The following is a 121,596-nucleotide window of genomic DNA, read 5'->3' as shown; positions in this document are numbered from 1 at the left end:
TCTCAAATTGAAAAAAGTGAGGGAGCACCCCTCGCCTGCACAAAGGCAGGACTACATCTTGGGGATTTCAATAAACTTGGGAAATGTACAATTCTGGTTACTATCTCTCTAGTTGCTGACCATTCAAATGAAAGTTGCATGTTATTTATTCACAAAACTAGCACATCCAGAGTCATAGTATTCAACCTAACAGTCTTAGCCTATATTTAAGCAATAAGGCCATTGGGGGTATGGTATATGGCTGTTCTTAGTGCCTGGGTACAGCCCTTAGCCGTGGTAAATTGGCCACATACCACAAACCCGGAGGTGCCTTATTGCTATTATAAACTGGTTACTGACGTAATTAGAACAGTAAATAGTACGGTCTGATATAAAACGACTTTCAGCCAGTCAGCATTCAGAGCACTAACTATCCAGTTTATAATATTAAATGAATAGGCTCTTTCGACGCATTATGACACTGTGTTTAAGCATTCTACTCAGCCAGCCGTTCAACTGCCCTTGCTATGTCAACAACATCAAGCTAGCTACCTGTTTGGCACTTTACAACTGCTGCCTGCAAGATGTCCTGCAAATGACTGTGAACGATGTCAATCAAATTAAGTCATTTTCTGTTACCCCTATGAGCAAGAAACATTACTGTTTTAAAAATGTGTGTCGAGCTACATTGACAACTTTTAAGGTGGGTAGCTAGCTACTTTAGCTAGCTAATGTAGCTAGCAAGCTACCTTGCATTGCAAACAGGATCATTTCATATACAACTTTTTAATATTTAATCTTCTGTGCCCGGTGCTGGTTGAAGGCTCAATCAAGTCCTCAGCTAAGGAAGGACAGCTGCAGACCCTGGTGAACTTGTCATGTCGAAGATTTACAATCCATCTCTTCCGTTCGTCTTCTAATATGGGGAATGTGTGGAAGCTCAACACAAAGTTGAAATTCGCAATTTCCTCACATTGTGGCACACAGCAATGCTCCAATGAGGTGCTACCTTTGTGTCGCTGAAATCTTAAAGATTTTATTTGACTGAAATCATGCAGATTTTGGATTCGAATACCAGCCTTGATCTTCCTCTCATCTCCCACCTCTTAGACCAAATTAAAGGGATAATTCACCCAAATTACAAAAGTACACATTGGTTTTCTTACCCTGTAAGCAGTCTATGGACAAAGTATGACAGCAGTCCATGTGTTGGTTTTATTTCCCTGGCACTGTTTCCAAATGCTAACATTTTTGAATTTGTGGCACAAATCCCATTCCCATTCAAATCCCATCATTTTTCGTGCATCATGTCCAAATCACCCGAAAGTATCTAAAATTAATTGTGAAGCACAACAAACTCACTTATACAGTGCCTTCAGAAAATATTCATACCCCTTGACTTTTTGTTGTTAGTCTGAATTCAAAATGGATTAAATATTTGTTTTCTCATCCATCTACACACAATATCCCATAATGACAAAGTAAAAACATGTTTTTAGAACATTTTACAAATTTATTGAAAATGAAATACAGAAATATCTCATTTACATAAGTATTCACACCCCTGAGTCAATATTTTGTAGAAGCATCTTTGGCAGCGATGTAAATCTGTGAGTATTTCTGATTAAGTCTCTTAAGAGCTTTCATTTACTCCCCAGTCCTTAACGATTAAAAGCATACCCATAGCAATGCAGCCACCACTATTCTTGAAAATATGGAGAGTGGTACTCACTAATGTGTTGTATTGGATATGCACATAACACTTTGTATTCAGGACAAAAAGTGATTTCTTTTTACTTTAGTGCCTTGTTGCAAACAGGATGCATGTTTTGGAATATTTTTATTCTGAACAGGCTTCTTTCTTTTCACTCTGTAATTTAGGTTAGTATTGTGGAGTAACTACAATGTTGTTGATCCATCCTCAGTTTTCTCCTATTACAGCCAGTTACATCCTGTAACTGTTTTAAAGTCACCATTGGATTCATGGTGAAATCCCTGAGCGGTTTCCTTCCTCTCCTGCAACCGAGTTAGGAAGGACACCTGTATCTTTGTAGTGATTGGGTGCATTGATACACCACCCAAAGTGTAATTATAACTTCACCATGCTCAAAGGGATATTCATTGTCTGCTTTTTTTGTTTACCCATCTACCAATAGGTGCCCCTCTTTGCGAGGCATTGGAAAACCTCCCTGGTCTTTGTGGTTGAATCTGTGTTTGAAATTCACTGCTCGACTGAGGGACCTTACAGATATTTATACGTGTAGGGTACAGAGAAGAGTTAGTCATAAAAAAAATCATGTTAAACACTATTATTGCACACAGTGAATCCATGTGACTTGTTAAGTATATTTTTTACTACAGACTTTATTTAGGCTTGCCATGACAAAGAAGTTGAATACTTATTGACATTTCAGCTTTTCATTTTTAATTAATTTGTCAAACTTTCTAATACAATAATTCCACTTTGACATTATGGGGTATTGTGTGTAGGCCAGTGCCAAAAAAAATCTAAATTAAGTCCCTTTTAAATTCAGGCTGTAACACAAAATGTGGAAAGTCAAGGAGTGTGAATACTTTCTGAAGGCACTGTAGATGATTTGAACATGAAGTGCGAAAAATGCTCATATCGATCTGGAATGGGATTTGTTACACAGATGCATTTGGAAACTTTGCAAGGGAAACTAAACCGAAGCATGGATTGCTGTCATACCTTGTCCATAGACTGCTTACAAGGTAAGGAAACCAATGTGTCATTTTGTGATTTGGATGAAATAGGCCTGTCCCTTTAAGGCAGGACCAAAGATTCAGAAACGGCAGCAACGTTCTTCCACTACACACAGGGATTCCTCAGAAGTTTCGAACAGATTGAAACAACCCTGTGTACGGAGCTCAAGGATGGGCTTCAATACAGGATCCTACGGAAAACATACGGATGGCGAGGAGGTAGGAAACGAATCATCAAATTAAAGCATATTGTGTGCACTCGCAATGCAAGCACTACAACATGCGCACCGGAGTTGGACAATTGCCAGTTCTGCAGGCTGGCCCTCATGCAATTGACGTCACCCTCTCCACGGCCGCGATGGAGGTCTTCATTCTTTATTTTACTGGATTTTATTTACCAGTTAAATGTAAACACAAAAACAAAGCTGCCAGACATATACACTGTAGAGTGGAATATTGCTTAAGGCATACAACGACAATAGGACAACAATATAATCATGACAACAACACAAGTAGTCAGGTAAGCGTTTACAGTTAGTTCACAATCAGTCTTTATCCAGAAGATCAAGAAATGGACCCCAAATCTTTAGTAATTTTTTGTAGTAGTTGGTGCTGTATCAGTGTATTCCCCCCCATGTTTATGGTGTTGATCATTCTGGCTAACCATCCCTGGAAGCGAGTGGGTGATTTCCATTCTGTGAGGATTTTTTTTCTTCCAGCAGCAACCATTCTGAACATCAAAGCATGTTGTTCCTCGTAAAATTATTTAAAATGAGATTCTGAACAACTGAAGAGAGTAAGTTCTGGATCAGGTTCAATGGCCCTCTCAAAAACATTTGAATACTATTCGAAAATAATCATATTTCAACCAGAAGTCATTTAGAAGTGGGCTTAGCCAAAAAATATGAGTCAATGAGCCCTCTGGGCTCTTACATCTGTCACACATTGGGGAAACCTGAGGGTAGATTCTATGTAGTTTGTTTTTGGAGTAAAGAATTCTGCATTACATTATTGTACCAATTTTTGATTTATTTTCTGATGGAACAAGAGTTCATTCTAGACAGGGCTTCTCCCCAGATATCATCAATTCTTCATCCCAGGTCTCCTTAAAATGACTAGTAGAGCCCTCCGTATATTTGGAGAAAAAAGGATACAAACTGGGAGACTAGGTGTTTTGAGTTGGGAGGGTGCCGTAACAAGTCATAAAATGAGCATTGCACAGTGAGGGTTTCAAAGTTTGGAATTTTTCCTTTATACAGTGTCTGACTTAGAGTTCAAATGTGTTCTTAAACTGGTTATATGATGCAAATTGCTGTTGGAGAAGCTACTCTGAAATATAGTTTACCAAGCTACCAATTACTTCACTCTGTAAGAAGCTGACAGTCCCCGAAATCGAATTACTTGTAAAAATATGTATATGTTTACATTACATATTTTTTTGATTTCCCACCCTTTTATGTCAGAAGACTGCCATCCAGACCTTCCTCTGACCGTGTCAATGTCCTCTGTCGAATAAACGTGCATTTGCCTCCCTCTGGTGGTCGGCTGCATCATTACATCCATTTATATCATTTCACTGCAACTTTACTTAAAAGGGGCGGTCCTTTAGAAAAACATTTATCCAGCTCAACTGCTTCAGGGCACAGACATGGCAAAGCAATCGCTGAATTTATCTCAAGCAGGCAGATCTAAATACATAACTTTTAAAGCTCTACGATAAAGAATGTGACCTACACACTTCCTTAAACCTAAAATAAGTAAAGAAGGAATTTTGTGTAGAAGTCAAACATTTGTTTTATATCATTGGCAGTCACATTGCATATGCTTAGAACAACATAATTGAGCCCGTTACATAGCCCTTGTCCCCTTGTCTATACGTGGGATGCATGCTGTTTAAATGGTCCAAATGTTGATTTAGACATTCACAAATTTGTCAGCTCATTAAGCTACACTAAAGCTACCTTTTTAAAAGAATATAGTTTACCTAACTAAAGTTACTTTGAAAAAGTAGTTCACTACAAAACTACTTTATGATATATTATATCTAAATCGAAAACTTAGATTGGTCCCATGTGGCTCAGTTGGTAGAGCATGGTGTTTGCAACGCCAGGGTTGTGGGTTTGATTCCCACGGGGGACCAGTACGGAGAAAAAAATGTATGAAATGTATGCATTCACTACTGTAAGTCGCTCTGGATAAGAGCGTCTGCTAAATGACTAAAATGTAAAATGTCATAGACTACAAATTGTCATAGACTGGTAGCAGAATGTGTCATTTAGCCTAACAAAAACTGTTTCAAGAGAGAATTAGGCAGGACTGATGCTGAAAAAACATCTTGCCTACTTCACACATTTTCTTTTTTGCAAAAAAAGTAGTGTATAGTTCCAGTAGTTAACTACACTGCTACATGGCAACAAAGTGCATTGAGTTGAACTACCACCAAGCTGCTGCAACATGTAGTTAAATTACTGGTTGAACTACATGTAGTTCACTACTCCCCAACAGTCTAGTATAGGTCTTCAATTGTGGCCAGCCACTTCTTCCATTCAACAAACACCTTATGAGCCTGAGATGGAACCAAATAATGATTAAAGCATATCGGGGTGTATACAGAGGTATCAGGCACCTTATAAACATGCTTAATCTGGTTTAGAATTCTTAAAGAATATTTCAAAACAAAGTTGTTGCCTGTTAATTTGTTTGGGCACTCTGCTTTGGAGAAAAACATGGCCATGTGTAACAGTATAGGTTCCGTCCCTCTCTTCGCCCCAACCCGGGCGCGAACCTTGCACACATCAACAACTGACACCCCACGAAGCATCGTTACCCATCGCGCCACAAAAGCCGCGGCCCTTGCAACGCAAGGGGAAACCCTACTTCAAGTCTTAGAGCGAGTGACGTCACTGATTGAAACGCTATTAGCGCGCACCACCGCTAACTAACTAGCCATTTCACATCGGTTACACATAAGTAAAGTGAAATAAAGGTTAAATATATATATATTTTAAATAAGATAGGTATTTATTGTGGTATAGACTTCCATACTTATCCACAGGATGGCATCAGCGTCTAACACATCAGGGAAACCCAATCGCCAGTGAGTTAACGCCTTGGCATTTGCAGCTCAGTACTGGTGTTTAAAGATAGGTAGGCCTAGGCCTCCACTTTCCTTGGGCTTTTGCAGGTGAGCTTTACAAAAACGATGGCCTTTGTAAACCCCAGATAAATGGCATGATTGTTGAGTCCAGGCTTCTAACTACTACATACACCTATGCAAGTATCATTACAGATTCAGTGTTGGCAGTACAGTTCTGCATGGTGAACACAACATAACAGATTACTGGAAAGACATTCACTCTGGCTGGTGGCTAAAAATAACAAATTGAAAGCCACGCCCCAAATAAACCACACCTTATCTTCTGATTGCCAGCCGCCTCTACACTGCCCCCACTGCTATGCTATGCAATGCACGTGCTTGAGGTATTGAAATCTATTTAGAAACTTTCATTCAATTCAAATACCACATTGATCTGCCAAATTCGTTGTTTGATTTCAGACAAATTGAATAGATTACGTTGAATGAACCAAAGCTGACACCAATCAGTAAAAGCACTTCAGATGAACAACAGCACCATCCCATTTTTACCGTGTATCACTCCCTTGGGACGGAGCAGCCATGCAATAGAGCAGAAGGAACCCACATGAAAAAAATACTATAGTGTATACTATGGTAGGATTACTATAGTATTCACTGTAGTGTTTTTGCGGACTTTACTGTAGAATTCACTGTAGTGTTTTTGCAGTTTACTATAGTATTAATACTGTAGTAAAAAAAAGAGTAGTATATACTATTGCAATTACTGTAGTGTTTTTGCACACTGTAGTATACTGTAGTGTTTTGTGGACTGTAGTATACTGTAGTATTTACTGTAGTGTTTTTGCGGACTGTGCTACGGTATACTGTAGTATTTACTGTAGTGTTTTTGTGGACAGTAATATTTACTAAAGGGTTTTTGTTTTATTATCTTTTCCATAACCTTTAGATAAGTAGGACTGAGTTCTGAATGGAGAGTTCAGAGCTTCGGCTTTTTTCTATAACCTGTAGAGAACACAGTATACAGTATGGTCTATACTTGGCATGTCGGTTTCTAACTTACCGGTGGCACACATTGGAATACAGGGGGAGGGGAACAAAAAGTGTGTCCTCCATTTTCTCATGTGAGCGCGGTCACAAATTGAGCTGCTGCATAGAGAATAGAGTTTTGTCTTAACGCTGGCCTGCCTTCCCACTGCTGCGAAACTGGGAGAGGGGAAGAAGTAACAACCTTTAAACCCAAAGAGAGAGGGTATGGCAGAGAGCCGTAGATCCTGCACACTATCCTATCCAGCCACCTGGTCTGCGCCCTAGGTTGGCCGACCCTTCTTACCTCTCTTAGAATAGGATAGAGGGGCGGATCCTTGCTGTGGCTGCGGCATAAGACGGTTGTGAGGTGGCTGGGGCGAGACGCAGGATCCAACAGGCTGCCACGAGCTTCGCTTTTGCACGTCACACTTCTGCCGCATGGCATCGACAGTGGACCCGAACAACTCCTTGGGTTTCACTGGGGCATCCAGGAGGTCCACTTTTTCTTTGTCTGTTAGGCTCGATAAGCTTAGCCCTTTCTCCCACCACCGCTAGGCTCATGATACGACCACATCCTTGGATGGCACTACGGGAGTGTTAGCAGTTGATGTTATTCTTTAATAACACAGACCCCAAAGCAAATCAGGGGGAGGAAAATTGGTTTATTCAATGAGGATGAATCATAGATGTTAAGCTGAGAGGTAGATGGTCGTTCCTTCCCTGTCTTCAGTGATTCTCTCTCAGTTATTCTCCCCAGTGAACAAAGGGACAGGATGTAGTTTATAACCCAGCCCTAGCCTGTGTTTGACCAATTATAAAACCTTGCAATAAAACTGGGCCAATGGCCAAATAACCTCCCAAACATCTGGGTCTAGGGTGTCGGAGTCCAGTTGCTAAGCCTGACATGCTAACAATAAAAAGGTCTCATTAGGAGCTCTTGCTTGGGCTGAGGGCTTGTAAGTCTTCTGAAAAAAACGGAGGCAGTAAAGTGTTCCGCCTTCCCAGGGAGTGAGGCGCTGGTGTCAATAGTAACATGTCGCGAGAGGCTGAGGTGGTGAGCCAGTGAGAGGGTTGCCAAACCCGGATTCCTCCTTATTGCGCATGTCCAGGCTGGGGTCATCCCCATCACTTGCCCTATCTCAAGGATATCCATAAGATGAATCCCATTGTCATCCTCATCTTCTTTTTATTTATTTTTATTTAACTAGGCAAGTCAGTTCTTACGTCGTCAGACAGTGAGGAAGGGGGAGTTTAGGCTATCCATGAACACCGGCCCAACTGGGCTCTGATGCGGAGAGCTGAGCCTCAGATATCGCTGTTGGCTCAGAGCCAAGAGGGGCTATCGAGATAGAAGCCCATTTAAGCCTCCTTTTCAGACCTGCTCTCTTGAGCAGTCTGCAGTGCTCATAGGACTCCGGGTCTTTGAGCACCTCTTGGGCGTGTTCCTAATCCAAGCAATTGATGCATAGAGGGTGGGAATCTTTCCCGCAATCATGGAACTGCAAGCACTAGAACGGGGGTTTGAGTGACGGGCTAGGTTCGTCCTGGGATGGGATAGCAGTGGCCATTGTGAGGAACACAATGGTTAGTACCCAACCTTGCGACAGTGTCCTAAGACCTACGCCCTGCAGCGCTCTTTTTCATGGGTCACTTGTGAGCAGTTAAGCAGGAAATCAGTGATCCAATATGAGCGCTAGTGTAGAGATACTCTTCGCGAGGAAGAGAAGCGAGAATAAACAGGGTCTCATTAGCATATTTGGGCGCATGTTCTAAAATATGTTATACTTTTGGTCATGTAGTGCAGGTCGACACCTGCTCGTCGAACATCTCATTCCAAAATCATGGGCATTAATATGGAGTTGGTCCCCCCTTTGCTGCTATAACAGCTTCCACTCTTCTGGCAAGGCTTTCCACAAGATGTTGGAACATTGCTGTGGGGACTTGCTTCTATTCAGCCACGAGCATTAGTGAGGTCGGGCACTGATGTTGGGCGATTAGGCCTGGCTCGCAGTCGGCGTTCCAATTCATCCCAAAGGTGTTCGATGGGGTTGAGGTCAGTGCTCTGTGCGGGCCAGTCAAGATTTCCCTTCACTGGAACTAAGGGGCCAAGCCCGAACCATGAAAAACAGCCCCAGACCATTATTCCTCCTCCACCAAAATGTACAGTTGGGACTATGCATTGCTGCAGGTAGCGTTCTCCTGGCATCCTCCAAACCCAGATTTGTCCGTTGGACTGCCAGATTGTGAAGTGTGATTCATCACTCCAGAGAACGTGTTTCCACTGCTCCAGAGTTCAATGGTGGCCAGCTTTACACCCCTCCGGCCGATGCTTGGCATTGTACATGGTGATCTTAGGCTTGTGTGCGGCTGCTTGGCCATGGAAACCCATTTCATGATGCTCCTGACGAACAGTTCTTGTGCTGATGTTGCTTCCTGAAGCAGTTTGGAACTCAGTAGTGAGTGTTGCAAACGAGGACAGACGATTTTTACACGCTGCGCGCTTCAGCACTTGGCGATCCCGTTCTGTGAGCTTGTGTGGCCTACCACTTCGCGGCTGATCCGTTGTTGCTCCTAGACGTTTCCACTTCACAATAACAGCACTAACAGTTGACCGGGGCAGCTCTAGCAGGGCAGAAATGTGACGAACTGACTTGTTGGAAAGGTGGCATCCTATGACTGTACCACTTTGAAAGTCACTGAGCTCTTCAGTAAGGCCATTGTACTGTAAATGTTTGTCTATGGAGATTGCATGGCTGCGTGCTCGGTTTTATACACCTGTCAGCAACGGGTGTGGCTGAATTAGCTGAATCCACTAATTTGAAGGGGTGTCCAAACACTTGTGTGTATATATAGTGTATTTGTGGCAACCGTTAGTGGTAGTGTGTGTCAGGTTAAGTGGTTTTATTCTTATGTTGATGAAGGTTGAGCACCTCATTTGTCCACTTCCAGTTCTACAAGCTTTGTTAGAGCCTGTGACAATCAAGAGCTGCAATGTTAAGAGGTTACTGTGCATTTTATAGTAACTCGATGGCAGTTGGTCACCAGGAAGTTCATGTTTATTTTTCAATAAGTTACTGTCAGCTTGCTGCAAGTAGTTATTGTAAAATTCACAGTAACTTACTGTGGCCGATCTCTGTCATGCTCACTGACCTGAAAGAGCAGAGTGATGTTCGGTGCAAATCGTGCCGTAGACAGGTGGCTACCAAGTCTGATAATACGACAAACCTTTTTCACCGTCTGAAGCAAAATCACTCCTTGAAACATGCAGAAAGTTTGAGCCACGATGTTGATAAACGCCCCTCAAGCACTTGCCAATCGAGGGATGTTTGCTCTAAGGGGTCAACACTGACAGCGTTTATGCCCTACGAGCTAACATGGAAAAGACATCACAAATGCTATTATCCATTCCATTGCTAAGGACATGCTACCAATTAGCACAGTCGAAAAGGAAGGTTGCAAGAGGCTTATCGATGTAATTGACCACAGCTACGTGCTCCCTGGCCTCAAAATTTCTCGCACACCCCACTGCCTAAACTCTACGCCGAATGTAGGGAAAAAAGTTGAGGAACAGCTCAAGACAGATTTCACGTATTTTGCCACTACTACCGATATGTGGTCTAGTAACACGTCAGAGCCTTACGTTAGCCTCATTATCCACTATATTGACAAAGAGTGGAATCTTCGGGGAAAAAATGCCTTCAAATATCATTTTTTACTGACGACCACACTGGTGAAGCTACAGCAGAGGGGCTCATTGACGCTCTCGCCTCCTGGGGACTCAGTCTAGACAGACAAGTCTGCATTACAACGGATAGTAGTGCGAATGTGGTGAAGGCTGCTCAAATCAACAAATGGACCAGACTGTAATGTTTTGGACATCGTCTGCACTTGGCCACTGGTAAGTAACTTTGTCAATTGTGTATATTGAAGTGGTTGGTTAAATGAAACTGAATGTGTATTTTTTTTTTTCATCAACTGATTAAGTTAAATATTACATTTGTACATAACTAAAGGGATTATTGTGATTTTTAACATTTCATTAAAATCTCTTGATTTCTCTTAGAGAGAGTGGGTAGAGACAAACGGGTGGATCAAGCAATTGGAGTGTGTAAGAAAGTAGTAGGTGCCTTTTCCTATTAGTGGAAAAAGAAGAGACCTGGCAGTTGCTCAAAAAGAACACAACCTACCCCAGCACAAGTTGGTGACAGTCGCCTACCAGGTGGGGATCACGTCAAACCATGTTGCGAAGAGTACTGGAGCAGGAGAAAGACATTTCACAGGTCTTGTCCAGTGACAAGAAGACTCGGCACTTGGCTCCCACCTATACAGATATAGATGTTCTTGAGTCCATCAACCAGGCATTGACCCCACTCCTAGAATTCACAGATGCTCTGTCTGGTGAGTCTTATGTCAGTGTGTCTTACCTGAAGCCAGTACTACACCTGTTCAATACAGAGGTCATGAAACCTGATGGTGAAACAGAGCTTACCCAAACCATCAAAACGATAGTCATGGACTATCTGAATGAGAAATATGATGACCTAGCCACAGACGACCTCCTGGACATAGCCTCGTTGGTCGACCCTCGGTTTAAAACACATTACATCAAAGAGGCGAAGGTGGGCCACATAAAAGCAAGAGCTGTCTCAGAGATGCTCAATGAGGGACATGAAAACCCAAGCCCGGCACAGGGAGACGTTGCTGCCGCTTCACCACAACTGACAGCTAAAAAGAGAAAGTCACTGGGCAGTTTTTTCAAAAGGCCATGCTCCACCACCACAGGTCTTACTGAAATCCAGCTGGTAGAAAAGGAACTCAGCTGCTACCTTCAGTCTCCTGATGCTGACAGTGAAACCAATCCACTAGACAGGAGGAAGATCCACTCCAAAAAACTTTCCCAAAGTCAGCCACCTGGCAAAGCGCTACCTGTGGATTCCTGCGACCAGCTCCCCCTCAGAGCGTGTTGTTAGCACAGGTGGCAACATAGTGACCTGCCATAGGGCAGCTTTAAAGCCAGAGACCGTAGACAGAATTGTGTTTCTTGCTTGTAACCTGTAAGACAACTACCCCAACTTCAACTGTGATGTGTCATTAGTCTAACAGTTATAATGCATATTGACTCACACTGTTTTTTTTATTTCTTGTTCATAACTTAAGGGTTTATAAATAAATAAAAAAGTGGAGTTAATGTCATTTGGGAGTTCTTCTACTTCTGACAATAAATAAGAAACATTAAAGCCTTTGGTTTGTTCAGGCATTCTTGAGTCTGAAGCAGATATGCACCTTTTTAAACATGATTTGATTAATATTGTGATTATTGTTATCGAATGAAAAAAATATATATCATGTTCATTTATTTGCCATGTCGCCCAGCCCTACTGATAGCTAGTTGCCAGTTAGGTAAAGCAAAATTCACAGCAACTTACAGGCTACTAACTTCCATTAATTTACTGTAAAATGCACAGTAGCCTCTTAATTGTCACATGCTCTTACAAAGATTGCAGAACTGACATTGATAAAAGAGGTGGTCAACCTTTGACAACATAACCATAAACCACCTGAACACCCTACCTGAAAAATGGTTATACATAACCCTCAAAGAACCCCTCAATACATTTTTTGGGGTGTGTAGTAACAACATTGCATTAACATGTTTCCTTACTACTTTAGCCATGTTTTGCATTGTGTTGAAAGATTTGTTACACAATAGAGCCCCACAATAGTGTCATAATACCCATAAAACCAAGTGGTCAAACAGGGAAATGGTTCCAATTGTTTTTTCCACCATTCATTTTTCCCATAGGGAATTTTAGTAGCACTTCAAATAAGGGCTGTGTTTCGTGTAGCCTTACCCTGGTGTGACGTTTTGAAAACCAATGTACATTTCTCTCGGACAAGGTGATTTTTATCAATATATTCATCTCTATTTACTTTGATTCAAAAATGCTAATTAGCATCAAAGTAGACATCATGCAAGACTACAAATTTACTTTTACATTTAAGTCATTTAGCAGACGCTCTTATCCAGAGCGACTTACAAATTGGTGCATTCACCTTATGATAATCCCTGCAAGCTCCTGCATGTCATCAATTTCGCTAATATTACATCGTAATCCACAAATTCTTACCTTTGCCTCGATTCGGCAGTCTCATCTAGATCATCATGGCACTTGTAGTTCTTTATGATAGCAACATTAACAGCTAATTAGCATTTCATTTTTGGGGGGGTAAATACAGGCGTCACCTGGTGGTCCAAGAGAGATTTCCACGATTATCAAAATGTCACGCCAGGGTAAGCCTACACAAAACACATCCCTTATTTGAAGTGTTTCTAAAATCCCCTATGGGAAAAATGAATGGTGGAAAAACGATTACAACCCTTTCCTTGTTTGACCGCTAGGTTTTATGGGTATTATGACTCATACTGTGGTCCTCTATAGGAATAAGGACAATCCTTATTCCACTTGTGGCTGTGAAATAAAAAAAACTATGCAATTACAACAGTACTACAATAGCGTATTAGTGTCAGAACAACTGAACTTACCCATGTCTACCATTTGTGTTTTGATATTAAAAGATTTTAAACCCAACATCATCAATACCAGATAAGTCCAGCATCCATTCAGGCCAGGCTTTTAGGTTTGAATGGGATAATCTATATTTTCTTTAGGTTCAATATATAAATCCTCAATTACACAACAAAGTATAGCCTCAAAACAAGACTGAGTTACAGGGAGCAAGATTTCTTCCTCAAAAAGATACAACCCAGTAAGTAAATTGAAACACACTTATAGTCCATGAGTAGAATTTGGCCACTCGCATACACTTTATAGACTGATTGACATGATGTATCCAGAAGGTATATCACAGGTGTGTCAGGAAAATTTGACTCAGCTGCAGGTAGCCTTGCGGTTAGAGCGTTGGGCCAGTAACCGAAAGGTTGCTGGATCGAATCCCTGAGCTGACAAGGTAAAATAAATCTGTTGTTCCGCCCCTGAACAAAGCAGTTAGTCCACTGTTCCCCAGTAGGCTGTCATTGTAAATAAGAATTTGTTCTTAACTGACTTGCCTAGTTAAATAAAAAATAAATAAAGCTACAATCCATGTAAATTATGAACACCTCCACCTAAACATTTTGGTTACGGTAAGACATGCTTATTTCTGTTTAATGAAAGGCGTGATTCCATTCTGGGTCCATTAACATTTTCGCATGTGAAATTGTAAGTTGTCTGTCTCATTTATTTGGCAATTACTTTGCTGCTCTGCTGAAGTGAAATATATGGGTCAGTATTAAAATGAGTGATACAACACCAAAACTTATCAGTCACAAGGAGGAAACTGGTGCTACCTTCACCTGATCTTGAGCAACTGAAACTGTCTGTGTGCAAAAAGGCCTTGAGAGACCTGCTGGAACTGCTGGCAAGGTGGCCGTGAATCCAGAAGATCGAAATTAGGGTCATGTTCATTAGGGCACACAATACAACCAAAAAAAATAACAACATTTCAGTTCATCCCCATTCTTCTGTTTTCTTCAAAGCTTTCCGCAGTTGAAGTCACTAAACAGAAAACGTAAGCAAACGGTGAGGTAACTATCTGAATATTTAAACAAAAGAAACATTTGTTTTCGTTTCCCGTTGCAATACGTGTTGATACGGTGTGCCCTAATGTGTCATGAACAATGTACATCAATAAGTTCTGCGATCACACAAAATAACTGTCTGTCAGTTTTACAACTGATTTAATATCTCGGTAATAACAAACTTGAAAATTCCAGAGCACAATTACACTTCCACAAGTGAGATATACGACAAAATCCCATTCTTTAAAAATATAAAAATAAGACACTGGACACATGCTGTATGAAATGCAATAAATAGTTACAAAATTAAGAAAAAAAATGGCCTGTGTTTTAAAGAGGATTTGAAAATGGGAGTCCAGTCAAGATGGGCCATTTCCCCTCCGTCTTCCTTCTAGTGTAACGCATGCATTATGATGCCTCAGAAAAGGTATGACCCAATGACTCTTCTTGTGGGACCTTCTTCAAAAGGTTTCTGCTCCCAACTGAGGTTGAGGTACATTGCTACTGTTACAGCTAATGTCCGGTATCTGGTCCGCAAACGACTGTGTCATCCACTGGTCGTATGGCATGTGGCTCATTGCTGTAGCTTGGTCCTTACTGGGCATTGCTGAAAGAAGCAAAAAAAAAAAGAGAATAGAATAATGTTAATTACATATCTCATTTTAGATTAACAAACTTAAAACCTGTATGACGAGTGGTGCTAACTTGTCTCATCTTTAGGGTCGACTTTTCAATCAGCCTCAGATGGCCCAGGTTAACTAACGAAAGTAAAAAACAAGCACTCTGGTCTTCAGAAACTCTCACCTGTCTCTTTGGTGGAGGAAATGTTGCAGTAGCTGGTGCTTTGCTTTGCATCCTGGCGCGCCCCACCGCAGTTCTCGTACTCAGGATCCACCTGCTCTTCCTTGATGGCCATCCTCTTAGCGTCCTCTGTAGCGCAGTGATACAGGAAATACAAGGTTACTCGTCTTCAACACTCTGAACTGCCTTGACAAACGAATGACATTCATTTATCCTTTGCATGTACACCAAATGATTGAATATAATTTGCGTAACATGAAGGGTAGGATTATTATCATATCAGTCATATTCATTATGCTAGGGTGTCCACCCACTGTGCCCAGAGTGGGTGAAAACATGCTTTGGTGATGAAATTTCACTTCCTTATGTTAGAAAATACATTTCAGCAAGACAAATGATTATTCATGTTCTGAATCGTTCAGTGGGATCTTTCTCTAACATATAATTAACATTATATCTAAAAAGATGGACTTTGTAAGATAATAGATCCGATAATAAGTACCGAAGCTCTGACATAGCCATGAAGGTTTTTCAGAACTTTTGAGGATTTTACAATTTGTGGTCATTGTCTCAAGTTGTTTCCGTGGGTCGCAAAAAGTAAAATTAGCATGACATGAGCTGAATTAATGTAAAAGGCTTTTGAAAATAAGCTTGGTATACACTCAATGCTCCGTTAACATTTAACAAAGATATGCTTGTTTTTGTGAGAATTCCTTGAAAAAGAACAACAATTTCAAAATTAATATGAAAAATGTATACTAAAATATGAAAAAAACTACATGTCATGTCTCAAAATCCTACCTCTCTATTGTTTTATGTCCTGCGGATTCAAGAAGAAACATGAGTTCAACGGGAAAGTGAGCCTGTCAGGTAGCCAGTCGCCTTAATTCTTGCACAGAATCCAGCGTAGCTGACGCGATGCAACTTTCCAGATTTTATTTTTAACACTTTTTCCACTGCCATGGATTTAGTCACCCTAATTCTGACCATATTACAAGGGTAAACACTCCAACAACTTTTGAACCGTTTATGATAGAGACCTGATGTTTGGACCATTGTTTTTCTTTGAGGGTTATCTACACAATTAACATATGTTACCCATTGTTCAAAATATGTGTTTTTGATTGGACACCCTACTTATCAATGACATTATATTCAGTGTATATAGTGCCTTCAGAAAGTACTCACACCCCTTGACTTTTCCCACATTTTGATGTGTTACAGCCTGAATTTAAAATGGATTGAATTGAGATTGTGTCACTGGCCTACACACAATATCCCATAATGTCAGTGGAATTATGTTTTCAGAATTTTTAACAAATTAATAAATTTTTTTATAGATTATATGTCTTGAGTCCATAAGTATTCAACCCCTTTTATGGCAAGCCTAAATACATTCAGGTGTAAAAATTGGCTTAACAAGTCACATAAGTTGCATGGACTCACTCTGTGTGCAATAATAGTGTTTAACATGAATTTTAATTGACTACCTCATCTCATCACATGTAAGGTCTCAGTCAAGCAGCGAATTTCAAAACACAGACCAGGGAGGTTTTCCAATACCTCGCAAAGAAGGGCACCTATTGGTAGATGGTAAAGGGGGAAAAAAAGCAGAAATTGAATATCCCTTTGAGCATGGTGAAGTTATGAATTACACTTTGGATGGTGTATCAATACACCCAGTCACTACAAAGATACAGGTGTCCTTCTTAAGTCAGTTGCCGGAAAGGAAAGTAACCGAGTAGGGAAATTTACCACGAGGCCAATGGTGTCTTTAAAACAGTTACAGAATTTAATGGCTGTGATAGGAGAAAACTGAAGATGGATCAACAACATTGTAGTTACTCCACAATACTGACCTAAATTACAGAGTGAAAAGGGGCCTCCTGAGTGGCGCAGCGGTATAAGAGGCGTCACTACAGACCCTGGTTTGTTCCCAGGCTGTGCCACAACCAGCCGTGATTGGGAGTCCCATAGGGCAGCACACAATAGGCCCAGCGTCATCCGGGTTAGGGGAGGGTTTGGCCGGGGGGGGGTAGGCCTTCATTGTAAATAAGAATTTGTCCTTAACTGACTTGATGACAAGATGGCGCTGATAGACATGGTAGCTCTGCTTCTAGCTCCTAAGCAACTTTGCAGTATTTAGTGTTTTTGTGTGTTATTTCTTACATTATTAGCCCAAGAAGTTTGTGTTGTCACATACAGTCGGAAAGAACTTTTGGATATCAGAGCGGTGGTAACTCCCCAGCAATACAACAAGGACAACAACTTTCCCGAATTGGATCCTTTGTTCGTAACCCCCCCCCCCAGGGTAATTTAACTTATCCCAGAGGCTGCTCCAAGATGCCGCAGGCGGAGAAGAGGTATTCTGAGTGGACTTCTAGTCAGACTCAGGAGACGTGCACACCATCCACCGCTTCAGAGTATATTACTCGCTAATCTTCAGTCTCTGGACAATAATGTAGACGAGCTCAGGGCGAGGATCTCCTTCCAGAGAGACATCAGGGACTGTAACATACTCTCACGGAATCATGGCTCTCTCCGGATATACTGTCCCCGTCCATACAGGCAGCTGGGTTCTCAGTACATTGCGCAGACAGGAATAAATAACTCTCTGAGAGTTGAGTCCATTTTGCGCCTCCCTTCCTATAGGCAGAAACTCAAACAGGAAGTGCCCGTGCTAAGGTCTATTCAACGCTGGTCGGACCAATCAGAATCCATGCTTCAAGATAGTTTTGATCACGAGGACTGGGATATGTTCAGAGAATAACATCGATGCATACACTGACACGTGTATTGCAGATGTTGTTCTCACTGTGACTATTAAAACCTACCCAAACCAGAAACCGTGGATAGATGACAGCATTCACGCAAAACTGAAAGTGCAAACCACTGCATTTAACCATGGCAAGGTGACTGGGAATTTATTTTATCTTTATTTAACTAGGCAAGTCAATATGGTTGAATAAAAACAGTGTAGTTATTCCCTCCGTAAAACAATTTAACAGGCAAAACATCAGTACAGAGACAAAGTGGAGTCGCAATTCAAAAGCTCAGACACAAAACGTATGTGGCAGGGTCTACAGACAATCACGGATTACAGAGGGAACATCAGCCATGTCGCAGACACTGACATCTTGCTCCCGGACAAGCTAAACACCTCCTTCGCCCGCTTTAAGGATAACACAGTGCCACCGACGCGGACCGCTCCCAAGGACTGCAGGCTCTCGTTCTCCCAGGCTGACATGAGTAAGACATTTAAATGTGTTAACCCTCGCAAGGCTGCCAGCCCAGACAGCATCCCTAGCAGCATCCTCAGAGACAGCGCAGACCAGCTGGCTGGAGTGTTTACGGACATATTCAATCTCACCCTATCCCAGTCTGCTGTCCCCACTTGCTTCAATATGGCCAACATTGTTCCAGTACCCAAGAAAGCAAAGGTAACTGAACTAAATGAATATCGCCCTGTAGCACTCACTTCTGTCATCATGAAGTGCTTTGAGAGGCTAGTTAAGGATCATGTCACCTCTACCTTACACCCTAGACCAACTTCTATTTGCATACAGCCCCAATAGATCCACAGATGATGCAATTGCCATTGCACTGCACACCTCCCTATCCCATGTGGATAAGAGTAATACCTATGTAAGAATCCTGTTCATTGACTATTGCTCATCATTCAACACCATAGTACCCTCCAAGCTCATTAAGCTCAGGGCCCTGGGTCTGAACCCCACCCTGTGCAACTGGGTCCTGGACTTCTTGACGGGCCGACCCCAGGTGGTGAAGCTAGGAAACAACACCTCCACTTTGCTGATCCTCAACACACGGGCCCCACAAGGGTGCGTGCTCAACCCCCTCCTGTACTCCCTGTTCACCCATGACTGCGTGGCCACGCATGCCTCCAACTCAATCATCAAGTTTGCAGACGACACAACAGTAGTAGGCCTGATTACCAACAATGACGAGACAGCCTACAGGGAGGAGGTGAGGGCCCTGGCGGAGTGGTGCCTCTGCTGCAGAGGATAATTTTATTAGAGTTAACTGCACTTGTAGCCCAAATAAATGCTTTTGAGTTCAAGGAACAGACACCATCTCAACATCAATTGTTCAGAGCAGACCTCGTAAATCAGGCCTTCATGGTCGAATTGCTTCAAAGAAACCACTAATAAAGGACACCAATAAGAAGAAGAGGCTAGCTTGGGCCAAGAAACACGAGCAATGGACATTAGACTGGTGAAATTCTGTCCTTTGGTCTGATGAGTCCAAATTTGAGATTTTGGGTTCCAACCGCTGTGTCTTTGAGAGGCAGAGTAGGTTAACGGATGATCTCCGCATGTGTGGTTCCCACCGTGAAGCATGGAGGAGGAGGTGTGATGGTGTTTTGCTGGTGACACTGTTAGTGATTCATTTAGAATTCAAGGTACACTTAACCAGCATGGCTACCACAGCATTCTGCAGCAATACGCCATTCCATCTGGTTTGCGCTTAGTGGGACAATCATTTGTTTTTCAACAGGACAATGACGCAACTCACCTCCAGGCTGTGTAAGGGCTATTTGACCAAGGAGAGTGATGGAGTGATGCATCAAATGACCTGGCCTCCACAATCACCCGACCTCAACCCAATTGAGATGGTTTGGGATGAGTTGGACTTCAAAGTGAAGGAAAAGCAGCCAACAAGTGCTCAGCATATGTGGGAACTCCTTCAAGACTGTTGGAAAAGCATTCCAGGTGAAGCTGGTTGAGAGAATGCCAAGATGTGTGCAAAGCTGTCATCAAGGCAAAGGGTGGCTATATTTTAAATTGTCTAACACTTTTTTGGTTACTACAACGTTCCATATGTGTTATTTCATAGTTTTGATGTCTTCACTATTATTGTACAATGTAGAAATTAGTAAATCTAAAGAAAAACCCTGGAATGAGTAGGTGTGTCCAAACTTTTGACTGGTACTGTATATCTGTAATCCATTTTGAATTCTGCCTGTAACAACAAAAATGTGGAATAAATCAAGGGGTTTGAATACTTTGATGCACTGTATAAGAGATTCAGTATCCGGCTTTCACACGTTCGTTCTGAAATAGCCAAATGAACGAGACTTTGAAGTGTGGCAATGGGAGACTAATTCAGTTACCTTTGGCAAGTCCCAAGTCGAAGTGGTACTCTGTCTCTTGCACCTCACGGGCAACTGGGGCCACACCCTTGATCTTATCCCGTAGCTCCTTCAGCTTGATGTAGAAGTGAACCTTGTCCTGAGCGCGGGGGAACTGGGCACAGCGGGGGCTTGACGAGGGCATCAAGTAGCACACCTGGGGTGTATTTAATGAGTGAAAACGTTCGCAACATTGCAGGTAGGAATGTAATGTGTAGAGCCGACATGACTCACAAACACTAAACTTGATCTACACACGATACATTTCTATCCGAATATTCTACAACACTGCACCCTCTTGAACAGACCCCAAAACAACGGTAGGGACAGCCAATTAGAGGAACAGCCAATCAGAGAATGGCTACAAACACCAAGATACAAACATTTGCGACTTCTTTCTATTTTGGTAAAACTACTTACCGTTTCGGTTTCTGGGATTGTGTACGGCTGTAAGCCGAACTCGAGTTTCTTTGCCTTCACGCCAAAGATCTCTTTGCTGAAAATTTCGTAAATACCTGCCAAAGAAGAGCAATGCAATGAATATCATTTTTAATAGTAAGTTAACTGTAAAAGACAGCATAAAAAAATATACAATTCTAATTACTGATATCCTCTAAAATGTTCTCACATTTTCCATTGAAAGCTGCAATTAGTGGCTTGTATTTCTTCAGCTTCTCCACCAATTGATGGCCTCCTTCACGAAACTCTTTGCTGTAGAAATAGCAACAGTTAGCCTAGATAATGAACAGCCAATTTACCATGATGACAATTCTAAACTAAAGAGATAACACATCATGCAAATTCGTTTTATTACTGTAAATATTATTACTGTGATGGCACATTTAATAACATACATTTGACAATTACTATACATTTGAAAAAAAAAGGGAAAAAAAGGGTTTGACACCTTGAGAGATCTTTGCTTCCTGGCGTTGTCCTCTCCACCATGTTGGTAAAGCCAATGCCATACTTCTCCGGTAGGTTTTGATCATGCATGTGGTTGAGTTGCTCATCAGTGAGACCAGAGAGGAACAGGCATTTCCCTAAGTTCCGAAACAAGAACAAGCTCAGTCACTTTCATCATAATGTTACTAATAACGTGGGTCGTGCTCACTAGGCACGAAACGGAAGAAAGCTGTCTCAAATGAGTTAAGCAGGGAGGTACTATCTGAACTTGTCCAACAGGAACAGCTAGCTTTTGTTTTCCGTTGCACACCATTTTGCTACGGTGTGCCCCAATAAACATGACCCTGATCAAGCAGTCAGAATGTCATATTACAGTATTCTGGATATTTGGAAATAGAAGTGAAAAAAAGAATACTGAGTGAAACGTACAAAAATGATTTCCTGGGTTTGGGTAATGTCGTCCCTTGTAGGCTGACAATAGTCCTGGATTGATACCAATCTGAGAAAGGGATAATACAATACCTTATTATTGCAACATGCTAGAGATAAAAAAAAAAAAAATTGAGAGATTTACACATAATTCATAGCTTTAATCTAATAAACATTTGCGTTTGATCCACGGGCTATCATTTGGGGAAAATGGTACAGATAAAACAAAATGTAGCCAAACTTCACATCAAAAGTCCTACTCGACATTCCCACTCCGAAAATGTCACTCATTAAATGACGTTAAAACTCACTATCAAAATGTCAAGGTTGTGGTCAATAATGTCTGGCAGGGTTTTGGCCATGACCTCATCCACCGACATGCCATTGAAGCGGTTAAGGGTCCTTTTGGCTTTCTTCAGAGCTTCTGCCTGATCGTGTTCCTCCTGCGGTTGGCCCTCCCCAGGCTTCTGTTTGGGAGGCCTACCTCTCTTTCTCTTCCCTGGCATTGGAGCTAAAAGAAAGAAAATTAACACGTTTGAGGGAAATCTGTTTGAGGCGAGGTGCAGAATCGCTTCTCTTGATCACATAATGAGTGCCTATCTGGGAAGCAAGGTGATTTCTAGATCAGTGATCCTGTGCAGTCCGACTGCAATGTAGTCAATCTCAAACATTCCCACTGATTCTGAATGATGCTAGACAAATATAATTGAATTGATTGACCAATTGAATACAGGAACAGCACTGCACGAGGATGGGTCAATTCATGTTAGGGGAAAATGTGTTTACGGTATGTGGAGGAAAGAGAGCACAGAGTGGCAAATCGAGCTGTACAAATATTTACCAAGCAAACATGGTAGGATTGCATGGTTAAGTAGGGGGAGGGGCAGTAACCGCATACCTTGTGATGTATCCACAGGCTGATGATGTTGGACAATTGGCTCTTGATGGCCGAGGAAGTCATGATGGAAGTCCAGCTCTTGGTGGACTGGGAGCTCCTGGTGGACCGACAGCTCTGTCATGACCCGGTCCTCTCTGGATCCCTCCATGTAATGGCCCATATGACCTGTGTTATGGTACTGCATCACATGTTGAGCTTGGGGGTGCTGCTGGGTGGACTGATACCTACAGGTCGAGAAGACAACAGGACAAGAGGCAGACTGGGGTGACACTATCTTCTTTTGTTTTTCTTGGGAGTTGTCCCGAGATGAGACGAAACTGATGACAAACAAATGACGCACAAACGATGGAGAGAGAAAATGAGAAATTGTTCACGCTCCTAGGATCTCAGAATGAGTTTACATCAACCAAGAAAAATAGCGGCCTTCAAAGAATACATGTTTCACACACACACATTGGTTTGACATGTCGTTTCCTGGTCAGAAAAAAACTTATGGCCCTACTTATGGGCCAATCATTTGATATGGATGTGTGCTATTAATGACCATGTATTAATTAAAGGTCTAGGATTACTTTAGTTAAATGTAAATGGACTATCAATGACACGTTGCCTCATACACTGCATCAACAGAGTAACTTTGCATATACACTTCCAATGACCATTTTTTCTTTGCAAATCTTACATTTGATCATGTACCATGTAGAGATGTCTTTGTTTTGTCGGTCTGTTTGTCTGAATTCCCGCCTGCCTGTCAGTCTATACAGGAACATTATTGCCTCTTCATTTTAAAAGTAGTGTTGCAATAAGAAGCATGCTTTTTCTGAATGTGTGTGTGATGACAATTAAGCATAGCCTAGTGTAGGCCTCGACAATAGTAACTGTTTTGTCAGTTGTTACAAAATTATAGTTATTTCATATATGTATTTTGATATAGACTGCACTGACACTCCACAACAATTTTATTTTAAGCAAACCCTCCAACACCAACGCGTTCGGAGGACAACTCACCACTGTTGGAGATAATCCGTAGGAACCGTCAGTGACGTATACTGCTTTTCTTCCATCTTTACGAGGATTTACTTAAATAAATTAATATTCATGTTGCTGTTAGCTACAATGATATGCCTTTACGTTGTAAGTTACCACAGTAGGAGTATTGACAAGCTGTAAGTCTTTAGATTTGGCAAACGGATTGTTATCATAGCACCACAAAGACGTCTGGTGGCAGGAAGGTCTACGGACAACCAACATACATTCTAGCTACACAGTCTACTATACTAAAAAAAAGCTTTCTGGAAAATTGTGAGGAGGGTATATAAACGTGCTACCGTAACTAATAAAATATGTTGTGTAGAGACATACCTGTTATACATATGTTTACAATTCCCTTTTCAGCAAATGCACCGAATGAGGGCGATCAATGCACCCAAAACAAAGACCATTTAGGAACATTGGGGGGATCTGTCTTCAGTTTGTTGGCTTTTTCTTAGCAAAAGTATTTGCATTGTCGCCACCTACTGGGTGGGAGTATGGATCTGGGCTCACATCAACTTGGCTTTTGTGCCATTAACCCATTATATTTAAATGTCGTTTATCTACATAATGTAGGTACATTACGCTTTTGACCAGAATGAAAAAGTCGTTTCAGAATTTCACAACTAAAGATTCCATCTCTCGAAAATGGAACGAGTTAGGTGGCAGTAGCGCGCCACTATTACCCACAGCGGTAACATAACATTCCAAAACAGAAGAAGAAGAAGGCTGTGTTAGCAGGGCTGTTATGTGAAGTGACCTGCCGATGTGCTTCAATGATAAATAGATTTCTGTTGGAAAACAACCCTTTTTCAAACTCGCCTTTTGTCTGTTTCAGAATAGAGCAAGGTAATGTCAATAGCTGGGTGCAAGTGTTTATTTTAGGTGGTATGACTTATGGAGCAAAGACAAAGTATCTACTACTAGCTTGCTAGCTACTTAGCTAGCTAGGTAACGTTGCATATGCTAAGTGACATAGCTAGCTAAGGATTGAGATATATGGTACATAAGAGATTTTGGAGACCTAGAACTACTGTAACAGTATGGCAATGGATCCCTGATAATGTGCCATGTAATGTCAGAAAATCTGGGTTAAACATGTAAACTATGTGTTTCTTGTGGCTGTGATTATTGAAAGTCATTTATGTACCCTACTACAACGCCTTAGCATGTTGTGTTGATTATTCGATGCAATGATGATGTTGGGGTACTGGGTTAGGGTTAGCACAACGCCCACCCACCTGGAACCAATCCAAATCTTCCAGCTTCATGCTAATGACTATCACTATACCACTGTCTGTCTCTCCTCTGTATAGGTAACTGATTGGCCCTCTTGGCTGATGTGAAGATGCCTGCTGGTGTGTCTTGGCCTCGGTACCTGAGGATGTTTGGTGCCAGTGTACTATCTATGTTTGTCGGAGCAGAGGTTGTCCATCAGTACTACAGACCCGATCTGGTAAGCATGGAAACAAACTCCTGTCCATCCCCATTTTGCTTTTTCATTATATGACCACACGTATCGTACTATGAAGGGTCCACATTGTCTTGTGTTTCGCATAATTGCTCATAAGATCATAAATGCATTGCTTGTAATGTTGCTGATACTCCAATGTAATGCATGCACCTTTTTATTTTCCTTTGCCAGACTATTCCAGAAATCCCTCCCAAACCTGGTGAATTGAGGACTGAACTGCTGGGATTTAAAGCTAGAGAAGAGGCTGCTGCCGTTGCTGCCCAAAGACAGTGACCCTTTCAGTAGACTGATTTAATTTTTGTACAGTATCTAACTCTAGAGCAATCCTTGTACATATTGCACATGTTTAAAAACCACAAAGGGACAAATGTAAAATGTGTTATTTGTTATGAAACGAATGAGGTACAAATTGACCTGTGCCAATTCTATTCAAAGTTGCTTCAGGCAATGATGTGTTCACATGGCTGGATGGAGCTTCAGGCTCCTCAGACTATTTAAAAAAAAAAAAATATATATATATATATATATATAATCATTTTAAAAAATGGAACCTTTTAACTAGGCAAGTCAATTAATAACAAATTCTTATTTACATTTAGATCAGGAACCTACAATAGCATTTATGCATTCACTACTGTAAGTCACTCTGATAAGAGCGTCTGCTAAATGACTAAAATGTAAATGTTTATCGAACCTGTTGTCATGGAGAACTCATGAGGTCTTGAGTATAGGACAACTTGCAGAGCAGACACCCCTTTGCTGCTCTTCATGTGAGAGCCATAGCAAAGTGAGCACAAGTTTTAACCATGCCTTCTGATGGATCACTCATATAGATACTGCGCAGACTAGTATGAGTATGTCAGATACTGTATGTATGTAAATGTTCATTGGGTTTTTAACCAACAGATGTGAATAAAATGTTTATTGTGTTTATGCTTTTAATAGACTTTTATGTTGGGTCCACACGCAACCAAAAAAATATATATAGTTAAAAATCTGAGTTTCATTATTTATTAATGAATAAACTTTGATATTCTGATAGTTATCATTCTGATTTTGATCATTCAGAGCGCTGGACGAGGAGGAGCGCACAGCTGACCATACTCGCAGACAGCGTCAGACGATTTGGCGTATCCATAGCAACCATAGATAGCAACCAATGTGGCTAGCTACATATACTTTTCAGAAGAATGGCGACACCAAGAGAGCAAGAGGCTGCAGATTATCTTCGGAAACACAAAATTATCGAACTCATGGATAATTTAACAAGCATGCTCTTCTTTTACAGACCAGGTTAGACTTTTTCATTATTTGTTAACATTTTCTTCCCATCTTGTTTGGTGGTTGAAGTAAAACGTAAGCTAGCCTGCTGTGCTAACGCTAACTGCACTGACTGCTTGACTAACGTTAGGAAAGAGGGTCATCATAGTAAACTCCTCACTAGCATCCTCTTTGGCAACATTAGTCATTGAAATCCCCCCCAAATCTCGTGTTTTGCATTCTTTCTTATACTATAGTGTTGCTTTTCATGATCTGTTTCACACTAGTTTGCAAAAGAGAATGGTTGGCCGGGTTAAAGTCAAATCAAATGTTATTTGTCACATGCGCCGAATACAACAGGTGTAGACCTTACAGTGAAATGCTTACTTTACAAGCCCTTAACCAACAATGCTTTGAGAAGTAAACAAAAGAAACCGTTAAGTAAAAAAATAGATAAGTAAAAATAATAAATAAAAGTAACAAATAATTAAACAGCAGCAGTAAAATAACAATAGCGAGGCCATATACAGGGGGTACCGGTACAGAGACAATGTGTGATCTACTGCAAAACAGGAGGATCATTCCTATGACATAGCCTACCTAGCAGGGCAGGCAAAGCTTTGTGGACTATTGACACATGACATACATCTTTTTCCCCATCATTTGTGCTGTTTCTACTACAGAGAGACCAAACGAGTTTCTGATCACACAGCTTGAACAACTGAGAGTATCCAAAATGCGGTCACTGGATTGCCCAAGCCTGTTCAACGACACAAACCTGGATGCCGTTTTGGGCATCTTGGACCCTACCAACCAAGGGCACATCACTTTTGTTCAGTACAAGGAGGGTGAGTCAGAAATGGTCCATTTGATCATTTGCGAGGCAATGGCCGAGAAACAATTTGGAGGGGATAGGACAGTATCAGATAAGTGCATCAAAAACAAGTGGGGGGCATACCAAGGGAATACAGAGGATTCGGCCTATATAAGTCTAAGCCTATAAGTCTAATAATACTATACCACAACCCAATGTTTATGCCTCTCCATCACTCCCAAGGAAACACTCATTCAACATACTATGTATGATTCTGTTTCGCAGCACTAACCACTTTGGGGATTGAGAAATTTAATGAGTGTCCTGAAGGTGTGGCCAAGGACAAGATATCTCAGGAAACCTTCAAGAGAGAGGCGTAAGATCTATGGATCTCTTTTAAGTCAAACATAAGCCAAATATTCATTCAGTGGATAAAATGTTTGTTATTGTGAGATACTGTGTGATGTGATTATCTTTGTCATATTTTTCTATATTTTTCTTTACAGGAAGGAGGGCTTACAGAGAAGCTCAGCAACATTTATATCTAAATAAAATTGGAGATCTCTGTCCCATCACACTGAGTGTGTGATATTGTGACTGACATGTCTATGATGCCTATATGAACTCTTCATAATAATGAAAGTAATGGTCAAATTGGATTAGTTATACAGTCAGATGTGTGTTGTCTGGACCCAGTATGGTCACAGTCTTGAATGCACTGTGTCTCGGCTTGTCCACCATACATCAATGGGCATGCACCCGTTCCAAAAGTCCTACACAAATCCAAGTACATGTTATTATATGTTAGCTAAGCAACGCTTCAGTTTTGAAAATATTCATTTTACTGGCTATCAAGAGGTTTTATGTGTACACTATTGTTTTGTGTTTACAGTAAGCAACTGTTTGCAATTTGTTTACTTTTGCAATATATTGTGAAACGTTGACATCTTGAACACCCCCAGGGTGGATGAAGGGGCGTGGTGTTGGTGGTGTCATGGCGTCCACGAAGCTACAATTTCTCTTGAGCCGAGTGTGAATTAAATGTCCTTTAATTTCTTAAAATAAACACCAACATTTGAAGTACGTTACATTCAAGACTTAATCATGGGCACCGTCCACGCGAGGGTAAGGATAACTGCTTAAAATGCAAAGGGTGAAAGCATGACCTCTGAGTACAGTAGCCGGAATAGCTAGCGTAGTCAGTACGCAAAGCGAAAGGGGTCCATTTGGACAGCTTGCCAACTATGGCAGCTAACGTTAGCTAAACTCCAGAAACACGAACTGTCCATACCTTGTTAGCAAGTGAAGGAAATTAACATGATCAAATGCTGCATAGTTGCAACAACAGCATTGGTGAACGTTGCTCGTGTATCGCGCTCACTACAGCCACTGATCTGAAATAGTGAGGACACAGATAATATGCATGGGGATGCATTAACCATTTGCATTATTAGATGCTTAAAACCACACATTTCCAGTAAATTCAACTAATGACATTTTGAAGAATGTGACTTGTAAATACCAGTCTTGTGGTCAGGTGCCACAAAGAGGGCAGGAAAGAACAGAACAGGTCAGCACGGCTGGTCCTTACATATGTACACGGTGAGCTAACCTTTAATATGCATGTCAATCTCTCCTGGCTCAAAGTAGAGATTGACTTCATCACAACTTGGTTATGTCAGAAGTATTGACATGTTGAGTGCACTGTGCTGTCTGTTTAAACTATTAGCACACAGCTCAGACACCCATGTAATGCATACCCCACAAGACATTCCACCAGAGGTCTCTACAGTCCCCAAGTCCAGAACAGACTATGGGAGGCGCACAGTACTAAGTAGAGCCACGACCACATGGAACTCTATTCCACATCAAGGAACACATGCAAGCAGTAAAATCTGATTACAAAAAACAGATAACAATACACTTTATGGAACAGCGGGCACTGTGAAGAGACACACACACAGACACACACCTGATAACATACCCACTGTACACACGCACACATGGATTTTGTGTTGTAGATCCAGTTGAAGTCGGTAGTTTACATACACTTAGGTTGGAGTCATTAAAATTCATTTTTCAATCACTCCACAAATGTCTTATTAATAACAAACTATAGTTTTGGCAAGTCGGTTAGGACATCTACTTTGTGCATGACACAGGTCATTTTTACAACAATTGTTTACAGATTATTTCACTTATAATTCACTGTATCACAATTCCAGTGGGTCAGAAGTTTACATACACTAAGTTGACTGTGCCTTTAACAGCTTGGAAAATTCCAGAAAATGTCATGGCTTTAGAATCTTCTGAGAGGCTAATTGACATAATTTGAGTCAATTGGAGGTGTACCTGTGGATGTATTTCAAGGCCTACCTTCAAACGCAGTGTCTCTTTGCTTGACATCATGAGAAAATCAGAAGATATCAGCCAAGACCTCAGAAAAAAAATGTTAGACCTCCACAAGTCTGGTTCATCCTTGGGAGCAATTTCCAAACGCCTGAAGGAACCACGTTCATCTGCACAAACAATACTACACCAGTATAAACACCATGGGACCACGCAGTCGTCATACCGCTCAGGAAGGAGACGCGTGTTGTCTCCCAGAGATGAACGTACTTTGGTGCAGAAAGTGCAAATCAATCCCAGAACAACAGCAAAGGACCTTGTGAAGATGCTGGAGGAAACAGGTACAAAAGTATCTATATCCACAGTAAAACGAGTCCTATATCGACATAACCTGAAAGACCGCTCAGCAAGGAAGAAGCCACTTCTCAAAAACCGCCATAAAAAATCCAGACTACGGTTTGCAACTGCACATGGGGACAAAGATCGTACTTTTTGGAGAAATGTCCTCTGGTCTGATGAAACAAAAATAGAACTGTTTGGTCATAATGACTATCGTTATGTTTAGAGGAAAATGGGGGAGGCTTGCAAGCCGAAGAGCACCATCCCAACCGTGAAGAACGGGGGTGGCAGTATCATGTTGTGTGTGGGGGTGCTTTGCTGCAGGAGGGACTGGTGCACTTCACAAAATAGATGCATCATGAGGATGGAAAATTATGTGGATATATTGAACCAACATCTCAAGACATCAGTCAGGAAGTTAAAGCTTGGTCGCAAATGGGTCTTCCAAATGGACAATGACCCCAAGCATACTTCCACAGTTGTGGCAAAATGGCTTAAGGACAACAAAGTCAAGGTATTGGAGTGGCCATGACAAAGCCCTGACCTCAATCCTATAGAAAGTTTGTGGGCAGAACTGAAAAAGTGTGTGCGAGCAAGGAGGCCTACAAACCTGACTCAGTTACACCAGCTCTGTCAGGAGGAATGGGCCAAAATTCACCCAACTTATTGTGGGAAGCTTTTGGAAGGCTATTCAAAATGTTTGACCCAAGTTAAACAATTTAAAGGCAATGCTACCAAATACTAATTGAGTGTATGTAAACTTATGACCCACTGGGAATGTGGTGAAAGAAATACAAGTTTAAATAAATCATTCTCTCTACTATTATTCTGACATTTCACATTCTTAAAATAAAGTGGTGATCCAAACTGACCGAAGACAGGGAACTTTTACTAGGATTAAATGTCAGGAATTGTGAAACACCTTAGCCAATTACATTTAAACTCAGTTTATGTAAACTTCCGACTTCAACTGTATTTGTTAGTAGAGTAGTGGCTTGAGGGCCTCTACTCCATAATAAATAAACATACAAATATTGAGATTAACTAGTACCTTATCATAATGACCAAAACACTACATCCACCTAACTACCTGTTCAGCTAATGAGTTTTGTACAGATAGCTTTAATATTCAAGAAATAGCCTGATAAGTCATCGTATTCATCACTAAACCTGTTGTGTTGCAGAGTCTTGATCCTCTGCCAATGCAGGGACCCGAGCTGGGGTTTCATGCAGATGACATTGAGAGGCCAGATATGGAGCAGGACTCAAAACAAGAGGTCCTTGAAAACAAAGATGTACGTTTTTTGGGGGGGTCACAAAACCGCATTGACTCAAGTTGTGACTTAATCCATAAGAATTTCTGTGTGGTTGAATGTAAAAGTTACCTTTTTATTGTTGGCGGTCAATGCTGATTATAACTCATTTTATATATTTGTCCTGTAGGTCATAGTCCAGCGTGTACACATAGATGGTCTCGGAAGAACCAAGGAGGATTGCTTAACATACGAGATTGCTGATGTCTTCCGTGCCAAGAACTTGATTGATGTGAGTGAACCTATCAGTACAGTACAGACCATGTTTATTCATGTGGAGTCTGTTTTGAGACTGTAGCAAAAGTAGGATTGACTTTGTTTACTGTTTGTTCTAGGTCATGAAGAGAGCCCACGAAGCCAGACAGAAGCTCCTGCGTCTTGGTATCTTCAGACAAGTGGAGGTTGTCATCGATACCTCACGAGGTACAATGATGGGAAAGAAAGGGGATCTATTCTGATCACAGTATCTGTCCAAAATGTAGTATGTTAATTTGGAAGGGACTAAAATGAATGGGCAAGTAGGTAAAGCACTCACGACAACAAGAAAACAATACTTCCTTTCAGGGGTGGATGCTCTGCCTAATGGACTAGATGTGACGTTTGATGTGTCTGAGCTGAGACGCATGACTGGTAGCTATAACACCATGGTTGGAAATAACGAAGGCTGCATGGTGAGAACTCCTGAGTGATGCGCTCTATTCAATGCATCGTTTCAATTCATTCCTCACGTCCTATCGCCTCGCCTCCTTCTCAACCGTATTGGAGGAGAAGGTCCAAGATCTCTCCCCTAGGACCTTCTCCAATGTCATTTGAGAAGGAAGCGAAGAGAGCGGATACCAGGAATTGAGGAAACATTCATTTAGATAGAGCCATAGTGGTGATTACAAGTGCAATTGAGGTACCATCCTCTGTTTTTACTAGTTTACCTGCCTCCTACTTTAGGTTCTTGGTCTCAAGCTGCCCAATGTCTTCGGTTCTGCAGAAAAGCTCACTTTCCAGGTCTCCTACGGCACCAAAGAGACTTCCTATGGGCTGTCGTTCTTCAAGCCCCAACCTGGCCACTTTGAGCGCAAGTATGAGACAAACAAAGCTGCTAATTCCATCATTAGCAATGCTTCAAAAACAGTGAATTGTGTTGTTGTTTATTCTGTATTTCCCTGAGCTCTTTTTGTTTGGTATCAATCTAATTGACTTTCTCTGGCTGTTGCAGTTTCGCTGTCAACTTGTACAAAGTTGCAGGCCAATTTCCATGGAGCTCGCTGAGAGAGACTGATCGCGGCGTCTCCACTGAATTCAGTGTAAAGATAATCTTCCATTAATCTATCATTATTGTACAAGTTCTCATTTGGTATACTCCTGTGCTCTGTGTTACCTCTGGACTCTGTGTGAAATAACCAAGGTGATTGTTTTATTTTTGCTGTTATGCTAACTAATATGAGTAGAACGGAATTTCTCAGCTATTTTTCGATTCAATTTCATCCTACTGGTAATGCTTTTGCAAATGCTTGATCCTCTCGGGTTTCTCCCTTTATGTTTTGCATACAAACAGTTCCCTCTCTGGAAGACAAACCACACCCTGAAGTGGGAGGGTGTGTGGCGAGAGCTGGGCTGTCTGGAGCGTACCGCATCGTTTGCAGTCCGGGAGGAGAGTGGCCACTCCCTCAAGTCATCACTCTCGGTACCGGGACTTCAGTTCCGCTTCACAATCTCCACACAACTACCTTTAGTACCAGCAATAAAACATTAAAATATATATTTAATCAGGAAAATCCCATTGAGACCCAGTGTCTCATTTTCAAGGGAGACCTGGCCAAGAAGGCAGCAACAATCAATACATTGCAGAATTAAAAACATACAAGATACAAACAATTCAACAACATGATCCAGCCTTTAAAAAAGCATTTACACTCCTCTGTAACAGAGTCTCCCATCAAAATGTTTAATTCATTCAGTGACACTAACATATCTAGATTAAGCATGGATTGTAGACCATTCCATGCCTCTGGTGCACAAGATGAGAAGGCAGTCTTGCCTAATCGTGATAATACATTTGGACTCGAATCCTATTTTGAGGTCTGTACACTTAACTTGGGTTTTTGTGTAAATCTTGCTTTGATGTTGTCAAAATCTCAAGTTAGGATTTGACCCACTGAGACATTTGAGACAATACTTTTCATCAACATGTCTCCTCTCCTTTGTAATCACAGCACTCCATGGTCATCGACACCAGAAACTCGGCAATCCTTCCCAGGAGTGGGGCCTTGCTGAAGATCAACCAGGTGTGTAGGTTTACATTACCTGACTCTGTGTTGCAGCCAGTAATGATTTCCTATTTAAACCATTTCCCAAACCATTTTGAACCGACAACACATTCAGCCGATGCATTGTTGTGGTTTTGCAGGAGTTGGCTGGATACACTGGAGGAGATGCCAGCTTCTTGAAGGAGGACTTTGAGATCCAGTTTAACAGACGTCTCTTCTGGGACTCGGTGAGAACCTGAATTGTTTTTATTTATCAGGAAGAAATTTGCATGTGAACTTGCGCTACACACATGGATCTATAGTTGGAATAGTAATAATCACCTTTACAGTAAACACAAGTTATAACTAACAGCTTGTTGATGGAGGGTTGAAAAGTGGTTGTGGACAGGTTGGGATAAAAGAGCAAGTGGGAGAGCACTTTTGTTGAGACCTCTTCCTCTATCTTCCAGGTCCTGTCTGCATCTCTCTGGGGGGGATGCCTCCTGCCGATTGGAGATAAGCCAACTTGCATTGCTGACAGGTAAGACAATACTCTCTATTCCACAATACGGTCACTGAAAAGCTGGGGTGTGTGAGAAAAAAATGATGTATTTACCTGATTTGTTTGATATTAATAGTTAGCAATTAATACGTAATGAATAGGAAGACATTTCTGTCCTGCTAATGCTGTGTTTTTATGGTCTCCGCTCTAGTTCCCTGCAGCTAATCTGGGCGTATGGTCACTAGAGATGACTTGAGCTGACAAATGAGTTAAAGACTGCATTGCGTAGACAAGAATGTGTTTTACTAGGGATAGCTTAGGAGTAGAACAATCCCTCATTGTCTCAAAATCATTCTTGCATCTGGGAAACTAAGCCAGGGTGGGGTTAAGACAACCACCCTGTGCAGATAATGACCGGATGAACCCAGAGTGGCTTATGATGCCCCCAATCTGCATGAAGGGGGTGGAACCAACCATGACTGAGCAGTGTTAGTGTCAGCTATATATAGTACTCTGCATTTGCGCAAAGGTTATGCTACTCAGTTGACTAGTTTCATTATTGCAATAATTAATCAATATTAAATATAAACGATTGTTTGAGGAAATGACAGTCTCTGTCAGTATGAATTTCCACGGCAGGTGTCAAACATAGCCCGCGAGACGATTTTAATTTGGCCTGCCACGTTATCTGTATACCATCTTGTTTCTTGACCCTTCAATGGTTTTCTACCTGCAACTGCTCGGCACCCGACCGCAAGGCGCTACAGAGGATAGTGCGTACGGCCCAGTTCATCACTGGGGCCGAGCTCCCTGCCATCCTGGACCTCTATACTAGGCAGTGTCAGAGGAAGCCCCTAAAAATTGTCAGACTCCAGCCACCCAAGTCATAGACTGTTCTCTCTTCTAGCGCCCGGCAAGCTGCACTGATGCACCAAGTCTGGGAACCAACAGGACCCTGAACAGCTTCTACCCCCAAGCCATAAGACAGCTAAATAGTTTGTCCAAGTAGCTATTGGTTAACTATTTAACTATCTGCATTGACCCGTTTTGAAATAACTCTTTTGACTCATCACATACGCTGCTGTTACTGTTTCTTATCTATCCTGTTGCCTAGTCACTTTACCCCTACCTATATATACACGGTATCTACCTCAATTATCTCATACCCCTGCACATCAACTCGGTACTGGTACCCCGTGTATATAGCCAAGTTACCATTACTCATTGTTTATTTATTCCTTGGGTTATTATTTTTCTATTATTTCTCTCTTTTCCCCTCTTTGCATTGTGGGAAGGGCCCGTAAGTAAGCATTTCACTGTTAGTCTACACCTGTTGTTGACGAAGCATGTGACAAATACAATTTGATTAGATTTTTGACCTATTCGTCTCTTAGGTTCTATCTCGGTGGTCCTACTAGCGTCAGGGGCTTCAGTATGTACAGCATCGGCCCTCAGAGTGAAGGTGAGATGTTATCCATTTCAATAAGGTCCGATTTAGGTTACATTCTCACATCACACGTGTGGTTTTATTGTTGGTATGACAGGTGACTACCTGGGAGGTGAGGTGTATTGGGCTGGAGCCGTCCACCTGTATAGTCCGCTGCCCTTCCATCCAGGCAAAGGGGGATTCGGAGACCTCTTCAGGACCCACTTCTTCCTCAATGCCGGGAACCTGTGTAACCTCAACTATGGTGGGTGTTTAAAGATGTAATTCACCCCACAATCAATGTTGTTCAAATACATCAGTATGAGAAATCTGCAGGACTCAATCAGCATTATATTGGAAGGAGTGGCACCACCTAGTAATAAGCAGCATTTTTTTTTTTTATAAGCAAATCAAATGTTATTTGTCACATGCGCCAAATACAACAGGTGTAGACCTTACCATGAAATGATTACTTACAAGCCCTTAACCAACAATGCAGTTCAAGAAATAGAGTTAATACAATATCTCGTAAAAAGAATAATCTAAAAGTAACACAAGAAATGTACATAACAATAACGAGGCATTATTCAGGGGGTACCGAGTCAATGTACAGGTTAATCGAGGTAATTTGTAAAGTGACTATGCATAGATAGTAAACAGCGAGTAGCTGTAAATAGTCCGGGTGGCCATTTGATTAGTTTAGTTGTTAAGCAGTCTTATGGCTTGGGGGTAGAAGCTGTTAAGGAACCTTTTGGTCCTAGACTTGGCGCTCTGGTACCGCTTTCCTTCCTCTAGCACCGCCTTGTATATAGGTCCTGGAGGTCAGGAAGCTTGGCCCCAGTGATGTACTGGGCCGTACGCACTACCCTCTGTAGCGCCTTCCGGTCAGAGGCCGAGCAGTTGCCATACCAGACGGTGATGCAACCGGTCAGGAAGCTCTCGATGGTGCAGCTGTAGAACTTTTTGAGGATCTGGGGACCCATGCCAAATCTTCTCAGTCAACTGAGGGGGAAAAGGTGTTGTTCCCTCTTCATGACTGTCTTGGTGTGTTTGGACCATGATAGTTTGTTGGTGATGTGGACACCAAGGAAATTGAAACTCTCGATCTGTTCCACTTCAGTCCCATTGATGTTAATAGTGGCCTGTTTGGCCCTCCTTTTCCTATAGTCCACGATCAGCTACTTTGTCTTGCTCAGAGGTTGTTGTCCCGGCACCACGCTGCCAGGTCTCTGACCTCCTCCCTGTAGGCTGTCTCATCGTTGCCGGTGATCAGGCCACCACTGTTGTCGTCAGCAAACTTAATGATGGTGTTGGAGTCGTGCTTGGCCACACAGTCGTGGGTGAACAGGGAGTACAGGAGGGGACTAAGCACGCACCCCTGAGGGGCCCCAGTGTTGAGGATCAGCGTGGCAGATGTGTTGTTGCCTACCCTTACCACCTGGGGGCGGCCTGTCAGGAAGTCCAGGATCCAGTTGCAGAGGGAGGTGTATAGTCCCAGGGTCCTTAGCTTAGTGATGAGCTTTGTGGTCACTATGGTGATAGCTAACTTCCCCGCTTGCTAGAAATGAAAGTTGATTGCACAATGGTCTGTTCTGCGACTTTATACAGAGAAAGAGAATCCTCTGTGTTTTTCAGTCCTCTAGCTTAGTGGTTCCCATACTGGGGCGCGCTCCCTAGGGCAACTCAGTTCGGCTTTCAACCTACTCTTAAAAGTTGTCGCAGTAGATTGCACAATGTGCAATTTCGAGATTGGGTAGTGTTCAGTTGTTCTCTGGTCATGTCAGTCATTGCATACCTTAGAGAGCTACTTATAACTTGTCAGAAATGTCCAGATCAAAATGTTTTTTCAGCTATGTTTTTTTTTTAGCCCATAGATTGTAATGTTTGAGTCACTCATATCACATGAATACACATTAGACATAGATAGAATTGCAAAACAATTTGCTTTAAAACCACAAAATATTCTCTGCACCTCAAGACAAAATGTGTAGAATTGTGGGAAATTAGCTTTAAACCTGCAAAATGTTCTCTCTGCCAACAAGAGGGATGTGAACAGGTTGCATCATGAACAGTGCTTGTGCCCATAGAAATAGACGTGGCGCAGGGGGGTTGTGGGATGTTCCTCAATGCTGGAAGGGGAGCCTGAGTGAAAAAGTTTGGGAACCACTGCTCTAGGTTTACTCAGGCTGTGTTTTCCTGTAGGTGACGGGCCTCAAGCACACCTGAGGAAACTGGCAGAGTGTATCCGCTGGTCTTACGGAGCGGGAATTGTGCTGCGACTCGGAAACATCGCCCGGCTGGAGCTCAACTATTGCATTCCCATGGGCGTCCAGAGTGGAGACAGGTAGCCTTAATATCTGCCCATTCTGTTGTCAAACCATGACATGATAGTATATAGATGAGCAGTACACTTTTATGCCTGATTCAAACTATAAGGCCGACTCGAACCGTGTTGTCCTTTCCAGCATGGTTTCAGCAACTACGGTGGATGCATAACCAGGCCAGCCCAGTACAGCTCAGCTTTGATCAGTTTGGCTCAATATTGTGAAAAGGGTATTGAGTTACTGTTAAAAATAACACTTAAGTCTTTTTGTTTAGGATATGCGACGGGTTTCAGTTTGGAGCTGGAATCCGATTCCTGTGATGTCTTGCTGAATTGAGTTGTGGACTACAGGAGTTTGTTTAATTGGTTTTAGTAAGTGAGACGTCGTGACCCTTGCAACACACCCAAGGTTTCTGGGAATGCAATGGAACCTACAACCAAACTATTGTATAATGGACGAGGCAACAATGGAGGTTTTCCTCCAGTACTAATGAATGACTGGAGCCACCGGTGCTCAAGATGTGGAAGCCAAAAGTGACATATCAGCCATGAGTGCCCTTATCATGAGTCAAATAATGTGGTCTGGATTATTATGCTCGGTAATAAATTATGTACCCCTCTACAGGTATTCAAAAACCACACTAGTATGCGTCTTTCTATGGCATTGACCTAGCTTCCGGGTGATTTTGCATGGCATGGATTTGTGGTTAGTGCATTGAAACACAACATAGATGTGCATGAGTTGTATATTGAGTTGTATATCAGAGAGTATATTAGTTATTAAGGACAACAGTATATTAGTTATTGGGGCGGCAGGTAGCCTAGTGGTTAGAGCATTGGGCCGGTAACCGAAAGGTTGCTAGATCAAATCCCCGAGCTGACAAGGTAAGAAATCTGTCCCTAGGCGTCATTGTAAATAAGAATTTGTTCATAACTCACTTGCCTGGTTAAATAACTAAAATAAAAAGGAGCTGTGCCAATAAATAATTAAGTAAATGAACGGGCCAGTATCCCTACTTTATGTATAGGATATGTCTTTGCCTTCACTGCTATCAAATTGATTACTTCACTCGTAAAATGTAAACAACAGTATTTTAGGGAATATGATGAAGATTAACATTGCAGAACGTTGATGTTGTTTGAAGCGGGCCCATGCGCATGAACGTTCTTCCTGATGTTCATTTTGGAAGCAAAGGAACGGACAGCGGGGTTTCGTTCACAGCGAGCTAACTAGAAATTTCCTCTCCCCATCCCCTTTTCCAATACACAGTACTACCAGAACGTAGTGTTGTTCATGTTTGGAGAAAGTCTGTACTAAAAGTGACGAATTGAAAGTCATATTTGTGGAATATTGTTAGTGACGTTCTCATCTCGACAACAAGCAGTCCGACGCACGCTGATGGCGGTCACTATCGAGGAGCTGTATCGTAACTATGGGATCCTTGCCGATGCTAAGCCAGAGGACCTGAGCCAGGTGAGCATCAGCTGAATGGCTAGCTAATTGAAATATCTTCCAGAATAGGTACATTTTCATATCAGGTGTATCAGCAGTGGAAGCCGAATGTGAAAGTTATGGCCAACGTATTGGCTACATAGCCCGCATTGTCTGGACATGCTAACAAGCGCAAGCTTGCTAACTAGCTAAAAGGGGCCTAGCTAGCTAGGTAACGTTAGCTAACGTTAAACCTGCTTCATTTCAGTTAACGTTTCCTGGCGTTTTTAGTTTAGCTTGCCAGCGAGCTCGGTCATGGAACTACACTAGCTACAGTAGTTAGTTATGTGCGAACAACTTTAACGACGGTGATAGCTAACTAAGTAGTGTAGCTTGCCAGTATGAGTTAATGTTGATTCCCACGTACAGCTGCTGCCGAAAACGTACTTATGCCTCGACTCTGGCAACTTGTCATGTTGGTAAGATTTACAATGTAAAACTCAAAGGCTAACTGGCACAGGGGGCAGCTGAGGGGAGGACGGCTTATAATAATTGCCGGTGCGAATGGTATGTCCTCAAAACGAATAAAAACCATGTGTTTGATGTATTTGATACCATTCCGCTCCAGCCATTACCACGATCTCGTCCCTGTCAAGATGCCGCCAACTACTGCTGGCAACTAGCTAACTATTATGCCTATGGCTTCAAACATTGCATGCTTGTTTGGCAGAACTCTGTTTTCTAGTCCTCTACTTTACACTTTTGACCAAATCACTGGAAGCTTTTGAAGTTGATGTTGGAAAGTGATGTTATGTATTACAAACTTGTGAATGTATCAATAAGTTTCCATCTCTTCTCCAGCATAAATATGCCTATCAGGTGATTCTTGATGGGGTGAAGGGGGGTCCCAAGGAGAAGCGCTTGGCTGCACAGTTCATTCCCAAATTCTTCAGCAGTTTCCCAGAGCTGGCAGATGCGGCAATCAATGCTCAGCTTGACCTTTGTGAGGATGAAGATGTCTCGGTAAGGATTTTATCAGTTAGACTATCGTTTCCATTTGGAAAATACCATTGTGCACAATGGCGTTGACAAAATATAACAATGCATATAACAGTACACACTTGAAACATAAAAAAAAAGTTAGATTTGAGAAATCAATCAATGTAGAAGTGTACTTGTACAATGTCTGGTCAGAGTAGTCACACTCCTCTTTTCTTCACCTGTTAGTTTTTCTTCTTCCTTCCTCCTGTAGATTCGGAGGCAGGCCATCAAAGAGCTCCCCCGTTTCGCAGCCGGGGAGAACATCGTCAGGGTAGCAGATATCCTCACCCAGCTTCTCCAGACAGGTACAGTACTCTTGAGCTAACCCACCTAGACTACTACTTCTTGTACGTTTCCCGGGAAAGACGCTGTGTTCCGTATTCCTGCTTTTCTCAGGTTGCCGTTCAAATGACACATTCAGTTATCTAACAGTCTCACACCCGTAGGTGCAGGCCGATGGAATGGAGAAACCACAACTTCCTTGCTATTTCACTCTGCTTGTCATTTGAGGCCAAAATTGTTACAAGTGAAAATTTGGTTACGCCCGACTTGGCCAGCTCACAGAAAAATATCCTCCTATCCTCAGCAATATAACAGGACATGCTTCACGGTCTCTACCTCTCCACATTCCTCACACTTCCCATCTGGTTGTTTCCCCACTAGCAACAACACATTTCCCAATCCACAATGGCCCAACCTCAGCCTTCACAACAGAACCCCATCCCCCCTGTTACGCCCCAAATACCTACTGACCTCCCTCACAGACTTCTGGATAGAGAGAAACTGCCTCCTCCTCTCTCTCTCCCACTCACGTTGCCACTCCTGGGTCACCCCCCCCCCCCCCCCCCCCTTCTATGATACTCCTACATTCCATCCCCCTAATGGGACATTATGTATGCTATGGTGTAGTTTGTGTCAATAGAAGATATGTACTCTCCTTGACAGTGATGGACCAATTGTTATACTCTCTTCTTCGTTGGTGCTTACAGATGATTCGGCCGAATTCGGCCAAGTGAACACAGCGCTGGTCTCGATCTTCAAGATGGACGCAAAGGGTAAGCGTCTCTTTTTTTCTCTCGTGCATGAATTGGCTTTCAATTGTGAGAAGACGGACAGCTTCACGAGTGAACAGGCAGGATAATGTGGCTCATTTTCATGTATTCATTCAAGACTCTACGAAGAAAAAAGTAGTTAAAAAAAGTAGTTTCTCAGATGTTTTCATACCTGATGCTGGCTTTATTCCACGTGATCTGTTGTGTAGAACCTCGCATAACTCTTTAAGAGCGATTTGGCAGGCCTCACCCCTAAAATGAAGGGGGATAATGGGCATTGGATTAGAGTTAGAAGATGTAGTTTGGTTGAAGTGAGCATTACATGCTTCTATTCCCCCCTTTGGCTCAAGAGCCCCCTCCCAAGGCACAAGTTCTGTATAGCCTCTAAGTACTTTGTCTAGCCAACCTGTATCTCCGCTTTGCCTCAGCTACCCTGCGAGGCCTCTTCTCTCAGATCCTACAGGGGGAGGACATAGTGAGGGAGAGGGCCATCAAGTTCCTCTCCATCAAGCTGAAGACACTGCCCGAGGACACCATGACCAAGGAGGTGGAGGACTATGTGTTCACCGAGACAAAGAAGGTCTGTTCCATATCTCTCTCTGCTTTGGTACAACTATCAAAGTGAATCACCTAGAGTGACACACTCCATTCTGGGGGCTGGTTAGTAGAGCACTTTGTGAAAAGGCTGAAATAGGATGAAGTAGAATGTGTTTTTATTACTATTATTGGCAAACTGAATACAAAATCTCTGTAGGAAGGATCTGTAATCTAGTTGTGTGTTGGATGTATTTAGACTGGTCAGCCTAACATTGACTCCTTGATCATGTTCATTAGGGCACAACGTAGCAAATGTCTTGCAAGCGAGGATTACTTTCTTATTGGATGATTCCATGTAGTCCCTCCCCGTTTTAGTCGTTTTTGCTTTGTGCCCACTGAACTTCTCAGCCCTCTATCCCACGTTGACCTCTGACCCACATTGACCTCTGAACCCTTCCCCATCCAACCCCAGGTGCTGGAGGACGTGACAGGGGAGGAGTTTGTGCTGCTGATGCGCATCCTGATGGCGCTGAAGGGCCTGCAGACGGTGAACGGGCGGCAGCAGCTGGTGGAGCTGGTGGTGGAGCAGGCCTTCCTGGAGCAGGCGCTGAACCCCGCCGACCCCGACACTGTGGACCGCTTGCTGCAGTGCACGCGCCAGGCCCTGCCCCTCTTCTCGGTGAGTGATGCATACACACATTATAACACACACACAGGCCAAGTCATAATAATATACTTCACTTAGGGACTTACAGTGAGTGCATACAATTTGTGTGTGCCCCCTGTGGGACTTGAACCCACGACCTTGGCATTGGTAGCTCCACACTTTTACCAACTGAGGAAACTGCAGTCTCACATTCACAACACACGCACGGTATCACCAAACACACGTACTGTCAGTTGTTTGCAAATGGATAATTACTCTCGTAATGAGAACCCTGCCTTTCAGTGTTTGTGTCGTTACGTCCCATTGTTACTTCTTTCCTATTTCTGCATGTTTGTTGGTCAAGGTTCTGAACTGATTTGACCAACCACATCAAGTAGACACCCCCCCACCCCTTAGAACTTGTTTTCTTCTAAGACGTCAACTTTTTTTACCCTTCCAGAAAAATGTCCATTCTTCCCGCTTTGTGAGCTACTTCTGTGACCACGTCCTGCCCAACCTCAGCACCCTGACCAGTCCCGTGGCAGAGCTGGACATTCAGCAGGAGGTCAGTTACCGCCCTCCCCTGTACCAACCATACAGAGTTCAGGCAACCAGTTCTCCATGTTGGCTCCAACATGCCAGGATAATAGAATTGTCATTGACATGTGGTGTGTCCAGGTGCTAAAGCTGCTTGCTGAGATGAGTCCGTTCTGTGGGGACATGGAGAAGGTGGAGGCCAACCTCCTCATGCTGTTTGAGAAGCTGCTGGTAAGTAACAGCCTAGCTCAGCCTTCTAATGGACTTGTGTGCTTTCACCATACTGCGTACCCCTCTAGTACCTTCAGATGTGTCACTATCGAGGGATAGTGGTTAGGCGTTGACCAGGACACGTTCATTTGGTCTGTTTAGACTGGTAAAAGGGTAATGGCCAAAACGGACCGTGCCAACGACCGCTAACAGCAACGAGCGGCTGTCCTATCGCCTCTTACCACAGAACATTGGGTGTCATTTTCTTTTTTGTTTACTGAAGATCCTACATGTTGAATCGCCACCGTTCGTCAACACCCATGAGGTGCTCTGGTGTATCGGTCGATGTTCGCTGTGGTCCGTGTTGTCCTTGACTGGTCCTGGCTGGTAAAAGACGAACTGATCAACCCCTTCCTCCCTGTGTCTAGGAGTTCATGCCGCTTCCCCCAGAGGCGGAGGGTGAGAACGGCGAGAACACGATGAGCGAGGAGCCCAAGCTGCAGTTCAGCTACGTGGAGTGTCTTCTCTTCAGCTTCCACCAGCTGGGCAAGAAGCTGCCCGACTTCCTCATCGACAAGATCAATGCAGAGCGCCTCAAAGACTTCAAGATCAGGTAGAGGGAGGCTACAGATCATCAATGTTTATCGCGCTGGCTGTGTGGCTGAATCTGCAACATATTTACAGCCATTTCTGACGGAAAAGTTCTGTTACCGAAATCCCTCATTTGTTTAGGAAGAACATTCCCTATTCCCACAACCCTTGCTCTCTTTACGTGACGCATGTATGCATCGCATGCGCATGACCTATTCGCACGGGACTAGTATTACTCCTAGAGAGCGTTGGTTATGTAATTTACTCCAGAATGACCGTCGTTCCAGAAGGACGGTTTGGACGGGATTAGTTTTTTCCCAAACTACCCCCTGTAATTAATTATTTTTCTCCAATAAATTGACTGTTATGACTGAAGCCTGGAGGTTTTTTATTTTAGGCGTGGCGATAGTATATCAACATGTCTGTGTGGTAGGGTCACACTGATAACTCGAGCTTGGATCCCAAGTTTCTAGACCTTTCTTTCCTATAGTGTCTCCGTAATGTTTGAGTTGAGGAAGTGTGATCATAATCGTTAGGTTATTTTAGCGATCCGCAGTATGTCCTAAATCTCCCCCCCCCCCCCCCCCCCCCCATTTTAAGGCTATGGATGAGAGTTATCATTTCCAAACAGCATACGCTGCTTTGCAATCTTAACAGCAAGGGTTGCATTAAATAGGGTCAATTTAAAAAAATAAATTATCAATAATATCCCCGAGGCTGTTCTAACAAAAGTGTAAAGTCTTTATTACAGCAAGCAAATATGAAAAACAATTGTTTAGTTGACATGTTGCGCGAGGCTTGGTGCTCACGGAATCAGTAGACTATTAAACAAACAGGCAACAGAAGCAGGATCTGTCTTCTTTCTGTTGACATATTGATGATCTGTGAAGCCAGGCCCGTTTAACAGTTAGGCTATTGATTATAGACCTAGTTACGTTGGTTTCTTCTCTCCTCACTTGTCTTAGACAAGGCAAGGGCTGTTTTCTCACCACCTCATTCTGCTGCTTCCTCGGTGGCATTGGGCTCAACACCAATATGCTGGTTTAACTTTTCTGTTACGCATGTAGCAACATGGTCTAGGAAAAGGTGGCAATTCAACAGTGCACTGATGTGATTCAGAACCGCGGACAGCGACCGCTACCCAACGAGGGAGAAAGCGCATTTGTTAAATATCATTTTGATTAGTGTTGCACCATTGTTCTTATGTAATATAACTATATACAATTTTCAGTAGGACATGTCTTAGCCTCCACAGTGGATCTGTCCACTCAGACAGGCGCGAATCAGACGGGTGTCTTATACACCATGCGATTGAAATGTAGTTATAGATTCTGAAAATGTTTTCGCTACCGCTCGACTGAAGACATCTCGGTCGACCAACAGGCTGTCGACTAAATGGGGTCAGCCCTACTGAAAAGTGAGACTTTGTCCTTGTGTTTCTTGGCAATTTAACTTTTTGTTCACAAGCTGCTGTTTTTCAACATTCGCTAGATTCTGCTGCTTCAACTGATGGCGAATAGACACCCTAGCCTATTCGCATCCCAAATCTCAGCCCCGTTACCACGGTAACCTCCCGCCCTTCAAGGGGGAGCTGAACGGTTTCTCTATTTTGACTAAAACTCGGGTCACAAAAAATGAAATGAAATTGAGCAATATTCCACATTTACTTGTTACTAATACATTTCTTGTTTTAGAAACATTACAAACCATGATCATGTGTTTTTTTCTTTAATGTAATTATGGGGGTAAAATATTTTGGCTGGTAAGTTTTGTATTTAATCTACCTGCCACAGTGTCTGGTGGACCAAAAAGTACATTTTAGGCCCTGGTCTCCACTGTAGAGTCTGGATGCCACTGTTAGTCATCTTGTTTCTTTCTTCAGTCACTTTAACCCTACTTTGTCTTCTCTCCCGCCTTCAGATTACAGTACTTCGCCAGAGGGCTGCAGGTATACATTCGCCAGCTGCGAGTAGCCCTTCAAGGCAAGACGGGAGACGCACTGAAGACCGACGAGGTATGTATCGTCTCACCAGCTGTTTTGGCTCTCTGAACGAGAACGTGCCTCGTTTCCTCTTGACTGTATCTCACGAGCCGCAAAGAATTGCGCCGATTCAATCAGGTCTCAGTAAACCTTGTTAACCGTGCGTTCCTTCTGTTCTAGTGTAATAGTTGTGTTGTCGTACCTCTTAGAACAAGATCAAAGTGGTGGCTCTGAAGATCACTAACAACATCAACGTTCTGATCAAGGTGAGACGTTCATATTCGATGTGTTAAAACACTGGCTTCCGACCCTACGTAGCGAGCTGCGCCTCTTACATTCTCATTACTGTTCCCCTGTCTCCGCAGGATCTCTTCCACAACCCACCGTCGTACAAGAGCACGGTCACTCTGTCCTGGAGGCCTGTCCAGAAGGCCGAGGCTGGAGCGTAAGCCTCTCATGTTGTCACAGGTTACCTGGTGACCGAGAATATCTGGTTTCTGATGGAGTGTTATTAACCTTAAGCTCTAAAATCCAGAATGTTCAGACCTCAAAAGTAGTCGATGAGGTCACATCCCAGGCCATCTTATGTAAATCCATCTCTATGCCGCAATCTAAAAACAAAATGAAAGTGATGAGTACCATGTAGTGTCCAGATTTTGTGGATGGTGTGGGGAAACATCTGACAAAAGTTGATGTTTGAGTACAATGTCCCTTTTAATGTTAATTCATGGTTGAACTGACCTGCCCACGTCAATGTAAGGACACTAGCAACTTCTCAGTACAAGCACCTAGTCAGACAAGACTACAAACGCAACATTATTGTTAGCGTTATAACCCCCAGCTGACCTCTATGTAACCCTGTGACCTTTGCCCTCTGTGCCCATCACAGTCAGAAGCGCCCGTCCGGGGAGGAGATGGGCACAGGCAGTACCATGAAAAAGCTGCTGTCCCCCCCGCTTCCCCGAAGGAACGCACGACAGATATACAACCCCCCCAGCGGCAAGTACAGCGCCACCATTGGCAACTTCACCAACGGTGAGGGTGGCACTTGGGTAGCATGTTAAACAGTAGAACGTTGCACAGACATTGTATCTGGGTTTTCTCGTGTTCTCTCACGTTTTGTCTCACCTACCTTAGTCGACTGCCCTTGGTGTAACTTAAGCACTCTGGGTATGAGAGTCAATTACTGAACTGTAAACATGTTTGGTGCCTGCTGTTTCTATCCATTGTGTGTGTGTGGTGGATATTGTTCACTTCCACCTTGCATTGTGCCTAGGGTTGCAAAGGGAGGCTATATTACTGGAAACTTTCAAAGTTGACCAGTAAATGACTAGAATTTTGGTGACTTTCAAGTGTCTTGAGTTTACCAGAGGACATCCAGTGGCCTTTTGGGTACTTCCAATGATCAGATGTCTAATTATCTCTGGCCTTCTGCCTTATCACATGGAAAACATATCAAATAAGGTGATTTTAAGAATGACAATAGAATGGCGTAGCTGTAAAACATTCTATTTTACTAAAGTGTTGCAGAGTTAATTGAAAATAATGCCATTGTTGAGATGCTTTTTTCATTAATTAGGCAATGTTCTCTTGAACCATGTGATCTATCCACTAGAACCTCATAGACAATATGGATACACATATACAACAACAAAAATAATGCTATATATTGTGTTAGGTTCGAAATATCAGACTAAGAACTCGATGGACACTATGAAAGCTTAAACTAAGTTTATTCATCCCAAAGGGTTGAACAGCTGAACAAAGACAGACACATTTCCAATAGTGGTGGTATAAATATAACCCAAGTTGGGGTGGAATCTCCTCTCTAAACACTACATCTCTGTTGCTAGGCAGGAAATGAAGTGACGCGGGTAATAAACTGTTCCTTCTCCCTTAACGTGACCTGACCTCAAACCCCTTCATCACTAATCCACGGCTCTCTCCCCTTATCAATGCCTGCCACGTGTGATCTCTTTCCCTACATTCAGTACATTCTAAGCTTAATTGCACACACTATATACCTTCCTCCTACAGATAACCATTAACTTCTGGTGTAGACACTCTATACCAGTGGTTCCCAAACTTTTTATAGTCCCATTCCCCTTCAAACATTCAACCTCCAGCTGCCTACCCCCTCTAGTACCAGGGTCAGCGCACTCTCAAATGTTGTTTTTTGCCATCATTGTAAGCCTGCCACACACACACTATATGATACATTTATTAAACATAAGAGGGTGAGTTTTTGTCACAACCCGGCTTGTGGGAAGTGACAAAGAGCTCTTATAGGACCAGGGCACAAATAATAATAATCAATAATTTTGCTCTTTATTTAACCATCTTTACAACTTTATTTGTTCATCAAATTGTGAATAACTCACCCACCACAGGTTAATGAGAAAGGTGTGCTTTAAAGGATGCACATAACTCTGCAATGTTGTATTGGAGAGTCTTATCATTTTCCACACAGTCTATGCCTGTATTTAGTTTCCATGCTAGTGAAGGCCGAGAATCCACTCTCGCATAGGTACGTGGTTGCAAAGGGCATCAGTGTCTGAACAGCGCCATTTGCCAAGGCAGGATACTCTGAGCGCAGCCCAATCCAGAAATCTGGCAGTGGCTTCTGATTTAAATTACATTTTCACAGAACCGCTTGTTGCAATTTTGATGAGGCTCTGTTGTTCAGATATCGGTAAGTGGACTGGAGGCAGGGCATGAAAGGGATAAGGAATCCAGTTGTTTGTGTCATCCGTTTCAGGAAAGTACCTGTGTAATTGCGCACCCAACTCACTCATGTGCTTCGCTATATCACATTTGACATTGTCCGTAAGCTTGAGTTCATTTGCAAAGAAAACATCATACAATGATGGAAAGACCTGTGTGTTGTCCTTGTTAATGCAGACAGAGAAGAGCTCCAACTTCTTAATCATAGCCTCAATTTTGTCCCGCACATTGAATATAGTTGCGGAGAGTCCCTGTAATCCTAGATTCAGATCATTCAGGTGAGAAAAAACATCACCCAGATAGGCTAGTCGTGTGAGAAACTCGTCATCATGCAAGTGGTCAGACAAGTGAATATTATGGTCAGTAAAGAACTTTAAGCTCCTCTCTCAATTAAAAAAAAAAAGCGTGTCAATACTTTGCCCCTTGATAACCAGCGCCCTTCTGTATGTTGTAAAAGTGTTGCATGGTCACTGCCCATATCATTGCATAATGCAGAAAATACACAAGAGTTCAGGGGCCCTGCTTTAACAAAGTTAACCAATTTTCACTGGTGTCCAAAATGTCTTTCAAGCTGTCAGGCATTCCCTTGGCAGCAAGAGCCTCTCGGTGGATGCTGCAGTGTACCCAAGTAGTGTTGGGAGCAACTGCTTGCACGCGCGTTACCACTCCACTATGTCTCCCTGTCATGGCTTTTGCGCCATCACTACAGATACCAACACATCTTGACCACCAAAGTCCATTTGATGTCACAAAGCTGTCCAGTACTTAGAAAATATCCTTTGAAAATGTGATAAAAAATAATAATAAATGTAATCACATTTTTATTTGGCGTACCCCAGTTTGGGAATACCTGCTCTAGCGCATAGCACTCAATATTTCAATAGGATACCTGATAATTAATCCTACTCCAAGTTTTAGGAGTCAGAACCCAGAATCCATCAATGGATAAGTTATTCAAGTATAAATCACCCAAGTTACCGTTCTATTTGTTATTGGTTTAATAGTCTCTCTGCCAATAATGGCTAGTTTTCAGGTTACACATCCCTCCCATTAGGCCCCTCAAGCAGACAACTTCCAGACCGTGAGGGGATTGGATTATCTGGCCTGGATTACCTCGGTGGGAGGAGTTTGCACCACGTTAAAAGTGATTGCATTTCTTTTTGAACCAGGCGCCCCTTTCAAAGGCACCGGTAAAGCTGTCTCAACAAGTGACGTAGACTCGATTGAGCACGTGTGGTAATGAGTAGGATTCACACGCAAAAGTGATTGCCTTTGATCGACTACCTTCCCAATTAAAACTAGTTTGAAAATTCAAACATATTTTATGGAGAAGAGACGTACAGTACCATTCAAAAGTTTGGACACGCCTACTCATTCCAGGGTTTTTATTTATTTAACTTTTTTCTACATTGTAGAATAATAGTGAAGACAAACTATGAAATAACACCCATGGAATCATGTAGTAACTAAAAAAGTGTTAAACAAATCCAAATATATTTTATATTTGAGAGTCTTCTTAGTAGCCACCCTTTGCCTTGATGACAGCTTTGCACACTCTTGGCATTCTCTCAACCAGCTTCATGAGGTAGTCACCTGGAATGCATTTCGATTAACAGGTGTGCCTTGTTAAAAGTTATTTTGTGGAATGTCTTTCCTCCTTAATGTGTTTGAGCCAATCGGTTCTGATGGTATACAGAAGATAGCCCTATTTGGTAAAGGACCAAGTCCATATTATGGCAAGAACAGCTCAAAGAAGCAAAGAGAAATGACAGTCCATCATTACTTTAAGACATGAAGGTCAGTCAATCCGGAACATTTCAAGAACTTTGAATGTGCAGTCGCAAAAACCTTCAAGCGCTATGATGAAACTGGCTCTCATGAGGACCGCCACAGCAAAGGAAGACCCAGAGTTACCTCTGCTGCAGAGGATAAGTTCATTAGAGTTACCAGACTCAGAAGTTGCAGTCCAAATAAATGCTTCAGAGTTCAAGTAAGACACATCTCAATATCAACTGTTCAGATGAGACTGTGAATCAGGCCTTCGTGGTTGAATTGCTGCATAGAAACCACTACTGAAGGACACCAAAAAGAAGGAAATACTTGCTCGGGCCAAGAAACACGAGCAATGGACATTAGACCGGTGGAAATCTCTCCTTTTGGTTTGAGTCCAATTTTGAGATATTTGGTTCCAACCGATGTGTCTTTGAGACGCAGAGTAAGTGAAGCATGTTCCCTTTTAAGCATGGAGGAGGTGGTGTGGGGGTGCTTTGCAGGTGACACTGTGTGATTTATTAAGAATTCAAGTTACACTTAACCAGCATGGTTACCACAGCATTCTGCAGCAATACGCCATCCCATCTGGTTTGCACTTAGTGGGACTATCATTGTTTTTCAACAGGACAATGACCCAACACACATCCAAGCTGTGTGATGGCAATTTTACCAAGAAGGAGAGTGATGGAGTGCTGCATCAAATGACCTGGCCTCCATAATCACCCTACCTCAACCCAATTGAGATGGTTTGGGATGAGTTGTACCGCAGAGTGAAGGAAAAGCAGCCAACAAGTGCTTAGCATATGTGGGAACTCCTTCAAGACTGTTGGAAAAGCATTGCAGGTGAAGTTGGTTGGGAGAATGCCAAGAGTGTTCAAATCTGAAATATAGAATATATTTTAATTTTACACTTTTTTTTGGTTACTTTTGATTACCTTTTTCCAATTTGTGTTATTTAATAGTTGTGATGTCTTCACTATTCTACAATGTAGGAAATTGTAAAAATAAAAACCCTTGAATGAGTATGTGTCCAAACTTATGACTGCTACTGTATGTTTATGGACAATCCACCATGCTGCCTTGTTGACAATATGACAGAGCGGCGCAGATTCCAGTTCGATTTTAGAAGGGCGCTCCTCCCTCATGCTGCGTTTAGACTAGGGACGCAAAAACCGTTATACCAGTCGGCATAGTGGAAGAAGAAAGTTGATGACGGCAAAGCAAGCCAGCGTGACGTTAAGTGTTGCTATGGTGATTTCAGTAAACAAAACCGTGCAAATCAACATCCGGTTGAAAACAATGCTAATGCAGACTTCAAAAGTTGAAATATTTGAAATCTGGCGGGCGAGTCCCGTCTACCTTGGCAGCTGATGGCATTCACCGCCAGCCTCAACGGCATTTACTGTCGTGCTCTCATTGAAAACAATGATATCTGGTTTGCCGTCTATCTCGTACCATGTAATTGCAGCGTCACCACTTTTGCCCGTTCACGTCACGGCCTATAGACGGTGCACCGCAGGTTAATTGAACTCCATCAGTCCTAGCAAAATTCTAGCTTGAGAAATAGTTTTGTTTTAAAAGCTATTTTTCTTTCATTTTGACCAGTTGAATGGAGAACTATTACAGCAAGTTATTTCATTGTTGCCCAGAAATGATTTGTGATTGAGATAAATGCATGGCGCTGGGCCTTTTTAGCTTTAATACATGAGTCTGGGCAGTAGTTTTTTTCCCCTGACCATGTAACCCAATTTATTTATAAATTTTTATAGGCTGTTTGAGATATACCACATTTCCATCGTGTTTTCTCCCCTCAAACATGCTTAGTTACTCAAACTAGGGCCCAGTCTTTCCTGGCCAGGTCAAGCAGTGTGGAAAAACTCCTGGCCCTAATAATGAGTCCTCATACTGACCTTCTGTCTGTTGGTCTGTGTTGTGATTCCAGAGCAGCGCGGAGGCTTCAGGGGAGGCCGGGGACGAGGCTTCGGAGGCAGGGGAGGCAGGAGCCGAGGCCGAATCTACTGAGTCCACCATCTCACCCACACACACTGAACTGCAGCACATCAGAATCCCTGCCGTAATTGAGGTGGTCTCCACGACCACTGCTCCTCAACCTGTGTCCACTTGTTTTTTTTTTTTTCTCTGGCTCCAAGCGCCTGTGGTAAAGGAAGTTGTTTCCTGTTTTTTTCCCTTCAAAGTAAATTCACTTCAAGAAGACCGGGCTACAGACTTTTCTACCTGGCGTTTCTACCCCGACACTGTTCCCCGGCGAAGCGGTTGTTCAAGTAGATCAGCGTGTTTTTTTTTATTGTGAGTGTATTTTTGTGGAACCAGAGACTGCCAAGTTGTACCTGATTTGATATTTTAGTCAGATGTCGGAAAATCTTTCTTTGTTTTACAAAATGGTGACGAATGCATTCTTTCTACCTTTTTTTTTTGTAATTGAATCCTTACATTTGGATTGGCCTACTCTCTTCCCTACTTTGTATTGATCGATAATGAAGTTTTCATCAGAATTTTATCATAAACTTGTATTGAAGTCTCAACACCTTGACCCTTTTGTTTGTGTAACACCTTGTTAAAATAAGACTGTTACATTGGTTTTCGATGTATTCTGAATTTGTTTTTAGTAAAACTAGATTATTTCCCCCACAAAATAGGTTGTGTGATGCCCAATAGTACAGATTGTTATTAATTGCACGTAGGTTGTCATTCAAACCAGACGTGGCCTATTGAGGACATGGGGGGGCCATACTTGCCCCCATGAACATAAGCAACCATTTTAAAGTTTCTTCGGCTCAATGCGTTTCAGCCAATTAAAATCGCAGATTTACTTGGACTTCCAATAATTGTCCATACCTCAGTCAAACTGCACGTTCACTATCACGTGTATTTGACTGACTGGTCAAATTGCTCTCTGTAAAGTTCCTAGTAAATGTAATTGTCACAGATTGTGGCAAGGGTTCGAATAGCACGTTTTTCCCTCCCCTTTGAAATGTGGATTTGTGTATATTGTGTTAAGTTTGTGGAAAAAGGTACGTAGCCTACAGATGAGAGAAGTTTAAGAATACATTTAATAAGGAGCTACCTCTTTCAGCCTTGGCACACAAACACACTGCTATTGCCTAATAATCATATTGCATAGGCTATATTACATGGACGTGTACACCTAAATGTAGGACTACAATATGCAATTTTACAATCACATGCTTGGTCACGTGTGTTATGTCTCGAGGATGAGCGTTACAAAGTGCATGGTAGTATTATAAGTTGCACTCCCATCATCCTACAGATGGCAGTATTGTAGTTATTTTTGAAAGAGTTTTATCGCAAATCGAATCGACAGTCTGAATGGTGGAAGACACTTGGCTGTATTCGTATCGGATGGTGAATTACTTCGTTGACAAAGTCATCTAACTCTGATCCTTTTCTGTAGGTTACTATAGGAACTCTAATCAACAATATAGCCATTCATTCACATCAGATAGTGTCCTCATTATGTTATAACCTGCTAATGCATATGGGACTTTTGTATGGTACACCTCAATGGACCCCCTTAATTTCATATGTTGCCTCGGCTTCCAGGCCGGGGAGGCGAAAGCATGGTGGAGACTACCCATAGGGTGATTCAAGTCAACCGCTTACATTTTTATTTAACTAGGCAAGTAAAGAACAAATTCTTATTTACAATGACGGCCTAGCGACAGTGCCTTGTTCACGGGCAGAGCGACAGATTTTTTGTAAGATTTTTTTTTACCTTGTCAGTTCGGGGATTCGATCTAGCAACCTTGCAGTTACTGACCCAACACTCTAACCACTAGGCTACCTGCCACCCCCCTGCCTTAGCAGTGTGCGCCACCTAGAATGATAATGGTAGCCCACATTACTGCTATTTGACTAATCCATAAGGTTCTGGGTTAAAAAATGTTTTGTAATGTTGTACGATTATCTTGCATGTTAAGACCTCATTCATATTTTTTCCATAAAACCACATGGATGTGAGTGAAACGGACACAAAATTGTGGGATTTTGTCATATATGCGAAAAACTTAAATGTCTAACGTTTGTAGTAGCTAGTAGCCAAGGCAGGTGTCTCATGACATGCGGCACTTTGGGGTGGACACCCACCTGTCTCAATGAGAGAAGACTTGAAAAAGACAAGATGGCGGTGTACACATTGAGCAAGAAAGGTATTTATTTTAATAAAGGAGCATTTTCTAAATTGAAATGGACCTTCTGCAACTGGACACAGGCATTTTATGAGACTATATTTTTCCACGAATCGAGGACGACAGTATCGCTAAGGTTAGTCTAAGATTCTGTGTTACACCAAACAGTACCTAACCTGGAACGCCCAGTAATGGATACCAAAAATCAATGGTTAAATCCCATCTGGTGTAACAATCTGTAGCTAACCTCCAAGTTCCTGGTATTTGCACCATTTTGGGAAAACATGGTGTTTGGTATGTACTGTTGTAAAATGTAGCAAAACATTTTTTTTCAACCAACTGAACAAACCCCTTATTTTCTTTTCTTCTGATGAGCTTCACTTGCTAGGATTCGTTTAGTGAATGAGTGAACCAAATGACTTTGCTGGCAAATGAGGATGAGGGTATCATGACCACTGTTTGCTGTAGATCTGAGAAGATTGAACAGATATTACTTGTTTTTAATTTTTTTTACTTTGACCCCTATTTTGCCCCAATTTTGTGATATATCCAATTGGTAGTTAGTCTTGTCCCATCACTGCAGCTCCGCTACGGACTCGGGAGAGGGGAAGGTCTAGAGCCATGCGTCCTCTGAAACACGACCCTGCCAAGCCACACTGCTCGCTTAACCCAGGAAGCCAGTCGCACCAATGTGTCGGAGGAAACACTGTCCAGCTGGCGGCCGAAGTCAGCTTGCAGGCGCCCAGTCTGCTACAAGGCGTTGTTAGAGCTCGATGAGACAAGAAATCCCGGCCGGCCAAACCCTTCCCTAACCCGGACGACACTGGGCCAATTGTGCGACGCCTCATGGGTTTCCTGTTCACAGCTGGCTGTGACACAGCCTGGGACCAAACCCGTGTCTGTAGTGATGCCTCAAGCACTGCGATTCAGTGCCTTAGACCGCTGCGCCACTCCGGAGCGAATAGACATTAACATTATGGTGATTCTTCATCCTGCCTTCGAATTCGCTGTGTGGAAATATTGCTTCCACCTAACCAATCCTCTCAGGTCTACAGCAAACAGTGGAATTCAGCAGTTATGAGGTGAAATTGTCCCTTACATCATCATAGCACCATGGCGAGGAATGGGTATACGTATAGTTTATATACAGAGATTAATAGTATTGTTCAGTTACATTCATTTAATTTCCTAGCTAAAATGCACTACATGACCAAAAATATGTGAACACCTGCTCGTCGAATATCTCCTTTTAAAATCATGTGCATTAATATGGAGTTGGTCCCCCCTTTGCTGCTACAATAGCCTCCACTCTTCTGGGATGCTTTCCACTAGATGTTGGAACAATGAGGCGGGGACTTGCTTCCATTCAGCCACAAGAGCATTAGTGAGGTTGGGCTCGCAGTCGGCTTTCCAATTCATCCCAAAGATGATTGATGGAGTTGAGGTCAGGGCTCTGTGCAGGCCAGTCAAGTTCTTCCACTCCGATAAACCATTTCTGTACCCAGACGCTTTGTCATGCTGAAACAAGAAAGGGCCTTCCCCAAACTGTTGCCACAAAGTTGGAAGGGCAGAATCATCTAGAATGTAATTGTATGCTGTAGCATTAAGATTTTCCTTCACTGGAACTAAGGGGTCTAGCCCGAACCATGAAAAACAGCCCCAGGCTGTTATTCCTCCTCCACCAAACTTTACAGTTGGCACTATGCATTCAGGCAGGTAGCGTTCTCCTGGCATCCGTCAAACCCAGATTTGTCCATCGGACTCCCAGATGGTGAAGCGTGATTTATCACTCTAGAAAACGCGTTTCCACTGCTCCAGTCCAATGACGGTAAGCTTTACACCACTACAGCCGTGCGCTTGACATTGCGCATGGCAATCTTAGGCTCGTGTGTGACTGCTCGGCCAAGGAAACCAATTTCATGAAGCTCCCGACTAACAGTTATTGTGCTGACGTTGCTTCCAGAGACTGTTTGGAACTGTTGCAACCGAGGACAAACGATTTTTACACGCTTCAGCACTCGGTGGTCCCGTTCTGTGAGCTTGTGTGGCCTGCCACTTCGCGGCTGAGCTGTTGTTGCTCCTAGACGTTTCCACTTCACAATAACAACACTTACAGTTGACCGGGGCAGCTTTAGCAGGGCAGAAATTTGACGAACTGACTTGTTGCAAAGGTGGTATCCTATGCTGGTACCATATTGAAAGTCCCTGAGCTCTTAAGTAATTTCGAGAATTTCAATAAGCATTTCTCTACGGCTAGACATGCTTTCCTCCTGGCTACCCCAACCCTGGCCAACAGCTCCGCACCCCCCGCAGCTACTTGTCCAAGCCTCCCCAGCTTCTCCTTCACCCAAATCCAGATAGCAGATGTTCTGAAAGAACTGCAAAACCTGGACCCGTACAAATCAGCTGGGCTAGACAATCTGGACCCTCTCTTTCTAAAATTATCCGCCTCCATTTTGCAATCCCTATTACTAGTCTGTGGTGATCGATGGTATCAAAAACATTCTTTTGGAGAGATTGGAAACCCAAATTGGTCTACACGGACAAGTTCTGGCCTGGTTTAGATCTTATCTGTCGGAAAGATATGTTTGTCTCTGTGGATGGTTTGTTCTCTGACAAATCAACTTTACATTTCGGTGTTCCTCAAGGCTCTATTTTTAGGACCACTATAGTTTTCACTGTATATTTTACCTGTTGGTAAAGCCAAGACCTCAGCCAAGACCTCAGAAAAAAAATTGTAGACCTCCACATGTCTGGTTCACCCTTGGGAGCAATTTCCAAATGCCTGAAGGTACCACGTTCATCTGTACAAACAATAGTACGCAAGTATAAACTCCATGGGACCACACAGCCATCATACCGCTTAGGAAGGAGACGCGTTCTGTCTCCTAGAGATGAACGTACTTTGGTTCCAAAAAGTGCAAATCAATCCCAGAACAACAGCAAAGGACCTTGTGAAGATGCTGGAGGAAACGGGTACAAAAGTATCTATATCCACAGTAAAACGAGTCCTATATCAACGTAGCCCGAAAGGCCGCTCAGCAAGCAAGAAGCCACTGCTCCAAAACCGCCATCAAAAAAGCCAGACTACAGTTTGCAACTGCACATGGGGACAAAGATTGTACTTTTTGGAGAAATATCCTCTGGTCTGATGAAACAAAAATAGAACTGTTTGGCCGTAATGACCATCGTTATGTTTGGAGGAAAAAGGGGGAGGCTTGCAAGCCAAAGAACACCATCCCAACTGTGAAGCACGGGGGATGGCAGCATCATGTTGTGGGGGTGCTTTGCTGCAGGAGGGACTGGTGCACTTCACAAAATAGATGGCATCATGAGGGTGGAAAATGATGTGGATATATTGAACCAACATCTCAAGACATCAGCCAGGAAGTTAAAGCTTAGTCGCAAATGGGTCTTCCAAATGGACAATGACCCCAAGCATACTTCCAAAGTTGTGGCAAAATGGCTTAAGGACAACAAAGTGAAGGTATTGGAGTGGCCATCACAAAGCCCTGACCTCAATCCTATAGAAAATTTGTGGGCAGAACTGAAAAAGTGTGTGCGAGCAAGGAGGCCTAAAAACCTGACTCAGTTACACCAGTTCTGTCAGGAGGAATGGGCCAAAATTCACCCAATTTATTGTGGGAAGCTTGTGGAAGGCTACCTGAAACGTTTGACCAAAGTTAAACAATTTAAAGGCAATGCTACCAAATACTAATTGAGTGTATGTACATTTCTGACCCACTGGGAATGTGGTGAAAGAAATCAAAGTTGAAATAAATCATTCCCTCTACTATTATTCTGACATTTCACATTCTTAAAATAAAGTGGTGATCCTAACTGACCTAAGACAGGGCATTTTTACTAGGATTAAATGTCAGGAATTGTGAAAAACTGAGTTTAAATGTAATTGGCTAAGGTGTATGTGAACTTCCGACTTCAACTGTACCTACACGTACGCTACGGTCTCAAGACGCAGGCCTCCATACTGTCCCTATAATTTCTAAGCAAACAGCTGGAGGCAGGGCTTCCTCCTATAGAGCTCAATTTTTATGGAATGGTCTGCCTATCCATGTGAGAGACGTAGACTTGGTCTCGACCTTTAGGTCTTTGTTGAAGACTCATCTCTTCAGTAGGTCCTATGATTGAGTGTAGTCTGGCCCAGGAGTGTGACGGTGAACAGAAAAGCACTGGAGCGACAAACTACCCTTGCTGTCTCTGCCTGGTCGGTTCCCCTCTCTCCACTGAGATTCTCTGCCTCTAACCCTATTACAGGGGCTGAGTCACTGGCTTACTGGAGCTCTTCCATGCCGTCACTAGGAGGGGTGTGTCACTTGAGTGGGTTTAGTCACTGACGTGATCTTCCTGTCCGGAATGTCACCCCCGCTTGGGTTGTGCTGTGGCGGAGATCTTTGTGGGCTATACTCGGCCTTGTCTCAGGATGGTAAGTTGGTGGTTGAAGATTTCCCTCACTGGTGTGGGGGCTGTGCTTTGGCAAAGTGGGAGGGGTTATATCCTGCCTGTTAGGCCCTGTCTGGGGGTATCGTCAGACTGGGCCACAGTGTCTCCCGACCCTTCCTGTCTCAGCCTCCAGTATTTATGCTGCAGTAGTTTATGTGTCGGGTGGCTGTTATATCTGGAGTATTTCTCCTGTCTTATCTGGTGTCCTGTGTTAATTTAAGTATGCACTCTCTAATTCTCTCTCTCTTTCTCTCTTTTCTCTCTTTCTTTCTCTTTCTCTCTTTCTTTCTCTCTCTCGGAGGACCTGAGTCCTAGGACCATGCCTCAGCACTACCTGGCCTGATGACTTCTTGCTGTCCCCAGTCCACCTGGCTGTGCTGCTGTTCCTGTTTCAACTGTTCTGCCTGCGCCTATGGAACCCTGACCTGTTCACCGGATGTGCTACCTGTCCCAGACCTGCTGTTTTCAACTCTCGCTGTTTTCAAGTCTCTAGAGTCAGCAGGAGCGGTAGAGATACTCTGAATGATCAGCTATGAAAAGCCTACAGACATTTACTCCTGAGGTGCTGACCTGTTGCACCCTGGACAACCACTGTGATTATTATTATTTGACCCTGCTGGTCATCTATGAACATTTGAACATCTTGGCCATGTTCTGTTATGATCTCCACCTGGCACAGCCAGAAGAGGACTGGCCACCCCTCATAGCCTGGTTCCTCTCTATGTTTCTTCCTAGGTTCTGGCCTTTCTAGGGAGTTTTTCTTAGCCACCGTGATTCTACACCTGTATTGCTTGCTGTTTGGGGTTTTAGGCTGGGTTTCTGTACAGCACTTTGTGACATCAGCTGATATAAGAAGGGCTTTATAAATACATTTAATTGATTCAACCTCTCTTTCGTGTCGTCCGAGATTACTAAGGATTGGAAAGCTGCCGTGGTCATCCCCCTCTTTGAAGGGGGTGACACTCTAGACCCAAACTGTTACAGACCTACATCCATCCTGCCCTGCCTCTCTAAAGTCTTCGAAAGCGAAGTTAACAAACAGATCACTGACCATTTAGAATCCCACTGTACCTTCTCCACTGTGCAATCCGGTTTCCGAGCTGGTCACGGGTGCACCTCAGCCACGTTCAAGGTACTAAACGATATCATAACCGCCATCGATAAAAGACAGTACTGTGCAGCCATCTTCATCGGCCTGGCCAAGGCTTTCGACTCTGTCAATCACCGTATTCTTATCGGCAGACTCAACAGCCTTTGTTTCTCAAATGAATACCTCACCTGGTTCACCAACTACTTCTCAGATCTCTATGGGGGTGCCACAGGGTTCAATTCTCGGGCTGACTCTTTTCTCTGTATATATCAATGATGATTCATCACTCCGGAAAACGTGTGTCTTGCTGCGGGTGATTCCTTGATCCACCTCTACGCAGACAACACTCCTGCCGTGGCCTCCAACTGCTCTTAAACGCTAGTAAAACTAAATGCATGCTCTTCAACCGATTGCTGCCCGCACCCACCTGCCCGACTAGCATCACTACTCTGAACGGTTCTGAATTAGAATATGTGGACAATTACAAATACCTAGGTGTCTGGCTAGACTGTAAACTCTCCTTCCAGACTGATATTAAACATCTCCAGTCCAAAATGAAATCTAGAATCGGCTTCCTATTTCGCTACAAAGCCTCCTTCCCTCACGCTGCCAAACATACCCTCGTAAAACTGACTATCCTACCGATCCTCGACTTTGGCGTTGTCATTTACAAAATAGCCTCCAACACTCTAATCAGCAAACTAGATGCAGTCTATCACAGTGCCATCCATTTTGTCACTCTAAAGCTCCATATACTACCCACCACTGCGACCTGTATGCTCTTGTTGGCTGGCCCTCGCTTCATATTCGTCGGCAGACTCACTGGCTCCAGGTCATCTATAAGTCTTTGCTATGTAAAGCCCCGCCTTATCTCTGCTCACTGGTCACCATAACAACACCAACCCGTAGCACGCGCTCCAGCAGGTACATCTCACTGGTCATCCCCAAAGCCAACTCCTCCTTTGGCCGCCTTCCCTTCCAATTCTCTGCTGCCAATGACTGGAACGAATTGCAAAAATCGCTGAAGTTGGAAACATATATCTCCCTCACTAACTTTAAGCATCAGCTATCTGAGCAGTTTACCGATCGCTGCAGATGTACACAGCTCGTCTATAAATAGCCCATCCAACTACCTACCTCGTCCCCATATGGTTTTTATTTACTTTTTTTTTCTTCTCTTTTGCACACCAGTATTTCTACTTGCACATCATCTGCACATCTATCACTCCAGTGTTCATTTGCTAAATTGTAATTACTTCGCTATTATGGGCTATTTATTGCCTTGCCTCCTTACTCCATTTGCACAAATTGTATATAGATTTTTCTATTTCGTTATTGACTGTACTTTTGTTTATCCCACGTGTAACTCAGTGTTGTTGTTTATTGTCGCAATGCTTTGCTTTATCTTGGCCAGGTCGCAGTTGTAAATGAGAACTTGTTCTCAACTGGCCTACATGGTTAAATAAAGGTGAAATAAAAAAAGTCCATTCTACTGCCAATGTATGTCTATGGAGATTGCATGGCTGTGTGCCCGATTTTATACACCTGTCGTCACCGGGTGTGGCTTAAATAGACAAATTCACTACTAAGAAGGGGTGTCCACTTACTTTTGTGCATATATAGTGTATTACTGTGACCCCTATTTAAAGGTGGAACAAACATTGTGCTTAGATTGCTGGTAATCGTGAAGACCTCAGCCTCACAAGCAGCCTTTAATCCTTATCTTCAGCACCTTGGACACTGGCTAGGAGGGAACGGACACTTGCGGAGGGCGAGATGAAACGGCTGTTGACAAGGACTCAACCGAACCACACCACATGGCAGGGCCTCTCCGAGGACTTGTTGAGTAGAGTGAACAGAATCATATGGTGTCACACACACTGGCAGAATGCATTACAGTTCAGTATTCAATGCCATGTCTTGTCCCACAGCGTGGGTGTTTCTAAACACAGGCAGGCAAGACTGCTAGATCGTAACTAAATGTATGCGTTTCGGTGTGTGGTTGGACAGAGAAATGTCTGTGTAAGATGTCTTTTGGAAACCCTAGGTGATTGAAGGACAAGTGGAAAAAGACCGCATAGACACCTGTGTGCTCCCGTCCTCGACACTCCCCCATCTCCCTCTCTGTCTGTCCCCTCCTCCCCTTTTCACCTTTACTAATTTCCTCTCCCTGTCACCCCCTCTTCTCTCTTTTCCCCTTACCTGCTGAGTCTGCTCCCAGGTTTGCTTGGACGCTCTTCTGTTTTTTTTCTTCTCCCTCCTCTTTGGGTGCCTCCCAAATGGCACCCTATTCCCTATATAGTGCACTACTTTGGACCAGAGCACTACTGGCCCATTCCTGTATCGCCCCTGCCTTAGGAACCCCTCCCATTCCTTCTCTCTCTCTTTCCCTCTTTTCTCCCTCCCTCCTTCCCTCCAGCTCCCCCAGCGTTAGGACTGGGGGTTGGGGGGGCTGCTTTGAAGTAGGGAGTGAAGAATCGGCACTCAATAATTGAAGGAGATAAAAATAGCACCTGCCTTGTTTAGAAAGCTTTTTATTTTACACCCAGATGGAGCACCAACTCACTCTCTCCCTCACTCACGCATCGCACACATGCTGGCTTGGCTCAACACACACACACACACACACACACACAGAGGCTCACAGTGGGAGCTACAGGTCTGCATGTAGGGACGTGTGTGTGTGTGTGTGTGTGTGTGTGTGTGTGTGTGTGTGGGTGTGTGTGTGTGTGTGAGAGAGAGAGGGTGGCGGCGGTTCTTGCTCTCCGTCTGTATCTGAATCGGATGGTAGTTTCACTTCACCTCTTTATATTAATAGATTGTTTGTTTTTCAGTGAAGAAAAAGACTGCTTGCGGAGGGCAAGCAGTATCATTAATAGTCTCCTGAATGAGACTATTAATGAAGAATTTAAGTTTTGGGCACAAGTACGAGTATAAGATGAGTAAACTACATTATTTAGGCATGAGTTAACAGAATATGAACTTTTAAAAGTGAGATTTTAGCTGGACAGTTTAAGCGTTTGGAATTTCTAGTCTGCGATTATTTCTTAGTGAGGAATCTTTAATAGCGAGACGAGACTGTGTCCCAAATTGCATCTTATTCCCTATTTAGTGCACTACTTTTGAGTAGATAATTGCACTATAAAGGGAATAGGGTGCCATTTGGGATGCTGGGGTGCAGCAAAGAACATCCTTTAAGCAATAAGGCATGAAGGGGTGTGGTATATGGCCAATATAACTGTTCTTATGCGCAACGCAGAGTGCCTGGATACAGACCTTAGCTGTGGTATATTGCCCATATACCACAAACCCTGAGGTGCCTTATTGCTATTATAAACTGGTTGCCAATGTAATTAGAATAGTAAATAGTATTTTTTATCTTATACCCACGGAATATGGTCTGATATACCATGGCTGTCAGCCAATCAGCATTCAGGGCTCAAACCACCCAGTTTATAATTGAGTTTGAACAATTGGGACGATATTCATAAAGCATCTGAAAGTAGGAGTGCTGATCCAGGATCAGGTCCCCCCTTATTATATCCATTATGACCTAAAATGACAAACTGAACCTATATCAGTACTACAGTACAAACTAGTCATTTAAGCTTCATGATGTCTTTCTGTTTCTCTTTGCGTTGCAGAACAGATTCCATCCCACTCTAGGACCGCTGTGATCTGGTAAAGAGAAGCTTTGAAACTCGGGCGCGTTCAGTTCGTGAAAAGTTTTGCTACATTTCGTAACAGTGTCAATTGAACAACACGTTTCCCCCCAAGCTGCGTACACTGTTCTCCAACACTGCTCCCATTTTGTGGGTGTAGCTGGGTGTGAACTGATCCATATCAGTGTGGCCATTTCAAATCCCAAAACGTGTGCAGCAGCTCACACAAGCAGTGCAATACACTGCACACAATCACCCTCTGAGCCACCATCATCACAACGCTCTTCAACTGGTCGTTCAGAACAACCCGATTAAATGTTGCGCAACGTTGTGCCCTGTTGAACACGGCCCTGGTAGTCTGGTAGAGAGAATCCCTGTTCGTCATGACCTTCTTGGCTGACATTGTCATGCATTGGTGTAGGTGTCAGTAAATGCAGATCTATGGCGGGGGAGACTCATCCTGAAGATTCACTTAAGGGCAATATGACTATGTCATGACATGGGTTGGACCAATACAAAGAAGAGTTATCTGATTGGATGTGTTCACTTAGTCTATTCGCCTCGGGCCGTTTGAGTTGCACCAGTTACCGCTGCCATACTCTTGGCAATACTGAGTTCACTAAATAGGGAATAGGGTGCTACTTTGGATGCAACCATTGTCTCCCAGATTCTCTTGTCTTACAAGCCTCTTTGACTTCATGGATTGTTTATGTGCCAAAGATTTAAGTGCCTTTGAACTGTATATGGTAGTAGGTGCCAGGTGCACCGGTTTGTGTCAAGAACTGCGACGCTGGTGAGTTTTTCATGCTTGTATCATAAATGGTCCACCCCGCAAAGGACGTCCAGCCAACTTGACACAACTTTGGGAAGCATTGGAGTCATCATGGGCCAGCATCTTGTGGAGTCCCTAACCCAACGAACTGAAGCTGTTCTGAGGGGGAAAAAAGGGGGTGTTTTGTATGTTGTGTGTGTCAGTGGAGGCTGCTGAGGGGGAGGACGGCTCATTATAATGGCTGGAACGGAGTGAATGGAATGGCACCAAACACCTGGAAACCATGGAAACCATGTGTCTGATGTATTTGACACCATTCCACTGATTCCCTTCCAGTCATTTAGCACGAGCCCGTCCTCCCCAATTAATAAGGAGCCACCAACCTCCTGCGATGTGTTTGCGTTGATGTACTGTATGCATCGACAAACTACCGTCTGTGTATGCATGCAATTCTCTTTTCTAGGCAGTAGGGGGAGACATGCTCTTAGCTAAACCTCCCCCTGATTGATCGTGACCAGGTATTTCCCAAATCAGCAATCCGGAGCCTGGTGCGCGCACGCGCACAAACACACAACCGAAAATAACCAGGAGGTGGGGAAGGAGTGGGTGGCAGCAACACCAGGAGTGGAAGACAAAAGCAGAGGATGAGAAAGACTGATACGGCTTCTCAGTAAGTAGTCAGCACGAGGAGAGAGCAGGAGAACCAGGTGAGTTCTAAAAACGTAGGGAAACTCAATGAGCATTCTCAAACGGTGACATGTATCTGGCCTCTATTGGTGGACTTGCCTGTATTGATGGCGGTAGACTATATGACGTAGAACCCCAATAGAGCTCAATTGCTCCCCAAAAACTCTATGTCGCGTATCTGGGGCCGTATGTATCCAGCGTCTCAGAGTAGGAGTGCTGATCTATGATCGGTTTTGTCTTTTAGATCACAATGAATACGATTAAATGGACAATGTGGATCTGATCCTAGATCAGCAGTCCTACTCTGGTAGGTTTTTATGGAAACGGCCCTGGAGTACCAACAGTACCTCCCTGCCTCTAAAGCCTCAGATCATAAAGGCATTCAATCCCAAAACGCAACTTCTTATCGATTCCCAGTCTTTATCCTTAGATGACCCGTGTGCAGCAAGGGTACCTCGAATATCCTTATGTTTGTAGGCTGCGTGACCTGTCCAGATAAATGCATTGTTTAGCAAGATCTCGCCATAGTTTTACAAGTTCTGAGAGGGGGCCTTGTACAGTTCACCACCATGGACAGATTCTAGTGATTGATGCGGAAGTGATTAACGTATCTCTGCAGCAGTTTGCAATGCAGACGAGACTCCAGGGCAGGGATGTACCAACACGCAGAAATAAATGCATCAATTGTGAACAAAAACTTTTTTTATTCTTCCCTTTCATAAAAGAACACTGCCCGCCCCCTCATGTACAATGCTGGGAATAGTAACAGCGCCGCGAGGCATGCTAAATATAGCAGCCAGTGAGTGTTAGCATGTCAACTTCCGCAGGAGTGCTGCTGCACGTGCGACTGTAGTGAATATACACAGCTCGCTATAAATATCAACCTCGCCATACATTGAACAAGATTCGTGGTTATCACCCCGTAGATATCCCATCGCATGTGAAAACATAAATGTTCTAATTATAACCGAGATTGAGCTCAAAACAAAAACACGCAACATTGCGTAAATACTGCGACCATATGGATTTATTCTATTTATGTTAAATATTTCTGACAAAGGTCTCGGTTAAATCATCAATGTTTTGTTGTAGTGTTGATGCTCTAGCTGATCAACGATGGATATAGGCTACTCTATGATATATATATATATATATACATATATACACATATATACACATATATATGTGTGTATATATATATATATATATATACATATATATATATATATACATATATACACATATATGTGTATATATGTGTATATGTATGTATGTATGTATGTATGTATGTATGTATGTATGTATGTATGTATGTATGTATGTATGTATGTATGTGTATGTATATATATCTCACACAAAGGATTTGTGTTTGAAAGCTCTGTGGGGGTTCTAGTATATTTTTATTACCTGCCACATTGCAGAAATACAAAGTCAATAAAAATAGACTTCAGTTCTCAATCGAAGACGCTTGTGCAGTAAACCGTGACTTTATTTGTGATGGGAGGGAGACTTAAAGCCTCGTTATGTAATATAGCATGTGAACGGCGAGAGACGGAAACCGGTTGGAGGGGGTTAGGGGGAGTGATAAGAGAAGAAGCACCATGCTATGTGGTCTATGCATGAAGGGCTCCAAACACTCATAACGAGGGAACACTGTGTACTTTGTGTCCTCAAAGATTCGAGTGTCTGATTTTTTATTTAAACAGCGGTATACTGCAAATAATACTCACCAGAAGAACAAGTGCATTCCCAAATTCATTCATCTATTCATTCGGGGAACTCGGGGGGGAAATTCTGTGAATGACTGGGTGAAGGGATGAATGAATTAACCCAATGTGAGAGTGTGTGTGCATTCCCTGTCAATGAGTGCGAGTTGCAGGCAGCTAGCTAGCTACACGTTTGCGGGGGCGATATTGCACATAAAGGTTTCGGGTAAATGAAGAAAGAAGACACCCACCCACTCGCAAAAACACCCACGCACTTACAAAAAAAACAAAAAAAAACGGGTGTTGCGCAGCGGGTAAATGTGACAATGGCAGGGCACCCGTCCGTTGATAAATATCCACCGCCTCTATTCATGCAGACTCTTCTCTTGAGGTGGTTATTGTGCAGCAGCTCTGAACCATGTGATGTCGAGGGGGTGGGTGGGTGGGGGGAATTCTATAAATAGCTCCTATAGCTCAGCTTCCATTGACATCATTTAGGCAGGAGAGATGGAAAAATAAACAGGCAGGAATCGGGGAGGGGAGGAAAGGGATCCTTAATCTGAGCTTGAAATTCAAACAACCCCCCCCCCCCCCCACATAGTAAAAAAAAAAACATTGTCCGTTTCCTAGAACGACTATGCGTCTCCCAATACGAGATGGAATGGAAACCCGAAGGCAGATGGGAGGGACAGCAAACAAATTAAAAGCAGCCGTGTATATACACAGTCACATGTGGGAGACGCGGGGGCCACCCATAAGGCAAATGTTTTGGATAGCTTTTTTTTAATAATGGCAATGGAAACCATGTATTATTGACATACTTCAAAATCCAACCGTTTTTAGATGGCGGCCGTATTTAAATGTCTTTATCAAGTCATGCTTTTCCGTTATGATGGAGAGCGAGTTTAAACAGGAGGTGAGGTGACTGGTTTGTTTATGTTTTCATAGAGGAGGACGGCACTCTGTTTCCATGGTCGGTGGTTCTTAGTCACCTCCTGAATCGTTCTCTCCAGCCAGCCTTGGCTCTGAATCCTGAGTGCTGCTGCTGCTGCTTGGCTCCTGATGGTTCCCGATGACGTCTTATGATCCATCTCTGCTCGTTGGCCCCCTATCACACATCAAGTCTTCCCTCGAGCTCTGGAAAGGCAAGGATGACGACACATTTGCTTTACGCCAAAACACTCATATAGGCCTGTCACCCTTGGTCATTTGGTCGTAGATTTCATGATTATAGACCTATGCAAGTAAATAAAAACACTGCGTATCATATCTGAAATGTGTTGTTATTACATAATGTAATTCTCCATGTTTGACTGTTGACAGTCTATAGGCCTTGGCTATATAGCCTATTAGTTCGTCGTTTAATTGACAATGTCATGCAAGGAATCATTTGCTTTAGGCTAAGGAAAATCTCATTCACCCCAATGATTTCATCTCAACAAGTTAGTTCCACACACAAGTCTTTAAATCACGGAGCTATCATATTCCATTGAAATAGGCCAAGTCTACTCTACCCCTTAACGTTTCAGCACCGGACCGCGTCGCTCATAGCCTTTCCCCCAGACATACAGTAATGGGTAACCCATAGGCTATATCGAGACTTTTGAATATGCCGCACGATTCTCTTAGCAACTCTACGAAATATGATCCTGTAGGTCACGTCTAAAGGTTGATGTGAAACATTCTGCGGGATCTGAAATGTGTTTCTCTCAACTCCCTGCTGGCAGAGGATGAAATGATAAAAGAACGAAATAGGTGACACTTGGCGGGTACCTCACACTCCTGAGGTGAGGCGTATGATGACTATGTCACAATAGCATCATATTCCCTACGTAGTGCATTAGGTTTGACCTGGGCCCATAGGGCTCTGCTTAAAAGTAGTCCTCTGTAGAGGGAATAGGATGCCTTTTGGGACGTACAATGTGACTTTCCAATGTTCATATTTCGCTAATATCAGCCAATTTGTAGTTTGGTTAGATCATAATTATTTAGAGGTTGTTGTGTAGGGTATGGGTATAGTAACTGTACCCGATCCTGTAGGTTCATGCTCTACAACATTCGCAGAGTACGACCCTGCCTCACACAGGAAGCGGCGCAGGTCCTAATCCAGGCACTTGTCATCTCCCGTCTGGATTACTGCAACTCGCTGTTGGCTGGGCTCCCTGCCTGTGCCATTAAACCCCTACAACTCATCCAGAACGCCGCAGCCCGTCTGGTGTTCAACCTTCCCAAGTTCTCTCACGTCACCCCGCTCCTCCGCTCTCTCCACTGGCTTCCAGTTGAAGCTCGCATCCGCTACAAGACCATGGTGATTGCCTACGGAGCTGTGAAGGGAACGGCACCTCCATATCTTCAGGCTCTGATCAGGCCCTACACCCAAACAAGGGCACTGCGTTCATCCACCACTGGCCTACTGGCCCCCCTACCTCTGAGGAAGCACAGTTCCCGCTCAGCCCAGTCAAAACTGTTCGCTGCTCTGGCACCCCAATGGTGGAACAAGCTCCCTCACGACGCCAGGACAGCGGAGTCAATCACCACCTTCCGGAGACACCTGAAACCCCACCTCTTTAAGGAATACCTAGGATAGGATAAAGTAATCCTTCTAACCCCCCTATTGTAAAGTGGTTGTTCCACTGGATATCATAAGGTGAATGCACCATTTTGTAAGTCGCTCTGGATAAGAGCGTCTGCTAAATGACTTAAATGTAATGTAATGTAAATGTATGCTCATGTGGCGAATGGTTACGTATTAAAGTGATACTACAGTAGCCTTACTGGGGCCGGGATTTACCGTTTGTCTCAACACCCACCCGTTGGACAGCGCCACCTCGCCTTTCTAGGGCGCCACATCAATATCGACGTCTGTAACAAAACTGTTTAATAACAACATACTAATGGTGCTGTTTGGAAGATTCCTTGGAACTTGTCTGAATTTTGCAACCCTAGGGCAAACTAAGTCAGCATCGATGGCAGGTAGGGGGGGCTGGGGCTTCCAGGTTTGAGCTGCAGTCTAGATGAGATTAAGAACCCTGCCTCCCCCACACGATCTGAGAGAGAATCACACAATGACGCCAAATTAGTGAATGAATTGCAGCCAAGTAATATCTATAATGTATATATATGGCATATAAGCTCAATGAAAAGCTATATGTGAATGGATTTTGTAGTTTGTTTTTAGATTATACACCCCATCAACAACGGCTCCCCTACTTTATATACAGATGTGACGGCCCAGCTCAGCTCTCACAAAGGCAGCAGCAACCTGTAGTACGTCAGTCTTTGAAGCTACTTGTTCTTGTGTGTAGGCTGTAGTCCGGCTGGCTATACCGCATGCCCGCAGGCCTGCCTGCCTACCTGCCTACCTACCTGCCTGCCTACCTGCCTACCTACCTGCCTGGCTACCTGTCTCCTGGGTCTGAGTTGCCTTGCAGCACGAAGGGTTAAATGGGGAAACGTAGACCATCCTTTCTCTCCCCTTCACCCCTTGCCCCCCATTTCGCCCCTCTCCCCTTGCCAGCTGAATTCATTTGATACTTTTTTGTTGAAAGTCAGTCTTTTTCAGGGATATGCCTACCTAATGACGCAATGACGTCAATGCAGGTCAATAGCGCACTGGTGAAGCGGACTGGCGGGCTGAGGCTACGGTGTGGCTGTGGCTGCGCGTGAACTCATTTAGTTTGTCTCCGCGGTAAATCCGTTAGTTTGCCCATGGTACAGCCATTATAAGACAGATCACCTATTGATAGGCTATCATTCCCATCACACTAAACTTCGTTATTTGACTCAGTTGCTGTGAGAGCTGGTTGGACCTGGTCGTCTAACACTGTGAATGGAGCGGGAGAGATAAGTGATCCGCATCACTATATCACATGTTGCACGGATCATTCATACTTCCCTGCTCCCTCGTCATTCACATTTATCGCGGTGCGCATCGCATAGCGTATGATGATGATTTAAATTACCCGATTTTGGCGGGCTTCTTTCATCAGTTGGTTTTCGAGCATAACGCGGTGTTCTCGCCCGCGTTCTGTTCCTGAATAAGAACAACACCAAATATGTTCGCCCCAGGTAGAGAACTGAAACGACGCGCACGGCGTGACCCCCTTTCGCCGTCCTGCTTTGACTCCGACCTAGAACTCTTTCCCTTTTTCTCAAAAAGCATCACATTCAGACGAAGCCCTTTGTAGACTACTCGAGCGCAACCAGACAAGACTTCTCACACAGGTAAGTGCTTTCTTATGTACCGGAGGGAATCGTGACTACCCCAGAGGTGCGGAAAGTTGTCTCTTTTAACCCTGGCAACCAGGGCAGCCTACTAACACTCAGTTATGATGAGACTTTAGTTCAGCATAATCTTGAAGCATGCTATTTTATGTAGCCTTTGCACTGATATCCTACATGGGCAGATGTTTTAGCCTAGGCTACATAGCCTTATCTGAACACATGCATGTGCAAAAACGTTATTGTTCTCGTTTAGACTATGATAACTAACACTGCAGCTATATGGACAGTGGATATGTTGTTCAGAGTTACTGTGAGTTCTGCACTTTGGAAGAGATCCGCAATAAACACTCTGAGTCGTAGACAGTGCGGGCTGAGCTAACGCGTAGGCGTATTCACGTGCCGGGGTTCCTCCGTTTAGCCCGCTACTCTGCTGGGATGCCTAGTAACAGAGAGCATGGCACATAGCCTATAGCTGTCCGTGGCAGCTCCGCACACGGCGCGTAATAGACAAAGCTTTAAAGTTGATTCAGGAGGTAAGAGGTATAAACTTTTTGTAGTCTACGCTACTACACTTTGATAATACATTCAGAGGGCACTTGCGTCAGTGAGCACTTGTTGTATATCCCGCTGCTGCAAGTCATCCGAATTACATAGACGGAGTTATTTGACCGTTTAGCTCACTTTAGTAGTTGCGTAGGTCGGTCACAGATTATTTTGGTGACCCCCTTTGCCTTGTAGCGTGTGAAAGAAAAGTATTCGAGCAATTATTTCGCTAGACTGTATGCGTGTCCTAAAGGCAAATGAAAAGGACCTATATGTCTTGTTATGATGACAAAGAAACAACTAACTTGCAATTGGTCAATATAGGCTATCGATCTACTCGCTTATATGGACAAGCATGAGATAATGAGAAAGACATACGCAGTAAACTATATGGTGCAGGAGCTCCGTTCAACGCAAAGCCTTTGTGCGCCCCGGTTAACTTTTCAGAACCAGGTAAGAGGTAAGTGCTGTGCCGCCATTCTCACATCGGTTTTGATAAAGTGCTTTGTTTGCGCCGTTTTACCTTTTCAGGACCATGGACAGCGCCACGGTGCACGAAGTGCTGCCCCCTTAGCTTTTCAGCACCATGGACAGCGTCACCGTGCTAAGGGAGGTGAATTGAAATAGCTTATAAAACTCGTATAGGAACACAAATTGGAAAGTTGAACAACTTGTTAACTAGGCGTCACGTGGCTCCAACTGAAATGTACATTGAGTGTAGATAACTTCAGGAAGATGGCAGATAAAAAAAGGCCATATGAAATGTCTGGGATAACAATTTTCATAGGGCGTTTCCAAGATTTGAAGAAGAATAGCTAGGCTACTTGTCAACACACAAAAAATCTGAGCTTCCGCTATTTTAGGCAAACGTTTGGCTATACACCTGGGCTGGCGCATTGATAAGATCCTGTAAAAATAGATTTCTATGCAGTATACATAAATCAAATAGTACAGTTCCTTAAGGGAGGAGCTAGCCTTCCTTCAGGGCTTTGTACCATAACTTTGGTGTCAATTGTGTGAGGAGTAGGGGTGGGAGACTGTATTCTTACAGCTGTCTCAGGTAAGAAAAATGCCTGTGTGTGTGTGTGTGTGTGTGTGTGCTGTGGTCCGTCGTCAGCTGGTTGGTTTGGATAACCAACAAGCAGCACACGTCACGCTGTGTGTTTGGAGGGAGGTGCCCCCACCGTGCATTGTCTGGCATTTGGCGGGTGGCCGGGTCGGGCACTGCTCAGAGTCAGGGAAACACTGGTTCTTCAAAAACAAATTCTCCAGCTGACATTTTCATTAAACCGAGAGAAAGGTCCATTGAAACTAGCAGAAGTCCATTCTCCGGGGGAGGGAGGGGGGGGAGAATTGGAAGGAGAGGTCTCGGGCTGAGTGTGGCGACATCGTGCGGCGAACTCAGTGCGCTTCACTGATAGACCCGCTCATTGATATTTGTTGCTGGTTCACTGATTGAAAGATTGCAGCTGCAGCAAAGACGGCTGAAAGACAGACAGATGGAGGGATGGAAGAGATGAGGCAAGTGGGCAAGGGGGAAACTTCAAACAACATTATAGATGGCAATAGAGTACTGTTCAACAGTTTAGAGAACAAATGAGAACTGTAAGAGTCGTTTATGATCATAAGGTTTCTAGTTAGGAATTGCATTTCTACAGCTATCCAAAAGCCCCATCTCACCTCACCCCTCGCCCTTAGTGTCAGGGGCTGCCCTAACTTGCACTCCACATCGGGGTGAAACCTGCAGCAGCAAGCGGACATACAGTATTGGCTTGTATTATAATAATATTATAATAATACAAGCCAATAAGCGATATAAATAGCATCTACCGCTGCGACAGGCGCAACCTTTTTTTTCATCTGAGATGACTTTTCGAGGATAACCGCCAATCTCTGGGCAGACGCACACACACACACACACACACACACACACACACACACACACACTGGTCTCGTGACTTTCCACGCGGGATGCTGGCAGGACGTCAGGATGAACCCGGGAGAGGAGAGTAAGGGAAGGAATTATAGGGGATGTAGATTGTAGAGAGAGGTGGTGGGGGGGGGTGTAAGGATACGAGAGAGACTATTTAGAGCGAGAGTGACTATTTATGTCTAGGGTGTGTGTATAGGTTGTATCCATCGTATTGGTGTGCTTGTGCTTGCGCTGACAATGCAGTGGGTGAGCGAGTCTGGCGCGTGGGTACGGGCAGCGGCGAACAGAGGAGCCAGTTCACGTAGAGATCGCATTGTTATTCTCACTAGCTCGGCTAGAATGTTTGCCTAGAAAATACACGGATGGGAACCAAGCCTCAAGACTACAGTTCATACCAATCCAGTAGACGAGAAAAGCGCATGAGAAACAGTGGAGGGGGAGGTGGAGAGAAGGAGATTCCAGAATTGTTCATTCATACTAAGGAGCTATATGAGACGCATAGGCTGTTTCCCCTACCATTTTATTCTCCAAACCAAAAGCAGCGTCTTTAATCAGGCGCTGTAGGCCATATCTGTAAAGTGGGGAGAATCTAAACGTGACGTCAATGCCTAGTAACTGACGCAGCCCCTCACAAAAAATACGGCTTTTATTCTCTTTGGTCAGCAAGCTTTTAATTATTCGTTTATTGTTTTAATTCTTTTTTTTAAATCGAAAACCCCTGGGATAACGTGGGGTTATCCCTATTATGTGAAGGGACCTATTCCATTTCGTATGTAGGCTATTTTGTGAATTGCAAACCAACCAACAGCTGCGTAGTGAATTCTTCAGCGAAAGTTGCATGGAGACACACACGAGCGAGAAGGCTTCGAAGAGCTGCGCGAGAGCACGGCGCAGTCAAATGTCGATGATAAGAATATATGAAAAGAAGGAGTGAGAGGGATATTAGTGGAGTAAAGTACTGTGCTTTGAGATACGGGGAGGGGGGCTCTTGTGCAGAGTTGGAGAGGCAAAATAATGTACATTACATGCACTACACGTAACGTCCCTGAGCGATGCCTTTGTGAGTGTTTTTCCCCCTTACTGCCACCTAAAAATAGCAGCAGGGTTTGATCGTGCGCCAGAAATAGACGGAGGGTATCACTTGTATAAAAAGGAAGGCGACCCTGAGAAAACTTGGACGTGCCATGATTTAGGCTATATTAACCATGGACTGAATATTTGTTCATATCCAATTTAATTTGCCTCTGTTTCTGTAAAACATGTTCGTGTATAAATTCTAAATGCATTTGATTTCTCTTTCCCTCGTTTCAGCAAGTGGTCCCTGCTACGGTAAGTGATACTTTGCACGTGCAATGTTATTTTTTTAAAATTCAATGTAGTTTCTCTGTGTGTCATTTTTGCATGTTCCGGTGCGTGTCTACTGTCGTGTCTTGTCGTGCTTCCCATCATATTTAGCTCACAGTGTAGTAACAGAAAAATACCAGCATTCTTGTTCTTGACTTGGATACATCGGCATGTTTTTATAGTTTTTGACAACATTCAAATTAAACCATGCACCTTTCTCTAAAGAAAGGGAATCACCGCAATAGTAAATAAGTGAAAACTCCTTTGTCTGTTGGCGCTGTTGTCTCTTTTCACATCTCATTCCTCCCGCAAAAACCATACGCTTGCAAGGGAGAACCCTTCTCTAATGAGCGCTAAATGGACACTAATTTGTCCTTATTTTTTATTTTTTTTAAAAGAGGAGGCATAAAGACAGGAATGGAGAAGCAGGAGGAAGAGGGGGGGGGGGGGGGGGGGGGGGGGGGGGGGTTGAAGAGGAAGAGGAAGAAAACAAGCACATAGGAAAGGGGGAGCAGTATCCCGAAACGTTGCACGTACTTGGGGGAAACCCGGTAGCTGTCCAACAGTAATGGTGCTGAAAATACATCGAGTGGCACTGGGGAGCGTTCCGTGATTCACCAAACCATGGGCAAGCGCGTTTACAGAGCGAACCAATGTCATTTCAATGAATGATAGCCTGAAAACGTTTGCTCTTTCACGGAGCGTTTATCGGAGGCTGAGTCCTTTACTTCAGGGGTAATACCTGAAACTACCGATTTCCCGCCTGCGTCGTTTGAACAGTTTTACCAGATGATGTACAGGCAGAGACAGGGAGGCTATAGGCAGATAGACTTGGATTACCCTTCTGCCCACGTCATCCATTTCTATCGTCAGTGTATTTGGCTATACCGTATGCTATGATCGATTGTATTTATTTCAATGTAAAACCATCATCTGCATCATCCCCATTCATTTTGTTCCTTTGCATAAGCAATGTGAAAGTTTTCATACGGCTTAACTAACTACTGCAGGTCAAACCGCCAGTCACCATACGCGTTGCATTGCTGCTTTTGAATCGGATACGGATGACTTCTCTGCGTGTACAAAACATTAGGAACACCTTCCTAATATTGAGTGGCACCCCCTTTTGACCTCAGAACATCCTAAATTCGTCGGGGCATGGACTCTACAAGGTGTAGAAAGAGTTCCACAGGGATGCTGGCCCATGTCAACTACAATGTTTCCCACAGTTGTGTCAAGTTGGCTGGATGTCCTTTGGGTGGTTGACCATTCTTGATACACACGGGAAACTGTTCAGCGTGAAAAACCCAGCAGCGTTGCAATTCTTTGCACACTCAAATCAGCGCGCCTGGTACCTACTACCATACTCCTTTTAAAGGCACTTACATATTTTGTCTTGCCCATTCACCCTCTAAATGACACACATACACAATCCATGTCTCAGTTGTCTCAACGCTTAAAAAACATTATTTAACCTGTCTCCTCCCCTTCATCTACACTGATTGAAGTGGATTTAACAAGTGACATCAATAAGGGATCATAGCGTTCACCTGGATTCACCTGGTCAGACGGTCATGGAAAGAGCACGTGTCCTTATGTTTTGTACACTCAGTGTACTTAGTACGATTCCAGTGGTCATGGGCCATTGCCCATCCCGTCTAATTTCTATTTTGGTCGGATTTCTTTCCAGAGTAACTTTGCGTTGTACTGTATATGTGGTGGGGGGGGGGGGGGGGGGGGGGGGGGGGGGGCTGCCAAATGGGCAAGGAATCACCTATTCAATTACTATAGTGTCATCCCTCTGAGCACAGACACCAGTTCAACGTCTAGTTTTGATTTACATTTGGTTGAGTTGTCAACTAACGTGAATTCAATGTCAAATCAACAAACAATTTCATCATGACATTGGATTTAGGTTAAAAGTTGGGTGAAAAAATACGAAATGCCCTTACATTGACGATTTATTGAAAATCCAATTCGTTTTCCACGTTAATTAAACGTCATCACATAGATTGTCTGGGTTGAAATGACATGGAATCAACGTTGATTCAACCAGTTTTTGCCCAGTGGGATGTCGAGGCAATCACAGCCAACTTAGTTATAATGTATGAAATAAAGTAAGCGACGACTCGCATGTCAAAATGTCGAATCGAATTCAAACAACGCTTGTATCTGCCTGCAGTTTCGTTCACGCCACACAAGAATCATGCTCACTCACTCATAGCTACAGTCTTCGCACGACTTTTGTCCACAAGCCTATATATAGCATTCTTTTCGCCGCGGGAGAAGAGTTGCAGTACACGACATCCACGTTGTCATGAAAAATAAATCTTCAATGGCTGGCTCGTGTTGTGATAGAGTGTGGAACCATTCACCTGCTATATTACCTCCACCTTTCAAAAACCTCCGCCTTTAGCCTTCCTTTTGCCAAACGAAGCAGCAGATAGGGCCAGATCTCCTTCCTTCAATAATTAAATGCCGGGCCGTGTAATTTCAGTGGAAACAACACGGATTCTTGAGTCGTGACTGCTAAAGTGAGTAATGCGCGCGTTGGCTGCGTCAGGAGAGGCAGTCACTGTGCAGACTGAAGGAGGGGAGGGGGGGGGGGGGTAGGGGGGTCGTGACTGACTGTAGAGACGGTCGCAAATGAAAAGACCACCCAATAAAAATCCACAACAGGGCGACAAAATGGGGATTGGGAACCGTTTATGGTACATTTGCATTGCTGTCCCCCTGAATACTACTTCGTTCCCTTACCTTGCTTTACTGATCCTGGCACCGCACCAACTTGAATGCAGGAGAAGAGTTACAAGGATAGGAGAAGGAGGAAGAGGAGAAGGAGGGAAAGAGGGGGGGGGGGGGGGGGGGGATTGGTTTGGGATAAAACGTGGAAGGAGGAAGAGGAGAAGGAGGGAAAGAGGGGGGGGGGATTGGTTTGGGATAAAACGAGACACATATTAAGGAGGGAGGATCCAGATATAGATCGTGAACCCGACCTCCTACTCGGTAGAGTTCGGTCTAGTTTCGAGGGGGGAGTAGGTATACCGGGGGCTCTTGTGGGATTTCTCTCTCCAAATTGATGGGGTCTAAAAACACTGAGAAAAAAACCTCAAGGGTAAGTACACTTCTACTATTCTGTAACTTTCCCGATTCATCTTAATTAAGTAAGTTTATTAAAGATTGTTTAACTATTGGTGTGTGCAGAGTTTGATAATTGGGCTGGGTGACTATTGTTGTCATTGACTTGTTATCACTATCATTCTAGTGTTTTGTTCCGACTACTGCTAATGCTACTATGTAGGTGCCTTTTATTGTCGTTCTGGGTTGCATGTATTACAATATATTGCGCTGTAATTCGGAATGTTTGACATGGGGTACTTTGACAACAAGTGTGTTTCGAGACCCCCGTGTCGTCACTACCAGTGGTATCCTCCAGTGAACTCTCTCTGGTCATGCAATAGAATCGCTTCAGATGCTTGTCATGTTGTTGTTATCGTGTGGAGGAGGCACCGCGCTTTCCCACGATTGGTTTACATGCGTTCAGGGGGTCATATTCATATTAGCGTTTCAAAATGGTTCATGTCTAGCCTATATACAATTGTATTTACATGCATTACGTGTAATGCAGTAAGGATTTAACTAACGAACCTGTTGTCGTTTATTTTTTCGTCATTTTAAACTCAATAAAATGCATTGTGATCCGATATGTGTATCTCCCACACACTAGCGGTTCTGGGGGGCAGTGCCCCTGTGACAACCATTTTGGACCCCCTTGTGGCCCCCCTAAATGTGGAGTATGAAATAATTTCTACATAACTAATTTTTGCTATCGTTCTTTTTTTTTTTACATCCGTTATTAGACAGTGACAACGCGGAACATTAATTTAACCCACACATTTTCTAGAGGGACGGCTTTAGGCGGAACACAACAGTATCGTACCACATGCAAGACGATATGACAACAATAACGTCTAATGTAACTGGCCCCTCTAACAGTACAACTGGCCCCAGCTTGGCCCCCCCAGTTGAAATGGTCAAGAACCGCCACTGCTCCCACATGCATAGCCGTAGCCAAGCTGCAATCAATCAATCGATATAATAAATCCACCCAAATGTTCTGTGTACATAACCCTATTCGCTCGCATTTATCAAGTCACTTTCGCCAGCTAGAACACAATTTGGTTTCCCTTTTCTTTTTTTTCAAAAAAGGGGGGCCCCTATATGAGCAAGACACCGATTGGTCGATGACGAGTTTTCGTTTGCTCCAATAAGGTCCCTCGCTGCTCTATATTTATTGCTAGCAGATTACTGCTTGCTCCCGCCTTACCCAGACGGCTCGAGCGGCCAGAGCGAGCTAGTTCTCCAGGAGACTTCACGAACGAGGGGAATATATATTTATATATATATGTATACCTATCTATAGAACCATAATAACAACTAAAACAGTGCTGCTTCCGATGCTCGGAGCCTAAATGACCACATTGGCTTAAACATTTCTGCATTTAGACCAAATGATATTCGAAAGAGAGAGGGAGTAGGAAGAATTTCGAGATGGAGGTGGGGGAGAAATTCAACTACCGAGAAGCAATGCGATTTAGGACCATGGACAGCGGTAGAAAGCGGTAGCGTTGGCATTTGTATGTAGCTTCGATTGGAAACCCTATTTCTCGCCTCGTAGTGTGTGATTGAGTTGGAGACACAATTGCCTCGGGTTGCCGATGGCTGAATGGACCCACTCCGGGATTGGCGATGGAAGCGGTCTTTCTTGATGTCACTTTCTTAAGCCTCATGGACTCTCGACAGGACGTAGAGGCAGAAGCCGATCAGTCCTTCGCGAATCTTTTTGCGGTCTGGGCTTGCTGTACATAACTAACAAGCTGGGAAGCCCTTACCCCAAAAAGCATTTGCGGAGGGCGCATTCGCCGAGTCACATCGCAAGACGTCTTGCAAGCACGCTTCGTGGATTCAAAAAAAAATATTTTTCCTCATGCTTTTAAACATGATAATTTTTACTACAATTATTATTCATATTCTTTTCATACTTATTTTTATTCTGATTTTAGTTTTGATATAATTGTTAAGTGCTAATTGTAATTTATTTAGTATGTGTTTGTATCGTTAGGCTTAGGTCCCATTTCTAAACTTTGGTGTGCCTCCCAACCCGGGGATACCGGTTAAAAGATTTCTCAGCTCCAGAGTTTCCGAAAATGTTTTGGACTCAACTTGGAGTAATGTGATGCCAATCAGTCCATATAGCGCCACAACCCCCAGATCCACAAGACCGGTGCATAGTCCCCTCAGCATTAAACAGAACGCCCTGCTGACGAATAAATCTGGGACCCAAATGGTACCCTTTTCCCTATATAGTGTACTATTATTGCATTATATAGGTAATAGGATACCATTTGAGACGCAGCATAAGTCTAAACAAAGGGACACCCTCGGAATGAACAAGTTGCACGTGGGGAAACAGAGTGATTCCATTCAGAGACGGTGGGAGGATAGAAGGGGGGAATGAGGAGGAGGGGTGTGGGAACTTGGACCTCTCTGCCCTGCGTGCACTTGGGAAATACAACGTTTATTTAAATGTTCCAATCTCCAAATAGTTAAGTGTGGGGGGAATTGAACACACACGCACACACACACACACACTTGAATATATGAGACATGACCATGCAGTGAGAGCGTGTGAATGTGTGTGAGAGGGAACGAGCCGTACTGTGTGTGTGGCCGTTCTCTAAGACAAGCAGGGAGACTGAAATACTTTATTCAGCCTGCTGTCTCTTTCTTTCTCTCTCTTCCTTTCTCTTTATCGCTCTTCCTTTCTCTTTATCGCTCTTCCTTTCTCTCTCTCTCTCACACACACACGCGCGCACACACGCACACGTTTTTCTCCCTATTGTTATGATATAGCCTATTCACCCTCGAGCATCGCCCACCATTACCCCTTTCATCAAACTTAAAGCATAGAGCACGTCCTTCTATATTTGGCCCATGTAAGAGAGAGAAAAAAAGTTGATTGGGAACACCAATTTGATCAGTTGACGAACTCCGACATATTCCTCGAGTTTGTTTCCAAAAGCATGGAGTGTCTTTCGTGTCCATCACGCTTCTGCACATTTGCAAAACCATGAAAATAGAACTCCCAGTTTTTGACTCCTTGTCCAGTTCGATAGAATGAAATAGTGCAGTGATGACACAATTAGATTTACACCCGAAAAGCAAAGTTAAAAAGCATAGCTATACCGGTAGCTGAATTATACTACATTGCCCTATACCACAGTCAGTGAACAGTGGCACAGTGAAGCATTTTGTATTCTTCTGGCTATGAACTCCAGCACTTTTTATTGGAAGTGATACAATGACTATAATGATAAAGTATCAGCTATGATTTGAGGGAATTTCTATCCATAAACGGTGAACCGTTTAGAAATTACAGCACTTTTTGTGCATAGTCCCCCCATTTCAGTGGACCAAAAGTATTTGGACAAATTCACTTAGGCCTACATGTGTATTAAAGAATTCAAAAGTTTCGTATTTGGTCCAATATTTCTAGAACGCAATGATTACATCAAACTTGTTACTCTACCAATTTGTTGGATGCATTTGCAGTTTTTTTGATGTTTCAGATTATTTTGTGCCCAGTAGAAATGAATGGTAAATAATGTATTGTGTCATTTTGCAGTCATTTTTATTGTACATAAGAATAGAATATGTTTGTAAACACTATGATGCTACTATGATTACTGATAGTCCCGAATGAATAAAAGTGACTGCAAAATTACACAATACATTATTTACCGTTCATTTCTATTAGGCACAAAATTATCTGAAACACTACCAAAACAAACAGCAAATGCATCTAACAAGTGTGTAGAGTCACAAGCTTGGTGTAATCATTACGTGCTAGGAATATGGGACCAAATACTAAACGTTTGACTACTTTAATACACATATAAGTGAATTTGTCCCAATACTTTTGGTGCCCTAAAATGGGGGGCTATGTTCAAAAAGTATTATAGTTTTTAAACTGTTCACCCCCCCAAATTTTTTTTAAATTAAAGCTGACAGTCTGCACTGTTTGATTTCAAATACAAACTTTTGGAGTATAGAGCCAAAATAAGAAAGAAATGCTTCACTGTCCCAATAATTACGGAGAGTACTGTATATTATCCCTGAGTTTAGGGTATACCCTGCCATTACGCATCAGTGCAACCGTTTCAGGGGCATTTACATGAATGTGGGAATAGTATTTGCTTCTTTAATTCAAAATATTTGACTACTAATCCCTAGTCAGGTGTTTGCTATAGCATTGCAATCCTGGGCATAACTGGTCACTTACGGTGACCGCTGGCGTAAATGTTGGTCACGTGGACATAGTTGCTATTCAAAGTGAGAAAAATCAATAATCAAAAGAATAAATCAAATAAAAACAAACGATTTAAACCACGATGAGGGCCCTGTTATAGGCTGCCAATAGAAATATAACGTATCAATGATTTTGCCAGAAAAGTAAATATATGTATGTGTGTGTGTGTGTGTGTGTGTGTGTGTGTGTGTGTTTTATTGCCACATACACGATTGTAAAGTGACTGTGGTAAAAATAGCGCGTGCAGTTCGCTTAGGCTAATGAACTCATGGCGGTCTACTTCTCCTCTCGAGGTGAATGACATATCTCCTTGGCTTTATCAATTGACAAGCATCTCTGACCTATAGCGACATACATACAAACTCAGCTGAAGCTTAGAGTGTAACTTTCCAATATATAAGATGTGGGGTTTCCCACCCTGTGATTATCTCTGGAGGTCAAAGCTTGTTTTACTATGACAAAAGAAACACATTTGCTAGGTCAATAAAGGCGGGTTAACTCAAAATAAGGATAAAGACAGCAGTATTGTGTCGTAGGGGAGCCCATACCTGCATAACCTTTACACCCGCGTAACTTTTAAGCACCATGGACAGTGTCATTTCGCTGCAATGGTCGCACAGTGCACTCCACTTTAGGACCATGGACAGCGTCATATTTTCACCAATCTGACCACGGTCTTGCGTCCCTTCAACTTTTCAGCACCACGGACAGCGTCACGGGCCTTTGTTATTGATCAGCCCGATTTCAATGGCGTCACACTCTGTCACTCTGCAGCTCAACTTAGTCAAGTCTCTAAATAATCGTCATAAATTAGGGTTCATGTCACCTTTAGGCACTCAGGTTGTTTTTTTGTTCTTATCGTGAAAATGACGAGACAGCTGACAATTCACTAATGCTGTAAAAACCCTCACCACACCGTGACGAAAGAGTAACAAGTAGTCATAGGCCTATAGTAGAAAGTAGCACACAATGGTTAACACTTGACAGTGGAGGCAAAACCACTGTTTTGCATGGTATTGTGTGGGTGCTGTAACGTGTATTTCCGATAAGTATAGCCCACCTATTGCGTGTTTTTGTATTTGGACACAACTGCATGCAATAAATGCCAATGCCATAGCCCAAAAATAGATCTCTTGTTTTGTAGTTTATTTTGTGTGGTGCAGTATGGATGGACAAAGCCTAGGCCTAACTATGCATACTTTTATTCTCTAAACAATTGTTAAAAAAGTGTCTCGGAAGAGATTCGAACTAGATGTGGGCAAACAACAAGGCTACGTTTACATGTTTTAAAACCTTTCGAGTCAGTCATTTGAATTGGTGTGATTTGAGGTGGGCGTCGTTGAGGAAGGGCCTTCATTCCCGCTCCGCGTCTTTTCGAAGACTTTATTTGTGCGCACGGGACGCCCCTCTTCCACCCAAGTATGCTGTACACTTTTAATGGCAATGCTCTATCAATCTTACAGAAATAATGATACCTCTGTCTTTTTGTTTTCTGCAGGTGAGGGAAGAAGTCTGCACGATAACTTGACCGTGAAGGGGTCGAGCGCCGTGTGACATCCTGGGCAGAAACGTCAACTCGATTGGGATTTCATCATCTCCATTGAGAAAGGGAGCCGGCCTATCACACGTGGACCATTAAAATCACCACCTCTTGGTCCTTCCTCTCTCGTGTTCAGCGCAAGGTAATTGTTAACCCGAGAGTGTTAACAGAGGCAACTGGAAAGATGACGTCAAACAAAAATCGCTTCCCTTTGAAATTGCATTTTTGTCGGGCATTTTCACCGCTGCACACGTGAGCAGAAGTTGACCGCCCATTAATTTGGCATCAATATGTCCAATCATTGCAGTCCTTTGTTAGAAACATACTTTATAGATTTTTCAGACGTCAATGCAACAAAGACAATTGTTTTGTCGAGGTTTGACCTCTTCCAGTGCATGTGTGAGGGGTAGGCAGTATATGCCTCATTTTACTGGTCTGTAGACGTGTAGGTTCTACATATAGTTCCCAAATAGGCCTGTCTGACCCTACTTTTTTAAAATAGTGTTTTGGTGGGTAATGTGTGTTTAGTACTGTGTTCTAAATCACGGAAACAAAACAAAACAAAACATATATTCTATATATCTCTCTGTCTACCACACAACGTTAAAGAGCAAATTGTGTTCCATTTTATGCAGTTAGTGAATATCACCGAAAATAAGAATGACATTTATTGAGTAATGAGAAGGAGGGCCAAGGAGGGATGCAGGAGAGGTGCAGGGTGAAGTTGCTCCTAGACACTGATCTTGGGGCAGTTTTGCATTTCCCTCACATGCCCAAAATCTTTACCTAGGGGAAACTTCAGTCTCGTAATGATATCTTGGCCCTATACACTTGATTGACATGTATGAAAACTGTCTTTTTGAAGAATTTGCTTTGCAATGTTTTTAGTGTGTTTCTCTGATGGCTTGCACCATTCCATAGCAGTGTAGTATGTCTGAACACAAAGATAATGTGAAGGAGAGGAGAGGTGTAGCTATGGACTTTGTTAAAGAATAGCAAGTCTATAGTGGAGCAACAGTTACACCAAAATGATAGTTGTGGGTTGCCTCCCAAATACCACCCTATTCCCTATTGCTTTTGACCAGGGCCCATAGGGCTCTGTGGGGAATAGTGCACCATTTGGGATACACAATTTGATACGTGGTTATGATGATAAATCCAGTTTGAAATCTGGTCAAAATGTTGGTCAATCAAGCACTTCTAGAGTCAGACTTATTGACCTGCACGGAGGACTAAATTCAGTAGAATATAGTGTAGTTCACCAAATACAGTACACGTGTAGTTATGTGTAAAGGTGTGAAAAATGGTGACCATGCAACTCCCGTCTTTGTTCAGACAAGCAGAACTCTTCAATGTTCAGACTTCTTTGGGGAATTCGTTTCATTTTGAACACTTGTCTCCAGATGTTTCCCAGAAAGCAAAACCGTTGTTATGACGTCTGTTATGGTCAGATTCTATGCTCGTTGTAAAATAATTTTGTAAGTGTATTTTTTAGCAACCAGAACAATATGTCTTCATCTGCCTGTATTCTGATTATCTGACCAGATATCAAACCAACATATGAAGTCTTTCCCATGAAGCCTGGATTTTGTCATGAAAAGTCTTTACCTGTTTGTTGAAATCTGGTTATATAACGTCTTCTCAACCAGACAACCAGTTTACAACAAGAAAACAACGTTATCAAGACGTCATGTGTCAAATTATGCCCACTGGGTTTGTTCATTTATGACTACTAAGGTTTAGGTCTCAAAGACTGTGAGTTCGTGGTAAAACCTCTGGGCTGGGCTTATCAAGGTGTGTCCCTCAAAATCTACCGGTTAATAGTGAGATTTGTATGACTAGTATAGTATTTGTCATTCAGGATGCATTTTCCTTTTGTCTCTGTGAGAGATATGTGAAGGTAGGAAGCAGTATGTATGGGTTTAGGAAAGTCAGGTTGAACAATGCCTTCTTGAGATTCCTGTTATTACGAAAAGCATGAACCTTTCGAGGATATTTAGAACGTTCAACCTTTGTCACTGATTCAGTGTGTTCATTGTGCAAGAGAGATGATTAGGGCCTACCAAATCCAACAAAAAACAAAAGAAATGAGCACACAATCAAAAACCTCCACTCACAAAAATGATGCCTCCATTTTTTTTAACCTAAACCACAACAGACCAGAACTTGTAACAAAACCAATTGCTAAAAATACTCTTGAATGAATCAGTCATTTGATATATTGTTGCATTTTCCATCTAGGACATAAAGGACCTCTTCCTATATTCAATACAACCGTATAGGTCACAACATCTAGAAATACCTGTTTTTGTCCTCCAGATGCCTGATTTGTTAGCCAAAAGGGGTGAGGCGACTGTCTAGCCATCTAAACAGAGATAAGAATGGGGACCTCTCCTCTTGAATGGAAGAACGTCATCACTCAGTTCTGTCGTGACTCGTATCATCACAAAGCTTTTTTTTTCTTTTTTCCCTCATTCCAAATGTCTTTGTTTATTTTTAGGGGAAACGTGTTCTGCTCACATGAACATAAGGTATGCATACGTACATGTAGGTACACACACACACACACACACACACACACACACACACACACACACACACACACACACACACACACACACACACACTGTAGCTGGGCTTTATACACAAAGGACTACACAGCCTCTGTGCTGTGGGCCACACAGATATTTAGTAGATTCAAAGGCTTTAGGTCCTATTCTTTTCTATGTGGTTGTAATTATTGTAGTTTAATACCAGTCTCATTAATGAGAAGAACTCAACCCTTGTAAGATGATAGTCACTTGTGTCCATTTATTTGTAAAGGATGTTGTATTGTGTGTGTGTGTGTGTGTGTGTGTGTGTGTGTGTGTGTGTGTGTGTGGGTGTGTGTGTGTGTGTGTGTGTGTGTGTGTGTGTGTGTGTGTGTGTGTGTGTGTGTGTGTGTGTGTGTGTGTGTGGAGGGGAGGTGTCCAGAGGCCTAATAATGTCTAGCAAGTGAATGCTTTTTTTGTCAGGAGATGGTTACATATTGCATACTTGTGAAGCCAATCAGCGTTTGAATGGAATGGACCACGTTTGGACAGGAGAGAACAGTGGGGATTCCTCTTAACACATGATGGAGACCGGTTAACTTCTCAGTTAATCTACAGTTAAAGTTCCCTTGACACTTATGAAGAGTGATCAGATGAATTGCAATTAATTGCAAAGTCCCTCTTTGCCATGCAAATTAACTGAATCCCCCAAAAACATTTCCACTGCATTTCAGCCCTGCCACAAAAGGACCAGCTGACATCATGTCAGTTATTCTCTCATTAACACAGGTGTGAGTGTTGACGAGGACAAGGCTGGAGATACTCTGTCATGCTGATTGAGTTCGAATAACAGACTGGAAGCTTCAAAAGGAGGGTGGTGCTTGGAATCATTGTTCTTCCTCTGTCAACCATGGTTACCTGCAAGGAAACAAGTGCCGTCATCATTGCTTTGCACAAAAAGGGCTTCACAGGCAAGGATATTACTGCCAGTAAGGTTGCACCTAAATCAACCATTTATCTGGTCTCCAAGAACTTCAAGGAGAGCGGTTCAATTGTTGTGAAGAAGGCTTCAGGGCGCCCAAGAAAGTCCAGCAAGCGCCAGGACCGTCTCCTAAAGTTGATTCAGCTGCGGGATCGGGGCACCACCAGTACAGAGCTTTCTCAGGAATGGCAGCAGGCAGGTGTGAGTGCATCTGCACGTGCAGTGAGGCGAAGACTTTTGGAGGATGACCTGGTGTCAAGAAGGGCAGCAAAGAAGCCACTTCTCTCCAGGAAAAACATCAGGGACAGACTGATATTCTGCAAAAGGTACAGGGATTGGACTGCTGAGGACTGGGGTAAAGTCATTTTCTCTGATGAATCCCCTTTCCGATTGTTTGGGGCATCCAGAAAAAAGTCCAGTGTCATGCCAACAGTAAAGCATCCTGAGACCATTCATGTGTGGGGTTGCTTCTCAGCCAAGGGAGTGGGCTCACTCACAATTTTGCCTAAGAACACAGCCATGAATAAAGAATGGTACCAACACATCCTCCGAGAGCAACTTCTCCCAACCATCCAGGAACAGTTTGGTGACAAACAATGCCTTTTCCAGCATGATGGAGCACCTTGCCATAAGGCAAAAGTGATAACTTAGTGGCTCGGGGAACAAAACATCGATATTTTGGGTCCATGACCAGGAAACTCCTCAGACCTTAATCCCATTGAGAACTTGTGGTCAATCCTCAAGAGGCGGGTGGACAAACAAAAACCCACAAACTCCAAGCATTTATTATGCAAGAATTGGCTGCCATCAGTCAGGATGTGGCCCAGAAGTTAATTGACAGCATGCCAGGGCGGATTGCAGAGGTCTTGAAAAAGAAGGGTCAACTTCATGTAACTGTCAATAAAAGCCTTTGACACTTACAAAATGCTTGTAATTATACTTCAGTATTCCATAGTAACATCTGACAAAAAATATCTAAAGACACTGAAGCAGCAAACTTTGTGGAAATTCATATTTGGGTCATTCTCAAAACTTTTGGCCACGACTGTACGGGATACATCTGGTGTACACCGTCCAACAGAATGCTTTCATACAGGTTCCTTTCCAACAATGCAACAATAATAATAAATAATAAAAGATAAGACTACGAACATAAAGTTAATGGCTCAGTAGAACAGAATAAACATTTTAGCATAAGTATAATACAGGAAGACACAATTTATAGTACAATAATTACACATGTATCAGGGAAGGAGGGATTGAGGGGCAAGTGTTTAAATTGTGCAGTATTAGCAATAGTAAATAAGAGTCTTGTAGCAGCAGTTGTGATGTTTGTGTGTGTGTGTGGGCGTGAGTGAATGAGTGAGTGCATGTGTGCTAAGATGCGGAGAACCAGAGCAGGAGGTCAGTCCAGTTCAAGTGTTCAGCAGTCTGGTGGCTTGTAGGTAGAAACTGTCTCTGAACCTGCTGGTATTCTGTCTCTCTTTTCTTCCCCTCTCTCCCCCTTTCTTTCTCCTTCTCATTCTGTCTCTCTTTTCTTCCCCTCTCTCCCCCTTTCTTTCTCCTTCTCATTCTGTCTCTCTTTTCTTCCCCTCTCTCCCCCTTTCTTTCTCCTTCTCATTCTGTCTCTCTTTTCTTCCCCTCTCTCCCCCTTTCTTTCTCCTTCTCATTCTGTCTCTCTTTTCTTCCCCTCTCTCCCCCTTTCTTTCTCCTTCTCATTCTGTCTCTCTTTTCTTCCCCTCTCTCCCCCTTTCTTTCTCCTCATTCTGTCTCCCTTTTCTTCCCCTCTCCCCCTTTCTTTCTCCTTCTCATTCTGTCTCCCTTTTCTTCCCCTCTCTCCCCCTTTCTTTCTCCTCATTCTGTCTCTCTTTTCTTCCCCTCTCCCCCTTTCTTTCTCCTTCTCATTCTGTCTCTCTTTTCTTCCCCTCTCTCCCCCTTTCTTTCTCCTTCTCATTCTGTCTCTCTTTTCTTCCCCTCTCTCCCCCTTTCTTTCTCCTTCTCATTCTGTCTCTTTTTTCTTCCCCTCTCTCCCCCTTTCTTTCTCCTCATTCTGTCTCCCTTTTCTTCCCCTCTCTCCCCCTTTCTTTCTCCTTCTCATTCTGTCTCCCCTTTCTTCCCCTCTCTCCCCCTTTCTTTCTCCTTCTCATTCTGTCTCCCATTCTCTCTTTCTCTTTCACACTTTAACCCTCTGTCTCTTTTTCTTTCCTATTGTCAGGGCCTTCCTGGCTGTGTGACAGAGGGAATCATGAGGGACGCCGTGAATGACTCTACGATGCCTTACTTCCCCCCCCACCACCTCTTTCCGGCTGCTTCTGCGTAAGGTATGATCACTATAGCCGCACACACACATTTCAAAGACTTACAAAAAGTACCAAATAGATGAAGCACTTTCCCCTCAAATGTTGCTGTTCTGAAACGGACAAATAGGAGGGGATGTATTTTGCAGAAGGAGCGTTATTTGTACTGTTCCATACCTTGGAACGTAATGTATCTTAGATGATGCCCCAGTGTAGGTTCCAATCATTTAGCAATGCGACTGTGCTCGCTGCTATCAGTGAAAAGGTTCCACACAACAACAAAAAAACGATCCCTGTTTCTAGTGCTCTTAGTAGTACTCAGCACGGCGGCTCCGACTATTACTGTTACACTTGCGGTGTTGGGGAAGCTACTCTGAAAATATAGTTCACCAAGCTACCGATTATTTCACACTGACAGAAGTTAAGATACACTGAAGCTACCCTTTAAGAAAAAATACATTTTACTTAACTAAAGTTACTTTGGGAAAAATAGTTCACGACATCCAAACGGCTTCTTGAAAAATGATCATATTTGAATCTGAAACGTCATAGAGTACAAATTGCAAGCACAGATGACTTTGAGGTCATACATTAACAGAATGTGCCTATTAAACACAAGAACGATGTTTCAAGGGAGAACTGGGAAGGTCTGATGCTGAAAAAGAAAGGAAATTCTTTCCTATTTTCTTTTCTTTTTGCAAAAGAAAATGTGGTGTGTAGTTCCAGTCGTTCGCTACACTGCTACGTGGCAACAACGAAAAGTTATTAACTATTGAAAACAATACCAAAAGTTGAATTGAGTTAATAAACTACCACCAAGCTACTGCAACATGCAGTTAAATTACTAGTTCACTACTCCACACTGTACACTTGTCACCTGGTTGAGTGAGTGTGAAAGGACTCAATCATGATCCACTTCCTGTGTGTGCCCAGCCTATACTGAACCTGTGTTCATTTGGCACCAAAGGGAAGACAATAGACTGAAAGATGGGAGGGACTACCTGAGGTGTATTAATTAGTCCTACACCGTAGCAAAACGTTTTGCAACGGAAACTTTTTTTTTTTGCAATAAAAACAAACGTTTTCAACTTAGGTTCCATTTGGTTCCTTGTGAATACACCCTTGGATTCTTCCAAATAGCAAAAGCTCATTTTTGCTGTCTGTCGCAGACAGTTAGGAGCTAAAAGGAATACTTCACGTCGTTTCACATTATCCATGCATATGCTAGGGTGGTTGATAGGTAGTTTAGTGGAAAGTGAGTTCTAGGTCAAACTGAAACACGGGGCGCTTTTCTGTCCCAGGCTGGCAGCTGCCATACACCCGGCCTTCCCCTCCATCTCTCCCCTTCCCTCCCATCTCTGACGGAAGGAGAGGTGCCCGTCGTTGTAAGGCGGTGGTGGAAAAATGGGGCAGGCTGAGGGATGACTCAGCCTACTGGAGGGGGAAGGGCGGTACTTTGGGAGGGGGGTTAGGGGTTAACTCTAACCCTCTATGGAGCCTCTGACATAGATGGATCTGACACACACACACACACACACACACACACACACGTGGACACAGAAGGGAACGTCTTGACTTTCACATACACACACGCACGCTGGCTCAGAAACATACATATGTCGTGCATACGCACATTCATTTGTAAGTTCTCAGTTATGACGACGTCCCTCATGTTCGCACACGATGACTCACTCTATCACTCACACACTTTCTCTCTCTTGGACACGCGCACACACACACACACACACACACACACACACACACACACACACACACACACACACACACACACACACACACACACTATGAGGTTCAAAACAGAATGTATTTTTCCATTTTGATTTGAGTATAGTTTAAGTATTCATTGCTGTAGAAATACATTTTTAGCAAAACAAATAACTAAATTATATCTAATCTACAGAGTAATATATCTGACATGACGACCCTATTGAAAGTAAGCATTTAAGAGAGTGCTTAATTGAAAGAATTACATTGTTCTGTCACTTATTGGGGGAATTTCACTTCAACATAAACAATGTTAGTTATGAATTTGACCAGTGCAACAGAAGATATTGGCCAAAAATCTTTTGAAAGTATCTTGATTTATGCTGTAGGTGTGTATTTTTCGAGTTTGGAATATTCTATTTTCATTTTTCCAAAACAGAAAGAAAATGACTCATGCCAGTGGACTTACTTTTATCACACAAAGGGTTTTGTTGTATTAAAATACAGTTATGTAGCCTCGGTTGGGAAGTAATGTGTACCCCATTACAGTAAATTGAGACCACAAAATGGTATGATATGGACTCGTTCAAATCACAGGAAAAGGAGCAACCAGCTGATTCTTGTACTCTTATAAGGAAATGTGTCATAATAAAAAGCGACATGAAAATAAACACTTATTTCTAAAAGGTTTGAGAGCTTTTATTTAAGTACATCATTTCATTGGATGCAATAAATGTACAATTGAATTACAGATTAAATCCTTTTTTTTTTGTTGCTAAATTGTAAACGGGATCAAATTCAAGACTGACCATTGAAGCTGAAATGAGAAATATGTCTAATATCTATCGAGACAATTGTTCTGACAGAAAATAATACATTGTAGAAGTTTAGAAGTGTATTTAATCATTGTAGCGATTGTCGAAATTGATTTCCATTGTATCTTTGTGCTCAACCAATATCAAGAGTTTCTCTCTTTATCGCTAGCCTGTATATACAGTATGATAACACAAAGAAATGTGGTCAACATTGTTGCAGTAATAGTAATGTGCAAAATACTGTAGATACAGCATTATTCAACCTGCAATTAGTCCATAGTTGAAGCTAACAAAGCAAACTGTCCTTTTCTCTCCCCCACCAAAAAACATGTCACTTTTTCTGCTTCATTGTGTTTGACAAGTTCTGTTGTAGCCAATAGGAAGAATCCATTTACTGGGGAGGTTTGTACACTTGTCCAAACAAGTAGTCGTACTTACTCCTGGATTCTCTGTGTGTGTGTGTTAGGCCTGTACAGTACATATGAAACCCAAAAGATGAATCACTTAGAGTGAGTGTATGTGTCTGTCTGTGAAGGTGGGTCAAAGCAGTATATTGATGCTCTTATCATTCCACCACTGAAGAATCAACATAGTTTTGTTCAAACATTGAGTAAACGTCTATTTCTACAAACCAGCATGTACAGAGATGCAAATAAATACGATGAAAATAGAGGAAAATATAGAAAATATAGAAAATATAGAAAATATAGAAAATATAGAAAGGGCAAAACAAAAAGGAAAGCAAGCAAAAGGAGAAACAAATGAGTCGAGGAAGATTTTAGATTCGGAGAGGTAAAGAAAGAAAAGACAATTGGATGTAAAGGAAGGTTTGTAAAGAAAAAAACAGTTCATTGGGATCTATTTGAATGATTTGAACCATTCCAAATCATTTATTTGCCTACACATTTTGAAAAGGGGTTTTTCTATTTTATCCGTTGGTAGTAATTGCCGTGCCTGCTGGCTTTCTACTGGTTTTCAACTATTTCAACCACTCTCATTAATCGGGTTGTAAAGATAAGATGACTTTATAATCCATGTGGGGACATTTTGGTTGTGGCTCTGTGCATACGTGGAAAAAACACACCGAATCGTCATTTTGAGTTGACGTCCCTTTGAAAAAACGTCCCTGTAACTCGTTCAAGTGGACCCATCGACTTCTCTGATTCTGGTTGTGCTGTAGGTGATGCGGTTAGCTGTTGGTCATTATGGCCGTCTTACACAGAATCAAGCATAGACACGGACATGTACGTCTGTATAATTCAAACACTGTACACAACGGTACACTCTCTTAATTACAATGTCAACTGTATATTACTTTCCCACAGGTTTTCAGGTATTTGAACCATTTCAAATAGTTACTCTGTAGGTCTGTACCAGATCGCTGTAAGGTTTTTAACGATTTGAACTATTCTAAGGATTTACAGTTCACGCTGGGTTGATAAAGGTTTTAAATGCGAAGACATTCTCCAGCAGCGACGACCTGGGGAAGGGTTACAGGGGGGTAGGGGTGGGGGAGGATAAATATTTGACTAAGGTAAACCACCAATGAAACAAATGATCGCTGTTAGTTTTGTTTTCCCTTCTAAAAAGAAAACGGTATAGATGCAAAATCTTAGGGCCCGGTTTCCCGGACTGATTAAGCCTAGTCCTGGACTAAACGATATCAATATTTGAATTATCCAGGAATAGGCTTAATCTCAGTCAGGGAAATAGTTTAGTCTCCAGAAACAGAGAAAGAAACCTTGAATGTCAAAGTCCTGTTTTTTTTGTTGTTGTACTTTTTTAACAAAGACACAGACATGTGTGACAGGTATTCTGACTGGAAGCTGTTTCTGGATAGTAGCTTGTAAACTAAAAACAAAAGGGGCCGTACATTTTTAGGAGGTCAAAGGTAAATTGGAGCTGTAAACAATTTCAATGAACGGTGTGTGTGTGATGTGTGGGGGGGGGGGGGTCCTCTGCTCTCACCAGACGGATGTGGTCGCCCGTAAACAATACCAGAGTACGTCTGTGCAGTCACTGGGTTATTTTTGACTCAGTGGATTCTACACTTGCGAACTTGTTAGAGGAACTAATCACAGCCACCTGGTCAGGTTAGCATAGGGCTAAATGTGCCAGGTTACGTAATAGTAATCGCTAACATGTAGTGTTTTATCACGTCCAACTATGTCAACAAACAATAATACTTTTGACAAACTTAAAGCCTTGTTACTTTGGTTTGAAAGTATAGTGTGTTAAAAAGAGGGTCATTACTTTTTAAAGCTGTTGGTATAGTGAAACAAATAGCAATAATTTCACTGATATAGGAGGTTTTATCCAGTCTTGCTGTACCTTATATTGTGGTATGGTGACTCCTTTCAACAGCACCCTTCGTGATGGAACATGGCAGCCATTTTGTCTGATTGTGTGTGCGTGTGCTTGTGTTTATACATTTCAGTGTGTGTGTGTGTCCTCCCCCACCGAAGTAACAAAGCCGATCTTGCCAACACATTCAGGAACAGTAAACAGTCTGTCCAGAGATGCCTGGGGGCTGTGACACCCACAGTCAGAGTCCTGCCCCGAAAAGGAGCACCACTCCTCCTACCTGGACACAAACAGAATGGTGCTCCGTTAATTACTGTACCCCCGTGTAACATATGCTCCGCTCGGGGCGATGACACGGTTCCTTGTAAGTAATGTCAAACGGATTGTGACACAGCACCACATGTGGGACCTTTCTAGGGTTGCAAAACTCCGGTAACTTTCCTAAAATTCCCAGGTTTTCCAGAAATCCTGATTGGATGATTCCGGGATTCCTGCTTATTGCCTCCTGATTCCGGAAATCTTCCCAACTGGGATTGGAGGGCCAGACGCACACGCTTGTGTGTGGATTCTTTTGACACGTGTGTGTGTGTGTGTGTGTTTGTGTGTCTGTGTATGTGCACACAATATAATGTGCTGCACATGTGACCTTTTGCACTGTATTTGTCAAAAATAAAAAGGTGCATTACTCCCATTTGTTATGAGTAGAGTCTTATGCTCTGTGTCTTTTTCTCTTCTGTTAGTAGGAGATTTGTAAAAGACAGGATTTGGTAAATGGGGGAAGTGGTGAAACAGCGGGATGTGTCTGTCCTGGGAGAAGAAGAAAAGGATGAAAGTAGCCAGGGGATCGAATAGAAGGAGAAGAGTCCCGAAAGTTACAGAGGGGAGGTATAAGTAGGTAACAACCGCCACCATCTATGTGTGTGTATATATATATATATATATGAGAGAGAGCGACTGGTTGTACTAGATATTGTGTTATTTATTATGGCCTTCTTATTGTACTCAACCTGAAATTACTTTTCAAACTGATCAGCAATTATATTCTCCAGTGTTACTTGACATTGTTCGATGCAGAGGTTTCTGGGTGGTAAGGGTGGTGACACAGTATGGTTTCGGTGTGTATGCCGAAGAGGACAGTGGGTACGGAGAGATGGGTAGTGGGGTGTTAGAATGAGGTTCATACACACACACACACACACACAGGTCTGGCAGAGAGCATTCATCTCAGGGGTACGCCTGAAAAACAGGGAAGGGATTCTTATGATATGTGAACATTCATTATATATTTACATAAACAGTAAATATGATACGGTTAATGTTTATTTTGTCACCGAGTTGATGTGTTAAAAATGTTCCATTTTTTACCTTTCATATATGCTGGGTGTGTGTCGGTGTAAACCAGGGTGTTATAAAACATGGGATCTAAAACATGGCAAAAAGGAGCGTCTTTCCCAACATGCTTTGTAATGAAACTGACTAAAATGACCATGGTTAAGATAATGGTTATAATGGAGTCCAGGCAGACAGGTGTAATGTGCCTCCTTTTGATTTTGACCCAGCACCCCGTAACGGTACGACGCACATTTCTACCGTTTTGCAGACATTTTGACGTCAGATTCCGTCATTTCCTGCTGCTACTGTTGTCATAAAACCATGCTGTGTGTCAACAAGCAAATCACGCAGGTATTGGTGGTCCTGACGTTACGTCGGGAAAATCGGTTTATATTTCAAATGCTTCGTTTGATAAGTTACTGTAAGTAGAAGTTCAGATATGAAGCCACACGTGTATAACTAATTATACATCATATATGTTCTTAACAGAAAATGCACAAATTTGTCCAAACACTGTATTACAGTAGGTAGCTATAGTGAATTGTTAATTGATTTAAAGCTCTTGTTCCTCCATGTCCCTCTAAAACATATCACATTTTGATCAAGAGATTATAACAGAAAGCATTCTTAGAGCAGAAAATAATAACTAAGAGTAGTCAAGCTTCCTGTCCCATTTGTAAAGTATCCCATTGTTCATTTGATGTGAGAGGGAAAAAAACAGTTTTTTATTTTCTTTGTTTCCCGAGAGACACAAGTTAGCACACATTAAATATCTATAGGACTAGCTTTTGGATGCTTATATTGCTATTGTTGAGGTGGACATTTTTTTTTACTCCAACATGTAAAGAGAATTTTGTGTGTGTGTGTGGTGTGTGTGTGTATGTGTGTGTAAGAGGAGCGTGTATACAAGGTTTATGAAGTGTGTGAAAGGGAGAGAGGCTGTGAGTGTGTTGGAAAGGATGTATGTCTTTACCGCGAGTAAATGGCTGTTGATCTGTTTTGTCTTTCGGGTGAGAGACGGAAAGAAACAGAGAATACAACACGTTATTGTAGCAACATCCATTTTGTCAGACAACCTCGGTGTTCTTGAGGGGCTGAAATACAATGTGTGTTTGTTTGCATTACAGGAGAAGTGTGTGTGTCCTTTCACCTGGCCATTCCAATGAACCTGGACCAAATCAGATACACACCTGTCACTCCCCCAACAGAAGAAAACACAGGTAATAATCCACGCTGTACATCCCATGGGACTCTGGTTAAAAAGTCATTCACAAATCAAGGGAATGGGGGGTGCCATTTGGGACACGGTCCTTGTCTATGCTATAGCCATGGGATGAAACTAAAAATTGTACAATTTGATTGTCCATAAACATACAGACAACATTCTGTTAATACTGTAACTCCATGTCTTTTGACTGCAATCCCGTGGGGGGTTTCTGTCAAAGAAACACTGAAAAGGTTCAAACAATTTCAAAACGAGAGAAACAATTTATGTCTATGTTTAATGAGTATACTTTTTAAAATATAAAGTACCAGTCAAACGTTTGGACACGCCTACTCATTCAAGGGTTTTTCTTTATTTGTACAATTTTCTACATTGTAGAATAATAGTGAGACATCAAAACTATGAAATAACACATATGGAATCATGTAGTAATCAAAAAAAGTGTTAAACGAATCAAAATATATGTAATATTTGAGATTCTTCAAAGTACCCACCCTTGATGGCAGCTTTGCACACTCTTTGCATTCTCTCAACCAGCTTCATGAGGTAGTCACCTGGAATGCATTTCAATTAACAGTTGTGCCTTGTTAAAAGTGGAATTTCTTTCCTTCTTAATGTGTTTGAGCCGATCAGTTGTGTTGTGACAAGGTAGGGGTGGTATACAGAAGATAGCCCTATTTGGTAAAAGACCAAGTCCATATTATGGCAAGAACAGCTCAAATAAGCAAAGAGAAACGACAGTCCATCATTACTTTAAGACATGAAGGTCAGTCAATGCGGAAAATGTCAAGAACTTTGAACCTTTCTTCAAAAACCATCAAGTCCTATGATGAGACTGGCTCTCATGAGGACCGCCACAGGAAAGGAAGACCCAGAGTTACCTCTGCTGCATAGGAAAAGTTCATTAAGTACCAGCTTCAGAAATTGCAGCCCAAATAAATGCTTCACAGAGCTCAAGTAGGAGACACATCTCAACATCAACTGTTCAGAGGAGACTGTGTGAATCAGGCCTTCATGGTCGAATTTCTGCAAAGAAACCACTACTAAAGGACACCAATAATAAGAAGAGACTTGCTTGGGCCAAGAAACACGAGCCATGGACATTAGACTGGTGGAAATCTGTCCTTTGCTGGTGACACTGTCTGTGATTTATTTAGAATTCAAGGCACACTTCACCAGCATAGCTACCACAGCATTCTGCAGCAATACGCCATCCCATCTGGTTTGTGTTTTTCAACAGGACAATGACCCATCTCACATTCCAGGCTGTCTAAGGGCTATTTGACCAAGGAGAGTGATGGAGTGCTGCATCAGATGACCTGGCCTCCACAATCACCCGAACTCAACCCAATTGAGATGGTTTGGGATGAGTTGGACCGCAGAGTGAAGGAAAAGCAGCCAACAAGTGCTCAGCATATGTGGGAACTCCTTCAAGACTGTTGGAAAAGCATTCCAGGTGAAGCTGGTTGAGAGAATGCCAAGAGTGTGCATAGCTGTCATTAAGGCAAAGGGTGGCTTCTTTGAAGAATCTAAAATATTAAATATGTTTAGATTTGTTTAACACTTTTTTGGTTATTGCATGATTCCATATGTGTTATTTCATAGTTTTGACATCTTCACTATTATTCTACAATGTGGAAAATAGTAAAAATAAAGAAAATCCTTCAATGAGTAGGTGTGTCCAAACTTTTGACTGGTACTGTATGTTAGGCTATTAAAATATAGGTTATGTCCAGCACATATTAGGAAGTACATTTTGATGCAGATGATTTATGATTTGATTACTAGAATACACAAATGGCTTTTGAACTCCCAAATAATATTCAGTGTGAGAGAAAAGAGTGTGTGTGTGTGTGTGTGTTTCAAGAGTGTGTGTGACAGTATACAGTGTGTAAGGGGATTGTGTGTGTGTTTGAAGAGTGTGTGTGTGACAGTATACAGTGTGTAAGAGGAGTCTGTGAAAGGGAGTGTGTGTGTTTGAAGAGTGTGTGTGTGACAGTATACAGTGTGTAAGAGGAGTGTGTGTGTGTGTTTGAAGAGTGTGTGTGTGACAGTATACAGTGTGTAAGAGGAGTCTGTGAAAGGGAGTGTGTGTGTGTGTGACAGTATACAGTGTGTAAGAGGAGTCTGTGAAAGGGAGTGTGTGTGTGTGTGACAGTATACAGTGTGTAAGAGGAGTGTGTGTGTGTGTTTGAAGAGTGTGTGTGTGACAGTATACAGTGTGTAAGAGGAGTCTGTGAAAGGGAGTGTGTGTGTGTGTGACAGTATACAGTGTGTAAGAGGAGTGTGTGTGTGTGTTTGAAGAGTGTGTGTGTGACAGTATACAGTGTGTAAGAGGAGTGTGTGAAAGGGAGTGTGTGTGTGTGTTTGAAGAGAGTGTGTGTGTGTGTGTTTGAAGAGTGTGTGTCAATTTTGATGCAGATGATTTATGATTTGATTACTAGAATACACAAATGGCTTTTGAACTCCCAAATAATATTCAGTGTGAGAGAAAAGAGTGTGTGTGTGTGTGTGTGTTTCAAGAGTGGTGTGTGTGTGACAGTATACAGTGTGTAAGAGGAGTGTGTGTGTGTGTTTGAAGAGTGTGTGTGTGACAGTATACAGTGTATAAGAGGAGTCTGTGAAAGAGTGTGTGTGTGTGTGTGTTTGAAGAGTGTGTGTATGACAGTATACAGTGTGTAAGAGGAGTCTGTGAAAGGGAGTGTGTGTGTGTAAAAGGGTGTGCATGAATATCTTGCTAGAAAAAGATTTGAAGAAATGTAATCCATTTTAGTAGTATACAGTTAGACTTTATTTTTGCTAGCAAAATCATGTAGCCTATATGTACGACCTTGTGTAGTGATTTGATTTGACCACACAAATATTATCATTGTACTGTAATTTTTCAGACTGACTTTAATTATGTAGTAAAACTAAAACAATAGAAAATTGCTGGTTAGTTTGTTTGGGATTGTTTTAGAAAGTTAGAACTGAAATGTGTGTGTGTGTGTGTGTGTGTGTGTGTGTGTGTGTGTGTGTGTGTGTGTGTGTGTGTGTGTGTGTGTGTGTGTGTGTGTGTGTGTGTGTGAGAGAGAATTGGGTTTGTGTTTTAAGAGTGTGTGTATGCAGTGTGTAAGACGATTGTGTGAAAGGGTGTGCATATGTACATTGAATATCTTTATTGAAACGTTTTGAAGTACTCTCTCTTAGAAATGTAATGCATTTTAGCAGTATACAGCAATTTCTTTTGCTAGCAAAATCATGTAGCCTATATTGACGACCTTGTGATTTGATTTGACCACGCAGATATTATCACCATACTGTAATTTTTAACTGGATAAAAATACGTTAATTTTACATAAAATGTCATTTGTTCTGTGCAGTAATAGTATGACAATAGTAAATTGCTTCCCACTTGGCACAGACTTCAATTCAACGTCTATTCCACGTTGGTTAAACTTCATTTCATTGAAATTACGTGCAAACGACGTTGATTCAACCAGTGTTTGCCCAGTAGATTGTTAGTTTAAGAAGTGTTTGATAAAGTTAGAACTGAAATGATTGATACATGCAGCAACCTACATGGTAAGAAGACTATGATTGGGATCTGTAGAGTATTGCTATTCTTCTCAGTGTGAATACGGTTTACTCGTTTGTGAAGGAGCAGGCGATTTTGAGGTAGCCTATTTGATAACCCTGCAACCCTGTGACAGATATGAAACCAGTCTTTTGTTCATTACTCCTACATAAATGACGGTGTACAACTAGCACTTCAATATTTTGTAGGCCTGTTTCAAAAGTTGTGAAATATTAGAGCAATTCGGTAGCCTAAACATGGCCGTTTCAGTTTGTGTGACCAGGTTAGAATTGATCCGATACATGAAATGCAGGTCTGTAAATTCAAATTTAATTTTGAAGCACATACAGCACGTGGGAGCAGTGAAGAGCTCGAAAAATGCAGGCCCAGTGCATTTTTGTGCATACCGGTCTTTGGAACCCCCCCAAAAAAGTTACAGAAAAATCATAAACAACTGCATTGATATCGAGGAAACGTTAGAAATCTGGGAACGTGTGAGTGGCCGAGGTGGGGACTGTAGATGAGTGTCGCTGTCCAATGAACGGTGGTGCTGAACTGTAGCTCTCTTCGTATGACTCTTAGAAGCCATTTTAAACACATACACATCAAGGAAATTATTGATTGGCATATAACAAATGTCAAATGTGGACTTTTAGTGCAAAACAGAGATAAACATGCACGTTATTTTTTATTTTTTTAATGGGTGCAAAGTTATATGCACTGGACAAAAATGAGGGAAAGTAGCAGCCTAGTTTTCATTGTCAGACACTTAGAGTCAAGCAATCGTGTGGATGGGCTATGGGCATTCTTGAATGTATCGATACTAGGGGAGTGGCTGTGTGTTTCAGGGGAAATGTATGCAACACCCAGGAGTTTCAGAATATTGTCAAGATGAGAGTCCATATAGTTTCTATAATTCTGAATGAGTTTGTCCCATTCCAACTGCACACGACTCTTTTGTTTATATTTCCCCTCAAAGGGGCTATCGCAATTTCAGTAACTGCCATATTTTGTATGTGTTACTGGGAACACTTTCTGTTGATGTATAATCGATGTGTGTGTTTGCGTAAAGGCATGTGTGAATACATGCTTGTCTCTAATTTCAGACGTGATGATTCATTGAAAAATGACATGTGCCAACATGTTCTCCAAAAGAGAATATGTTTTTGTGTTGTTGCAGGGCATGATAATATAAAATTGTACCAAAAGAAGCTGTCGTGCAGAATATTTCCAGTTTGCTGCTGTTTTTATTTGATCTATGTATTGTCATATTAAAAATCATGGCAGATAATGACAGCTGTGAGTTATGTTGTGTTATGGCTGGGTGAATATGTGTATTTGTTTTGCTGGAGATGAGAAGCTCTCGAATATTTTCATCATTGAGGTTATTGCTGTTTTAAATCATTCAGAATATGCGTGTCTGAATGGGAACGTGATGAATTGTTGATTTCACTTCTATTTTGTATTTATTTTTTTAAATCCTCTATTTTTGGCTGCAGTGTCATTAAGTATTACTTTGAATGACTGTTTTTCAGATGTTCATGGTGGGATCTGAGAGCAATGTGAACAACTACAGGTGCAACTCGTACAGATGGACGTAACGTATGAAATGTGCTGAGTATATCCATGTATTTATATCCTAATTTGTACACGTGGAATTGCTGTATTCATTTGATCCTTATAGAACGTCTCTTCATAAAATCTCAAATGCTAAAAGATCCTGTTAAAATACATGCTTGGTGTGTTTATTTGGCTCTTTGCTGTCTTTCATTTATAGATGAATTCTGAAGGCGCTTTATAACATAACACTATAGTTGGCCACGTTAAATGACATCCTATTCATACGCCTGGTCATCTACACAGGATGAAAAGAATAGGTTACGTCTTAATGAACTACCAATTTTGGAGTAATAGCCTATCATGTTAAGAGATATGCATGTAAAAAGATATGTTTGGTGATATGTCAAATAGGCTACGAAAGGGATTTGGCTATAAACTGCTGAAAAGCCAGTTCACCCAATCCCATCGGCTCCACAAGTCACGTATACCTTCAAGTATATTCACTTCTGTCAAAGAATGCAAATGACGGCATGACGATTTCTACAAGTCAATTGATTTTCCCGACAAGCACATTTTGATGAGTACACTACACCTGTCAGTTATACTCAGGCAGTTCTGGTTGGCCCATACTTTGTTTAGTTACATGTCGGTGTAAGCATACAGCTAGTATGGCGATAGTGGGGGGAGGGGGGGTCTTGAAGACAAAAGCAGCCTAGGCTACACTGTTATGAGACTTTCTGTCTGGATTACAAGCTAATGCATTTAACATGAAAATGCCCAACTCTCCCGAGTCGTGACATCCCGTCAAGGGAGACGCATATTCTCTCAACAATCCTGTTCGAGTTGTGTGGTTCACAAATGTACAGTGCGATGGAAATAAAGTGTTAAGACCTCCACTGACTGTCTCTGTGTTTATGTAAGGTGAAACACTTTTTTCCCCCGTTAATCACACATCCTCCCATCTCTTCCGTGTTTGGGAAATGTACTATGGCAAAGAATTTCTATTATATTGACAAGATAATCGAGTGACCGCTCTAACGATGGAGATACATGTCCTGAAAGATGGAAGGCAAGCTGGAGGCGAGATCATGTGGGACCATTCCAACCATTGAGAGGGCAGATATCGCGTGTGATATAAAGGCTTTCCCAAAGTTGCTTAAGTGCCACGTGTGTTCACTTATATCAGTGCATTCGTAACAACCTGACCCTTACAAAACTTCTATTCAATCAAATAAACCTCATTCAGCAAATTAACAGATATATTTTTTGTTGACCAAATTCGGCACTCTCTCATTGACCTCCATACAAAAGTTCCTCACTTCGTGGTCTTATTTTCGTGTACAGATTTTGGATGGAGTAAACAATCTCGCTTCGTCTCGTCTTCTCTGACTAGGGTAAACGGTCTCGCGAATCGTGAGAATAGAATGAAATAGCCATATGGGGTTTGTAGTTTTTTGGGGGGACAGGTGCTCTTGTGCTCATAAAATGTAAGCAAAAAAAAAAAAAACGGGCGCATGTGTTTGTTCTGTTTTAGGGCGCATATAAGCTTTATCACTGTAGTGTGTCCCATCACTTGTTGTAATTGTCAATATAATGGTACCAGGGTGCTTAAAATAGGTGAATGAGTCATGTTTAGAAGGGTGCAAGCTGATTTCATAATCGAATGACGTCTTTCCCAAAACTCTCCGGGAGGCGGGTGGATAGATTATTGTTCCACCAATCGGAGCATCCTTCCATTCATAAAGTGGTGTGAGCAGTTTTTTTGTTGGAACGCGTGGGTTTGGAGGGTTTCATAATCCTGACTAAACCTGAAAAACCCGTTTCAACAAGAACCAATGAACGGCTCGGAAGAGAAGTTGCCGTATTGTACACCCAATCGCTCCTCACCTAGGACCACATTTGAGCCACCCTGCTTCATAAAGAACACTGGGCACGTTTGTTTTGCATGGCCCGGTGCCTCAGGGGAATGGAGACCAATGGAATGGTCTATAATGTACATACTCCGTTTACCCGGAGCACCGGGACATGCAAAACGAATGCGCCCAATGCATGAATGGGAATGGAGTCTTCGGGATTGACGTGTAAATTCACCAAAGGGTGGGCAGTTTCTATTGATAGACAGCTGTTGTAACCAATCACGAGCAGAGGTGGGTTTGCAGGCAGGCTATAGAGTAGGTGGTGGGCGTGTGTTTAAATCAGGATAGACTAGTGTGATGCTACAACCTCCTTATAAAGGGATTCGCACGTTGTGTCTTGAAATTAGAGCACATTGCCTAAATTTGAGGTCTCCACAGAGTAACTGAAAAACAGCTGTCATGTATTCGTTGAACGTGGAGGACATGCTTCCTGTGGCCGAGATGCCACTCTTCTGGGTCGGAGCATTCACCGTGGCCTCACTGTCTTTGTGGGTGCTCCACCGACTCCTCCAAGGTTTTCGGATTTGGGTCTGGGGAAATGGACAGTTGCTCTCGCCGAAACTGGGCAAATGGGCAGGTGAGTTGGTCACATGGATTCCTTACGAAAAAAAAAAAACAAGTCACGAAGGCTGCTCAAGAAGCCTTGAGCTCGACAAGAAAATGTAAAAATTAAGATATTTACGCCAACTTTATTATACATCAAGAAAATACTGCATTCTCATCATATTTGACGTATCACCGACTTTAGAAAGTTTAAGTTGTGTATCAGGACTATCGCGTAAACGCACTAACAGGTTAACAAGATCACGCTTATTGGCTTTCCAGTGTGCAACAGCCGCACTTCAGCACCCATGACTGAAGTTCCAGACCCCAAACCAGCATTGTTTTTCGCCATCCATTCGAAAGGATGAAGATGTCCAGTATAGATAAACCACAAACCAAATTCCGCAGGTTGTGCGCTCATTTAGAGATGGGTAATGTGTGGGTGAGAATTTATCCAGCGGCACAGTGAACGACATTAGCCCATCCACATGAGATATATATATGCCCAATTAAGACGTGACCTATATTTGGATTTACCCCAAATGTAGATTCGTCTCTGTAATGTTAACATTTCATACGTTATTCAACAGTTTATAATATACCCCGGGCTATAGTTTGGTCATGCGTTCATTGTTGCCATATGTTTTTTGTTTAAGCAATTAATAGGCTACCTAAAATGGGTTATCAAATGGATTGATCTTAGTTTTTCGATATTGTTATCTGATTAGCTTGAAATTGATTTGAGTTTGACCTCATTCTAAGCATCCAGCTGTATTTGGTCTAACTCGTATCCTGTGTTTTTCAAGTTTTATTTTAGTGTTCAAACTAGGGGCTTCTGTCGCCGTCCTGGTCAAATAAGAGTATATTCGCTGTTAAGACATTTTTAGGATCGTGTCTTTGCATAATGTGGAGCCTAGTCTCGTTGAAATAGCCTTGGCCTAGCTTGACCCAGTTATCCAGTCTTCTCTTTCGAGAATACTACTGCGTCTGGGAGCAAAGGCGCGTTCTCGTCTTGCTGCGCAATTTGCCGAGCGCCCCCATACCATCCTCTACGTTCTCTTATCCAAAACGATGACGGTGTGTTTTTTTTTAAGCTACATCTTTATCCCTGCATCATGACGTACGTTTGTCTAAAGTTGTTTCTGGGTTTGGATGGCTTCGTTTATTTGGTTCCAAATGAATGTCATGTGCGTTAGATGAAGGAATCCAACATGTGTCGCATTGGTGGAATGCTTATTGAATGCGTAATGGCATAGTTTGATGTTCTCTTGGTTTATATGCTTCGGGGTACCAGTGTACATCGGCGCTCTAGCTATGTGATCGGTCATTGCCTTGTCATAGATTGCGACACATTTCCAAAATCATGTCATGCGCTCACGTTGAATGGTCGCTTGACTGTAACCATTATATAACCCTTGCAGCCCATCTCCGAATGTATTGATGCACATTCTGAGGTTTGGCATGCTGCTAACCTACATCACTATATACTAATGGAAAAACTAATATTATAATTCATAATTGCTGACTGATAATTTGATTTATTTCATGTTTTTTGTGTGGGTGCTATTTTTTTGTTTAAAGTGCTACCTTGGAATTTCTAGATACATTTTTTTTTTTTGTGTGTGAAATATGCATGCCTCACCCAGAAACCAACAGTCATAGGAGTACCAGTCTGACTAGTCTCTTCTCACATTAATTTCCAATGTCAGTCCCTAGAGTATGCACAGCAGTTGGCGGTGACAAGGGTATGGAGAAACGGGTTCCTGATCCTGAAGCACAGGTCTAGCAGCCAGGTTGCACCACGCATGCATGCTCATTCACTCTCAAGTCACTTTACAGCCTCTTCTCTGTAGCCTGATCCCAGATCTGTTTGTGCCCGTCTTGCCAACTCCTATGGTCATTGTTTAAACCACACAAACAGATCTGGGACCAGGCTACCTGTTCATGGATGTCATACCAAATGTTTTTGTAGGCCCATCTGTCTGTTGGCATCTTCAAAGTATAAAGTTACGTAATTGCAATGTGTGTACCATAAGGCCTTTCTTAGAAAAAGATGCAAAGTTTGCTGACTTGCATGTAGCTCAGGTTTCAATGCACAGTTCCCATTGCAACACCCATGGCCTGGCTATTAACACGAGTGACAGATCTCGCCTGACGAGTTCTACTTGCCCAAAGCCACTGTCAGAACAGTGTGACCCTGTAGTGGTAGGTAAAAGTAGCCCCAAACCACTAATGCAGTCTCGGTTAAGTTTTCTCCCCCTATGGCTAAGGTTTGGATTAAAGGTTGAAAATCTGACTCTAGACCTGTCAAGCGCAACTTCTACCTCAAGGGCTGGTTTCTTGGACTAAAAAGCAGTGTGCATACACTTTTGTAAATGATGTATTCATACTTAGGTCAATTATGTGGACACCCCTTCAAATTAGTGGATTTGGCTATTTCAGCCACACCCTTTTCTGACAGGTGTATGAAATCGAGCACACAGCCATGCAATCTCCATAGACAAACATTGACAGTAGAATGGCCTTACTAAAAAGCTCAGTGACTTTCAACATAGCACTGTCATAGGATGCCACCTTTCCAACAAGTCAGTTCGTCACATTTCTGCCCTGCTAGAGCTGCCCCGGTCAACTGTTAGTGCTGTTAATGTGAAGTGGAAACGTCTAGGAGCAACAACTCAGCCGCGACATGGTAGGCCACAGAGCAACAACGGCTCAGCTGCGAAGTGGTAGGCCACACAAGCTCACAGAACGGGACCATCACATTTTGGATATGCCATGTCTTGCAATATGCAGACAGATGGCTTAAAAGTACATTTTATAAAAACACAATTTTCAATTGCACACTTGTTGTCCAGGACTAGGTTTAATCTGGTTCTGGGATACAGGCCTGAGAGTATTACTAAAAGGACACCAGTGAAGAAATTCATGATAGAAAGGAGACGTTCTCAAATCTCCATTATGTTTTATGCCCCCTTTTTCAACCTTCATGTGTCTTGCTGTAGCCTGCCAGTACATTGGCCACATCTCTTGCGCACATACTTGATTTACGAGCTACACAAGTGTTTCACTGGCATTCCTTTGGATGCTCCAGCGAGGCTGGCGTGTTCCCTGAGTGGAGGGGACCCCTGGTGGTAGGTTTGGAGTCATACACCCTGCCAGACTCAAGGAGGCATCCCCTCTTGTTCTCCTGCCTTATCCATCTCTGTAAAAGCTCTTGCGTAACTATAGCATCTTATGTGCTATGCACTGTCCTCCAGTAGTTATGAAATTCAAGTGATCTACGCATATATAAGTAACAGATTTATATCCAAAAATGTGACGTTTTTGTTTAGGGGGAAATGAATAGTTGACGCTGTTTTAGAAATTACATTCTGTAGGGTGAATATACTTTTCATAGAGCTCAGCGATCCCTGTCTTGTTTTTAATGTGAGACGTGTAAAGAAGTTATTTCTAGACTCGACCGGTCTGTCTTGTAGAAGTTCTCCCTCTCTCTCCCCACCTCTTCATTAGCTCACAGAGCAGCACATCTTACATAAGGATACCAGTGTGCTGCAGCTGATATACATTGCATGGGGGGGGGGGGGGGGGTACAGAAGCTTCTATTTCCTTTTTAGAGGTGTGGATCAAACCAAGGAGTAAGATTTTAGAGGGGTGTTTTTGCCTCTGTAAATCTATTAACAGAATGGATGACGCTATGGTGTTGGAGACTTTGAAAGGTTATTCCTATGATGTAGCTCATGAAAAGGTCATTGAAATTGGATTCAACATTAGGGAGACTAGGTTCTATGCGGTGTATTTCATCCATTGACGTTGATGGGCAGAGACTTCCACAGGGCATTTGACATGCACCTTGTCTCACAACCTCAAACTCTTCTTATGCCTTTTTCTCCCCCTCCTTGACATTAGTTTATTCAGCGATTGGAACAGTTACATATTATAAGGGATGGGTGTAGCCATTCAGGAGTTAGTGTAGGGGTGATATGGAAGACTGGTCAGTTCTTATGAAATGTAAAGGACCTTTTTATTTGGTAATGACTGTCATGGCAACAGCATAAAGGATGTGCGGAAATTCATCTTTTTGATAAAGGGAAAGTTGTTTAAAGGTGACATGCAAAGGTTTTCAGTTGGTGTACTTGTCATGAATAGGTGCTGTGTTTAATTCCTTGTAAGGAACATGCACAGCCAGTCAAAAGTTTGGACACCTACTCATTCAAGGGTTTTTCTTACCTAAATTGTAGAATAATAGTGAAGACATCAAAACTATGAAATAACACATGGAATCATGTAGTAACCAAAAGTGTTACACAAATCAAAATATATTTGAGATTCTTCAATGTAGCCACCCTTTGCCTTGACAGCTTTACACACTCTTGGCATTCTCTCAACCAGATTCACCTGGAATGCTTTTCCAACAGTCTTGAAGGAGTTCCCACATATGCTGAGCCCTTGTTGGTGGATTTTTCTTTACGCTGCAGTCCAACTCATCCCAAACGATCTCAATTGGGTTGAGGTCGGGTGATTGTGGAGGCCAGGTCATCTGATGCAGCACTCCATCACTCTCCTTGGTCAAATAGCCCTTAGACAGCCTGGAGGTGTTGGGTCACTGTCCTATAGTCCCACTAAGCGTAAACCAGATGGGATGGTGTATTGCTGCAGAATGCTGTGGTAGCCATGCTGGTTAAGACTGCCTTGAATTCTAAATGAATCACTGACAGTTTCACCAGCAAAGCACCATCACACCCCCTCCATGCCTCACGGTGGGAACCACACATGTGGAGATCATTTGTTCACCTACTCTGCGTCTTACAAAGCCATGGCGGTTGGAACCAAAAATCTCAAATTTAGACTAATCAGACCAAAGGATGTATTTCCACCAGTCTAATGTCCATTGCTCGTGTTTCTTGGCCCAAGCAAGTCTCCTTCTTGGTGTCTTTTAGTGGTAGGTTCTTTGCAGCAATTCGACCATAAATTTGACCATTTGGGGGCGGCAGATAGCCTAGTGGATAGTGTTGGACTAGTAACCAAAAGGTTGCAAGATCGAATCCCCGAGCTGACAAGGTAAAAATCTGTCTTTCTGCCCCTGAGCAAGGCAGTTAACCCACTGTTCCTAGGCCATCATTGAAGAACAAATTCTTATTTTAATTGACTTGCCTAGTTAAAAAAATAAATGAAGGCCTGATTCATGCCTCTGAACAGTTTGTCTGTTACTTGAACTCTGTAAAGCATTTATTTGGGCTGCAATTTCTGAGTCTGGTAACTCTAATGAACTTATCCCCTGCAGCAGAAGTAACTCTGGGTCTTCCTTTCCTGTGGCGGTCCTCATGAGAGCCTGTTTCATCAAAGTGCTTGATTGTTTTTGCGACTGCACATGAGGAAACGTTCAAAGTTCTTGTAATTTTCCGAATTGACTAACCTTAACGTCTTGAAGTAATGATGGACTGTCGTTTTCTCTTTGCTTATTTGAGCTGTTCATGCCATAATATGGACTTGGGTATTTTACCAAATAGGGCTATCGTCTGTATACCACCCCTACCTTGTCACGACACAACTGATTGGCTCAAACACATTAAGAAGGAAAAATTCCAGGGTGCGAAGCTGACACCAAGGCAAAGGGTGGCTACTTTTGAAGAAAATAAAATATATTTTGAGGTGTCTTACACTTTTTCCATATGTTTTGTTGTGCTCACTATTCTATAATGTAAAAACCCTGAGTAGGTGTCAACTTTTGGCTGGTACTGTATGTGACTGAAATGTGCCGGTCACTGAGGAAGGGTCAGCAGCTCCATTTATGCTTGTGAATGTGCTTCCCCCTAGTGTTGTAAATGGAGGTGGGGATTTGAAAAAGTGAGGGTGGCTGGTTGGAGACGGCGGGAGAGTTGCGTTTCATGTGACGAACACGCGCTGTGACACGTGCTGCAGCCGGGGCTGCTGGGTAGAGAAAGCTGTAGCTCTTAATTTCAAGCCCCCGCCACTCCTTCCCATCTCCTCTCTTGCTCTATCCCTCTCTTCCTATCAATTTCTCATTCATTTCTTGCCCTCTGTGAGCCCCTCCCCCCTTTCTCGCTCCACTGTCACGACTCGTGTTTCTTTATTAGAAAAGGAAGTTCCATCGGGTTCTTTCTTTTTTTTAAATAGCCCATGTTGCACTTAGTCTCAAAAAATGAATGCAATAAAATAAATACTGCTATTCCACTTTACTTGTTCAGACTAGTCGGTACGTGTATGAATGAGACTGGTTTAAACCTGCTCTTTTAAAATTACGTTTTGTTAATGTCAGTTTATTCGGCAGGTAGCCAAGTGGTTAGAGCGTTGGACTAGTAACCGGAAGGTTGCAAGATCGAATCCCCGAGCTGACAAGGTTCAGGGGCAGAACAACAGATTTTTACAAGGCAGTTAACCCACTGTTCCTAGGCCGTCGTTGAAAGTAAGAATTTGTTCTTAACTGACTTGCCTAGTTAAATAAGGGTAAAATAAATTCCACTTTTTTTTAGTAATGGATGGTGTTAGTCCTGAGGCACACAGGCTCATGAAGTACATTTCCACCAAGTTAGGAGAGCCCACCTTAGGAGTATAGTTGTAATGGGGTGAATTGAATAGTATTCACGGCATAGAACTGCACAAGTATCTTGTTGCGTTTGGTAGGCCAACATGCACAGAACCAGAGTCCATCAGTGCATTTGGCGGCAAGTCCGTGCATGCACAACACAATGTGGTGACACCAGTGACTGTATTGCATCATAAATCAACTTAAGGCCTATGTTCTGTTTCAGTTGAGTTCTTGGGTTTTGGAATAGGTACATCCCTAGGCAATCATTCTGAACCCTAACCCAATTCTCCTCTTGCAGACTTCCTATCATGTCTTGGTTGTCTCAGAACCTTGTGGAGAAGATTTGCACAACGTTGACGGTGAACGACTAAAGACCTGCATTGACTTTGTGTGAAGCTGTACAGTCCAGAGTTTGGGTTATTGATTACCTCCTTGGCAAAAGCGCTTAACTGCAGAGCTTTGCACACTGTCGACGAGGCGTGTGGCTCCACTATGTTTGATAACCAAGACCTTATTGGAAGAGTATGTAAGATGGGGAATTGAGTTAGGGTTCAACTGAAGCACTGGTTGTCCCAAATGGCACCCTATGTAGTGCACTACATGGGCTCTGTTCTCTCGGACTCTGTCTGAGCATCATAACGCTGCCCTACTGGGTTTTCCTGCTGTCTCCTGTTGAGGCGTCTGAAATCTCTCTAGTGCACTTTAGTACCCCTCTGCAGAAAAATCTGCTAAATCTAAACTTTTTAAAGTTGTCATTTCTCTTGCAAATAAGGTTAGGTAACATTAATGTAGTGATCGATAATATACTTTCATCTGAATCTGAACTACAATTTCAAGTCTAGACTTTCATGCAACATTACAATAATCTAGACTTTCGTGCAATGTGCCGCCATAGTGATCTACAACTGTACAGTTCTACGGTAATACTACTGAAATGGTAAGTTAGATTACTGCGCTGTTGGAGCTATGAACATAAGCATTTTGCTACACCCGCATTAACATCTGCTAAATATTTGTTTGATTGGCAGGTGCCACAGGAGGTTATGTGACGTTGCAGATAGCAATTTAATGACCACAACATGGCTTTCATTTGGAATGGTGAAACTAGGGATTCATCATGGAGGCTCAGAGGGAGGACCATCCTCAGTGAATTTCATAAACATGGAAACGCATTGAAGAAGTTATCCTTTTTATATTCACATGTGACCAAATTGATTAAAGCACACTGTTTTGCAATGGTCTACAGTTGCCTCAACAGCACTCTGTAGGGTAGCACCATGGTGTAGCCTGAGGACAGCTAGCATCCGTCCTCCTCTGGGTACATTGACTAAAATACAAAATGTAGGAGGCTCTTGGTTCTCACCCCCTTCCGTAGACTTACAGTAATTATGACAGGATGGAGGATGTCCTCTGGAAGTTCAGAGCTCTTGCAGCATGAACTGACATGTCCTCCACCCAATCGAAGGATCAGTGAATTAATCAACTACTGAAAGCATAAGCTACAGCTAGCTAGCACTGCATTGCATGAAATGTGGTGAGTAGGTGACTCAAAGACAATAGTTCAACAAATACATTTCTTAAATGGAGATGCAAGTTTATTTTTTCAGTTTCACTTAGCTAGCAAATGCAGTTGGCTAGTTTAGTGCCTCAGCGGCATGTTAGCTAGCTGACTGACTATCCAACACAATACTGGAACTCTTCCAAGTCAAGGTAAGCTTTTGGTTGTATTAATTTGTTGCCACCTGGGCGTGCCAGTGTAACTGCATGATTGTAGCGCGTTTGCTAATGCATTAGTTCTACAAGCTATGTTGACTAGGATGTTACTTTAGCTAAAATGGGGACAACGATGTAGGCTGTGTGTAGCGGTTATGATATGGTTTTGCTTGGAAAGGCTTTTTCGCCTGGTCACATACAGCTGATGTGTTGTACATTGAAGTCCACAAGCGATGGGAAAATGTGAGGAGGAGAATGCATAGAGGCTAGAATGAATACAACGTAGCTGCTATGATCAGGGATGTGTTCATTCCGCTGATTCTGTTTAAACTTTTCTTAAACGTAAGCAAACGCAACGGGGATAAAAATACCTCAATTTGTCCAGTAGAAACTCTTGTTTGCCACTGGACTAATGATTACACCCTAGATAAGATAGATGCAGGCAAGAGTGTGAAAAGCAGTATTGAATGTGTCAGTCTCGCACAAAAGGTTAATCTCGACCTGTGTGCACCTACGTTGTAAACTTTCATTAATAGGCTAGGTTATAGGAACCTCATTTGAATATCATATAGTAGCCTAAACCTATCGATGTTACATTGAACTGGGTGACTGGAATATGAATGACAGTCATCCAACATGCTGTAATAGAAATAAGGCCATGCTCATGGAAAAAGGAATCGTCCTCCCTCATCCTAAACGGCACTGACCGCCACTGGGATTCATAGTTCCACTGCTGTAAAGGAAAGCCTGTTCTGGTCATCAAATTTAGATCTGCAACAGTTTATTGTCCATTGAAATTAATTCCTTCCATTTTTTTAAAAATAAGTTATCCCCCGGTAGGGAAGTTGCGATATGAAGGAAAATAACAAGCCTGTGGGAGGCTATTTTTGCACACTGTAATCAAATATAGATGCTATATTTGGTCGTGGGCGGCTCGAAGTAGACTTATTTTTGCTCTCGGCTCATCAAGCATTAGTTGTCGACTTGTTGTTTTTTTTTGCCCATGTGACTTGCTGCTTTTTCTGCTATTTAAAGCAATGTGTTTGAGATGGGTGAATGCAGGGATGGTGGTCGCGTTGGGTTTTCTACTGCAGCCCGCCTCCCTACCACACCTTTCTCTGGCAGGGGAGGGCTGGCTCGTTGATAGGAGGGACAGGGGTACGACAAGTGACTTAACAGCTCCTGAGGAAAGGGGCAACACGAGGACCGCATCCTCTCCACGAATGTTAATTGGGGTTTTAGTGAGGGATGGGGATTCACTTTTTTTTTTTTTTTTTTTGCACCCATTTTGATTTGCAGTTTTTTTTTCGGGAGCTACAACGCTATATTATATACAGTCATGAACGGTGATGCAACAGGATGCTAAAAATAAGTATGATTGCTCCAATGCCGTTCTGTATTTTCTTTTGGGCTGCACTGCAGAGTGTAGACCCCGTTTTTAGCCATAACAGGGTTTATTTCTCCCCCCCCCCCCCCCGTGTCCATTCCTCCCTTGTTGGTATTCAGGTGCTGCGGCAGGCAGGCGAGATCCAGACGAGGCTGCGTTCGGCTCCTCGCTGCTATTTTTAACTCGTGCTGCTTTTTTTAGCCCTCAATATGAATATTGAGCAGGCGCACTAGCGGTTCGGGGGGGGGGGGCAGTGCCCCTGTGACAATTTTGGATCCCCTTGTGGCCCCCCTAAATTTGGAGTATGAAATTATTTTTACATTTTTGCTATTGTTCTTTTTTTACATCCGTTATTAGACAGTGGCAACGATGATGATTATGAACATGGTCTTTTGCCTGCTAATGCCTGCAATGCAGTGAAGAAAACAATATGACTACAATAACGTCTAATGTAACTGGCCCCTCTAACAGTACATCTGGCCCCAGCTTGGCCCCCCCAGTTGAAATGGTCTAGAACCGCCACTGAGCAGGCGACAGGCAGGGTCAGCTCCACTGTGCCTCTGAGGAGGGAACGTCGATATGCAGCAACTACCTTGTTTACGTCATGTGTAGCACTGAGCGCCGAGTGCAATTTAAGCCCCCCCCCCCCCCCACCAGGGGATAACTTAACCAAAATGGCATTGAAAATGTGTTGTCTTAAATATATTCATATAGAGGAGATGGGAGTAACACATCTGAGCCTCAGACATTCTACACTGAACACAAAATATCAACGCAACATGTAAAGGGTTGGTTCCATGTTTTTAATGAGCTGAAATAAATTTAAAAAATCCCAGAAATGTCCCATATGCACAAAGTGCTGATTAAACAGCATGATCATTACTCAGGTACACCTTGTGCTGGGGAAAATAAAATGGCACTCTAAAATGTGTAGTTTTGTTGCACAAAGTGTGCAGTTGGTACGCTGACTGCAGGAATGTCCACCAGAACTGTTGCCAGAGGATTTAATGGTTAATTCTCTACCATAAGTTGCCTTCGACCTTGTTTTTAAAGAATTTGGCAGCATGTCCAACCGGCCTCAACAGCAGACCAAGTGTAACCGAGCCAGCCCAAGGACCTGAACATCCGGTGGCTTCACTTGTGGGGGGGTGCTGAGGACTATTTCTGTCTGTAATAAAGCCCTTTTGTGGGTAGAAACTAATTCTGATTGGCTGGGCTTGGCTCCCAAGTGGTCTGCAGCCCTGCCCAGTCATGTGAAATCCATAGATTAGTGCCTAAATTTTAAGTTGCCTGATTTCCTTTTTATATGAACTAACAGTAAAAAGGTGTCCATGGACACACAGTAACCGCTCGTCTTCCCCCCCCCCCCCCCCCCCCCCCCCTTGTTAGGGGCGCCAGTCGCTGTGGTGTCACTTCTGTGCCTGCTTGCGTAGCTCCTTCCTCCTTCCTTCCCGTAATGCTCCACTCACGTGAGGGGAATTTTAAAATCCTGCTCTGTGAATTTAACAATGGGAAATTTGGACACAATGTTCCTTTCTGGGTCCAATGGGTGGAAATGTTGACTGAATGGGTGCTGTTATATATTTATCTATCTATATCAGGATCTTACCAACAGATTTGTGTTGAATCTGTTTCATTCCGTTTGTTACGTGTCATTGGCTTTTGGTTGAATGAGTAAATGCAAGTCTTTATTAACATTGGTTGTCATTGTAGCGCACAACACAATGGGGGCGATGGGATGGTAAGTCAAGCCTATTCCCTATATAGTACACTACTTTTGAGTCCTATTTGTGCCCTGATCGAAAAGTAGTGCACTTCATAGGGAATAATGGTACGTCTGGAATGGCACACTGTGCCACCTATACAGTGAGGGTGCCATGAAATGCAATATCCACTTGCCACAAATGTTATTTGTCATTCTCTCATCCTTGCCAAAATGAGTTTGAGGGCATGGTTCTTTTCTATAATATGAGGGAGCGGTGTAGCCATTCAGGAGGGAGGAGCGAATAGAACATTCTGAGCTGCAAAACCATCGGACTAACTTGAATCTGCAATGGTCTCTTATTTTTTTTTGCGTGGATTCAGGGTTCAAAACCCAGTTTATATTCCCTTTGCCCCTTCGTCTCCTCTCTCCTATTCACCGTCTTGTAGGCAGATGGCGTGGTATGCGAACATGGCGCTTCCTCCTCCCTTCCACTCACCCTGTGTCTTGTGAATACCCCTCTCCCATCCCTTAGTCTCCCGCCTTCTATTCCCACATAAATGCATACCCTTTGTTCCACATGTGTTAATATCTCTGTGGAATGCGGTCGGTACAGATTCAGAACCTCTCCTACCAACCCCCTCGGCCCATTCCGTTCGCTTGTTTCAGTCCATCTTGTTTTGTTGGTTCACCCAGCCAATCCATGGGACTATATGGTCATTGTTCCCTGAAAGAGAATGTGTTTCTGAGTTGGCTGTACGTGCTCTGAACTTTGGGTCAAGTCTCGGGTGAAGCAGGGCGGGGGAGGAAGTTAAAGGATTTCTTGAGTGCAGGAACTTCCAGTCCTGACAAGACTGCCCTTGTCATAATGAACCTATGCGGTTGTGTTCACGAAACGACGTGCAACTTTTATTTTTTTTAAACAAACTATAGATGAATTTACATGTGCAATTTGTCGGCATCATGCACTCTCCTGGTGTATTCCTAATCGGGCATATATCTCACGACCAACTGCGTGGCTCACTATCTAGCATTCAGCTCCTCTGTTGCTCATGTACAGTAGCTCACTATGGCATTTCTCTTTTTGAGGGATGTGTTGGTATACTGTCATCTTTAGCCTGGTCATACTCTGCATGTAGCCCCTTGTGCAGGGGAGTGTACTGTCTCCTCTCTCGTCTCAGCCTGATTCTGCAGATAGCCTGATGCGACGCAGTCAGTTGCCCATTGAGGCTTTTCTGCCAAGGAGCGTTTCATTCTTAAGATGGGCGGGGGGGGGGGGGAAAAAAAAACAATCTGCTTCTCTCTTCACTTTTGACTGTGCTCGCTCCCTCTCTTCTCCCTCCTTTCACTCGCTTGTTATTTTCCTCTCTCTCTGTTTCTATTTTTAGCCGCCCCTAGGATCCCTGTCCTCCCTCCCTCCACACATTTCTCTCGTGCTCCTTGTTCGTCATCATTCCACCCCTCCCTCTCCTTGTTTCCCTCTCCAGCTTGGTGCCAGAGAGTGGCTTCTGCCTGTCTGAATCTTCCTCAGCCCTGGGTTGGTTCCTCTGTGCTAGTGCACAATGGTTTGTGCTGGGGAATAGAACATATTGGTGCCCACTTAGCTTCCCACCCTAAAAATCCTGCATGGGGGGGGGGGTGGCTTGGTTAGTGTTAGCATGAGGTGTGTGACTGTGACTATCAGTCAGGCATGGAATAGGGGTGAAGGGCAGAAGCTGGCTAAAAATAGCTGTACGCTGTCCTGACAAAGCGAGCCGAGAATGACACGAACATCCGTCCGGACTCCTTGTACCTCTAGCCATCCTGCTTTACCTCCACTGTCTTTAGTCTCTTGCAACCACTTGGAATGGAACTCTCTTCAGCCAACTGTAAAAGAGCATTGTCGGGAGGCCTTGTTTTAAAATGTAGTTTTAGCTAAATGGTAACATTTTAGACTCATTTTTATTCAGTACCGCATGATAATGGACAAACAAGATTGTTGGGCGCGTCTCAGCTGATTTGCTTTTGTCCTAGTTTTTTTATTTTACCGTTTGCTATCCAGTCACCCGTGAAGGCTACAGTACTATGTTAACTCTGTTGCTGTTTGGATCCCCCAAAGAAGCAGTCTGACCAGAAATGAAGGCGTGTCATGATTTCGGCTAAGACAAGAATTTTCTCTGCAATTAGTTTCTTTGAAAGCCTTGACAGAAATTACATGAGGTCACTTGTGTTACTGTATTTGGACCCCCAATATATTGTATATTCCCCACTACATGTTAGAGGTATACACTGTTTCAGGTATGGTGTATAGTGACTTGGAGCCAGGCTGCAAAAAAATGTCAACGGAACCGATTCCTAGGTTGCACGTCTGTCACTCGGTTGCATCATGCCGTTATGAACGTTCTCAAGCTGCCCTCGATGGCACCAAAGTGGTGATCGCCTCTGTCCAGAATGACTGGGCTTAATAACTACTGTTTAGTCTGAATTCCACTATAGTGCCTGGAAATACGATGATGTTGCTAAAGTGGTCAAATATTTAGTAGGCAACGACTTTGCCAGCAGCATGTCAAGTTTACGTTAGACAGATGGCAATGTTGTCATTAGCTAGCAAAGTTGGTCAAAAAAAAAATAGCTAGCAATGCTAACATTAGCTAGCTAAAATCTGGTGGCCTCCCCTCAATCATAGCTAGCTAACGTCATCTGGTGACATCAAAAGGTTTTCCTACTAATTTTGTTTTCCTCCTTTTTTGAATGGCATTGTATTTCCAAGCCACTGTAATGCACTTTGGATAATTTCCATCAGCTCTCATTGACGATGCATTGAGTTGAATGCTCAACCGAGGCATCGGTCCAAAACGAATGTATGACCATGAGTACTGACTTTTTTTATTTTTCTTTCTCTCCAGTTGTGACGGGAGCCACAGACGGCATCGGTAAAGTCTATGTGGAGGAGGTAAGTTTCCTGCATGACCCCTTTATTTAATTTCCTCCATTGGAAAAGCTTAGTGATGCACAGGCCATGGTAGGGAGGGCTCTTCCAGGTCTATTGTGGAAAAGGATTCTTGCACACACCCACACTTGTTTTTCTGTCCTTGGTGGGGGACCTAAAATTTCCATTCCAAATCCTATTTTCCCTTACGCCTGACCTTAATTGTAACCCTAAACCTAACCCCTAAGCTAAAAATAGCCTTTGTCCTTGTGGGAAATGTTCCCACCTGGGAGAATTTCTTGTTTTTCTATCCTTGTGGGGATGTTGGGGGATTTCCAGTCTCCACCAGGATAGAAGAACAAGAGCGACGGTAACAAGGCTAGCACTCAGCTCCTCACGCAGTTCCATGTTGAGTTGGAGCACCCTTGTCAAATGGGCCACGCATGCGTTTAGAGCAGTAGCGAAGGCTTAGTCAAGACCGTAGTTGGCCGAGGCAACCGTGACAAATGGTTCAATGGGAATCTAGTAAGTCTCTACGCTTCTTTTAAAATGGAGAGTTCCCTGGTTCAATGTAGTCTTCAGTGATTGTGGTGTGCTGTTCTAGCCTACTCATCCCGTCTTTCTTGCTCCCTTTCTCAGCTCGCTCGTAAAGGGTTCGCCGTGATTCTCATCAGTCGCTCCCAGGATAAGCTGGATGACGTCGCCAGGCAGCTTGGTAAGTGGGGCGGCAGGTAGTCTAGTGGTTAGAGCGTGGGACTAGTAACCGAAAGGTTGCTAGGTGGAAATCCCCGAGCTGACAAGGTAAAAAAAAAAAATAACGATTGTTCTGCCTTTGAACAGTTAACCCACTGTTCCTAGGCAGTCATTGAAAATAAGAATTTGTTCTTAACTGACTTGCCAAGTTAAATAAAGGTGTTAAGAAAAGTGTCGGACATGCTAATTGGTGGAGTATAGTGTGTGCCTTGTCAGCCAACTCTGTCTGCTGATGTACATAATATGGCCACTGTGTAAACCTTCCCCAGCCCTCTCTAAAAGGCTAGCCTGTGTACGTTATTACAGGACACTGGGACGCACACACGCACCTCCGTGAAAGCCTGGAAGATGGGGATGTCCATATGGGCAGGCCTGCCTTGACGCATGTCTCTGTCCTCTTTCCCTCAGCCCTTCAATCATCCATCAAATGTATTTATAAAGCCCTTCTTACATCGGCTGATGTCAAAGTGCTATACAGAAACCCAGCTTAAAACCCCAAACAGCAAGCAATGCAGGTGTAGAAGCACAGTGGCTAGGGAAAACTCCCAAGAAAGGCCAGAACCTAGGAAGAAACCTAGAGAGGAATCAGGCTGAGGGGTGGTCAGTCCTCTTCTGGCTGTGCCGGGTGGAGCCCTCATCTTCCCTTTTGGGGTGTAGAGTTGGCTGTATATTAGTTGATCTGAAAACCCTCATTCTCAGTGCTGTGTAATTTTGTTCTCAGGTGCCGTATATTAAATGCATAAAGGATACTGGCACACTGACTAAAGGGGATTTTTTATTTATTTTAAATGACCAAAATCGTTTGTTTGGTTGCATAAGTCAGTGGTCAGGTTTCCTCACTGCGTTTTGAATGACTGGTCCTTTATTTTCGGAAATGGCACCATAATCTTAGACGTTCTGGCCTTCCAATAATGCCACCGTAAAAGCGACTGGGTTCTGGTCTCCTAAGCCGTCACCTTGGGTGCAATGTCCCCTGTCGTGCTGACGATTCAGAGTGGGGTGATGGGTAGTCACGAGCAGGGCTCAAGGTTCCAGACCGCTGGCACTCCTCCACCTCGAACAATCAGCCTGGCAACTTAACACCCTCCCCTCAATCTGGCATCCCCAATCACTGTGCCAACAAACGATCCCTTTTCTCTACCTCATATAGTCACCTTTACTTTTTTCTTCAATTGGCTCACAATGAACCTGGTAACCCAAACCTACTTAATCTGGAAACCCCAATCTCCATACAAACCCTGTGACCAACTCCAACTCTTTTCCCCCTCAGTCTTGGACCCTTTGAGGATTTAAAAAAAAAATCAATGTCACTAGCTAAATATAGCTTCATGAATGGGGTGTGTCGGTTCATGGGGATATTCCAGCCTTGTATCTCTCCACTAGACTTCTCTACTCTCTTGTGGAAATTTCATCCCTATCCAGCAGTGCTAACTCCTGCCTGTGTATCCCTCTGAGTGGCACATCCTGGGATTTTTCCTCTTAGAATTTACCGGTTTGCCCATCAGACATGCTAATTGCAGCAGGCATATCAATGGAAGGAGAGGGTCAGGAGTTTTCAGGTTTTTATTAGTGGGTACATGGCGCCCTCTCCTGTTTGAGAAGGGGAAAGTTGTCTATATTTTTACTGCTCATTTTCAATGGAATTTTTGTTGAAAGGGGTACCACCTGTTTGATGGGGGTGACTGCAGAGTGTGTGATTTATCTTCTCTATTTGCCTCCTGTCCACAGAGGAGCAGTACAAGGTGGAGACCAAGACCATCGCCGTGGACTTTGGCCTGTCGGACATCTACCCCAAGATCGAGGCTGGACTGGCTGGACTGGAGATCGGAGTCCTGGGTAGGTGTTCCTTTGGTCTGGCCTTCGTCACCGTGTGTCTCTGTATACCACTTGTCCCCACACTACATTATCCTCTCTTTACACTGAGTACAAAACATTAGGAACACCTTCCTAATATTGAGTTGCACCCTGTTTTGCCCTCAGAACAGCCTCAATTTGTCGGGGCATGGACTCTACAAGGTGTCGCAAGCTTTCCGTAGGTATGCTGGCCCATGTTGACTCCAATGCTTCCGGCAGTTGGCTGGTCGTCTTTGGGTGGTGGTCTGTTCTTGACACACAG

The 121,596-nt window shown here is 42.9% G+C and overlaps 6 protein-coding genes across 9 annotated transcripts in view; 5 read left to right on the top strand and 1 right to left on the bottom strand.

The window, feature by feature from the left end:
- Positions 1 to 14,537: 14,537 nt before the first annotated feature.
- On the bottom strand, positions 14,538 to 24,088 carry LOC106561087 (G/T mismatch-specific thymine DNA glycosylase). Of its 4 annotated transcripts, none has more exons than XM_014124710.3 (11): positions 23,954 to 24,088; positions 23,600 to 23,670; positions 22,592 to 22,908; positions 22,005 to 22,204; positions 21,694 to 21,763; positions 21,266 to 21,401; positions 20,987 to 21,069; positions 20,779 to 20,873; positions 20,341 to 20,515; positions 15,210 to 15,335; positions 14,538 to 15,012 (listed from the first exon to the last, which is right to left on the bottom strand). In XM_014124710.3, exons 2-11 carry the CDS (start codon positions 23,653 to 23,655, stop codon positions 14,867 to 14,869), a joined length of 1,404 nt encoding a protein of 467 aa, XP_013980185.1. In that variant the 5' UTR covers positions 23,656 to 23,670; positions 23,954 to 24,088; the 3' UTR covers positions 14,538 to 14,866. The 4 variants fall into 4 exon arrangements, with proteins under 4 accessions (XP_013980185.1, XP_013980186.1, XP_013980187.1 ...); XM_014124711.3 differs by having other exon boundaries at positions 22,592 to 22,815; XM_014124712.3 differs by lacking the exon at positions 23,600 to 23,670 and having other exon boundaries at positions 22,592 to 22,815; positions 23,954 to 24,068.
- Positions 24,089 to 24,338: 250 nt separating this feature from the next.
- uqcc6 (ubiquinol-cytochrome c reductase complex assembly factor 6) lies at positions 24,339 to 25,655 on the top strand. Its single transcript, XM_014124713.3, has 3 exons — positions 24,339 to 24,472; positions 24,940 to 25,079; positions 25,269 to 25,655. Exons 2-3 carry the CDS (start codon positions 24,972 to 24,974, stop codon positions 25,368 to 25,370), a joined length of 210 nt encoding a protein of 69 aa, XP_013980188.1. The 5' UTR covers positions 24,339 to 24,472; positions 24,940 to 24,971; the 3' UTR covers positions 25,371 to 25,655.
- Positions 25,656 to 26,123: 468 nt separating this feature from the next.
- efcab10 (EF-hand calcium binding domain 10) lies at positions 26,124 to 27,746 on the top strand. Its single transcript, XM_045688080.2, has 4 exons — positions 26,124 to 26,390; positions 27,041 to 27,205; positions 27,457 to 27,547; positions 27,678 to 27,746. Exons 1-4 carry the CDS (start codon positions 26,288 to 26,290, stop codon positions 27,721 to 27,723), a joined length of 405 nt encoding a protein of 134 aa, XP_045544036.1. The 5' UTR covers positions 26,124 to 26,287; the 3' UTR covers positions 27,724 to 27,746.
- Positions 27,747 to 28,125: 379 nt separating this feature from the next.
- Positions 28,126 to 38,302, top strand: LOC106561086 (sorting and assembly machinery component 50 homolog A). The gene is made up of 15 exons (XM_014124709.3): positions 28,126 to 28,296; positions 31,044 to 31,154; positions 31,303 to 31,404; positions 31,508 to 31,595; positions 31,737 to 31,843; positions 32,115 to 32,245; positions 32,383 to 32,470; positions 32,722 to 32,850; positions 33,380 to 33,451; positions 33,574 to 33,660; positions 33,883 to 33,953; positions 35,309 to 35,376; positions 35,459 to 35,605; positions 37,543 to 37,684; positions 37,939 to 38,302. The coding sequence occupies exons 1-15, from the start codon at positions 28,276 to 28,278 to the stop codon at positions 37,982 to 37,984; spliced, it is 1,410 nt and encodes a 469-aa protein (XP_013980184.1). The 5' UTR covers positions 28,126 to 28,275; the 3' UTR covers positions 37,985 to 38,302.
- A 536-nt stretch (positions 38,303 to 38,838) lies between these two features.
- On the top strand, positions 38,839 to 52,730 carry LOC106561085 (apoptosis inhibitor 5). Its single transcript, XM_014124708.3, has 14 exons — positions 38,839 to 39,137; positions 39,957 to 40,118; positions 40,348 to 40,441; positions 41,126 to 41,191; positions 41,617 to 41,768; positions 42,198 to 42,404; positions 42,832 to 42,936; positions 43,050 to 43,139; positions 43,547 to 43,731; positions 45,630 to 45,723; positions 45,900 to 45,956; positions 46,056 to 46,135; positions 46,580 to 46,725; positions 52,130 to 52,730. The coding sequence occupies exons 1-14, from the start codon at positions 39,063 to 39,065 to the stop codon at positions 52,207 to 52,209; spliced, it is 1,593 nt and encodes a 530-aa protein (XP_013980183.1). The 5' UTR covers positions 38,839 to 39,062; the 3' UTR covers positions 52,210 to 52,730.
- Positions 52,731 to 104,230: 51,500 nt separating this feature from the next.
- hsd17b12a (hydroxysteroid (17-beta) dehydrogenase 12a) overlaps positions 104,231 to 121,596 on the top strand; it is a 24,757-nt gene continuing 7,391 nt past the window's right edge. The window contains exons 1-4 of the mRNA XM_014124714.3: positions 104,231 to 104,504; positions 118,705 to 118,751; positions 119,367 to 119,442; positions 121,209 to 121,316. Of these exons, the coding sequence (XP_013980189.1) occupies positions 104,327 to 104,504; positions 118,705 to 118,751; positions 119,367 to 119,442; positions 121,209 to 121,316 (409 nt within the window). The 5' untranslated portion in view covers positions 104,231 to 104,326. The remainder of the gene's footprint in view (positions 104,505 to 118,704; positions 118,752 to 119,366; positions 119,443 to 121,208; positions 121,317 to 121,596) is intronic.

Source organism: Salmo salar, chromosome 10, assembly GCF_965601325.2.
Source record: "Salmo salar chromosome 10, fSalSal1, whole genome shotgun sequence".
Lineage (NCBI taxonomy): Eukaryota > Metazoa > Chordata > Actinopteri > Salmoniformes > Salmonidae > Salmo > Salmo salar.
This window is presented reverse-complemented; position numbering and strand designations above follow the sequence as displayed.

What these genes read in the sequence shown, in the direction of transcription:
- LOC106561087 (XM_014124710.3), bottom strand. Translation starts at nt 23,655, where the DNA reads ATGGAAGAAAAGCAGTATACGTCACTGACGGTTCCTACGGATTATCTC. An exon ending in CGACTTGGGACTTGCCAAAG is followed by an intron (nt 15,336 to 20,340) that starts GTAACTGAATTA and finishes ACTGCGCTACAG; the next exon opens with AGGACGCTAAGAGGATGGCC. An exon ending in TTCCTCCACCAAAGAGACAG is followed by an intron (nt 15,013 to 15,209) that starts GTGAGAGTTTCT and finishes TGCTTCTTTCAG; the next exon opens with CAATGCCCAGTAAGGACCAA.
- uqcc6 (XM_014124713.3), top strand. Translation starts at nt 24,972, where the DNA reads ATGCCTGCTGGTGTGTCTTGGCCTCGGTACCTGAGGATGTTTGGTGCC. An exon ending in AGTACTACAGACCCGATCTG is followed by an intron (nt 25,080 to 25,268) that starts GTAAGCATGGAA and finishes TTCCTTTGCCAG; the next exon opens with ACTATTCCAGAAATCCCTCC.
- efcab10 (XM_045688080.2), top strand. Translation starts at nt 26,288, where the DNA reads ATGGCGACACCAAGAGAGCAAGAGGCTGCAGATTATCTTCGGAAACAC. An exon ending in GCTCTTCTTTTACAGACCAG is followed by an intron (nt 26,391 to 27,040) that starts GTTAGACTTTTT and finishes TTTCTACTACAG; the next exon opens with AGAGACCAAACGAGTTTCTG. An exon ending in GAAACCTTCAAGAGAGAGGC is followed by an intron (nt 27,548 to 27,677) that starts GTAAGATCTATG and finishes TTTTCTTTACAG; the next exon opens with GAAGGAGGGCTTACAGAGAA.
- LOC106561086 (XM_014124709.3), top strand. Translation starts at nt 28,276, where the DNA reads ATGGGCACCGTCCACGCGAGG. An exon ending in TGTCATCGATACCTCACGAG is followed by an intron (nt 31,596 to 31,736) that starts GTACAATGATGG and finishes ACTTCCTTTCAG; the next exon opens with GGGTGGATGCTCTGCCTAAT. An exon ending in CCAACTTGCATTGCTGACAG is followed by an intron (nt 33,954 to 35,308) that starts GTAAGACAATAC and finishes TTCGTCTCTTAG; the next exon opens with GTTCTATCTCGGTGGTCCTA.
- LOC106561085 (XM_014124708.3), top strand. Translation starts at nt 39,063, where the DNA reads ATGGCGGTCACTATCGAGGAGCTGTATCGTAACTATGGGATCCTTGCC. An exon ending in AGCCAGAGGACCTGAGCCAG is followed by an intron (nt 39,138 to 39,956) that starts GTGAGCATCAGC and finishes TCTCTTCTCCAG; the next exon opens with CATAAATATGCCTATCAGGT. An exon ending in CAGAAGGCCGAGGCTGGAGC is followed by an intron (nt 46,136 to 46,579) that starts GTAAGCCTCTCA and finishes TGCCCATCACAG; the next exon opens with TCAGAAGCGCCCGTCCGGGG.